The sequence below is a fragment of the Echiichthys vipera genome (assembly GCF_963691815.1).
Source record: "Echiichthys vipera genome assembly, chromosome: 18".
Taxonomy (NCBI): domain Eukaryota; kingdom Metazoa; phylum Chordata; class Actinopteri; order Perciformes; family Trachinidae; genus Echiichthys; species Echiichthys vipera.
In genome coordinates, this window is record NC_139843.1 from 5,387,781 (window position 1) to 5,530,613 (window position 142,833).

At 42.5% G+C, this 142,833-nt stretch overlaps 10 protein-coding genes and 1 pseudogene across 11 annotated transcripts in view; 4 read left to right on the forward strand and 7 right to left on the reverse strand.

The window, feature by feature from the left end:
* Positions 1-396, reverse strand: part of LOC310960439 (interferon a3-like) — a gene marked incomplete at both ends in the record, with an annotated part of 1,794 nt that extends 1,398 nt beyond the window's left edge. Inside the window, 2 exons of the mRNA XM_083932144.1 lie at positions 87-167; positions 265-396. Of these exons, the coding sequence (XP_083788270.1) occupies positions 87-167; positions 265-396 (213 nt within the window). The remainder of the gene's footprint in view (positions 1-86; positions 168-264) is intronic.
* Positions 397-2,639: 2,243 nt separating this feature from the next.
* LOC310960440 (interferon a3-like) lies at positions 2,640-3,906 on the forward strand (the record flags this gene model as incomplete). Its single annotated transcript, XM_083932145.1, has 5 exons — positions 2,640-2,771; positions 2,861-2,941; positions 3,076-3,225; positions 3,352-3,429; positions 3,814-3,906. The coding sequence occupies 5 exons, from the start codon at positions 2,640-2,642 to the stop codon at positions 3,904-3,906; spliced, it is 534 nt and encodes a 177-aa protein (XP_083788271.1).
* Positions 3,907-4,489: 583 nt separating this feature from the next.
* cd79b (CD79b molecule, immunoglobulin-associated beta) lies at positions 4,490-9,641 on the reverse strand. The gene is made up of 5 exons (XM_083933368.1): positions 9,547-9,641; positions 7,354-7,671; positions 7,159-7,277; positions 6,183-6,236; positions 4,490-5,472 (listed from the first exon to the last, which is right to left on the reverse strand). The coding sequence occupies exons 1-5, from the start codon at positions 9,596-9,598 to the stop codon at positions 5,383-5,385; spliced, it is 633 nt and encodes a 210-aa protein (XP_083789494.1). The 5' UTR covers positions 9,599-9,641; the 3' UTR covers positions 4,490-5,382.
* Positions 9,642-13,089: 3,448 nt separating this feature from the next.
* Positions 13,090-42,772, reverse strand: scn4aa (sodium channel, voltage-gated, type IV, alpha, a). Its single transcript, XM_083933010.1, has 27 exons — positions 42,614-42,772; positions 35,129-35,456; positions 34,735-34,855; positions 34,543-34,630; positions 33,973-34,101; positions 33,748-33,839; positions 32,612-32,905; positions 31,754-31,817; positions 31,517-31,658; positions 31,214-31,414; positions 30,596-30,766; positions 29,863-29,992; positions 28,527-28,765; positions 28,260-28,433; positions 27,808-28,164; positions 23,026-23,481; positions 21,885-21,926; positions 21,229-21,361; positions 20,982-21,136; positions 20,722-20,895; positions 20,463-20,585; positions 19,894-20,175; positions 19,758-19,811; positions 18,955-19,096; positions 18,745-18,842; positions 16,903-17,173; positions 13,090-16,808 (listed from the first exon to the last, which is right to left on the reverse strand). Exons 2-27 carry the CDS (start codon positions 35,405-35,407, stop codon positions 15,508-15,510), a joined length of 5,712 nt encoding a protein of 1,903 aa, XP_083789136.1. The 5' UTR covers positions 35,408-35,456; positions 42,614-42,772; the 3' UTR covers positions 13,090-15,507.
* Positions 42,773-45,308: 2,536 nt separating this feature from the next.
* LOC310960443 (PDZ domain-containing protein 7-like) lies at positions 45,309-57,621 on the reverse strand (the record flags this gene model as incomplete). The annotated part of the gene is made up of 16 exons (XM_083932148.1): positions 45,309-45,464; positions 46,637-46,737; positions 47,839-48,444; positions 48,979-49,050; positions 49,168-49,259; positions 49,887-49,978; positions 50,139-50,254; positions 51,502-51,645; positions 51,731-51,957; positions 52,795-52,972; positions 53,108-53,168; positions 54,884-55,031; positions 56,115-56,291; positions 56,375-56,549; positions 56,634-56,771; positions 57,459-57,621. 16 exons carry the CDS (start codon positions 57,619-57,621, stop codon positions 45,309-45,311), a joined length of 2,646 nt encoding a protein of 881 aa, XP_083788274.1.
* Positions 57,622-60,401: 2,780 nt separating this feature from the next.
* LOC310960636 (peroxiredoxin-like 2A) lies at positions 60,402-63,598 on the reverse strand (annotated as a pseudogene). The gene is made up of 5 exons (XR_014593858.1): positions 63,312-63,598; positions 62,680-62,771; positions 61,741-61,881; positions 60,837-61,001; positions 60,402-60,737 (listed from the first exon to the last, which is right to left on the reverse strand). The product of XR_014593858.1 is annotated as a peroxiredoxin-like 2A (transcript).
* Positions 63,599-71,584: 7,986 nt separating this feature from the next.
* On the forward strand, positions 71,585-74,172 carry LOC310961130 (uncharacterized protein). The gene is made up of 2 exons (XM_083933096.1): positions 71,585-71,723; positions 72,717-74,172. Exons 1-2 carry the CDS (start codon positions 71,603-71,605, stop codon positions 73,928-73,930), a joined length of 1,335 nt encoding a protein of 444 aa, XP_083789222.1. The 5' UTR covers positions 71,585-71,602; the 3' UTR covers positions 73,931-74,172.
* A 1,067-nt stretch (positions 74,173-75,239) lies between these two features.
* On the forward strand, positions 75,240-76,651 carry LOC310961406 (uncharacterized protein). Its single transcript, XM_083933449.1, has 2 exons — positions 75,240-75,453; positions 75,887-76,651. The coding sequence occupies exons 1-2, from the start codon at positions 75,261-75,263 to the stop codon at positions 76,438-76,440; spliced, it is 747 nt and encodes a 248-aa protein (XP_083789575.1). The 5' UTR covers positions 75,240-75,260; the 3' UTR covers positions 76,441-76,651.
* Positions 76,652-77,079: 428 nt separating this feature from the next.
* LOC310960908 (leucine zipper putative tumor suppressor 2 homolog) lies at positions 77,080-116,791 on the reverse strand. The gene is made up of 7 exons (XM_083932760.1): positions 116,593-116,791; positions 100,653-100,773; positions 86,018-86,533; positions 84,040-84,648; positions 83,222-83,344; positions 82,182-82,328; positions 77,080-80,711 (listed from the first exon to the last, which is right to left on the reverse strand). Exons 3-7 carry the CDS (start codon positions 86,504-86,506, stop codon positions 80,004-80,006), a joined length of 2,076 nt encoding a protein of 691 aa, XP_083788886.1. The 5' UTR covers positions 86,507-86,533; positions 100,653-100,773; positions 116,593-116,791; the 3' UTR covers positions 77,080-80,003.
* A 15,959-nt stretch (positions 116,792-132,750) lies between these two features.
* On the reverse strand, positions 132,751-137,856 carry twnk (twinkle mtDNA helicase). Its single transcript, XM_083933208.1, has 7 exons — positions 137,815-137,856; positions 136,937-137,589; positions 135,240-135,942; positions 134,908-135,148; positions 134,272-134,379; positions 134,011-134,152; positions 132,751-133,170 (listed from the first exon to the last, which is right to left on the reverse strand). The coding sequence occupies exons 2-7, from the start codon at positions 137,561-137,563 to the stop codon at positions 132,826-132,828; spliced, it is 2,166 nt and encodes a 721-aa protein (XP_083789334.1). The 5' UTR covers positions 137,564-137,589; positions 137,815-137,856; the 3' UTR covers positions 132,751-132,825.
* A 271-nt stretch (positions 137,857-138,127) lies between these two features.
* Positions 138,128-141,205, forward strand: mrpl43 (mitochondrial ribosomal protein L43). The gene is made up of 3 exons (XM_083932387.1): positions 138,128-138,404; positions 139,838-139,944; positions 140,647-141,205. The coding sequence occupies exons 1-3, from the start codon at positions 138,274-138,276 to the stop codon at positions 140,862-140,864; spliced, it is 456 nt and encodes a 151-aa protein (XP_083788513.1). The 5' UTR covers positions 138,128-138,273; the 3' UTR covers positions 140,865-141,205.
* Positions 141,206-142,833: the final 1,628 nt, after the last annotated feature.

The window sequence follows — 142,833 nt, forward strand, 5'->3', positions numbered from 1 at the left end:
CAGAAAAAAAATGATTTAACAGGTGTTTTTCTTTCATAAAGTAGAGAAAATGAAAGGTATTCATCCCAACATTGAGGCTGACTCACTGATGCTTTGGACGCCTGGTGGTACAGGTGATGAGGGAAGTCCACTTCAGGGGCCTCAGTGGTGTTAGTGGAGTTATTCGCCTGCATCACACACACACACACACACACATACATGATGAAGGGAACACACAGGAAAGTCAAACTCACTCACTGACTGTTCCAACAGAAGTTCACTCACCATGGTGTCGATGAGCTGCAGAGAGTCTTTGCTGTGCTGTCTGAACTTATGATCCATCCACCTGCAGCTCAGCGAGGAGCCTGAAGTGAACACACCGAGAGACAGGAGCACGAACAAGATGCTGCTGAGCATTTTAAAAACAGGTCCAAGTGTCTTTGTGTGGAGCAAAGAGAGGTTTCTGTGTGTGGAGCAGGTGATGTGATGGAGCAGAGCTGCAGGCACACATTTATACTGCAGAGAGCGCACCTTTCATTTCGCTTTCCACACCTAAACACGGAGCTGCGCTGAGCTGCGGACTCAGGTCAACCTCAACATGTTTAATTTCACACACGTTTCGGATTTGAATCGGTGCCCTAATGAAAGATTTATGCCACAATATTATAATTCAATGCTTTTGCGTATAAAGCTGAAATACCGCGCCCGCCGCACTCTGATGCTGTGAGGCCACGGGGAGAAACGTTCACTTTTAGGTGATTTTTAAAGCAATAAAATGTGTTTTACTGAATCTAAAGATGATTTAACTTCTTAATTTGTTCGATTTGTACACGTTTTATTTGTTTATATCCGTTTCTTGTTTTCTATATTGGAGATTAGAGGCCATACATTATATAATGTATGTCGTTTTAAAACCATTATTCTCTGTCATGAGTATTTTATTGTTTAATAAAATCATATAATCACATAAGAAAATAGAAAATAGACAGGTTATGATTGTGTTTGCACAGGACAGAGCCATTAAAAGAAAGCCTAAAAATCTCCTTTTTAAATGATGATAATAATACATTCTTGTGTGATTGTATAATGTCCTAAATGTTTTTGTTTTAATGTTTATGTTTAATTATTTTTATCCTACATGCTATTTTATGTTATACAATGTGACTATGTTTTAATTATTGAAGCACACTGAGTTCACGCTTGTCGTATGAAATGTGCTGTATAAATAAATTTGACTTGACTAAAGATGCACAGCTACAAGTAAAAATCCTGCAAAACGTTACTTTACACACTATCATCATCATCACCATCATCATCCTCATCCTCCTCCTCATCATCATCCTCATCATCATCCTCAACATCAGTAAACAAAGAGAAAAGTGCAGTTATTAAAACCTCTTTCAGGACATTTAGCCCTATAATCAGAGTGTTGGAGCATTTTTAATAATGCTGAATTTATTTATTGAGCTGATTGATCGAAGTGGGGTTAATTTAAACTAGAAAAAAAACATGATCAGCTATTTAATCCTCATTTATCATCAGTTTGATCTCCTTCGATACTGATTCAAGATTCAAGATTCAAGAAGCTTTATTTATCCCGAGGGAAATGATTGTGCAACAGTTTCAATACAAAGATGGGAAAGGATCAGAGTGACAATAAGCATAAAAACATAAAGCAAATCAAATTAAAGCTAAACATAGAATAAATCAAACAATAAAATCAAACATTCACATGTTTTGTTATTTTGGGCTTTTGGTGGAACAGCAAATCCACGTGTGCTGCAAAATAAAAATAGAAATAAACGTTAACACTCTGCAGCCTCTCGGTGAATCATAGGATTCATAATAACAACACACTGTGATTTTCATATTGATTCCCATCACTTTGGACCTGGTTCTCACGTCTGAAGCCGCCGCGTTCAGAGGAAAATAACGTGAAATGTCGGTCACCGATCGATTGTGAACGAGCGTCACAGCGCGAGCCGCAGTCCCGACGCTCCTTTCATTTTCTCTTTATGGGACTTCCCGTGTCACGGCATCCGGTGGACACGAGCCCAGCACCTATGTTAATGATTCATGACAATTAGGATCCACACGGGGTGATGCAATGCAAACAATGAAGGTGAAAACTGCAAAGATCAATAATGAAATAACGTCAATAAATGTTAAAATAACGGAAAAGCATTATTATAGGATTATTCTCAAAATCAATATTTATATTAAATTAATTTCATTCATCTAAAAAGTTCAGTTTGGCCTTTAAAATCTATAATATCCCAATAATAATCCCATCATTTCCAATATCGGACCGTAAACTACAATATTAATGAGCCGCGTCTGTCTTGTTATTGAGGAACTCTATCATGTGCTTTTTCTACGTTTTGCATTTTTGTTTATGCTTTTATTGCGGGAAATTTCTTTCATAAGGACTCTGTTTAAATCCTGAACGTGTGACATTTTAACTTTGATGTTTTAACGTTGACCGACTGCGTGAAAGCCGCAGCTCAGCGCAGCTCCGTGTTTAGGTGTGGAAAGCGAAATGAAAGGTGCGCTCTCTGCAGTATAAATGTGTGCCTGCAGCTCTGCTCCATCACATCACCTGCTCCACACACAGAAACCTCTCTTTGCTCTACACAAAGACACTTGGACCTGTTTTCAAAATGCTCAGCAGCATCTTGTTCGTGCTCCTGTCTCTCGGTGTGTTCACTTCAGGCTCCTCGCTGAGCTGCAGGTGGATGGATCATAAGTTCAGACAGCACAGTAAAGACTCTCTGCAGCTCATCGACACCATGGTGAGTGGACTTCTGTTGGAACAGTCAGTGAGTGAGTTTGACTTTCCTGTGTGTTCCCTTCATCATGTGTGTGTTTGTGTGTGATGCAGGCGAGTAACTCCACTAACACCACTGAGGCCCCTGAAGTGGACTTCCCTCATCACCTGTACCACCAGGCGTCCAAAGCATCAGTGAGTCAGCCTCAATGTTGGGATGAATATCTTTCATTTCTCTCCTTTATGAAAGAAAAACACCTGTTAAATTTGTGTTTTTCCTCCAGAACAGCTGTTTCTAAAGTGTGATAACTGTTCCTATTGTTGTTCAGGCTGAGGACAAACTCCGTTTCACAGTCCAGACTCTGGAGGAGATGGTGTCCCTGTTTGAGGAGGATCACAGCTCTGCATCATGGGAGGAGAACACAGAGGAGAACTTCCTCAGTGTCGTGTCCCAGCAGGCTGACGGCCTTCACGGCTGTGTGAGTACATGTAGACACGTCATGAGGTTTCTGCTCCTGAGGGACGGCTCAGCTTCACAGGTCTGCAGGTGAAATATGTGTAAACGTGTATTTTTAAAGACGTTTGTTTCCCTGTGATTCTTTCAGATCGGGGGCCACAAGAAGAAGAACAAGAAGCTGCACATGTATTTCAAGAGGCTCTCACACCACGTCCTGGAGCCAATGGTAAGTGTTTCTATCCATCAGTCAGTTAACCTCAAAGCAAGTTCAGTCAAAAGCAACTGGACTTGGTTATTTGTCTGGGAAGACGTTTCACCTCTCATCCAAGAGGCTTCATCAGTTCATGTACGCATCTGACCAGGCTGGGACTGGACCAGGACCAGGACCAGGACCAGGACCAGGACCAGGCTGGGACTGGACCAGGACCAGGACCAGGACCAGGCTGGGACTGTCCATCAACCAGTCCAGTTGCTTTTGACTGAAATTGCTTTGAGGATAGCGATGACCTGGGCGAATAAGAACATTCCCAGGCTGATATCCATCAGTCAGTAAATCTGTGTTTTCAGTGTGAATGATGTTTCCTTAACGCTGATGTTGTCCTGGGTGCAGGGTCACAGTGCTGAAGCCTGGGAGCTGATCAGGGAGGAGATGAAAACCCATCTGATGAGAGCCGAGCATCTGCTTTCAAGTCTCATCAGCTAAACTCTTTATTTATCTATTTATTTATTTATTACTTATTTATGCAGCCTGCTGAGTTGTTTGTTTTCTCATGTATTTATTTGATTTATATTTATAAACTAACATGTTGTTGATCAACTTGTTTATTTATTTATTTATTCATTTTTACCTTTAAACGTCAATAATAAAAATACTTTCTCCTGCAAATGGAAACATGATTATTGTTTTAATTCCTGTCACATTAACAAAAGTAAAATATATATATTTGAATATAATCAAATGTGAATAAGTGGTGTGGCCATGCTCTGATGCACACACACACACGGACACACACATTTCTGTGTGAACATTCAGATCAAAAAGATATATATAATATTAAAAAACAAAAAAGCCTCTGAAGCACCAAACATGTCAGCTGTCAAATCTGAATTGTAGAAACGTTTCTTCACACTTCAGATCACATCCGATTAATTCACCCCAGTGTCACGAAATAGCATCAAATCAACAGCACACATAGCAAGCGTTTAGGTACAAGTATGATTTTGCATATTTAAAACTAGAAGAAAATGAAAAATCACTCGACTTTTAACGACCGACTTGTTCTCACTCACAACTCCTCAAATCCAGCAGCTTGGTCAGTGGGGCTCAGCTTCTGATGCAGACGCACAGGACGCCCTTTACCGTCTGTGCGTCTGCTTCATTATGCTCACTTACGCTTCCTTGCCTCCTCTCTCCTTGATGGTGGAGGATCTTTCAATCCCTTACATGCAGCTGGAGGAGACGAGGAGCGTGAAGAGAGGAGGCTTCTGGAGGAGCTTTAAAGTGAAATTCCGGCGTAAAATCATCCCGGGGTCTTTTTCGGCAAATACACTCATCAAATAAACCATCGAGACGATTTTAAACAACTACTAAGGGAGAAATCCGGGACAGTCGCTAACAGCCGGACATGGCTAACACTGATTAGCTCGGGGCAGTACGGTGAAAGCATTAAAACGTCTGGACTTAACTATGAGAGGAGCTGGTACAGGGGCCAGTAGGTAAGTCTTTAAAACACTCTTTTAATAAACTCTGGGTTCACTAACTACGTTGTTGCTGCTTTGTTTTGTGTGTATGCAACACTGCCTCTGCACGTCCCTGCTGTGAGACAATGTAGTTTATAGAGCGCCAAGCTTCGGCATAGGGAAGAGGTCGGGGTGGATGAACTGGTCAGACAACCGAGAAACACTTTAACTAACCTCACAAGCAAAAGTTCCGCAACAAACGGTTTAATTTTGACCTAAACCACAATCTTTTCCTAAACCTCAACAAGTAGTTGTGCGGCCTAAACTCAACCCTGCCCCGCAGGTTGAAAAACGACGCCAAAGGTGCACCCTGAGCATTGAAACGGCGACGCCGAGGGCTCCTGACCAAGCGTCCGTTTGTGACGAGTTGGGAGTGAGAATATGTTTTATATATACACTTTTATATAATTAAGAACTTGTAAGTTATCGCGAGGCCGTCTCACTCCCACGGGGCCTCCGCTCCTTCAGGCTGGGCGTACACAGACAGATCCTCATACAGATCGCCTCCGCACGTCTCGATCGCCAAACCCTGAGAGACAGAAACAAGTCAGTCGACACGTATATGTGTGTGCGTCCTGTTGCTGGAATTTTGGATATTTGTAATTCATAATCGTAGTTTTGTCAGGTCAGACGCAGTTCAGTGTCTCCTCTGTGTAACCTTATCATGTGACTAGTGCAGAGCTTGTTTGTGCTTAATGGATAACGTAAATAACTGTCTCATGATGGTATAATGGCATATCTGTGCTTCTGTACATCCTGTTTCTTGCAGATAACTCATGATATACAGTACATAATGCAAATAAAGGTTTAGCAGCTACCACTTCAACACATTTTAAAATAACAACTGAGACCTGCATTATCAGATCAAGATAGACTGGTGGTTATGAGCTTCTTGCACATGTAATCATGATAAAAGACCCAGCTGTGATGTGTGTTCACTGATACACGTCTTCACCAATGCACAAAAATAACTACGTCTACAGCAGTAAAATGCAACATACACTTAATGCAACAGTAATGTTAATCCTGAGACATTATCATAACGTTATATAACAGTAAAACAATGACAAGGCACATATGCTGCTCAACGAGCACTTTGACTTTCAAACGTAAAGTAAATTTAGCTGATAATATAAAAGGCAACCTTTGCTTACTGTTACTACTATTATTAGTATTATTACTTCAGTAAAGGATCAATACTTGTTAATGTAACTGTAAAATGAAGGCATTTAAACAAACCTCATAGATGTGATCAGTTTCAGGCTCCTCATATATGCTGTCTCTCTTCTCCATCTGTTTAAAGAAAGAAAGAAAGAACAACTGAAAAAGAGAAAATGAACGTTGTAGCCCGTGCTATTGATGAACACACTGCAAAGGCACGTTCATACATGACCAGAATTAACAATTATAAATGCCAAAAAAAAGGACTCTGGTGTCTGGAGTAGCCTAACGTAAACAGGGTCATCCCTATGTCCCCCGGTCCTTTACTGTAAGCCTTCACAGAATTATTTCAGCATTTTGTTACAGTTAGAGGTTACGGTTAGGGTCAGGGGTGGGCAATTCCTGTCCCAGAGAGCCACTGTCCTGCATGTTTTAGGTTTCTCCCTGCTCTAACACACATTTTACATTTCTATGTTGCCGCCGTTTTCTCTCTGTGGTAATTATTTTGCGTGTCTGTCGTAATTTTGTGTCTGTGTGGGTGCTTTGTGTCTATTTTCAAACATCTGGCACCTCTTTATAGTCGTTTTGCACCCCTTTAGTCATTTTTTGTCTCATTTTTGGTCATTTCGTGTATATTTGTTGTCATTCAGCATCTCGTTGTGATCATTCTGTATTTTTTTTTTCAGGACCATTTTAGCGCCTGACTTCCTGTGCCGGGTGGGCCCCTGGGCCTGTGCCCGGTGGGCCCCTGGGCCTGTGCCCGGTGGGCCCCTGGGCCTGTGCCCGGTAGGCCCCTGGGCCTGTGCCCGGTGGGCCCCTGGGCCTGTGCCCGGTAGGCCCGTTCAGTGATCCATCCGTGGTAAACTAAAAAATAAGTTTGTCACATTTAATTAATTAATTCTTCCTTGATTTTTGCTTTACTTGACGCTGAATATGAATATTGTTGTGTACACCCTCAGCTCTATTCCACCTCAATCCTATCCAACTAAACTCAACGGTGCAGCACGGTGAGGCGCAGATCTGCCTATAATGTTTTGGTCATCTTCTGCCTCACCAGTTGTCGTTTGCGGAGCAGAATAGCAGCGACGCACACAGCCAACACCAGGCCCTGGAGGATCATGAGACCGTCCTTCATCTTGGTTCTGTACTGAGCCTCGGCAACGTTAATGTTTCCTGTGAGAGGGAAGATGTGCGTTAGTGCTGGTGTTTTGAGACGTGAACAGTTTTCTATGTTGTCACAGCCACTCACTGGCAACGTAAAGTGCAGTCCCAGCTCCCCATGTAGTATTGTCGATCTTGCAGTAGTACACTCCGCTGTCCTGCAAGTTCACCTGATGGATGTAGAGCGAGGCGTATGGATCCGTATCCCTGCTGTGAAATTGAAACTTTTGTCCTGCCTTTATCTCACTTCTGTTTTGATCCATATCGTACTTTTCGGCCTTGTACCACTGCACCCTGGGCTTCTGGACTTTCTCTGGGAAAAGACAGTAAATCTCCACGTGGCGGCTGGCTTTCACACCGTAGAACCGGGGCTTCTGGGTGAGGAGCTCAGAGGGTTTTACGGCCACTGAGCAGAGAAGAGAAAGGTGGAGGGACATTGTGACACAGTTATAGTAGCAGTTCCTGTAAATCTCAAACACGTGTGCAGATCATTTGGCTGTAATGGCAGTTGATAAGTACACTGAATGCATTTAACGTTACGCTGGCTTCGACACATTTGATGCAAAGAAGAGCAGCTAATGCAGGATACTCAGTTGGTGTGGAGTTATACACGTCATCAACACTTGATGTTTGGAGGGTTACATGCTTGAATCCAAAAATCATACCGTTATTTTACGCCTATATTAAAAATAAGACTTACAGTTGCTTACAATGATAAGTATGTTAATTATAACCTAGTTAAGAGGGTTGCAACTGATAAATACTTTTTTAAAATGATGGATTAGTGTGTTGATTACTTTTGTGAGTTAGTAGATGTCACACCGCGGTGAGGTCTGTCCTGTCCTGTCGTTGGGTTTTCTGTCTTGTGAATTTCATGTTTTATTTTGAAGAGTAACTCTCCTCTCGTTTCAGGTCACTTGCCCTTCCTCTTGTGTCACCGGTGTGACGTCCTCCCCTGACCCGTGATTGTTTCCACCTGTGCCCCCCCCCTCATGTGTATGTAGTCTGTGTCTTCCCCTGTCTCGTTGCCATAATATTTCGTCCGTGATAGCGAGAAGTACCGGTATCGCTACCACAGCCTTGTTCTTGTCTTGAAGATTAAGTATTGTCACGCTCATGTTCTCGTGTTTTCCTTTTTTCCGTGTGCCCTCTTTGTCAGCCCTCCTTTCCTCCTGTTTGAAGCGACTTTGTTTTATGTTTTATTAGCTCAGTGCTTCCCGTTTTGGATTTAAGAATAAACGCCAGCTTAACCTGTGTACCTCATTCCTGCCCGGGTCTGACAGTAGATTCCTAATTTAGTTGATAAAATAATAATCTAAATAATGAAAAAAAGACAATGACTCCACATGGACATTTAAAATATACTCTTGTCTTTGAGAACCTGCAACCAGTGAACGTTTGGCACTTTTGCTTGATAAGAGTATCGATGAATTTATACTTTTCTGACTAATTAATTAATCGACTAATTGTGTCAGCTCTGAACGCCGCGCTGTTAATGTAGAGTGAGACGACCTTGAGTTATGACGGACCAGCGATTAATAATAAACCGGTATGTAAAAAGAATCCAAAACCATTTTGATTATGAATTAAATGTACAGAAAATCTGCTTATTCAAAGAAAGGATTTGCTGCTTTCTGTGTTTTTATATGATTGGTAATTGAATATTTGGCACGTTAGTTAAACAAATGAATCTATTTTATCTAAAAAAAATTAAAAAAATTGCCAGATTTCTTGTAATCCAAATAAATATTCGTTGCAGCCCTTTATTTATCAATCAATAGTTTCATGATAAGTAGTGATGTAGGCTGTAAAAAGGGTTGTTTTGTTAAATAACAAGAGGATAATTGAGTTAATGCATTGGTTAATCCAAAGTTGTGATGTATTTGTTGTTTGTCCATGTTGGGATTAGATAGGTTATGCTGTGGTTTGTTTACTATATACGCTTTTAAAAGGTGAACAATACAATATATTAAAATAACAAGTCTTTGTCTCAGAAGACAACTTCCTCTTTTGCCCCAGATGGCCAGGAAGTGATGGAACCGTGCAGTCAAAAATAACATGCAAAACTATTGTATGCATCGTAGCTGTGGTTAAACAGTCAAAATATAACAATTAAATGACTGCGTAAGAGATTATGAAGTCTTAAATTATAATTATATTGCTGTAATAACTCTCATAATTCATACTTAGCACAGCGACTCTACAGTAACTGTCGTTTGCATCATTTTCCTCCATCTTTCAGTCTCTAATTAAATTGATTATGGCAAGAAATCACATTTACCTGAGATATTGATCAAAGCGAGGCCACAGCATCCAGCCAGCAACCAGTGCATGATGACATGAACAGTATTTTGAACGCTGATGTCCTCGCGAAGGTCTAACTCTCTCTGCAGGCATGAATCTGTTGTGACCAAGTGAGAAGAAGTGTCTGCACCAGTGGGTCCTCTGTCTATCACCACACAGGCAAATGAGGGGAAGAGCGCTGTAACAGCAAACCAAAATAACTCTGTACAACCCACACGTTTGAACCGATGTTTCTTTCACTCGTGTTTCATTTTTAGGGACGGATGAAACAAGATGGATTGGGGGGGTTTGAAAGATACAGCTGGAGAGCTTTTGAGACAATTTGCAGGATAACAACAAACATTCATGCACTTTTCCCGATCCCCATGCCAATACAGTCCTGGAGTTTCAGTACTGATTCCACAAACCTACTTTCTTTGGTGTCGTACTTTTCATTGAACAAGTTCACAAATGTTAAACAAGATATTCGCCTTTAAAAAGTGTCAGGAACTACACAATCAAAGAAATTAAAGGTAAATGGACTTAAAGTGTCATTTTTTGTCTCTACCATATGAAGTAAAATTTCTGAAAAGTGTAATTCCGGCGCAAAATCATCCCATGGTCTTTTTCGGCACTTACAAACATCAAATGAGCCTTCAAGACAGTTTTTTTTTGTGTATGAACTATTAACAGAGAAATCCAGTAGAGTCGCTAACAGCCGGACGTGGCTAACACTAATTAGCTCGGGGCAGCACGGTGAAGGCATTCAAAGGTCTTTTTTAACCACTAATACTGCTGAAAATAACAGCAAACCTCTGCAGCAGCGTGAGAAGAGTCCCTACACACAAAACAAAGCACCAATGGGCTCCTTCCTTTGGGATTGACTTTGGTAATCCACTGTAATGGACTTTACTATGAGAGGAGCTGGTACAGGGGCCAGTAAGTAAGTCTTTAAAACACTCTTTAAATAAACTCTGGGTTCACTAACTACGTTGTTGGTGCTTTGTTTTCTGTGTAGGGACTCTTCTCATGCTGCTGCAGAGGTTTGCTGTTATTTTCAGCAGCATTAGTGGTCAAAAAGAAGTTTGAATGCCTTCACCGTGCTGCCCCGAGCTAATCAGAGTTAGCCATGTCAGTATGTTAGAGACTCCTGGAGACTAGAGCCTGGATTTCTCTGTTAATAGTTGTTACACGAAAAAAAAAACTGTGTCTTGACGGCTTATTTGATGTAAGTGCCGAAAAAGACCATATGATGACTTCGCGCTGGAATTACACTTTAAAGTCTATCCTGAGGTGTTAGATAGAACAATGTGAAAAGGGGAAAAATGCACAGTTAGATTGTGTCCCTGACGAACATACCTTGAGTTGTCTGTTGAGGTGTTAGTAATTGCGCAAATAACTTAAACTATATTTTGTTTTTATTAATTGTGTTCATCATTCATACTCTGAGTTACGTGCGTGCATGCCGTTTGTTTTTTCTCTCAGCAGTTGAACAAACATGCTCAAACTACAAACCTGTGTGATTTACCACTTAAATTCGCGACGTGACCCATAACCATCAATCAACCGCCCCCTTGTGACGTCATATACCAATACACAAAGTATCAAGTTTAAGCTTTTTCAAAATATAAAGCAAAAACCACCCAAATGGCTCCAACATTAATGGTCCCGAGAATGACTTTGAGGATCCTCTAACTTTTCCTCCAGCGCCACCTCGAGGTTGACGTGTCCCAACAACTACTTGATGACATCCGTGTCTCCATCATGATGAGTTGTAACAAACCATAACTTTCCATGTCCCCTGACTTTTCATCTAGAGCTAGGTTAAAATGGTCATTTATCCAACACTTTAGTTTCGCAGGTATTCCCATGGGCCTCAGCCACACTTTTGAACACGGTAAACACTTTACCTGCAAACCATCAGCATGTTAACATCGTCAATGTGTGTCTATACTGTACGTAAAGTATAACAGAACTGCTGAACAGCTGAAGACTGTGGTGCAACATCCACATGCAGTCAAGAGTGAAGTTTTCAGGTCAGCCAAGCCGATCGCATTTCCCGCTCAGTTTTTATCGGCTGTTTGGAGCTCGGCCAGTTTTCACAGTGCGTGATCAGGAGATACACTGCTGAGATACAACTCTGCAACCCTGACAGGAAATGCTGTACCTCCCTCGAAAAAGTATTTTAATACGAGGTGACTCAGAAAATCAGTCGAGCTTAGGACCTGTCATTTTTCATAAGCAATGGTGGCCGTCCAAAGATGACGTTGTGCTGGCTGGACATGAAGGTATCCTGATATTAATAGCAACAGGGAATAAAGCAGCACTACTCTGCCAGGCAGCCAAACCTGAAAGCACCAAAACACCACTCTTAAGTACGTTCAGTCACCACTGGACAAGGTGGAGCGTGCAACCACAAGAAAGTATGCAAATAAAGAAGAAACTCCATATTTCTTTTAAGTAGCTGTGCTTATTTCTGTCGCTCGCACACAAAAAACAGCGACTGGGCCACAAGATGAAATGAGCAATTCTGTTTAAGAGGAGAAATTCAAACACTAGAGATGAGAGAAATTAAAACTGTATGAAGCTCATGGCTGATATGGCTTAATTGCTGAATTGCTTAATTGATTTTGTTTATTTTGAGGCCGCTCCGTATGCATCGTCCTGCTGCGCTGATGCACTAAATGTGCGTCAATCTGTCGCTGCACAACATGATTTCACACAAACTCGATGCATTTCCTCCAGAGTCGAGACGTAAAATAACAGAATAGGGAGCCTCTCAGTCGGCAGTGTGGCCTATTCACAGCACAACCACCAGAGGGCCTCAGTGCAACAGCATAGTTTCACATAAGACAGTATTCATGGACGTATTCTGGGCCCCTGGGGACAGACATGTAAGAGGGGCCCGTTGGCTCATCGTACGTCCATGAATACTCTGTCTACGTAGGAACACAACACCCAAATTAAAAGAGTCTACCTTCAGTGCTTTTGTACTCATTTTGTGTCTTTTTGGGGTCAATGTGAAAATTGTTTTTCTATGTGGTCATTTTACATCCATTATTAAGTTGTTTTATACTTCTTTGTAACTGTTTAACCTCTATTTCTAGTTATTTTGCATCTTTTTATCGTGGTTTTACATCTTTTTTTAGACATTTTACAATTCTATGTCATCGTTTTGTTTCTCTCTGTGGTCGTTTTACACCTATTTTTAATCATTTTTCTTGTTTTTGTCATCATTTCTTTGTCTCTTCATGCTCATTTTGCATCCCTATAGTAATTTTTTGGTCTTTTTATGTCTTTTTTAAGTCATTTAGCATCTCTTCGTGGTCGTTTTATGTGTTTTTCCACGGCCCCTGTCCTTATGGACCCCTGGGCCTCTTCAGTAAATCCATCCATGGCAGTAACAACATAAACTCCCATCCTACTTTTTCCCTACAATAAGTCTTTTATTCTCACAATATAGTTACAATTTTTTTACAATAACAAAATGATATAAATATACAATACAGAAAGAAAATGTATATACAGGCAGCACTGACTGTGGGTGGGTGTACCAGTAAAGCTCTCCCTCCCTTAGAAATGTAAACAAAAGGAGGAGACGGTGTTGTGAATTTGACTGTACCATCAGAGGAGACTTGAGCGACGTGCAGCAGCGTGTCGGTCTCATAAAGGATGCTGCAGGTCACATTGCAGAATAACTGCCATGCTGCAGCAGCAGGATAAGACAAAGAGACCCCAGAGGAAACATTCGTGATTTCTTTTTTCCTTTTTTAATCCCCCAGGGTTGATGTTTAAACAGTGCTGAACACATAAACAAGAGACAATCGTCTATGATCTATTGTAAAAAACAAACTAGAAAACTGTAAAAGTGCTAATGTTGTTCGTGTGTATATATATGTTCAGAGTAAGACGTTTTAAATTCAATTAAGACTTAAACAACAGCAAGTGAAGCAGCCTTTTTTTACATGAGAACAGACTCGACTTGACTTCTGCACATCGAGATTTGTGAATATGAAAATTGGTGTGATTATGAACACATTACTTTAACTTCAGAGTCGTGTATTTAACTAAACCCTAAACTGTGTTTCAGATTATTTTCAAGTCAAATAACAACCTTGATGCAACCTGAGGCAAATCCTGATTTAAAACGTGCAGCAAGTATTTAAAAAATTGCAGTAATTCTTGTTATTAAGTAGACAAATAAAGCTGAAGTGGACGGGGAGCTTTGCAGTTATGTGGACGTAAACACCACATCTCAAGTTTACAGTTACAGCCTTTAAATGCTGAAATGGAAACCAAGTGACTGCTCGCTTTGAGTTTTGATATCTATCTGACGGGACGGGGAAAAAAAATAGACAAAACATATACAAGACATGCATATACTGTATCAGTGTTGAACTCATCTTAGAAAACAGGGAGGTCTCTCAGTCTTACACAGTCAACTGCTCGAACTTGACCTGGAAGGGATAAAAATAGTGCAATATAAACGGGGCCTTCAGATGTTAACTGCATTAGCTGGCCCATGTTATGGTTAACCAATAAAGAAAACAGAGATCTGGGTTTCACTGGTAGACGGGGGTAAATGTGATCGAGATAAGCCTTATTTTTCCAGCTATTCATTTGCGTGTAAAAGCCAACTCCACCGTAGTGTCTAGTTGTAGTAGAGCCTTCACATTGATGAGAATCCACAAAAAAAGTGACTCAAAGTAATCAGGAGAAGGATTTTGCCTTGTTCAATTTTTCAAAAATGAAAACAAATGTACCATTTTAGCCGTAAAATGATATTGAGTGTATACTATAATTATCAAATATTGCTCTGTAAAGTTGGATTAATAGTGCTGCATTCACGTCACCTCAGAGGAAGCGAAACGACCGCATATCACGTTGCTTTTAAACGTCCACAGTGTGTGTGTGCGTGTGCGTGTGTGTGTGAGTGTGTGTGTGTGTGTGTGTGTGTGTGTGTGACATCAACACAGCATGAAATCTGATCATTCAGGTTCTCCAAGTGTTGTTCAAGTTACTCTTTGGTTAAAAACTGGGGCGCACAGTTTGTTTTTCTGATAATAGCCATACCAAAAGCACAGTTATTGCTGGTTTCAACCACAGCATGCGTTAAAATGACTGTTCATAGAAAAATTACTGATATCTATTTACTGGTCCACTATGTTGTTTAACCGTTGCAACAACAGGGCTGATAGTAAAACCCTTTCCCCGCCCAATAAAGCACGCATATGCAGGTTTTTTTAAACGCATGAAAACCCAGTAAAAATAGGCGATAAACTCCTCTCCCTCTGCCAGTAGAGGAGCGTGTCTTTCTGTTCTCTTTCGTTCTAGTGTGTGTCACCTTTAATGTCACTGACACGCCGAAAAACAGGGTTAGTAAATAGTAGAAAGCGGCGTGTTAGAGCATCGCACCAAAAAAAGGGGCGGAAATTAGCGTGTCCACCTAGGTGACATGTTTGTGACACATCACTGCCGATCGGAGCTGGAGCCGATAAATACCCGTGACTACTGCAGAGTCATTTATCCCGGGACTGAACGCTTATTGTTACCTTTCCCACAAAAGACAAAAGACAGATGTTAGTGGGTGTTAGTGGGTTTTTTGTCCAGTGGGAAAGAGGCTAAAATCATAACTACTTGTGTCATTACGTTGGAAATGTCAAATTTAACTATTTAGCCGCACCAATATACAACTGGCAATTGGATATTTAGCACATTAATACCGTTTTTTTTTGTTTATACAGCCAAATTCATTCTCATTTAACATGGTGGTTACACTCGCTGATGTCAATATGGTTATTATAAGAGAAAACACTGTCCTCCAGTTTAACCTTCAGCCCAAAAAGACACTTGATTGTTGCATGAAAATGAACAAAAATGCAGTTTAACCATTCATTAGCGCTGTGTAGCCTCTTCATCCAATGTGAAAAACAACAGGAGGAAGACGATCAATTGTTTGTTATACGATCGTCTCTCTCAGATTTTCATGTAGGATGAGGAGGTGTGGGTTCGGGGCAGAATGTAATAAAACCTCATTAGTAATTTCTACAGGTACAACCATGACATTTGGCTCGGGGGGCTCTGGATCCCACTGGGCCTCTGTGTAATGTGGCGGCGTCTCGGGATCCGGAGGATGTTGGCTTGCTAGAGTTTCCATATCAGCCTGCTCCATCTCCTCTCGAAGCTCCACGTTGCTCCCGTAGAGCACTCCCATCCTTCGTGCGAGCATGCCCTCTTTCTCTGGCGGATCTTCGCCTTCGTCCTTTCCACCCTTCCTCTTACAGCGGTGCATAAAGGCGGCGTGGCGAACGCAGCGCTTCAGCAGGTGGTGGCGGTAAGCCCTCTGAAGGACTACAGCAGCCATCTGCTCTTCTTTGTGGCGCACTGTCGTGGTAATGGGTGCAAACGAGTCCGAGGTGGGGTTGCTCAGGATGAACTTGGCCTGAATGCTCTCCCGCATTGCCGCCATTTCCACCGTGTCTCCCAAGACCATCTGTGTGACGGCCATTAAGACGTCAAGGCAGTGGATCCTGTCCCCGATGACCAGGGGCAGATCCATTTCAATCAAGCGAAGCCGGTTGGGCTTGGCAACCCTCAGCGGCTGTTGCAAGGCGTCACAGAAATCTGAGAGCCGGCTATACTCAATGAACTGTGTTCCCTCTAAGTCAAACTTCTCCCAAGTCTCGTTGAACATCTCAAAGTCGTCCTCACAGAGTGCGTCACCGCTCTCCTCCTGCGCCACGTTGAAGTTCTCCAAGATGATGGCGATATACATGTTGACCACCACTAAGAAAGAGATGATGATGTAGCTGCAGAAGAACACCATGCTTATGAGCGGGTTGCCGCAGTTACCCTTTACATCCGTGCCGGGGTTCTCGAAGTCTGGATCACAGTCTGGGAACTCCTTGTTAAGCATCGGGAGTAAAAGTCCATCCCAGCCGGCTGACGTTGTGATCTCAAACAAGCAGATAATGCTGCCGCCGAACGTCTCAAAATTAAATATATCATCGATTCCAGACTGTTTTTGGACATAGGCAAAGTTTGACATGCCAAAAATGGAAAAGATGAACATAATAAGGAAGAGCAGGAGGCCAATGTTGAATAGGGCAGGAAGTGACATCATCAGAGCGAAGAGAAGCGTCCGAATGCCCTTCGCTCCTTTAATAAGACGCAGAATCCTGCCTATCCTGGCCAGTCTGATCACTCTGAACAGAGTCGGTGACACAAAGTACTTCTCAATAATGTCTGAGAGCATTGTACCTGAAACAAAAGGAGACAATATATGAACACCTATCGTCTTCTTTTCAAAACACAGAAGCAATTTTTCAGTTTCTAAGAAATATAATTAACCCACCGGCGATGGACAAGATGACCACGACAAAGTCAAAAACGTTCCACCCGTTGGTGAAGAAGTATTGTCGTAGGGCAAAGAGCTTCAGAACACACTCTCCGGTGAAGACGATAATGAAAGACACGTTTACTTTAAAGAGGAAATCGTCCTTCTCCGCGCTTTGGTTGTCAGTCTCCACCATCATGGTCACCATATTGAGGCAGATGAGCACCATGATGAAGATGTCAAAGAACTGCTGACTGATGAAGTCAAACACCATTCCCTGGATTAGGTTCTGCGGGTCAAAGGGGGGAGGCGAGGGACAGAAACACAATTCCAACAGGGTCATTTGGCCTGTTCACACCAGCAGTGTGCAGAAAGGGTCAACACATGGGTCACTGATCACACCGACATGCCACGCATGCCGAGCTCATGTGTCTTCGGGTTACCTCGTTTATAGTTTTCAACTAGTCTTTCCTAACTATTTATTTTTATGGCCTCATGTCTTAAGCTCTTATGCTTTTATTTTCTATTTCATGTTTTAGCCTCTATGCTTTTATGCTTTTATGTTTTAGTCCCTCGTGTTTTTAGCCTCCATATTTTAACCCTCTACTGTTTTAGGCAACAGTTTTTAATCTCCAGTGTTTCCTCAGGGGGCCTGCCAGATTGGGAGTTGTCTCTGGTCTGGCCGCTGGGGGTGCTTTTCCCGTGGACAGTTCCGGCCCGGGCAGCTAGAGGGCTCTGCACTTTGGTGCGGAGCCTCCTGTCTGCCTGGGTTGGGGTGGTCTCTGAGGTGGTGCTCCCTGCGACCTTGGACTGGGACCTCTCCCGGTGGGGTTGGCCCCCCAAAGGTAGCTTCCTCTAGACTCCTCTGTACCTCAGGTCTCGCTGCCCGGCCATGTCTCTGTAGTGACAGCTAGTGTTTGTATAGGTGTGAGTCTGTGTATCTGTGTGTCAGCGTGGCTGTGTGTGTTTATGTGAATGTGTGAATGAACGTATATACATTTGTGTATGTCCCTGTGCATGACTGTGAGGGAGGGTTGGGTTCTTTTAACTTTCTTCTCCTGATTTTATTTGATGTTTCTCTTTTTCTGTTCATCTCTGTGAGGCACTTTGCCATACTTTTCTGTATGAAAAGCGCCGTATAAATAAAGGTTGATTTGATTTGATTTGATTTGAACTGTGGTTATAGCTGCCCAGGCTGTTCTCATGGAGTTTTCGAACATATAACAACGAAAAGTAATGTGCTGCGGTAGGGGTGGTGGTCGACTTTAAGCCAGGGAAGCGGGGTTCAATTCTGGTCCATAGTAGTGTTTTTCATGCCTAACCGTCACCTTTTGTCGGCTAAAACCGTTGTTTAAGCGCGTTGTTGCTCTTCCAGTTTGGCAAATTTATTAACAGTTGACTTCCGGTCCGTTGCAGTTTTTTTTCTAATCCTTAAATCCTAAGTTTTTTCATGCTTTACCCTAACTGTCACCTTTTCTTGACTAAAATCGATTAGGTAATGTTTTTTTGTGTGTTGTTGCACTTACAGTTTGGTGCCTTTCGACTTCTGGTCCATTGGTCTGTCAGCGCTTGTTTTCGTACGAATTTCTGTTTCGTTACGTTTCGATTTGCTACGTTGATCCGCCAAGCAGGGTTAAGTTCTTGGTTCGGTTTGTTTGTTTCTCAGCAGGATTACGGGAAAACTCCTGGCCCCAGGGTGTAACATCGGACAGAGAATAATCCTTTAAATTTTAAAGTGGACCCGAAGAATACACTAATTATTTTTCACTTTGCGAGATAGGACATGGCCTTGGCGGAGGTCTGTGCTCTCTGAGTGCCTTTCTAGTAAACATTTGGATCAGCTGTTAACGAATGACATACCGTTGGGCGTGGAATCGGCTTCTGTGGCTTCTTGGAGCCGAGTTTCTTCATGGCCTCATAGTACTTTTTCTGTTCCTCAGTCATGAAGATGTCTTTATCTCCAAAGTGCAGACACAACATAATACAAACATCATTATAGGTATTTTAAATAGGTGACAACTTCTATGTACTTAAGTATAGTGACGTTTTTGTATTGATGTAGTTGTATACTTATCTTTTTCTTTTGCTGGTTGAAATTGTCAATAATGACACCGATAAAGAGGTTGAGCGTGAAGAAAGAGCCAAAGATGATGAAGATGACAAAGTATATGTACATGTAGAGGTTGATCTCATAGGAAGGTTGCTCCTCCACCTACAAAGAAACATTTAAAGCATCTTAAAGAATTTAAGGGAAAGCGGACAATACCCTGTTACTAAATTATTAAGTAAGAAAGATGGTTGTGAGACAGAGTGGGGGAGACACAAGATAAAAAGGTTACACTGGAATTTGACACTAGTCTGGAAGAGCACTTGTTGATCCAAAGACCGGACTCACCATCTGTCACATATATATTTCATATTCAATTATCTTAAAGCAAGGGTGTCAAAGTGATCCAGTAAAGGGCCGTGTGGCTGCAGGTTTTCATTCCAACCAATCAAAAACACACCTGGTCCAACAAATCACCTGTGTAAAGACAGTTCAGGTGGTTGAGTAAGTCGAGTCAGGTGTGTTCTTGCTTGGTTGGAATGAAAACCTGCAGCCACACGGCCCTTTACTGGATCAGTTTGACACCCCTGTCTTAAAGTACAGGGGAGTGTACTTAATTTAGTTTATTTTTATCCAAACACCCAATAAAAAAAGATACCCAGCCAAATAGTTAAGTTATTAAAACGTTACCTAATATTGTAATTCATCAAAAGTATATATGAACATAAAATAACAGACTAAATGAAGGGTCTTCTGCACACAGGCTTATTTGAATTTTGTATTCACATTATTTTGTGCTAAGTGCAGTGATCTAAATAATAAGTACCTCTCTTGAGTCAACGGCAGCATACATGATGTCCATCCAGCCTTTAAAAGTTGACTGAAAATACAGAGCACTGTTTCAACAACTTTTACAACAATCTTATTTCCAATTGTATAAGAATGGAAACAGCCCTGCTCACCACTTGAAGCAGTGACAGGTAGCCCTGTCCCACATTGTCGTAATTGACTTTGACGTTGACCCAGCGGGCCTCCTGCGTGGCCTCTTGGAGGACCATGCAGTCGCTCTTGTTGTTGACCTCCGTCATGGGGATAAGCTCCCCCGTGGTGGTGTTGATGCAGCGGTAGAACTTCCCAGCAAACAGGTTAACTCCCATGATGCTGAAGATGAGCCAGAAGATCAGACACACCAGCAGCACGTTGAAGATGGAGGGAATCGCTCCAACAAGAGCGTTCACCACCACCTGCACACAAGAGAGGACTTTGTTGCAATGCGGGGATTACTGTATATAGAAATGTATAGAAATATTCAGAGTTGTTTTGTAAGAGTGAGCAACAGGCTAGTCTAGCTCTTACCTCAGTCAGCTCTGGTGCAGCACCCATGGTGTAAGCATGCATTCAACACACATCGTAGAGGAAAGCTCGTCAAATTAGTGCGATAACGCATTAAACATCACAGCTTTTGCCTTATCTAAACCAATGTTAGCCATGCACCTTTCTAAAATACGTGCATGCGCGGCCAATGACGTACCCTCATCCCTTCAAATCTCGACAGCGCTCGAAGAGGCCTGAGTGCCCTGAGAGTCCTGAGGGATTTGATTGGTCCAAGTTCAGAGTATCCCATCCAGTTGGCAGCTAAACTAATCAGGGAAATCTGTGACAGAATCAAAACATTTCCTATTCAAGTGTTACCACGGACTCTATCTGGCACAAAACACGTCTTTTACACGCACGTCCTGTGGAAAAGTTAGGCGCACAGATGAGCTTTAGATGAAGATGCCAAAACTTACATCTACAATGAAAAAGTCTAGCCAACACCAGGCGTTGGTGAAGTAGGTCTTGAAGCCGTACGCGGTCCATTTAAGAAGCATCTCGATGATAAAAATGAAGGTGAAAACTTTGTCGGCATACTCCAGAACGATTTTGATGGTTCGGCGTCTTTCTATGTGTATGTCTTCAAACGCCTGCCGAAGCAAGAAATGAGGAACATGGATACACATACCTCTCGTTAACATAAAACAGTCAACGTTTCTAAGTTTGCTGCACTCACCAGAGCGCCGCTGCTGAGGAGGATCATGAAGATGATGAAGGTTTCAAACCAGTCGTGCTCCACGATGGTGAAGCAAGTCCGACGGAGGTTCCACCATTTCTTGCCTTTACCTTGGGTGATGTCCACAGTCAGACACGGCCAGCGCTTCACACACTCTGAGGAGAGGGGAAAAACAAAAGCGTGTGTGTGAGAAGATCATTTTACAGTTTGTGGTTAAACGGTCCGGTGTTAAAGCGGTTGTTCACACCGTCAGTGAAGCAGGCCTCTGGCTCCACTGGCTCCGGCTCCTCTTCTTCCACTTCTTCTGGTTCAGGCTCAGGTGGTTGGTAGTCCACTGTGCTACACACTGAGGAATCCCCATCATCCAATGCACCCATCAGCTAGTCATAAATTACAATTGAAGCTTGGTTACAAAGCCACCACGCAAAAATATACATTATTGATTTTTTTGTGTCGCTACCATGTAAAGTAATGACATTAAAGTGTAAATCCGGTGCAAAATCATCCCATGGTCTGTTTTGGCACTTACATATTTATTTATCATGTAACATCTATTGACAGAGAAATCCGAGACAGTCACTAACAGCCGGACGTGGCTAACAGTGATTAGCTCGGGGCAGTATGGTGAAGGCATTAAAACGGCTTTTTTAACCACTAATAAATAAAATGTGTAGAGACTCTTCTCATGCTACTGCAGTGGTTTGGTGGTATTTTAAGCAGTATTAGTTGTTAAAAAAGCGAGAGCTAATCACTATTAGCCATGTCCGTCTGTTAGCGCATGTCCAGGATTTCTCTGTTATTGGTTTATACACAAAAAAAATGTCTCGATGGCGAAAAAGACCATGGGATGATTTTGCACCGGATTTGAACTTTAATCAATTAATTAAATAAACAGTTACTTACTTTGACATTTCCCAGCAAATCGCTTGGATCATCCAAGTTTTCCTGAAAAAGCACAGAAATAGAGAATCAACTTTGACTTAAGTCGTACTTCTCTGGTCTGTGCAGGCGCTGCTTGACGACTCACACCTTTACCATTTTTCTTGGTTAGTTTTGGTTTGTCAAATGATGTGTAGGATTAAGAATGATGGATGTGTAAGAGGTGCAAGCATTTCTCACATTACATTGGCGATATATGAATATTCGTCTCTGTATTTGTTCGTATCAGTTTCCTGTTTCTCTGCGAGGTATTAGCTCACCTTTATACAACTCTGAGAAGGATGTGTTCAAATTAGCATGTTTCATCGCAGCAATAATAATAATAACAATAATAATAACTTTCAATACAAAGTTACAAAGTGCTTCACAGCATAAACAATTTGTAAAAGCAGATAAAATCCACAACAGAACATATAAAACAAGATAAAATAGCAAGTTTTAAGAAGCATTAATGTTGTTTGCCTGCTTGTGATTCTATATTTAGTGCATGATCCTCCTTCTAGACTACACATTTAATATTGACATTAATTTACTACCCTAAACATCACACCGTGTCCTCTTCCAGAGTGTAAATTGCGTTGAACGTAAATGTAATGTGACCCTGCTTTATCAGAGTGACAGAGTCTCTGTCAGGCGTATGAAGTGTCAGCACCTGTGTATGTGCACCATGGTTGATCAGGACCTTTAAATGACGTAGTTCAAAGGAACTTGCACGCCTTCATTAAATGTCAGGACAATTAGAAGTTACTTTTTTTTTTTAATCACTAAATCAGGGATAAAAAACTAAAAGCTTATAATGAAGACAGTGAACGTGGGTGTTTTATTACATGCCACATTTGTTGGATGCAGAATGGGTCAATTTGGGGCGCCATGTTGTTATTGGTCCCTGTCAGTGGGGCTTAGTTGTCTTATATTGTCATGAAAAGAGGTGAAGATCATCCTGATGATGGACAAAGCATAAAGCCGGTCTGTTCTCTGAAAGCCTATGTTCAGAGGACTTGATTTATATGTTTAAACAAGTAAAAAGTGATAAATCTTTGAAGTATATAGCTTCTGTTGATGGTGCAGGTGCACGTAGATGGAGGAATAGATTGAGCTTATTTACCGAGCAATGTTGGTCTGAAACCTCTGAGTCATTAGCATTATCAGTCTCATCCTCATCGTCGTCGTCGCCCAGGTTTTCAAAGTCTGACTCTCCCTGAGCGATCGGCACATTGACACTGAGCTCTCCATCCACGATGAATCCAGAAGGCCGGCCTTCGACCAAACAATTAGCTATCCCATCGGCCATTTTGAGATTCTGACTGGTGTCCAAGTGGTTCATTTCAATATCCTCCGTTTTAGGTTCCTCCTCGTCCGTCGGACCCTCCCCGGGCTCTTTGGGCTTTTTGCCGAGAATCTGCAGCAAAGTTCGAACCATGAACGCTTTGAACCAGTCGATGCCTCGCGTGATCCGGCCAATGGCGATCTGGAGATTGTTCATCTCTCCGTCTTCGTCCCCCGCTGAGAGGTTGTCCCCGCTGAATGAGTTGAGCAGCAAGGCGAGGAAGAGGTTCAACACCTGAAGAGAGAAAAAAGTGAAAGTAGTGATGAATATAAACAGAGGGCTGTCTTTGATTTAAGGAATTCAACTTCTCCATAAAGAATTAAGCAAAATCTCGTGTTTACCAGAAATGTGCTCGTACATTTCTTGTAAAAAAGACATTTAGCAGGAAAGAAAGCATAAAAAATTGCTAATTGACGACAGAAAGTTTACTCAATTAAGACCAAAACGACCGATGAGTCAGCTAATGGACTAAGAGGGTGCAGCCCTAATACACTCAAATATAAATCTGATATTTCAAACATTGTGGAATTAACACAATATCAACAATTTGTTTTTGTACCTTGGTGTGAAAAACAGAATAAATAAGATGCAAAGTTTGTGTTTGAAATATCTAGAATGTTTCAGTTTATATTTCTGATTAATGGATGAGATTTAAATGATTGTATATATGTTTTTAATCAGATTGAGACTGGCTGGAGATGGCTACTCAAATAATAATTAGCTTAACAATAGCTGAGTCATTGTGTGGGCATGAACGAAACACAGAAGTCCGGACTATCTCAAATACACATCACATATCAAACTGTTCCTGCGATGCCACATAAATTCATATTATGTCGTCCGCCTCCTGTTGCAGAGGAGGCTATCTTTAGTGTCTAAACCTGTAAGTCAATTTCTCGGTTCCCATTTCCCAGGTTTAGCGGGAGATCATGGTTACACGGCCGGCTGATCTCCCTCGCTCCAGTGTGGAGCCGTGAATCAGTAAAGAGGGCTGAGAGAAAGGATGAGCTGCACAAAATACAAGCCCGACGGTGGAGGAGTGGAAACAGATCTGACGGTTCAGGTGATTCCCCAGTTGTTGTAAGTTCAGTTTCCTTCAGAGCTGCTGCAGAAACTGAGATGACACGAGAAGTTCAGGCTTAATCTTAAAGAAACAGTTTGACATTATGGGAAATTTGCCTATTTGCTTTCTTGCGGAGAGTTACAGAATCAATAAAACTCTACCAGTACTGTACTACACAGAGAGGTATGTTGTGTCAATGGTGTCGTACCCCCGCTGTGCATGCTTCAGCATTGTGGTTGTCAGTCAGAATTGGTCATAAATTGACTTTTTATCCAGTTTTAAACTACATAGCTCCACTGAAACGTTCTGTGTCCACCATTCAGTGTTGTTAGACATTGATTTTTAACGTGAAACTGCTTTATTCTGTGTTTTTACCGATTTAGTCGCCTGGTCCGCTTGAGTTGGAGAGGAGGAGACCTCTGCGGATAATTTGGCTCCTGGTAAAAAACCTCCTGAGCGATGATCACTGAAGGAATCCTAACCAGGAGAAGCCGACTATAATGATGCCAGTGGTGGTGAAGACTACAACTCCCATGATCCCACGCTCCTTCCCGACATCACCCAACTCTGCCTTTTGTTATTGTTTTGATTGACAGACTCCTCGTGGCAGAAAATGACATAGATCTGAAGCTACAACCAGCAGCTGGTTAACTTATTTGAACTAATCTAGTTTAGCTTGGCCTAAAGTCTAGAAACAGGGGGAAACAGTTAACCTGCTCCGTCTAGGTAATAAATAATAATCTGCCTGATACGGTGGAAATTTAACTGGTGAGAAGAAATAAAGTGTTAGACAAAGATCTGTCTTTGATGATTATTTAATGAAAGGTTTAAGAGCAAATGCAGAATCACGCTGCAGCATGGATCAGAGCAGTATACCATACTGACTGACCCCGAACAGATCCATCATCAAGTCTTTAATAAGGATCTCTCACATGATTTTGACACGCCAAGTGACACGTGCCAAGAATACTTGCAAAAAAGGAAATAGAAAAGTTGAAAAGTTCAGGTTGGTGGTTTCACATAATGAACCAAAGGTCAGCTGGAAAATACCTCAAACTCTGATGAGCAAATACATTTTTATGTATGCAAAAATATGCATACGTGGTTATAAATGATCGTATACAATGCAATAGTCATTTTCCTTAATGTTCCTTAACATGTAACACCTCTTATTAGCATATAATATTGTGTTAAATCTGTACAAAAAATGAAAAATGTTAAGTTGTGGTTCTCTATGGGGTTATATGCAAGACATGTCCTCAATTGGGACAGAGCCAGACTACACGTTTCCCCTGTTTCCAGTCTGTATGCTAAGCTAAGCTAACTGTTACTTCAGATTTCACAATGATATTGAGCTTCTCATCAAACTCTGTGACAAAGCAAATAGGTGCATTCACCAAAATGATGCACTGTTCCTTTAAGATTCCTTCCTTTGAGAAAAAATTCATAAAATTATATCAAATAATTGAGTGATTTTCTTCTTCAAAAGTCAATAAAGAGCAGTTGGGAGTGTGGGAATTTAGGAACATTTCAAAGAGAAAAGATCCCAAAATGATCTGCATGCGTCCCTTAAACATGCCAGTTAAACCCCCTCCATATGCTGCGGCGTTGATTTCCAAATATGATTACCTCTTCATCAATTACATTTCAATCTGCTATCAAATGACTTTTCCTTAACACCCAGTCCTCTGCCACCTGAGCTCTGCTCGCTCAGCTGTCTGTGTTTGTTCCCTCAGTGGCAGCATGCTTCCTTGAGCCGGATCTTAGCACATACTCAAGGTCAAAACCACTGTTTGGTGGCTCAAGTCATTTGATTTAAATAGAAACCCCCCCTCCCGTGAAGTGTCGGAAGTCTACGGTTTGCCTTTATGTCAGTGCAGATAGAAATCCATGGTCATTTTTGGCACAGCGCGGCCAAGCAATACTTTTGTCAGCTTGACGACGAGCCATTTCCTTTCCATTTCTATGAATAACCTCACAGGAAGTGGCCTTGGCTCTGGAAGTTAAATATGACGCTGAAATGAGAGTGATGAGAGTGATCATCTGTATTATCTGCCCTGCGTCCTCGTTCTGTGAGGCTAAGGTAAAATGTCAGGGGCAGTTTCATGCTCCAGACATTCAGGAGTCTTCCTCACAAACTCAGAAAAACATGATGATATTCTTAATATTAGAATCTGTGAACATCTGTGTTCACTGTGCAGCTCAAGCCACCTTCAAACTACAAGAACATGCAAATACATGCCATACTCTCTCTTGTGTGTTTATGTATTGCTAATGCTGTAATCCCCAAGTTACTACAACGCCCTCTGGTGGACACAATTTGCTCCCCCAGCTGTGTCTGTCTGTCCTTGGCATCCCTGGACCGGGGGGTTAACAATAGACGGCTGAGACACGCAGGCCACAAAATCTCCTGGCATTACAATAAGATAACTGTTAGATTTAGAAAGATTTTTCAAAATAGTTTGTCAGCTTTACAGCTTCACAGTAGTGACAGTTGCATGCGTAGTCGAGCGGCAGCATCTGTGAGCTTAGGAATGATCACCTAAAGATTTACTGCAGCTGATACAAGCTCCGACTATAAAGACACTGACGACACAGACGAGAGATAAGAACTTACTCAGCTCATAATCTGAGAAACAATTATTGTTCTCAAAGTGAACTTGAGCTGTGTGACACCATACTGTATTCTCTCTTTCATTACATGTCTATCACCTTTAGGCCATGTTCAGACTGATACTAGCAGTAACAGTGTTGGCACAGCAGTGGTGCCAGCTGAAAAGAAAAGAGGGTTTTATTAAAATATATATACTGTATATATATATATTTAACCCTGCTTAACGTAGCGCCACGCTGTCCAGCAGCAGACCATCGACCAATCGAATACATGCAAACACACTCTGCTGTTGACTTTTGTTTGTTTCAGTAACTTTCCAGTGAGTGATGGTTGTGTTTTGACATCTGCAAAGTGGTGGATCTGCTCCTCAAACATACAAATGTAATCACAATAGTTTTGTTTTTATTTCCATCGAGTGGGACTCCACTACCGTTGATTGTTTCATATGTGTCACATATTTTTTTTTGTCTGTTTTTTCCGCACGATTACGTAAAAACTACCGGCCCAATTCTCACCAAACCTGGTGGAAGGGTGCAGCATGAGTCAAGGAAGAACTCACATTATTTTACTTATTATGCTACTTTGGTGAACATTGCGAGATAGAGCATTTATGCTGCATTTATGTGTTGTCAGAATCATCTGGAAAATTACTTCCTAACTTCTTTGCTCTCAGAGTGAACTTCTAGTTTTTGTTTTTGTATGAACCCCAGAAAGAGTAGCCACCACTTTGATGATCTTTTTAAATAAAGATTAAAGGACACCGCTCAAACTGGCCTTTCTGGATTTGCTTCATCGTCTTTCTGGTCCAGTGCTGTTTTTAGTCATATCTCGCCACAGATTAAAGAAAGGGATCAGCACTGTAGAGAATCATGGATGCACTCACCACTAGATTTCCAATGACCATGACCATCATGAAGACGACCAAACACATCCCGGCTCCGGCCACCTCCATGCAGTCCCACATGGTCTCGATCCACTCTCCGCACAGGATGCGAAACACGATGAGGAACGAGTGGAAGAAGTCGTTCATGTGCCAGCGCGGCAGCTCGCAGTCTAAGGAGATCTTGCACACGCAGTCCTTGTAGCTCTTGCCAAAGAGCTGCATTCCCACCACTGCGAAGATGAAGACGATGATGGCCAGCACCAAAGTCAGGTTTCCCAAAGCTCCCACTGAGTTACCGATGATCTTGATCAGCATGTTGAGCGTGGGCCAGGACTTTGCTAGTTTGAAGACACGAAGCTATCTCCAACACAGGGCAGACACAAGCAAAGACAGTGAACAATAAAGCAGGACTCTCCCTGTGGTAGATGAACACAGATATAAACACATCTCACCAGACGGAAGGACCTGAGGACGGACAGCCCCTGAACACCCGACAGCCCCAGCTCCACCAGACTGAGAGTGACGATGATGCTGTCGAAAATGTTCCAGCCTACTTGAAAGTAGTAGTAGGGGTCCATGGCGATCAGCTTGAAGAACATCTCTGCAGCGAAGATACCAGTGAAAACCTGGAAATAGGGGCATACGCTTCTTTTAAAAACCAAGTCTGAGAGGTAAGAACGTTTAGCGATGAGCATTAAATTTAATGTGCACATACTCACCAGATTCCCAACGTAGAGCATGTTGTCAAACTCTTCAGTCATGGGGTAGTGCTCCATGGCCATGAAGAGGGTGTTGAGCACGATACAGATGGTGATGGCCAAGTCGACAAAGGGGTCCATCACCACAAAGTGCACCCACTCTTTAAAGAGCACCCATCTGGGGCAGCAGTCCCACTTCAGGAACATGTCCGCAAACTTGTACCAGCCGGGTGGACACGGCCTCTGAGCCTCCTCCAACTCTAGACAGAGAAAAACAATTAGGTAGTATACAGTCGTTTCATCAAGGCTTTAAACGCACAATATGGCATTTTCTTCCGCAAGGGGTCTCTCAATCAAAACGATAACAAATGACTGAGTTTGGTGATGTTGTGAAGTAGTGTGGGATCATGGGAGGAGTTGTCTTGACCACCATCTTCACCTGTTGTTGCTTCAGTGTTCATCCTTCAGGTGTTTTTTTACTGAATTATCTGCAGAGGTCTTCTCTTATCAAGTTAGAAATAAGCTGTTTGGCGAACAAAGGACGCTCACGTTTACTCAGCTTGTTTCTCTGATAACTTAAGATTCACACGTCGGATGACTTAAATCCTTCGTACGGTTAAAAACAAGCTGGATCTAAGAAATTTATTGTAAAAATGTGGCTAAAAACTGGACAACATGTCGACTTATGAAAGCTTGTGGGAGATAACCACAGCGCAAAGGCACGCGCAAAGAGAATATGACGCCATTGACAGGCGATCAAAAGCAACGGACCATTACTTTGATTTAAATGACGTATTTCTCTGAGTTTGAACACTCTTTGAAACATTCGAATGCAGAACATAGGGACTTTTAGAGACACTTTAATGTGCAAATGTTACATATTATACCTTTGATCATCTTTAAATGACATGCACGACACAGCTAACAGAGAGCCATGATGAGTGGCATTAAAATTCACCTCTGTGCCAACTTATAGTCGAGCTGAAATAGCCAAAGCTTAGCACCATGAGGGCGCGACACACAAATGCTGACGGGGATTTCTCCAGCGCACAATGTGATTATGGCAAGCTCAAGACAATGCTACTGTATTGGCCTTGGATGAAATTAGTTTATAATGTTAACAACTGCTTGATAATCTGCATAATGAGAGCTCACATTAGAGCATCTCCTCTAAAACCAGCAACTAAGCCTTGTGTATTTCTTCATTCCCTGGAGGAACTTGACACTTGTAGATGATTATAGGCTGCTGCTGCCGCGCTGTTGTATCGTCAACTTGTTTTAGTCTAATCAAAACTAGACAGTAAATCCTGTATCTGGGGATTTTCACAAGTCATTTCTACCTCCATTGGCACTGTACCTTCCATAGCAGCTGCAGTGATCACAGTCAGAGCGCTCGCAGTCCTCTGCATCCGGGCTGGCTCTTCCAGATGAAGCATGCTGTGCACAGAGCCTAAAGACTTCTCTCTCAGTTCATAATCTGAAGGAGACTGTAAAATGAACATAAATCTGTCAGTTAGAGGCTTTTTTAAAAATGATAGTTTGTCAAATTAACCACATTAAAGTGAAATTCTGGCGTAAAATCATCCCATGGTCTTTTTCGGCACTTACACACATCAAATAAGCCGTGTAGACTGTTTTTTTGTGTATTTGTGAGTCCCTACACAGAAAACAAAGCACCAACAACGTAGTTAGTGAACCCAGAGTTTATTAAAAGAGTGTTTTAAAGACTTACCTACTGGCCCCTGTACCAGCTCCTCTCATAGTAAAGTCCATTACAGTGGATTACCAAAGTCAATCCCAAAGGAAGGAGCCCATTGCTGCTTTGTTTTGTTTTCTCATGCTGCTGCAGAGGTTTGCTGTTATTTTCAGCAGCATTAGTGGTTAAAAACGACGTTTGAATGCCTTCACTGTACTGCTCCAAGCTAATCAGTGTTAGCCACGTCCGGCTGTTAGCGACTCTCCTGGATTTCTCCATTAATAGTTGTTACACGAAAAAACTGTTTCGATGGCTTATTTGATGTATATAAGTGCCCAAAAAGACAACGGGATGATTTTTTGCCGTAATTACACTTTAATTGTGACCGGTTTACCTTGATCATGGTGGGCGCTCTGACTAACAGACGGGGGATGATTCTCCCGTTACAATCCTTGATGACTTCATCGTGTTCAAGGCTCCGTTCATCATCAGTCAACTCAGATATGGTGTGACGACTGAGCGACTTCTTACTGGTTAGAGTGACTCGGCTCCCAAGACCTTGAGCCTGCGTGAAAATAAATGTATAAATAATTTTAGAAAAATAATTTAAATCCTACAATAAAGCTCATTAAATATGTAGCAAAAGAAAATCACGTAATCAATCGAAGTTTAGGGATAAAATAGAAAATTTCTTATGAAGATATACATTAGAGAGACTGGAAGAATACAAAAACCTTGGTTCTATCATTGATCACAAGTTCGACTCCAAAAGTAAAACAGACCGCATCTTCAAGACATGTCAACAACACCTGAAGGATCTATACCCACAGGGTTTGGCTTTTAAGAATGTTTTTATTCTCGTACATAATTATGACTATTTATTGTTGAAGTATGTGTTGTTTGTATGTGCCTGCCTACAGATTAAGTTCCCTCACAGTAAAAATAAAGTTCTTTGAATTAGGTTTGACTTGAGTTAAGGAGAATACGTTGCCTTGTCGCTTGTAAAAGTTACCTGTTCCTCCTGATTCTTGAATTGCTCGAGTAGCCGCTGGAACTCTTCCTCTTTCTCGATGGCCTCTCTCTGAGTCGCCTGATTCTGCTCATCATACGCCATGGCTACCACGGCCAGGATGAGGTTGATGAGGTAGAAGGAGCCCAGGAAGATAATCACCACAAAGAACAGCATGTATGTCTTACCAGCCGCCCGCAGGATCTGTGTTCGGAGAAAAACAGAAGCTACGAGAACTAAGGACACATTTATTTTCATAACGTTAGTTTTAAAACATCATTTATCTGAAATGAAAGAAGTGCCAACCAGCTGGAAAAGGTTCTCCCAGTAGTCCTGCGTCATGAGTCTGAAGAGGGCCAGGAAAGCCCAGCCGAACGAGTCAAAACTGGTGTAGCCGTAGTTGGGGTTCCTACCAGCCTTCATGCATGTGTATCCTTCTGGGCACTTTCTATCAAAGAAGGAGAAGAGTCGGTGTGCAAAACAATATTTCACACACTTATTATTAATAATTATCATGGTAGTGTACGGGTGGAGAATACATACCCAGCATCAGAGCTGTTTCCACAAAGAAGAGCATCCAGGCTGCCCTCCAAAAAATACTGATTGTCTACAAGCAAATAAGGAGAAGAAGAAGAAACGCTGAAGTCTTCTCCACTGAGGGACAATATCAGCTTAAAATAGGAGATGTGACAGAGTTCTGCAGGGTTGGTGTATTTTTTGTTGGCCAACCCGGAAGTTAGCATCGCCCTGGTTCCCTCGACCAAAAGCCAATTGGATTTTTACGTTGAATTTTTAAAGATTACTGCATAAAATAATCTCTGTGGCGAAGAAAAAGGTTATGATGGTTACACGCTTGGCTAAGCAAATGACCGCAACCTTCTTTAGACTTTTGAAGGATAAATGTAACCGCCAGAAGTTAAAGCGCTAACGTTATTTAAACAATACGCTACGGTCGCATGATTTGGCGTGGTGATAAGACACGTGAGAAAGCTTCAGAATTCAGAAGTGGGATATTTACAGGCCTCATAAGCGATGGTGTGGTCTGGCTACACCGGTGTAATATTGCGGGTTGTTTGTATTTCTTTAAACCGATCAAACTCGTCTTGGGCGGCGCTAAGCTCTTGCAAAACAGAGAGCGGAGATAGCAGCATAGGCCTGGTCTCTCACACCTGGCTTTATCCCAGAGTTGTACATCTGGTGAGCTAGATATTTGCTGACGTATTTTATGTCGTAGATCATAACGTGACATTTTTTTCATTTTCTTTTAAGGCATTGAACCAAAAAACAGTCAAAAATGCCACTGACTTCAAGATGAGGGAACCGGATGTGCAAAAATGTCTAATTTCAGGTTTTAGGACTCACTCCTGCAGCGCTCCGAGTCTGTCTGGGGGTTAAACCAACCTGGGTTTTCAATATACTCAATGAAATTGAAGGTGCCGTTGGAATAGGTTGTGTCATTGGCGCCCATGGTGTTGTTGAAGGAAACGGTGTCGTTAAATGTGGCGGTGTTGTTGAAAAATTCGAAGGCGGTTTCATTCGTTCCGATGGGCCATCGCACACACTTCTGACGCAGGTTTCCCATGAAGAGTTGAAGGCCAATGAGGGCGAAGACGGCGAGGGCAAAGACGGTCAGAATCATGACGTCCACCATTTTCTTCACGGACTGGATCAAAGCGCCCACGATGGTTTTCAAACCTGACAAAACACAAGAGGACCAGTCAGTGGCATTTCTCTGAAAGTCAAACAAAAACAAATGTTCATAGACTATTGAGTACAGCTACCCTATCAATTAACGACCGTGACAAACATAATGCCAATATCTCCAAATGTAAGATAAATACAAATGTCATATACTGACACGTTCTCACTCCCAACTCATCGAATATCAACCCTTGGTCAGCGGCACTATGCTTTAATCTATAGAGCCGACCCACAATCTGTTTTATCGTCAGTAGACAGTGTGAAATATGACCCCCCCCCCCCTCGCGTCAGATTTGGACGTGTCAGGAATGTCAGTTTCTGCTTGTTTCATGCAGAGTGTCTATTCAAAATGAACTTCATTGATCAAACACAGAGTTTCTGATTGTTTCACGCATCTTTTCAAAGTAACTTTATGCAAAAAAGTAGCCTACTTAGTTAGACTTGTGGTTAAAACAACCATGTTTGCTACGTAACCTGCGTTCATGGTTTTAGCTAACAGCGTTGCATAAGGTATGAAGTGAGAAAGTTAACTTACGTAGCCTACGTCACTTAAGAAAAACCCTCAATGTTGACTTTTGGTTTCACACAGGACACAAACAGATGTCTCCTGGGTGAAAGCTTGTGTCTGAAAGTCTGTGCTCCGAGCGTCTAATGATGACGCTGATGGGGTTATAGTGGAGTTAGCTGAAAGCCTGGTGCGTCTCATACAGACGTATCAGTATCAGACACCGTGGGGCACAGACCAAGCGGCAGTATTTGATGAGTTTGGAGTCAGTTGTATACTTTAACTTTAATATTTACACAAAATATAAATATATATAAAATATAGAGGATACCAGGAATCACAGTAATTGTTTTAAGGGCTCGAAGCACACGAAATGTCCTGAGGGCTGACACGTTGCCAAGGTCAACAAACTCAGTGACGTATCTGCGGAGAGACATAAAACAATGACTCAAAACCAGAAAAGACTCTTTGGATGTAATGTCAAGATGTGGAGAATATAATATATAACGATAACACTATTTTTAGGACATCAAATCCAACCATATTGCCCACTTACGCCATGCTGATCACCATGAAATCCAGCCAATTCCATGGATCTCGAAGGAATGTAAAAGATCCAACACAGAAACCTCTTGACAACACTTTGACTGTTGCCTCAAAGGTATAGATACCAGTAAAAACATACCTGGGAAGAGAAACACGAGTGAGCATAAAGTTGTATTAAATGTAAACATGGGAGTTTAATTGGACTTTAGCGGTTTTTATCCCAACGCTAGAACAGTGCTTAACACCGCAAATACCTTTACCTATGATGGTACATGATGCTCAGGGTCTCTGCAATCTACGGTTTTTTGTTTTGTCTCCTTAAGCTGCTACGGTGTGTGTGTGTGTGTGTTTGTGTGTGTGTGTGTGTGTGTGTGTGTGTGTGTGTAAGCTTATCGTTTTAAATGTGTCTTTTAAACGTTTTTAAAGCCTTTTCTTGTTAATGCTTTTAATGTTTTAATGTTAATTATTTCTGCACTTTAAGGGATTGTACTGTAAATTTCGTTGTACCGGTACAACGACAAAGACAATAGAATTAAATTAAATTCAAATTTACTGAAAACTACAATAATGAAGTACTCACTCGACGGTTTTACTCCATGCTGGTGGGTTGCTCATCGTCATGAATACACAATTCGATAGAATCGTAATCATGATGAACATGCTGAATAATTTAAATCAGGGTTAAGGAAACAAACATGGACATTTATGCATGTTTTAACAGACCTTTAGTACATTGACTAATCCAAGTTCAGGCGACAACGGCTCAAAGGATATGAATGTATGAGAATTTTGATGGCTCCTCTTCTAACCACGCTAAAGGGGCTCAGAATGTAGCAAGCCGGTTCAGCGTTGAACCTGAAGATTGTGTTTCCTTTGGTGATCACAATGAATGTCTGAAAAAAACACATTATGAAATGAATAAATGCGAAGTAGTGTAGCGTCTAAAGGTACTTCCCTCATTTCAATGAATGCTTTGCGATGATCCTTTAACATTTAACTGTAACGTATGCATACCGCAGATGAAACCTATAGGCTACATTACGTAAGGGATACATGCAGCTATGTTGAGTAATACATCCTGTCGTATTTCAAGGTTCTGTAGGGAAGGAGTCAAGCTCTAGTGTGATTTTCAGTGCCATGTGAGACCCAGATGTGCTCAGACTGACGTGCTGTCCTTTGTAGAAGGGGTCCAGGTCCTCCAGAGGCGTGTTGAGCAGCTCTGGTGGTGGGTCTCCGTAGATCATGGGCAGACTCTTGCCCGCCTCCAGATCAGCGTGCGGGCCCGCTGGCTCTCCCTCCTCGTGGCCATCTGCTTCTGAACCCTTTTGCCCTTCTACTTCTGCGGCCTTTTTACTTTCCTCCTTGAGCCTCTCGATCTCCGCCAGCGATTCCGGAGTGAAGCGGCGGAACGCATCGGTGCCTCGGGGAGGGAGCAGGGGCGCCATCTTCGCATCGCGAAGGGATACCGCCACACCGGGGTTTCCCTAGAAGGAGCTGGAGGAAGGACGAGGAGTGAATACAGAGATGCACTGCACACCATGACCTTAACCATTGTGACTGGTTTGAATCCAACTAAAACGGAAAGAGTCTGTCTTTATTTACATTTTCTCAACGACCGTTCATTCGATCGACTTCACACTTGGCGGCTGCATTGCTGAGGACTCAAGGAAGAGTAGTGTCGAGTGCAACCTCGTAAAATCTATGCAACCTATTTATTAGTAGTGTGTTATGTCCTGGGAACGCCTCTGGATCCCCCAGTTAGAGCTGGTTAATGTGGCCCGGGAAAAGGAAGTTTGGGGTCCCTGCTAAAGCTGCTGCCCCCGCGACCCGACCCCGGATAAGCGGATGAAGATGAGAGATGAGTGTTATGTCCTCACTGGGTAGTGAATTGAGAGGGGAGCCCTAATTACTGTTACACCACCAAACGATACATTCATGAACAGATAAAGAAAAGAGAGACTGGAGGTGTTACATTGTTGCTAATGCAAACATTTCAAGAATCAGCGATGAATGAACTCATTTATTCCGGGAAATAGCCTGATCCCAAAGCTGTTGGTAAATTACGCGCTAAGGGACACAATATGTCATGGCAGGTGTGCTGCTCAGGACCCAAGGAAGTGTGAAGTTTTTCGGATGAGCGGTTCTCAAGAAATAACTGTAACAGCAGTCGTCTTGTTCCATATGGGCACTGGTCCAATCATCAATTAACATTATTGTTTCATTTTTGATAACTCAACCAATTAAAATAACTAATTCCCAATACAAGTCACCAGAACAAACATTTGCCTATTTGGTCGGTATAGATAAATGAAATATGGTACATAAAGTAGTAGTTTTATGTATTTTTGGGGCGTTAAATGCTTTTATTGTTACAGATAACAATAGAGAGATGACAGGAAATTAAATGAAGGAGAGAGAGATGGGGAATAACATGCAACAAAGGTGACTTTAACTCCTAGGCCACGAGTTTACCCCTTATTTAGTATTTTTGTCTCATTAACTGATCTTTAATGACCATGATTTCTTACTTCCTTGAGCACTAATGTGTTGCAGACGTGGCGGCCTAAGGCAGCCGTTCCCAAATGGGTCCCAAGATAAATGTTATATATTTCAATCTTAGATGGTTTTACATCTTGTATCAATTATTTAAAAGACACAATCCCTGTAGGGTCTGCTGTAACAGTTTAAAACTGTAACGAGGGGGTCACATGTAGACTTTGTTTTAAGGGATCGAAGTCAAGAATCTTTGGGAACCACTGCGCTAAAAGTCTCCATGCGTGTCTTTGATCTGTGTCCAAACCCGTCCACCCTGTGCCCCACATCTCTGACCCTGCACCCCTCGCTACGCCACCAGCACCTAAAAGTGTCGAGATGGAAACAAAATAAGCAGACACACTCAGGACGAGCGCTCGGACTTTCCCACCGTTCTAAAGAGACCACCACACTTGTGTAGCCTACATCAGATTACTTATTAGCTTAGCAGACGCGCCGTATCGGGTCCAAGTGGCATTCACTTACATCCTTTGATTTGTTTAGCAACCAGTCTGGTTTCATCTGGAGCATCTAAGGTTAGGCTCCTGCTAGCATGGACATAATAAAGTAGTTAATTAGCCTTTGAATCTTCCTTTTAATGGATGGACCCTCCAGAATAAAACAAAAGCTGCTGCTTAAGTGATAGTTGGTTGCCATTTAACCTGATGGTGGTATTTTATTATCAATAACTACTTAAATCTTGACAAAAACAAGTTGAGAGGGAAGATATATTTGTCATTTTGAAATTCAAAATGTTGCAAATCAGGACAGAAACACTTATGCTAACAAGAAATGGATTTAAGGAAAGTAGTTTGATGCACAGTTATGCAGCAAAAACCCTCAGAAACACAGATCAATAAGAAGTACCACCACTATTAAACCTATAACCTATTAAACTAAGCTTTAATGTCTCCGTTTTGAAACTAAGATACACAGATACACAAAGAACACAGACATTAAACTGCATTGATCACCAAAACAGGGCAACGAGCAGGTACCAGAGAAGAGTTAAAAGCCAGCAGACGAAGCAATCATCATGACGGACACTGATCACACACATTAATGTAGCCTCCTCAAACCGCCTCACTTGACCAGAAAATTATGCATTTGCACACATGTGAGGGGACGCACGCTCACACAGATACGGTGGCTGCCCAGCTGCTCCGGGCAATCAAGACGGAGCGTCGTGTTACAGGGGCCCGATGACTCTGCTCATTCCTTCCTGGCTGAGCCTTCGCCCTGCGCCTCTCATCCCTCCGATAAACAGGACAGCATGCCAACTGATCTTACCGAGCTGACTCCTCTCTCTACTACCTTCTATTTTACACGAGGGCCCCAAACACACTAAGCTTCCGCCTCAGCACCCCTTATCCGCTGCTTTACAACCCCCCCGCCGCCTAGCTACATGACACTTGAGGCTCTACATTCCTCTTTCATACAACACAAGACTTCAATCACTCCATCTTAACTCCATCACTCATCAAACCCCCCATCCTTTAGCACCCACACTCAACCGACCCTTTTCCCCCTTATGCAGCATTTCCTTTGGCCTACCAAAAAGAAAACCTTTAGATCTATACCTGTCCTACACCTACCCACGACTCCCTTCAGGCTCCCTGCGGAGCCCGTTTCAAAACCCCCTATTCTGAGAGCCGTTTTGGCCTCGCCGCTCTCGACCGTGTGAGCCAACCTTAAAATACACATCCTGAGAATGGATGAGTTTCTGCGTGGCTTATGGGGAAGATTTCCTGATTGCGTTACATCACGCCGTCACTGCTGAAGCCATCAAAAAAAACAAAACTCGATTGAAAGCCTGCCAATCTTTTAAAAAAGGTCCTCCACCGAGGAGGTTGTTGCCTCGTCAGTTAGGTAAATAATACGTTTTGGCGCCGTGTTAAGTTTTGTAGCTACATTAATCAGCGCTCGCTTCTTCGAAACGAAAGAGCCAAGAGTACAGGTCCGAGTGCGATATTCAGTATCAGCCAAAATAGATTCTGTAGATCAAGTCATCATAAAACACGTCCAGAAAAAGACAGTCCCCGTTTGACAAGCAAGTGGTTTCAATCATCTTTACTGGTCTGTGAAATAATCATCAACTGTTCTTTAAATGAAATCATCTGAGAGGTTAAGAGCGGAAATGCTAACATTTGAAACTTGGCAAAGGGCCCCAACCAGACGGGAACCACTGGTGTAATCTAAACAATGTGTTGTGTTTTATAAGCTTATTGTAAAATCTTGTAAAACTAACTGTCAGATGCATGTAGGGCAGTAAAAAGTACAACATTTCCTTTAGTATAACGGAACATAAAATGGTAGTACAAGTACCTCATTTAAGAGTCTAGCTGAAGACAGTTCATTACATGACCGTGCTTGGTTCAGTCCGTCCTGTCCGTCCGAGGACAGGTGGCCGACTGAGGAAGACTGAGTGAATGTTAGATTTCAGAAGCCTTCCCCGATAGTAATATATACATCACCATGTGACCTGTGACATTCCCGTTGAGGATATAGACGATGTAATGTAGACACCTCTCCGTTACACTAGCCGGCCGTGGAATGCGAACGCCAATATTCGCCTCCGGAAACCAGCAGAACTAGCTTTTGGCTTTTGTCACAAGGGGTATCTCGAGTTCACCGACGAGGCCGTGCAGTAAATACGTTTTTCTAGATTTCTGCAGAAAGGCAGGAGGAGGACTTCCGTGTTCATGGTCAACTGGTATAAAGACCTTAATGTTTTAATGACTTGTTGGCTTAACTCTAGTGTCCCCGGAGAGTTCAAAGTCCTGTGGCTACATGACAGATGTCTCGGTCCCCTCACTTACACAGCACTTACCCCTGCGGGAATGTGGTTAAGTTGTAAACAACAGATCTACAGGACAAACAGGGGCTTTTTGATCCACACGTCCTTTGACATTTGCCGTGCTCCTGTTCCCCCTCAGTTTTCTCACGGGGTCAGATCGCAGCACTGTGCCTCGCTCTCTCCCAGCTTGCTTCAACACCCTGTCACCCCACCAGTTAACCTTGTATTTCAAACTCTATAGGGAGCCACATTAAAACAAACCTCTCCACCTGTTCCAGCTTCCTACCGTGTCTTTGTATGTTGCCACCGGTTTTGCACGACTGAAAACGATCATGTCTGTGGCCTCAGTAACCACTCAGGGTCAAGACCTTGCAGTCTTCTTCTGATGTCTTTATCAGATGTGTGCACGGTAGGCTCAGTCTGCACTACATCTCCACATGCATTATGTTGCTGCTAAGAGGACAGCTGCCGTCATTCTCGGTATGCCTCTGTCGCTGCATACCGAGGAGCTGTGAAGAGCTGGTGTAATCTCCCTGGTGCATGGTCAGATGGCTAACAGAGGCATATAGTGACATACAGCGATCTATAAATCTAGACTTGTATTCGAGGACGCAGCCGAGTGATGGCTCACCACAAACATCTGGATCTCCTGAGTCTCTGTCACACATGCACTGAAAACCCAGACATTACAGAGAGGAGCTGTACATGAGAACGCAAATGTCAAAATCAGTTGGATCAGATCCCTGCTTCAACGTCCCTGTAATGTTCAAATTAAGCTCACGTGTCGTGTCTCATGTGCAGCTCATTGTCCGGAGAATTCACAGCGAGCGAGTGGGCGTGTTGACGGCATTTCTATCATCAGCTTTTTCAAAACCAGAAGAAACCAAAACACCCAAGGATGAAGAAGAAGAAGAACAAGGGTCATTTACACAAAGACGTCAACAAAATGTTTAATCGGAGAGATGACGAGATTTGAGAGACGCCAAAATCATCAGACAAATTCAAGGTACGACAAGAGATGAACCAGCTACGTGACCGTGGTGTAATCTACGTCAAGTCCTGCCTTCTACACCCCCCCACCCCCCTCGCCTAAACCAAAGGGAGCAATTCCAGTAAGTGAGATCGCGTCTGACACGGAGAACCTCCTGTTGTGTGCGACATGCGTGAAAGGAAAACTCTGGACAACGTCTGGACCTGATTCATCAGACAGTATATGGAGTTCATTTGAGAGAACAGTTCTGGATAATGACAGCATAATAATAATAATAATATGTTACTAACAGAATACAAGTGATTTCACCAGAGTAGGCCCATCCAGACGATAAGTTCCAGGTGCAGGACAGAGGAACACGTAGAGACAGAGAACTGGAGATGAATGCTCCCATGAAACATATTTATTACCACCAAGGCTCGATCGTCCTGCTGCACAGACAGAATGTGAGCTTTTAGGATACTCATACATTGTTGTAAATGAATATTAAAGTAGATTAAGTTTAGGAATGAACCGGGAACAATGTCACTCTTCGATCAAGTCTACAGGCAGCTCTCGGACAGATTTCCGCTGCATCAAACTGACCCATTTGGCCTTTGCACCGGCTGCACAGAAACCGGAGTAGATTACATGTGGGAATGACATGTGGACTATTCCACCCAGCTTGTGAGGGACCAGTAGTCTCTATTGTCATATCCGTAACACCAATCAAATCCTTAAAACACAGACATCCGTGAAGGAGCTGCTCACGTTTGGCGATAACTTTGTTTTTTAAATTTCAGTCACGTTAGATTCCTCCAGGGGGAAGCAACAAAACTGTACGTCCAACACAATTATACTGAACAAATAAGAGACTTTGAGAGGGAAAAGTTTTACTCATCTTTAACCTTATTTCACCTTTTGAATACTCTGGAAAATACAGAGGCCTGGCCAAGCAGTCACATGGGCCCACTTGGTGAAAGAAACTCAAAACCGACACCTTCTGCGTCCAAGAACATGTGATGTGAGACACACAAACACACTCGGGCAGAGGACGACCGCAGATGCATCTTTACACACGTTGTGCATGTTGAAAGCTACAGAAATAAGCCTTTTATACCATCTACCGCATGTGTGAGGACACAAGTAGGGCTGTCCACGGGGAAGTGATGCATGTGCGAACCAAAAAAACTCACTCTAGCAACTTTAAAACACCTGATGATCCACATCCACCACTGCCGTTAGAGCCCATCATGTAACACAGGGTTTAACATGAACAGCACGTCTTCCACTGCGTCGATAGAGCCGCTTTGCCTGCGTGGAGCCAGGCCGCCCCTGTAGTCCCACACCTCTGATTTGGGCGACATGGATTAACGGCATGAGAAGTGGTGGGGTATGAGCATCCACAGCATCACAGTATCTTGCCCATCTGCCATGAAGACATGAGCTAAAAATAAAACTTCGCCCCCTGTGGGAGGAGGCAGAGTGGGGATTGAGAAGGTTGCAAAGTGTCCACACTGGACATTACAGCCATGTGTCTCCAGGGAGACATTCACCTGGCAGGTGAAGAAGACCTGTTGTGATGCTCATGCGCAGTTTCCCCTCTCACACTGCAGCTTAACAGTAAAATGTGCATGTGCGTGCACCTTCACAACACTTCAAAACACTGCAGGGACGCCATAAATCCAACAATTCCATATTTGACCCAAGCTCAATTACAGCTCCGGGTTTATTATTAGAACAAAGGCGTTCATATTAAAAAGCATTTCATTTCTCCAGCAGTTCAGCAGCAGCTCGCTTCATTTACAATTTAAATAAAGGCTGCACAATAAGTCATCTTTAAGGAAATAAATACCATTAAAAGACACTCAGGGAGAAAACTACAACTTTAAATATCGCCTTTCATTTGTTTTTTTTCAGTTAAATGTCGAATTTGTTCAAAATAAGGTTGGGAATAATTTCATTTTTAAAAATTTCAACAGGCAATTCGTTGTGTTTTAGCATTTTTGTTTAAAAGCAGAGGAAAAGGCACAACTGAGCACTTAAATATCAGCTTAATATCGCGATATTCAACATTATCTCGTATTTTCCTGATACTTTCAAACGCAGTCAGTCACTGAAAGAAGCTGTTCAAACTCAGTTTCCCCACAGTCCAAATGAGGAGCAAAACATAAACCACTATATCAAATAACCGAACCACAACCTCAACATCAGAAAGATGCCAAATATCCTCCGCAGAAATAAAGCAGAAAGATAAATAACCGGAAAACACGACCACTAAATGTAAACGTCACCAAATAACCGAGTGGGAGCAGAAGCTTGGACATGCACATTGGTCCTCTGCGCGGTTACCTTGCACGGTAAAGCAAATATTTCCACAGAATCCAAAGAAATTTGAGGTGAGGGAGGAAAAAATAAATAAATAATCAAGTGTTCCGTGAAGTGTTTCGCTGAGGACGTAATTGTCCGCTTCTGGCAGCCGGTGCGCGGCCGCAGGACAGCTGTTGCTGACGCAGTGGTGTCCGGCAGTGAAACCGGAGCAGGTCGCTCCAGGTAGGATCAGACCAGACCTTTGACACTTCAGCCGCTTTCCCCTCGTTCCCACGCAGCTGGTCGCTCCTCTCCTGTGCGCGCGTTTCCCGTCGGTCAGGAGCTTTTTTACAACCCCGCGACCGGTGTGTGAGGAGAAGGGGCTGCGGAGAGGAGAGGAGGGGAGAGGAGCGCTCCTGCTGCACACAGACACCGGCGGGTCTCTGAATCCTCATCATAATGTCTTTAATGTTGAAATACTGAAGCACTCCCTCATTGTTTCTTATGATTTATGCACCTGTGTGCCATTATTTTAATTATAAAGCGTCTCTAACACACGCACGTGCTGATTTAAAGCATTTAAATCTAAGAAAGTAAGTGTTTAAATGGTTTAGTTCTTCTTTGGTGTGTTTTTAAATGTGTGTAATTGAAAACAGTGGCACATATTGACACATATTGTGCAGCAGACTGTTGTGAACGTGCACTACAAACCGTCCAAATGAGATTATTGTGTTTTAATCTGCTGCTTTTTAACCCTTTTTGACAGGATTGAGTCAGTTTCCATGGTTTTCAGATGAGGATGAATTTGGATTTATTTTCTTTCTGAGGCACAGGTTGACCAAAAGTTCCTTGTGTATTTGCTGATTTCTCATAAATAAGTCTACATGTAAACAGTTCTACATCACAAACAGGTATAAAACACAGTTGTTTGCATGACTAATTCGAAAAGAAGACCCCACTATTATGAATTAATTGAAGTATTTAGGACATGTTTTGTATTCCTATTTAAAAAGTGTTGCAAATCCAACCACCAGAGGGCATCCTGACGACTTTAATGTTTTATAATGTGCTTTTATTCAAACCTATTAAACTAGTGTAAATAGCTCTTGATCCTTTTTTGTTAGAAGAGAAAATACAGCTTGAAAAATGTGTAAACACAATATTAAAAGTGTCATACAACTTCTTATGATGATTAATAAAAGTTTAGAGGTGAACGAAAACCGCTTAAGGACCAATATCTGATGTTTCAGTTTACAAATGAGAGAAATAATCCACGTCACAAGGTTGAAACGGACCGAGAACGCAGATTTTTGATGATTATATTTGATTAAATGATGCCTGTATGTGCAGCGAGAGGGGGCGGACTGAGCGGGTGAGTCCTGTCAACGTGAAGGCTATATTTGGCTCAAAGGTGTGTAGTATGATTATACAAGGAAAGCGATATCTGTGATTACAAATATTAACCGGGTGTCATCTGTTTCTTGTAAACGGAGCCTGCTGCAAATTTCCCCTCCTCCTCCTCCTCCTCGTCCTCCTTCTACTCTCCCGTGGGTCCCAGGTTCAGGACAGGGCGCAGATGAATCATCATAGTGATTTATCGTTAAATTAACGCTAATAAAACAACCGTGACTTTGCAAGGAAGTGCAAATATTAAACAATGATAGGCCTAAATACTTTATTTTATGTTAAAGTCTTTGTAGAAAACGTCCGTGCAAATGCAGTTGGTGATACGTGGAATGAATGAAGCCGCTCGTTCAGTTCTCTTGTTGCTTTATTAATAAATCCTTTCACTTTTTTTACGTATTCAACCAACTCAGTTTGAAACAAAGACAAATGTTTAAATGACATTTTCAACGCTCTGAGGAAAAAAAACAATGAACCGAATTGAAATGATGATAGTTTATATCCAATTTCAATCTGGAAAATTTGATTTTCCAGGTTTTCCCAGGAGCGCAGGAACCCTTCAGGGCTTTTAAAGGCATTGAATGTTAAATATTCATATAGTAGCATATACTTCCTTTTTGAGAGGGTTTGTAATACGACATGCAGGGTTCGTACAGCTTTTCCAAGGTCAAATTCAAGCACATTCGAGCATTTTTAGGGTTCATTTTCAAGCTTTCACAGCACCTTATGGCTCTGAAAATTACATATTTCTACAAATACGTATCTAAAATGATTATTCACCTTTTTCATCCCATTAAAAGGGATGTTGTAAACAACTATAATTGTGTTTGTACTACCAGAAGGATAAGTAATTTAATTGCTATCCTATAGCTGTTTGTCGTGAAAGATACAATGTGGATACAATTTCAAGCATTTTCAAGCACTTTATACAAAATTCAAGCACTTTTCAAACCTTGAAAACACAAGAAAATAAAAATAAAAATAAAAAGCACCTGTACGAACCCTGGACATGAAATGTATTGGACAGGCACCGGCTCCTGGAGTGTGATTAAATGAAATATTAAAGGCACCAGGCTTCATTTTTCATGATTTCAGGACACAAATGTATTTACTGTAAATGTTTTTGTTGCTTCTGTGTTTCTTAACAGTCACCAGAGTCCGTGTAACCACTCCTAACTTTAACAAACTTTAACATGAATGGCAAAGTTACATACCTGACCTCAGATCAGTGTGTTTGGGCTCTCTGGAGTTCGAGTCTCTGTCTGTGCGTTCACTCCCAGAAGCCGCTCAATCCCAGGAGCGCGTTTCTAAACTCACCATGAATTTCAGTCTCTCAGTCTCCTTTCAAAATGTCTCTGGGGACTTTGACCACAAACAACATGGGGTCTTTGGCCTTGTTGCTGAAGGCTTTCCGGATGATGTCGACGGCGTGCTGATGCGTTACGCCCTGCAGGGAGACCCCGTCCACTGACGCCAACTCGAACCCGGCCTGGAGACACGAGAAGGAAACTTTCAGTCGGATACAGAAATAAATAAAACAAATGTAGGAGTGGAAACACTTCAGGGGACCTGCAGGTCTGAAAAAGAGTTTGTAGTGCACGCTTTTAAAGACCTGCAGATACTCTGAAGGGAAAGTTTGTCATAAAAACAGAAAAAAACACATTTAAAAAAGAAATACATGCACACATGCAAATGCACATTCATAAAATATACACAATATAAAATTTAAAGTGTAATTCCGGCGCAAAGTCATCCCATGGTCTTTTTCGGCACTTACATTCATCAAATAAGTCGTGGCTGGACGTGGCTAACAGTGGTTAGCTCGGAGCAGTAAGGTGAAGGCGTTAAAGGGTCTTTTTTAACCACTAATACTGCTAAAAATAACAGCAAACCTCTGCAGCAGCGTGAGAAGAGTCCCTACACACAAAACAAAGCAGCAACAACGTAGTTAGTGAAGCCAGAGTTTATTAAAAGAGTGTTTTAAAGACTTACCTACTGGCCCCTGTACCAGCTCCTCTCATAGTAAAGTCCATTCAAGTGGATTACCAAAGTCAATCCCAAAGGAAGGAAACCCATTGGTGCTTTGTTTTGTGTAGGGACTCTTCTCATGCTGCTGCAGAGGTTTGCTGTTATTTTCAGCAGCATTAGTGGTTAAAAAAGACGTTTGAACGCCTTCACCGTGCTGCCCCAAGCTAATCCCTGTTAGCGACTCTCCAGGATGTCTGAACAGCTGATTTGATGTATGCAAGTGCCGAAAAAGAGGGGATGGGATGATTTTGCGCCGGAATTACACTTTAAAACTATAACAATGTGAGAAGGTCAATCTCTTCACATCCAAAACCACCAGATTTTATTTATCACCTTTACAGCACAGGGACAAAGGATTGTTAATAGATAGATATTTGTCGTTGGTACACAATAACTGAAAAATGTGAGGTTCATTATCCTTGAAATTTAAATATAAGTATCTCCTGGCAACTGTAATTTTTATTATATTATTTTATGATCAATTTGTCATCATTTGTTCACATCTTTGAAATCAGACTTCTACAGAGGGGGACATATTAGAGTGTGACGCAACCCCCACATAGACCCTGAACGTGTCATCTGTATCTTAAACCACCGTGAAACCGCCCGTATCGTCAGCTCTGAAAGTGTCACCTTGAGAACTTCACTGGTGGACGCAGCTCCTCCAGGAAAGATCTTCTCGATCTTCACCACCGGCTGAACCTTCGACTCCATCCCACCAGATATACTGATGCCTGAAGACACCAAAACAACAACAACAGCTGGTTTGACTGAACCATGCACAGACAAAGTGACAGCTAGTTCTTTTAACATGTAGTTAATAGAAGAATACTACATATTAGTATATTCTGTAAAAATAATAAAGGTATTTAAAGTCAGGAAGCTGCTAAAGTCAGTTATTAACTATATTTTATTACCTCTCCCTTCATTTTAACAGATATAATTTCCAGAAATTACGATATTGGAAAGTTTTGACTTGATTTGTCCAGATTTTTTATTCATGGTGCTCACGAAATATAAGAGAAGTAACGTCTTTGTCAGTCAGACGCCTCAATGTGAACACGTTTTATAGGAAAAACTTTCATACAAAGTAGTTCTTTAAGAGGAAAGCATTCAAGAATTATTAATATGTTGCTGTTATGTTTTATCATCTCACTCCTGCCGTTTTGCTGTTTTATCCCCGCATGTTTTATGATTTTTGTTTGCATCTGTTTTAATGTGATGTGAACTTTTCCTGTAAAGGACTTTGTCTTGAATCCGCTCTCTGTTTTTGTTTTTCGTTTTTGTTAACGATTTTACATGTTTGAATTAAGAAGAAAGACAACAGCAAGAGCAAAAGAAAGACAAGAAAGAACGACAAAATACGAAAGAGAGACAAAGAAAGCAAGTAAGTCAGAGACAAAAAGATAAAGGATAAAGTAAAAATTAAAGAAAGTCAGAGAAAGAGGAAAGAAAGATGAAAAATACAAAGACCAAAGAGAACTAAAATAAAGGTGAAGGAAAGAAAGACAAAGAAAAGAAAAAAGAAAAAACAAAGACGAAAGCAAAAAGAGAAAGAAAGAAGAGAGACAGAAATACAAAAATAAAGACAAGAAAGACAAAATACGAAAGGTAGACAAAGAAGAAAGCATGAAAGTCAGAGACAGAAAGATAAAAGAAAGAAAGAAAGATAAAGGTAAAAGAAAATAGACAGAAAGATAAAAGATAAGAGAAAAAGACAAAGAAGAAAGAATAAAGAGAAGAAAGACGGATCATTTTGTGGACCTGAGCCTTTAAATGACGACCCGTGGAACCTGCTACATTAATCATAATTGTGACGCTGAATCAACATTTACCCAGTGACTGTTTGGTTTTGGAGATGCTGACAGTCTGGAGCTCGTACTCCTGTTCAGACTCGGAGCCGTTGAGTCCGTTCTCAGAGGACGCCGGATGTCCGTTGGTCTGTTCGCTCCTCGCTCGCCGATCTGGACTGAACACCTGTGACAACAAGGGTCGACTCCTACGGGCGGCGCTCTGCAGTGTGAACACGGCGTCTTTACTCCGCTCTCCGCTTTTCTCCTTTCTGCTTTGGGCGTGGCCGTTTCTAAACGGGGACCTCCCTCTCTCCGAGCTCGTGTCTGAGGTGGAGTGCAGGGAAACCTCGTCGAAGTGGACGGAGCGGATCGTGCCGATGTCTGTTCGGAGAGGAGGGCGGGGGTCGTGGCTGCGCGTCAGCAGCCAGTTTGGGAGCATGGCGCTGGCAGAGGGGGGTCTGAGGTCTCTGGACTCCGCGTCGTATCCGTCCACTGGTATGTCCAGCAGCGGGGTGAAGGCCATGGAGGGACGGGGCCTCTCCCTGGACCCCCGGGGCCCAGACACACTGAGCTTCTCCAGCTCATCCAGCAGGTGGCTCTCCTTCTCCACCTCCTCGGCGTTGTGGAGCTCAAAGCCTCCCCTGTAATCTGGAGGGAAACGGGATGTTTCAGTGCCTAATTTTATGATGCAAACTTCAAACTAGAGCTGCAACAGCTGCTGACTCATCTGTCAATCATTTTCTCCATTAATCGATTAGTCGTCTGGTTTAAAAAGTGTCAGAAAAAGGTGAAAAATCAGTGTTTCCAAAAGCCCAAGATGACAAATTTCAATTCTTGCTTTGTCCAAAACTCAAAGATCATCAGTTCAGCGTCATAGAGGAGGAAATAAATCAGAAACTATTCATTTAAGAAGCTGAAATCAGAGAATTTGGACTTTATTTTATTTAAAAAAAATGAATCAACATGATTAACTGATTGTCAAAACAGCTGGCAACTAATTCAATAGTTGAAAACTAATAATTTTAATCAACTTATCACTGCAGCTCCACTTTGAACCTTTCTATTGAGCAATAAAAATATTCTGATAAGAGTTAAATCAAGCCAGATGTTTTTCAGAGGATATAACAACTCCGTATTAGATCAAATTTAAAGAGTATTGAAGCTGAGGGGAAAGGTACAGACCCGGGATCGGTGTGATGAGGCGCCGTTTGGGCGCTCGACCCGACGTGGGAGAGCGAAGAGGAGGAGTTTTGACTACAATACGGACAAGAAAGAAAAAGAAAGTGTTACAGAACAACGAGGACCGTTCAGACCTGATGTGTTGCACATGATCACACCACTTCTGACACACACAGCATGAGTCACACGCACTTGAGCGATACTTGAGGATATCGTAGGCCTCGAGCTCGATGGGGGTCACCACATTATTGAACGCGCTCAGGTCAGGAGGAGGAAGCAGCATCCTGACGAACACGACAGAAACCCTCATCAGTCATCATTTTCATTGTTGTGTTACATTACAGAACAAGTTTAATTAAGTCATCAGCGTCCGTTTGTGAAACATTTGAGGAGATTATCCTGAAAAATCCTTAATCCCCTTCTGGCAGCGTTGGTAACACCACAGTTTCTCTGGCAGGATTTACAAAAAGTGGAGCGCAAACGTCCTCATTTTGTTATTTCCTTTATACACATTTATATAGACAGTGTTCCTACACGTTATCCATTCAAAAGCCCATACTTTCCTAGTTTTCCTCAAATTTCCAGACTTCTCGGAGGATGTTTTAGTCAATATTGAACATCTGAATAAAGACTGTTAAGACGTAAATACATGGTTTTAAAATCCAACTTTGTATGTTTGCATGGTCCAACAACTGTAGAAAACACAGCTGCATGTAAACAAGAATATGAGTGGAATATTAATTTTCATTATCCACGTAAAGGGCTTAGTAGGAATCCTGTGTTTTTCAGAACAAAAGGGCAAAAATTGGAATATTGTGTGCATGTAAACTTCTCCAGTGAATCAGGGGCTGAATCAAAGAATTATTAATAATTACACTTTATAGTAATTATTCCCTTTTTCTCTTCCTTACCGGACTTCCCTCAGCAGCAGCAGCTTCTCAGGTCTGTCCAGCACGGCCAGCAGGTGGCGTATCAAGTTCTTCACCGACCGCTCTGCCACGTACTGTTAAAGAGCAACATGGAAACGTTGTATCCACGTGGTTATGACTTAGACTGATGTGTGAAATATGTGATTAGAAACACAGGCTTATTCATCGGCCGTCCAAAGGTCAGCAAATCTAAAAACTACAATGTTTTCTGCAGCTGTGAAAAAAGCTTCTTACCCTTCGGCACGTCTTCATCACAGCGGCCACCTCCTCCTCAGTCATCAGCCTGCGGGCCATGTCCTCCACTACTACCAGCATCTCTGAATTTGGCATCGCACCGAGCTGTCGTCCCTCTGAAAACGTTACAGGGAAGAATCAGTGTTGGCGTTTGTCTGCTGGACCATAAACACCGCTCTGCAGTCCAACTTAAAAGACTTTGAAAAGACTAACGCGTGACACCCTCTCACATCTCAAGACAAGGTGAGTCAGTATTTGCAAGACTACAACTGGATTCCTTTTGAGATAATTTCCTAAGACACACAACTCTGGAAACACCAGATAAGACGCCATATGTCACATTATCCTTGTCAATTCAGCAGCAACATAATCCATAAAGATAAACTATTTACCGACTTCCTGGTTGATCCAATCAGGAAGTGCCAAAAGCTGCAGTTCTCCAAGCGTCCACTAGGGGCATGATTCATAATAGAGCAGTTTCTCATTGACCCCCATGTTAAACAGGCCGTTTTCACAGCATCATTAAACCTGTTTAAGGCCTGGGACAAATAAACATCCTAGTCTGTATGTTTAGGTCATATCTCCATGACAACACTGGGGGGGTGAATTTTTTTGTATTTTATTAAAGGTTAAAGTTTATGAATAATTAGGGGCGTGGCCTCTTGAGTGACAGCTAGCCTCTGGGCCTCACTTCTCCTCGGAGGTAAATGTCAGCCAGTTTGGAGTATCTCCCTCCCCCTAATGTCACATACATGCCCCTTTTTGGTAGGAGAAAATACGGCAGAGTCAAAGTCTGACAAGATGGCGACTTCCATAGGCGAGGAAGATTGGATCGTGTTGAGAGAACCGACTTCGACAGAGAGGCTACGTCCGTTTTATATACAGTCTATTGTAATTAACATACAAACTTTACATTTTGGATTTTGCCGCCTCAACTCGCTACCTCCCTCCGTTGGTTGGGTGCACTATTTAAGTTGGAGAATTTATAAAATAAAAAATGAATTCTCACATAAGTGCAAGTTAGTGGATCAGATACACACCAAACTAAACACAGACTCTTCTTCACTCACAGCTTCACAAGTCTCTCCGACTTTTCCACTCCACCAAAAACAGTCCCCAACAAAAGCAACACTTCCTCAGTTTCATACATTTGATAAAAACTACAGGCGTGGCCGAGTGCTCTTCTTCCTGTTTAGTTTAATGTTACGTTTTCCACACAGCAACACAAGTGCCAGCATCTTCTTTGGCCAGTCAGAAAATCATTTTATGTACAAAAGTAAATTATGGGAAGTTAGAACATCCCTCCAGTGGAAACAATATCTTAAATAGATTGTAGTGATCTGGAAAAAAAAAATGCAGCTACCTTTTGCAGCCGTGGACGGCGACTTGGAGCGCCCCCTGCGTCCACCCTTGAATAGCGAGTTAACGAAGGTCTTTGAGCGCTGCAGCGTGCTCTTCTCCTCCGGGTGCTTCCCTTTCTGCTTCTTCTCTTTCTTCTGCTTGATCTCTGTGATTAAACAGCAAACAGTCAGTCATTAATGCACTTCACCCGTTCCGATGTTTTGATGTTACTCGCTCTCTCTTTGCCTCACCCGCCACGGTGACTTGGCTCTGGGACCTGCTGATTGGTCGGCTTGGTCTGCTGAGAGCCAGCAGCACGGCCGTCTTGTGGGACTCTTGCGTCCCGCCGCCCTCCTCTCCACGGATCACCGTGTCTCTGAGCAGAGTGGTTCGTCCCAGGCTGCGAGTGGTTTCTGCTCCTGTCCTCTGAGAGGGAAGGTCCGTCTGCATGGCGGCATCGGTTTGCTCTGACTCAGACCTGCACAAGGAAACCATCATGGTCAAGTCTAGTCTGTTAGTGTGGAGACAAGTTTCAAACCTAGAGCCAGTAAAAGCTTTTCTGAAATGTTTGAAACCATTTTCCCACAAGGATTCGCACATTTACACAGGTTTTTTTTTTTGTTTTGTCTTTTAAACATGGGAAGACGATCATGCCACAAGTGTCAAGTTTGATGTCACCAATGTGCCGTAAATCAGGGTAAGTAAACAGTAGCCCTCTACTGTTGCCCCATGGTGGCCAGTGAAAATATTGCCGTGGTTGCTTCTTTTTTATATTAGGGCAGTGTACTGCTCTTAGGTCTGGTACGGTTGCACTCACACTGGTCAAACGAACTAGGCTTTACCTGTGAAATGTGTTTGGGCACGGTATGGATGGACAGTGTGAGTGCGCCCTTAGTTACTTATTAGTCTCTCTTTCAAATGAGCGAGATCAAGAGTAGCAGTAGTTACTGATGGAGGCAACGCACGCCATAGCATAAAGCTGTTTTCACACTGCCGTCCGTCACCTGACCCTGACAACCGCATACTGCCCCTTTTCAGGGTGTTTCCATGAAAAAAGTGAAGCATTTTTTAAGAGCAAAATCTCTGCGTGCACACAAAACCGCTTCTACTCTGCAGTCTCCCCTCATTGAAATGACTGGAGGAAGCAAGTTTAACGTGCTCCAGTGTGAAAGCCTTAACCCCAACCTAATGAATGAATGCCAATTGTAACCTTTCCTACTGAAGACAAGGGCCAGATGTTAGTCCAGCAGAAAGGGACTTTACTGTTGCTTCGCCCAAATTTGAGAGACTCAAGCTGAAATTTAACAACCCTGACCTCTGGTCCTCAGTTGAGATGCAGACATCCACCATGTCTGAACCAAACGGCAGGCTGGGAGGGAACATGACCTGCGACAGGCCGCTCAGAGAGCTGACCGGAGTCCCAGACGACAGAGAGGAGGCTGAGGAGTTGGAGTCTGAACCCTGGGAGGAAGATTTCTGAGAACCGTTGGCCACTGCAGGAAAGAAAACAAGAGATGTTTATTCAAGCACACTGAGCGTCCTGTGCTCTTTACAGATGCACAGATACAGAAAGGCTCACACATCGCAGCTTTCTAGATAATGAAACATGAGAAAAAACAGATACATACGCTTATTGAGCCACCTGTATTCTGCCACCATCTCTTTATAAGCAGGGTATCGTCCCGCTTCCTGTGAAGATATGGCCACAGATATGCAAATGAGATACAGCAGAGACCTTGAAACTTTTATGGGATGGCTATATTTGATAAAGAGTAACCCTAGAACCACACACACACCACCTCCTCCCTTAAAGAGACACATTTCCCTTCTTGACTTTCTAGTAACCTTTGATAGTTGGGATGCTTTCTAACTCTTCAGTTTCCCCGGGGCAACGCGAGGCATCCCGGGGACAAGCCTTAAACACAAAACACGGCTCTAAGCTTTGATCAGCACCTGATCCCGGCTGCCTGGTGAATAATGCACACGGCCTGGCTATTTTTCACAGCGCGAAACCCAAGCTCCGACAAGTAAAGTGAGCGAGGAATATTACGACTGCATGCCAGCTGTCGGGGCCGTGCCACACAAACCGCCGCTACATCATCCGCTGCGTAGCGATGTGGGGGTTTGTGTTTGAGAGAGAATTAAAGATGAAAGGTAGCAAACGGGGCGGAAAGGTAAATGCTTGTCAGGTCGTCTCAACGAGGCAGTTATGAAAGAACCGACATGCTTTCTAATAACAAAGAGTCGTTATGAAACGTGACACTTCAGCTTATGTTTAACAGCGAAGTCTACACCAAACACTCAACTGAGACAACTCCACTCCCAACATGTTATAGAAGAGGAAAGCTCCCACTTCACCGGTGTACCAAAGGACTTTAGACGTTACATTTTATGCTATTTTTCTATCAAATTTCTATCATATTACCATTTCCTCCTGGAAGTCACTTCTGACCATTGATTATTTAGAAATGTACAAAAGTAGTTATTTCTATTGACGGCAAAGATCAATTTGTTCGTAGAAAGCATTCATTTGTTTTAAATTTTTGAAGAAAATTTCATTTTTTAAGGCTCATGTTTTGACATAAAGCATTTCTGACTGAACTGCTCAATGTGTCTTTAAATTTACATGTGCCACAGCATCTTGTTTTGGGTTTTTTTGGCCTTTTTTTAGCCTTTTATTTTACAGGACAGACAGGAAATGGGGTGAGAGCGTATGATTGTACATGATGCTCAGGGTCTCTGCTACGGTGTGTGTGTTTGTGTGGGTGTGTGTGCGTATGCGTGTGCGTGTGTGTAAGCTTGTCGTTTTAAATGTGTCTTTTAAAGGTCTAGCCTATTCTTGTTGATGCTTTTAATGTTAAATTATTTTCTGCCATTTAAGGGATTGTACTGTAAATTTCGTTGTACTGGTGCAATGACAATAAAGACAATTCAATTTAAGAAAGAGAGGGGGAGACATGCAGCAAAGGGCCGCTGGTCAGAGACAAACCCGCAGCCGCTGCCTCAAGGAGCTTCTGACTCCTTACATGGGGTGACTGCTCTAACCACTGTTCCACTGACCACCCCCACACCATCTTGTTCAAGATAAAAACCACTTAAAGGGGTAGTTCTGATTGGATGAAGTACTACAAGCAGTGAGTTACCAACAGTCAACACACCATGACTGTCTAAAATACGTTTTTCTGCTGCCACGTCCACAGCAGCACGTTGCTTAGCTTCCGTGTTGATACTCCTGCCTGCTTCCTCAAACTGGGGATGCATCACCTGCCATCTACTGTAGGAGACACACTAAGTGTTTCCTACAACCCAATTCAAAACACCTGAACAATCCCAGTTAAGGTTATAGTTTTGTTTGGGGGCTTCATGGTTTTCTCTTGTTGTCAGGTCAGTAATAACGCTCTCACCCTGATGGTCAGCATGACGTGCGTGTGACTCTTCAGCACCTCCACGGCGTTACTGTGGCTTATGTCCTCGAAGCTCACACCGTTGGCAGCCAGGATCTGGTCCCCCATCTTTATTCCATTCTGTTCAGCCAGACCACCTGGATCAAGTCTGAGACAACAATAACATAGGAGGCAATATGAGAGTTTATTTAAAGCTGCAGTCAGCAAGTCACGCAGTCTCCTCTACCAAGAGCTTCTATGCTCCCTCCCATCGAGTGCTCGTCAGTGCGTGTGCACCAGTGAATGCACCCGTTTCTTCTCTCATCATTAAAAAGCATGGGGTACACGCTACATGGCTAACTTACTCATAGATAGCAACTGCTAACATCATTTAGCGTATGCCTAGCTCGAGGCGTGTGCCTGTGATATTGTAAATTGTGCGAGGGGGGATTTCTGGCGTGTGCACGATCACAGCCCTGCCCAGTGGACAGGATGATGCGGGTGCAGTCAAACAAGCTCTACATTGAGGTAGAGGCACTTTTTCTTTTTTTCAACCAGATGATTTATGTTGAATATGAATATTATACTATTATACGGAATATGATCAAATGTTGCCGACTGCCGACTACGACTTTAATAACTAAATGTTTTAGAAAGAAAACTACAACAGTGACTTTCAGCCAGGTGAACTTCTTCTGTTGCTACAGGTTAGCCTACTTGGAAAGATTGTGGAGCAGCTCAACTAATTTTGTAAAAAATGGAAATTTTAATTTGATTAAAATAATATCGGCTTTCTTTTTTGATGAGGGGAGGAGGGGATGGGAGGGAGAACAGGGAGAAAAGGTTGCTTTATTGCCGTTTTCTGTAGTTTGCGACCAAAAAACTAATAAATACATTAATAAAATTTTTTTCTAAAGAATATCGGCTGTAACACCTGAACACTGAAGCAGGTACCTACATGTTATGACCAAACAGAATAAATAAACAGCTAAAAATGTACTTCAAATCATGAGAGAAAAGTAATGGATAAACACTTGAAACAGCTAAAAGTACAGACTAAACAGTTACAATAATTAGCTACAATTAAGGGATACATGATGGAAGCATTCAAAGTAGTAATAGCTACAATTGCTGAATATATATACAAACCAGCCTGAATATTGACGGTTTAGTGTAACGTTATACATCTGGAAGATATTGGGAATGGATGAAGGGGTACGTGAAACACTGGTTCAGAAGAAGAGGTTCCTACTTGGAGACATAGATGCCCAGACCAAACTCCTTCCCCCCCCGGATGTTGAAGCCCAGGCAGTAGTCGTCTGAGGTGGTGTAAAGGTGCACGATCCTTTGGAGGGCGCTTCCTGAGCTGGCGTCCGAAGGTGTGCGTCCGCTCTCCTCCACCACCATACGCCTGTGTATCAAGTCCACCCTGTAGGGTTTTTTAAGTCGGTCAGAACCTAAAATTTTTGATAAAATGAGCTAAAAATCAAAACAGGATTAGCTCTCCGTCACCAGGTCGTCTTCTCCTTGGAGTAGCGGATGCCGGGGACTTTTCCAACACGTCTCACCACCATCCTCAGCCTATTGTTGCCCGTCAGGACCTTCACGGCACTGCTCATCGTGATGCTCTCCAGGCTGACACCATTCACCTCCACCAGTTTATCACCTACAAGCAGGCCGGCCTCCTCTGTGAACACACACACGGACGCTGTAACAGGAGCAGTTAGTTACAGATAATATTAGTCTCCAGCTAGTGGCACTTCTCGTTTACCTGCTGTACTGTTGTCCTCCACCTTACTGACAAAGATGCTGAGGCCATGCTCTGAGCCTCCACGCACGCTGAAGCCCAGCCTACCGTCCACACTCTTATCCACCGTGATCGTGTGGAGGTCTTCGCTGTCATCTCCACCTAAAAAAATAACGACACGTGGATGTTAATGAGCCAATAGTGCTCCCACGTCGCAGGTCAGAGTCCTGTATCCAACTATACAGCGTGTCTGTCTGTCTGTGTGTGCAATTCACAAAAATGTGTTCATTAGATCTACACTCACCAGCCCAACTGCTCGTTAACGCAAATTTCTAATCAGCCAATCACACGGCATCAACTCAATGCATTGAAGCATGTAGACATGGTCAAGACCATGTGCTGCAGTTTAAACAGAGCATCAAAACGGGGAAGAAAGGTGATTGAAGTGACTTTGAATGTGGCATAGTTGCTGGTGCCAGACAGGCTGCTTTGAGGATTTCACAAACTGCTGATCTACTGGGATTTTCACCCACAACCATCTCTAGGGTTTACAGAGAATGCTCCCAAATAGAGGAAATACCCAGTGAGCGGCAGTTCTGTGGGCGCAAAAGCCTCGTTGATGCCAGAGGTCAGAGGAGAATGGCCCAACTGGTTGGAGCTGATAGAAAGGCAACAGTAACTCAAATAGCCTCCTGAACAATTTGTGCTTTTGCAACCACCTTTAGTCTCAACTGTGCTGTATCCAAGTCTAAAATAAGTGCCCACTGTTGCGTCTTCAGAGTCTCTCAGACTGATAAACAATCATGCTCCTGCAGGTTGTAACGTGCACTTTACACCCCCACTCCTTACCGTCCACAGGAGAGTTGATGAGGATGACCCGGCCCATGGGCGAGGAGGATCGGATTCCACGCCGGCGCTGCTCCTTCTTCCGTAAGAGGTTGCGTGTAGCCGTGTGTGACCCTTGGGTCCCCGGGGTCTTCTCCCTGCGGGACGGGTCTGACGAGTGAGCCATTGAGGCAGGCGGGGTCCCCTTTCACACGCACTCCAACGGGGGCTCAGCTCCGCGTGGAGGAGCCTGCAGCAGCAGAGAGAAGGGGATCCTCGGCACAGTGAGACTACATCACTATTATCACATCTGGACCCAGAGCATCCATGTGTGCCAAAGAAGAAGGAAAAAAATCATGCAATCCATAATAAAAGGAAAAATAAATGAAAAATTACTTAATATCTCAAAATAAGACTTAATATCTAAAAACAATGACTTAATACCTGAAAATAAGACTTAATATCTCAAAATAATGACTCAATATCTTAAAATAATGACTTAATATCTTAAAATAATGACTTAATATCTTAAAATAATGACTTAATATCTTAAAATAATGACTAAATATATCAAAATAAGACTTAATGTATCAAAATAAGACTTAATGTATCAAAATAATGACTTAATATCTTAAAATAATGACTTAATGTCTAAAAAATAATGACTTAATGTCCAAAAAAAAAGACTTAATATCTTAAAATAATGACTAAATATCTCAAAATAAGACTTAATATCTTAAAATAATGACTTAATATCTTAAAATAATGACTTAATATCTCAAAATAAAGACAGAATAACTTGAAATAATAATTTAATATCTCAAAATAAGACTTGGTATCTTAAAATATTGACCGATTATCACATTGGTGCCTCTGGGCTTCCGTACATTTGCACTGTGTTTGTTGTGTTTTTTTAAGTTTAGTAGAGTTTCTCGGTGTCAGATGCTCCAGCTCACCGACACAGGTCGCTCTGTGACATGACAGCTGACTCTTCCGCTCCCTGGAGTCACATTTTGGTCCTTTCCTGCCCATGTTGCATCTCTCTCACCTGTCTGAGCCTCACACACAAACACACACACACACACACACACACAAACAAACAAACAAACAAACAAACAACTATATCACATGTCCAGTCTGCTGCAGCTGCATGAGAGGACAAGGACACCATTGATATAGAGACTAAAACTTTCAGTATCTGTCTCTGCAGGTGAGGTGAGAAAGAGGATTTCACAGGTGTATTTAGCTCCTGACCCACTTAAGAGTCACGACGTCACACGGTGCTGAAACCATGGTTACATGTCACTTAACTTAACAGTGTCCTCGTGTCGTCGCCGTGGGGTTTCCCCGGGAGTCTCGTCAAAAAGTCATTTAACGCAGAATTAAATTATTAATTAAGTCTATTTGCGTCTTCATTCACTACGCAACTGAAGCGTCCGTGTCCCGGTACAACACCTGATACACGTGGGGTTAAATGCACCCGACACTGGTCCCGCTTAGATACAACAAAACACAAATACTTACCGAACATTTTACCTTTCAAAGCCGAAACTCTGCAGCTTCTCCTCCTGTTTTCTGCTCAAACACCATTAAACAGACACCAGCAGGGGCTCCGCGACAGCAACAATGTCCCTTGTCTCCCTTTAGTTCGTCCCATGTCGCGTAAATGAACCAAACTCGGCTCCTCGGGTGAGTCCACCTGAGTCCATGTTGTGCAAAATGAGCCAGCGCACCTGTCTGCGACGTCTCTGTGGCCGGGGCAGAGGCCACGCCCCCCGGACGCGGTGATTGGCTGCGTTGGAGTTAATTGAGAGTATTTGATTGGATGACTGATATGTCAGTCATTCTCAGAGTCAGCAGAGGTTACACACACACTGGTTATGAAGAGATAGCATCCATATCCGAGCCAGTTGAGGTGGTTCAGGATCATCTGGTAAGGATGCCCCCTGGGCGCCTCCCTAGGGAGGTGTTCCAGGCACGTCCAGCTGGGAGGAGGCCTCGGGGAAGACCCAGGACCAGGTTGAGAGATTAGATCTCCACACTGGCCTGTGAACACCTCAGGATCCCCCAGTTAGAGCTGGTTAATGTGGCCCGGGAAAGGGAAGTTTGGGGTCCTCTGCTAAAGCTGCTGCCCCCGAGACCCGACCCCGGATAAGAGGCTGAAGATGAGATGATGTGATTATGTTAACTCATGCTGTTCCAACAGAGTTAATTCAACTAAAAAAATATTAAATCTGTACCTGGATTTGCTGCTTTCTTAAATAATTTGAAATGATTTGAACTCTTAAATAAAAAAGTAATACCTTATTGAGTCATTATGAAAAGTTGTTGCAAGATGCCCCTGTTTGAACCATCTGTTTTAGTTAGTTTTATTTATTTAATTGTCTGTTTTTGTACTCTTTGATTTATTTATTAGTTATATCACCAGTGTGATGTTTATTGTATATATATATTGTACATTTAAATTGTTCAATAAGAAATATATTTATCAATGTTACATTTACAAGTGAGACCTCAGTACAAAGATTAAGAATAAGTTCATAAATCATATAAATATATGACATGAATAATGTAAAACTAATAGTAAAATAGCACAGATTAAAATATACATTCAGCCTGACAAATAAATAAATGCTTTATCAAGAAACCTTGTGGGTATAAAAAGTAATAAAACTTCAAGCAATATAAAAATATGTAAATAAAATGAATATAAATATATGTAAACAAAGTGACACATCGCAATGACGTCATCAATGCGTGTGACGTGTTACGGACAGTGCGAGTGCGCCTTTAAGCTTCTTCCAAAGAGGGAATAACAACAAAAAACTGAAGAGCGCAAAGACAAGTTTTATTGGTTAAAGGTTTCTTGGCTCCCAAGACGACACAACAGTACCAGAGAGTAAAACGGGAAACTGAGTGTTCTGTATCAGATCTGCTTCCTCTCTTGAGTTTAAAGTCAGACCATCATTAACACACCCAGAGCCCCTTACTCACTCATATCCCACAATGCATCCTGGTTTCGCCTGAGACCAGAACACCAGAAACTCACATCTACTGCGCACTTTTACAAAGATTCTTCTCTCAAATTTAACATCTTTTTTTTAATAATTCATATAGCTGAGTGTCATTGTTGTGGTTCTGTACTTGTGTTTTTACAGAAACTAAGTTCCTTCTGGGGTCGTAAAACCATTATTTCCTCTCTAAAGGCAGAAGCTCTTGCGATATTCTTCTGGCAGCTCGGATGACATCTTCAGTGTTCACTTTATCCCCAAACTCAATCTCTCTGTGCTCTAGAAGTATCCCCTGTTGGGAGGGAGATAAGAGGAAAAATACATTAAACAATTCCAAATGTGCTTGTTTTAAGTCTCTTTCACATGAAAACTTGACTGTAGGAGGTTTTACCTGCTCCCCTCGTCCAATGACAAAGACTCCACCGAGGACAAAGCCCTCTCCCAGAACGTTCCCCATGAAGCCGCTCCTAAAGGCCCGAATGCCGTTCAGCCAAACCCCGACGCGTAGGAACGCCAGGAGACCCATCTTCCTCTCACGGGGTCCGTAAAAACCCCTCTGAAATGCAAACAGACAAACCACAAGCCTTGACTCATTCACGTGGACCTGTAAACAGCTTCATCACAGATGCCAAGGGCGCACTCACACTGTCCATCCATACCAAGTCCAAGCTCGTTTCACGGCTAAAGTCTAGTTGGTTTGACCAGTGTGAGTGCAACCGTACCGCGTCTAGGAGTGGTACGGTTGCCGTCCACGGCCCGTTTGGGAGAGGTGGGCTTTTGTAAAGCACGTTTGCATGTGTACGAGCACGAGCGCGCACAAGCACGAGGCTTACGGCTGTTCTGACGTCATTTCCTGTGCGCCTGTTGGGACATAAAAGAAGGAGGGACCATGCGGACATTTAAAACAATGGCGGTGAAAGGTTCACGTTGGTGTGATGCGGAGGTGGAGTGTTTACTGCAGATTTGGTCGATGAAAAGATTCAAAAACAGTCGACAAGGCGCACAAAAACTCAGAGGTCGATGGAAAGATCTGGAAACAAAGTGACGCATCGCGATGACGTCAATTAGTGCGTGTGACGTGTTACCGCGTGATGACGTATAGGCAGCTAGAAGCATTCGCTGAGGCCCAGGTAGAGTGAGTACAAACGGGCCTAGAGGGGGGGGACAAGGACCCTAAAGTCCGGGACGGACGCACAGTGTGAGTGCGCCCTTAATGACTTGTTATAAAAAAATAAAAAAACCTCAGTATCAGGGTGACCACATATTCCCATTCGTTAAAAAGAGGAAAAGTCCACCTTTTCATCCAAGAAGACCTCCCCCTTGAAGTACGGTCTGAAGCTCTGGACCTCGGTGCCGACGTCCTCCTTCACCACAGCGTACAGAGGGACCCCGAGCTCCTCCAGCTCGGGCTTCAGAGAGGACAGCTCTGCAGCCTCCTGCAGCCACAGACGACAGAACAACAAATAATGCCAGGGTCCGTACGCCTTTTTACAAGATCAAAAGGTCCATTTTCAAGCTTTTCCAGCACCTTAAAGCTCTGGGAAATTACATATTACTACCAATACACACATTTAAAACTATTATTTAACTTGTTTTTAAAAAAATCAACATTAAAGGAGATGGTATTATGCTTTAAAAGACTAAAATTATGTTTTGTAATACCAGAAGGATACTAAAGGAGCTATTTGTTTTGTGAAAGAAATGTGGATAAATTTACAATTTGAATCCATAAACTAAACTTGGGAACAGTTTTAAAAATATAGACTAAAATATTCTTCAAATTCAAATACGGTGACAGTATCAAACTGAACACAGCCCAAATTCAGAAACTTTTTAAACGAGTCGGCAGGACTTCTGCAACGTCATGAAATCACAACTTTAGGTAAAAAAGTGACGCTTCAGTTATTCCCCTGCTGCAGCGACACAGAGAGCGACGATGACAAACACCTGGAAACACCGACCAATCAGAGCGGACTGGGCTTTTTCAGGAGGGGGGGGGGGTGTTAAAGAGACGCAGCATTTCAGACGTACAGTGAATACAGGTATATTCACACAGACAGTCAAAATAAAAGTTTCGTGAATATTACAGCGTGAAAACAGGTTCTCGTTGTAACCCAAAATACAAGTATGAACCTGAAAATGAGCATCATAAGGGATCATTAGATAAATAAAGGGGTTAAAATCCCTATTCATGAAGCCAATAACTTTATTTCTTAAACAGCAGACATTCTGACCTCTCTGCACAAAAATCATCCAGGTCTCCGCACGGCCATGACGACAGCTCCTGACCTCTGCCACAGAGACTTGGCTTTCAGGATCCTGGTTTCTGAGGAGAAATGAGGAAGAGTTGAGCAACTGAGTAAAATCCTTTCAGCTTAACAAAAACATCCTTCACACACACACACACACACACACACGCCTACCTTTGTGAGGACACTCATTGACATAACGCAATCCCTAGACCCTTACCCTGATGACTAAATACCTAGACCTGAGATAGAGAGAGATATAGATAGAGCGAGAGAGAGAGCTACAGAGAGAGAGAAACAGAGACACAGAGAGAGAGAGACAGAGACACAGAGAGAGAGAGATACAGAGAGAGATACAGAGGAGAGAGAGAGAGAGAGAGAGAGAGAGAAACCAAGTCTGAACCCCCAAACAGACCTGAACCTTAAAACCAAGTCTTTACCCCCAAACAGGTCTTTGAAAAAAGTGAGGACCAGACAAAATGTCCTCACTTTGTTGGGAAAATGATCATTGGTCCTCACAATGACAGCTGTAGAAGTACACACACACACACACTTTTGACTGTATGAAATAACCCTCATGTGACTTCTCTGGTGGATCAAAAGGGCTCGTGACTCACCCCCCCTCAGAGACTTGAGCTCAGTCTCCTCCAGGTGTCTGAGGGTCGCTTTCAGCGGTGGGGTCAGAAACTGGTCCGTGAAGAAGTTCATGACACCGGTGATGAGAGCGCAGACTGCGGCCGCGGCCTGACACACGAGGCCCATCGCCATGTCTCCTCTTCTTCCTCTTCTTCCTCTTCTTCTCCTCTTCTCTTCCTCTCTTCCTCCTTCAGTGCATCCTGACTCCAGCAGCTCCTGGGGCTGCACCGCGGACACACGCGCGCCTCAATCCCAGCCTTGTTCTGGATCTGACGACGTGATTGAACGCAGCTGTGATTAATGAGTGACGCTGAAAAAAGAATTACAAAACAGTGATTGTGCTCCGGCCGGCCCTCCTCCTCCTCTTCCTCCTCCTCCTGCTGCTGCTGCAGACCAAAGGGCACCGGAGGAAATGTGCAGCGTCATTCCGCCAAAGGGTCAAGGATCTGCACCAATATCGCAGCTTCAAAGTGCGTCAGGTTAAAGTGGAGCCTTTAAAAAGTGCCTTTAAAAAGAGTGAATCTGTAAAATCATAGGAAATAAATGTGTAACTATAAAGAGGAAGAAATAAAATAACTAATCAATAATGAATGTGGTAAGGTAAAGACAGAAATAAAAGAATAAATATGAAAATAATAAATGTGTAAATGTAAAGATGAATATATAAGTGAATCATGTAAAAGAAATAATATTACATTTAAATAGAAAGAAATTCAGTGTGTGAATTATAAACGTGGAAATGTAAATAGAAACAAATAAAAGAATAAATGAGTGAATAATAGGAAATTTAAATAGAAATAAATGAAATAATAAATTAATTATAAATGTGGAAATTTTAATCAAAATTAATAAAAGAATAAATTTGTAAATAATGTATATGTGTGTATATTTAAATATGAATAAATACATAAATAAGTAAATCATGTAGACATTAAAAGAGAGATAGATTAAATAAGTAAATTTTAATGTGGAACTTTTAATAGATATAAATAAAATAATAAATGAGTAAATGATAAGAAATTTAAATATAAATAAATAAATGAATGATTGAGCAAATTACGTAGAAATTTAAAGAGGAATCAATAAATGAATAAAATGTGGAAATTTAAAGATAAATAAAATATAAAAGAGTATTTATATGCATTTTAATTTATTGTCACATTATTTGTTCTTTATTTCTGTGAATGGAAAAAGCAAAAGCAAAAAAAAAAAATATATAAATAAATAAAAAATAAAAAAATATATAAATAAATAAACAGACATAAATGTGATTATACATGTAAATGCTAATAATTCTTTTATATTTTTCTATTGGATTTATTTTATTTTTCAACTTTTCTTTTCTTCTTTTAAGCAGTTCCTCTGACTGCTTTACTCTTTTTAAACTTTCCTCCTCTCCTGCTCAGTTTAATCAGCCAGACACGCGTCACACTGTAGGCGAACAAACACTGAAATAAAGAGAATAAATAAATGCAAACACAGGTGATAAATGTTTATTTGTTGCATGTTTGATATTTGCACACGCTGCATGTGAGCTGGAGCTATAAAGTGATTCAAACGTATGTGAAAGATGGAGCGTCAGACACTTTGACTCCATCTGTTTCTTCTTCTTCCTCCTGAAAAGAAACACACGCTGTTACCAAACATTCGCCACTGAGGCTATAAAAAAAATACAACTTTCTGAAGTGTAATAAATCAGATTGGTCATTAACACCTTGTCCGATCGTCCTACAGGCTTTACCTTCTCTTTCTTTCTTTAAATTTACAATTCACACGTTATAAACACCCAAAAATGAACATACATGTAGGAGGTGACGTAACATCGAACTTTAACGGCGCACTCACACTGTCCTTCCGCACCGTGCCCCGGGCTTTAGGGTCCTTGTCCCCCCCTCCAGGCCCGTGTACTCACACTACCTGGGCCTCGGAGAATGCTTCTTGCTGCCTATATGTCATCACGCCGTAACACGTCACACCCATTGATTGACGTCATCGCGATGCGTCGCTTTGTTTCCAAATCTTTCCGTAGACTTCAGAGTTTTTGTGCGTCTTGTCGACTGTTTTTGAATCTTTTCATCGACCAAATCTGTAGTAAACACTCCACCTCCGCATCACACCAACGTGAACCTTTCACCGCCATTGTTTTAAATGTCCGCGCATGGTCCCTCCTTCTTTTCTCTATGTCCCAACAGGCGCACAGGAAATGACCTCAGAACCGCCGTAGGCCTCGTGCTCGTACACGTGCGCACGCCCATGCTCGTACATGTGCAAACGCGCTCTACAAAAGCCCACCTCTCCCAAACGGGCCGTGGACGGTCAACTGGCTGCAGTTATGCGCGGAGCGGTTGCACTCACACTGGTCAAACGCACTAGGCTTTATCCGAAAAACCGGTTTTGGCCCGGTGCGGAAGGACAGGGTGAGTGCGCCCTGACTGTTTTCCAAACTTCTACACAAAGTTCTGTCCCTCTGTCTCCCAACAGAGACTGTCCTCCGGTTCGAATTGCGGTCATATTTGACGTTTATTTAAGTAAAAAGGGGTCCTTCTTTTGGAGTTCTGTTTTTTTTATTACCCTAGGAGGGTTTGAGGTTGTAAACCAAACCTTAACTCCTATGGAAACAAGTATACAAATGTCTTATCTACGGCTCCCTCCTGTGACGCTGAGCAGACAACCAGACGCAAACACTCCTTAAACAGCACTTCCTCATGAGGTCCTACACACAGTTCATATCCCAGAGAGAGACAAACGTGTGAAACTAGTGCAAAGTCAGTAAAAAAGTGCGGTTTTATAAAGTGCTGTGTTACGTTTACCTTCTCCTAGACGTCCTCCGTGTCTGGAGCGGTGTTTTCAGGCTCCTCTAGTGGCGCCTCGCTCGTCTCCTCGCCGTCAGCTGGAGCTGAGGTGTCATCCGCCTCCGCCTCCACCTCCGCCTCCACCTCCGCCTCCTGAGAGTATGTGTTCACAACAGCAGCTCGTTAAACGTTAAACTAATGTGTCTTTGCATTTTCATCTGGCGAATAAAGTCATATGAAAGGAAATGAACCAAAAACTATTTAAAAGTATAATTGATGTGACATTTATATTTGCCGCTTTATGTTTTTACCTTTGTATTAATTCACTTACTCCGCTAATTAACTCTTCCTTTTATTAATACAGAAATAAATTAATAAATAAAAAATATAAATGAAAAAATAAGACATTTAAATGTATTTGATTTGATAAATGTAGTAAAAAAATAAATCAATAAAAGTTAAAATAAATAAATAAATAGGAAAGTAAATAAGGGAAAAAATAAAAGCTAAATAAATAAACAATACAGTAAAAAAATAAATATAATAATTTTATTTCGCAACTTATCAAATATGACCGCCAACATTAATTTGTAATATTATTTTGGTAATTTTAAAGATATTCAGTTGTGATTTTGGCAGCTTTGCGTCCTCCGTAGCCTCCCTATGAATTTGTTATTTCTGATTTTCGTGAGAATAAAACAGATATTCTGCAAAAATCAGCCACCTTCTCCTGACGAGGTGCAGATCCAGGTCTCTGTGTCCCGTGTTCGGTTCCTTCAGGGGAAAATGTCTCCTCTGGGTTCAGACCTTCACTCTCTGGGGCCGACGCCGACTTACCGGCTTCATCTTCCGCCTGCTGGTGAAATGATGCGGGGAGTTAGTAGATCTGCCTTTCCTCACCCTGACTCCTGTCTGTGTTTCCTTCACCTCTTTAATCTGAATCTTCTTACTCTTCTGTTTCCTGTCACCATCTGGCCCTTTAACTATCTTCAGCTCGCTTTGCCTCAAATCTTCTTCCTCACTCTGCTCATCTGTCCTTTATCTGTCCTTGCTCTTCATCCTGCATCCTCAAACAACCTAAATCCTCTCGCTCGTGACATGTATTTCATCACCTTCTCTGTGTCTCGAGGGGAACGTGTGCTTTGTTTGTCGTGTAGCTCCTCTGTTTCGTCTGTTTTTAAGTCGTCATCATCTCGCCTGGGAGTCGAGCGTAAAGGTTCGGCCTGCTCAGATTCAGCTGCGTCGGCTTCGTCGCCCGCCTGCAGCGCAGTCGTGAGACAGAATAATTTAACTTGAACCATTTCAGCAGCACAGTGAAACATCAGCACGTGTTTTGCCATCTGTTCTCACAGTGTTAGACAATAGAGGCGTAGTTCAACGGGGTTGCATGAGGTACTTATCCATAATCAGTGCACTTCCCACAGTAGATGAAGAGCACGCCTCCAGTTTGTACTGCTGCAGAGTGGGACAGCAGCACATCATATATCTAAAAGAATAAATATGAGTTCAAGTGTACGCTATACTTTAGAGTATTTTCAAAGCTTTACCTCACTGTTCAGCTCTGTTTACGTTTACACAGAAGGAACAGAAACCGTTTAATATGCTCTCGTCAAAGCCACCAGACTCCACCGACACAGAACATGGGAGTGGCGGGGCTACTGCTGCCTTCATCTGTTAGTTTGTTTGTGTTCTTGCGTAAATGCTGCGAAGTAAATGTATTGGTTTTCTTTATGGAGTCTGGTGATTTTGACGAGAGCGTAGAATGGCTTTAGTAAACTCAAACAGAACTATTTGGAGGTAAGGTCAAGCGGTGAAAATATTCTAAATATATTGTTCACTTAAAGCTGCCATCCCCGCCCACAGCAGTACATTTCTTAGCTTCCATGTCGGTCCTCACGCCAGCTTCTCCAAACTGGGGGCGTGCCGACCATCATACTGTAGGGAACACTACCTCATACAACCCCGCTTCAAAAAATCTGAACTATCCCGTTAACCTGGCTACTTTCTATTCAGTTTTTTTACTTTGTTCTTCATCATGGTACTGAAATAGATACAGGTGTAATTCGGCCATATCACCTTCTCCTCGTCTTGGTCCACTTCTTTCTCTTCTGCTTGATTGTCAATTGGTGCCAACTCTGTTTTCTCTTCAGCTTGATCACTGCTCGGCTCCACTTCATCTTTCTCAGCGGGCTTCTCTGCAGAATCCTCTTTGACCTCAGTGCCGAGGGCCTCAGAGAGAGAAGAGCTACTGGCCTCCAGAGGTTTTCTCTCAGGGGACTCTGGACCGGTTACATCTGTAACCGTCACCTGGCAGAAACACCATCTCTTTAAAGCGTTTGATGGCGATTTCCCCACCACACAAAGCATGTCATGCATCACAGTACTCTGCTCCGCCACCGAAATTAAAAACACTCATTGATCAAAATCAAACCAAAGAAGTGATTGCAAAAAATCAGGGACGCACCACCACCAGAGGCACACACATTTGAGACTTTTTTTTACCACTTCCGGCAGAGTGTCAGTCTCCTGAGCTTCAGGTTGGTGTTTGTCTGTGTCCCGCTGGTTTTCTGGCTCAGGGGTGTTTGGTTTCTCTCCTGTTGTGGCCGCCGCGGGTGCCTCATCCTTCTCAGAGATCTGTTGATGTGGTTATGTTGGTGTGCTCTTGAAGGAGTTTGCTCAAAATGTGTTGGATCACACGTAAGTAAAGTGCATTAAAGCGATGACTGAACCTTCCTCTCTTGGTCGGATCTTCCTGCTACGTAGCTCTTGCTCTTTGCTTAAAATTGACTTCTTAAAACACTGAAAGTAAGGGACCATTCATGCGCCTTCTACAGGCTAATCGTGACAAAACGGTTAAACAAAACAAAAGTGACTTCCGGCAGTGCAAGAAAACTGTGTAAGAATGATGTTTTAGATGAACAAAGGTGAATGGCGGTTCAGTTACATTACTGTTTTGTAAGCAGAGTTGAGGTTAAAGCAGGGATTGGGTCACACAACATACTTTTTTAGACTCTTCCTCCGCCTCCCTGATCTTGAGCTCCTCCTTCCTCAGCTTCTCCTGGTGCGACGCCTCTTCTTTGGCTTTCGCCTTCTCCTGCTCCAGGAGTTCCAATTTTGCCTTTTTCTGCATATAAAAAAGGGGAACAATATCAAGGCCTGTGACCTAGAAAGAGGACCCTGGGTGCTTTGTTACTTCAGTTATCCTGGGGACAGGGTGACTAATTTGCCTAGTCTTAAAATAGTCTGAAACGTTGAGAGTAATCTAAGAGAAAATGACTGTAAAACTGGCCTCAGACCAAAGACCAGTCCAAAATATCTTTGTTAAAATGGCCCCGGGGCTTTGAGCTAGTAGAAGAAGAAGGTTTAGTTTAACAGAAGAAGTGTTTCACAGAGATTAATCTCCTCATGATGGGTGAGGTCATACAATCAAATATTAATATTTTTGTTACAGCACGGGGAAGTTATTTTTATGTCCTGTGACGAGTGGAAAAATAAGTATTCAGATCCATTACTTAAAGTAAAAGTGGCAATCCCTTTATATACTGTTAGGAAAAAGTATTGTTTCCCTCTGAAATGTAGAATAAAAGCATAAAATAGCATAAATTGCATTACTCCAAGTACAAGGACCTCAAATTTGTACTTAAGTACTTAAGTGCTTAACTTGAACAAATGCACTAAGTTGCTTTCCAACACTGTAAATGAAAGATTATGGAGAACACTGGAGGAAACACTGCACTGTACACACACAGTGTCGTGTTGTGGTTCTCCCTGCTGACAGAAAACTAAAACGCAGCTTACCTCTGTCTCATATTTTACATTTGAGTTGTATTTATAAAGCCAGTGGGCGAGATACTGGATGGGGTTCACAGGACGCTGCTCGGCCACTTCAGCGAGTCCCTCTGCCAGACATTTCCCCAGGTGTCTTTTTATAAACTCAGAGTCCATGTTTTTATCTGCGTCAACAACAGAAACACAACTTCAATCAACTTTGCAAGTGGAAAATGTATAATAAGGAAAAGTGAGACACTACAGGTGAACATGGTCTTAGTTTCGTTGACACATTAGAGCCAAATGTTTTTACAGAAGGGATTTTGCAGCTTATATCTCTCTTTGATCATTACATTAATTTAAAAAAAAGCTGTTTTTAGGAATTAAATAAATGAGCCTATGAATGATATATGAACTAACTTCTCTGTCAAACCCTCCAGGATATAGATGGGAATGAAACTTTGAAGTTTGGTGTGTGTAAGTGCTGCTGAAGTGGAGATTTCCTTTAAACTTTACTTTACTGTAACTTAGTTCTGTAGGAAATGCTGCTACATCTTTAACACTGTTTCAATTAACCTTCCTTATCACTTATTGAGTTTGTACTTATTTTATTTAATGTGCTGTTAAACTGCACGCTGCGTATTGTTGTTTATTGTATAAACCTACGTTTAACCACAATGTCTGTTGCACCCTGTCACACTTAGTTATTGTTTGATTTATTTTACGTTAGCTTTATTTTTATTTGACTTATGTTTTTATGCTTATTGTCACTCTGATCCTTTCCCACCTTTGTATTGAAACTGTTGCACAATAATTTCCCTTCGGATAAATAAAGCTACTTGAATCTTGAATCTTGAATCTAAACAGTTGTATTGTAAAATGACTTACATTCACCAAGACATTACAGTGAAATACTAAACCTGAAATGTCATGTTTAAATATGCTAATAATGCATTAGTTAGTGTCGGTTAACAGGAACTTACCCTGAAAATAAAAGGTAAACTTCCTCTTTCTGACAATAATGCAGCTCTGCAGTATTTATATGTTTACGGTGTGTATCTTAAATTAAATATAACATATAATTCACCAATTTAGCAAACAAACAAACAAACAAGGACATCGCCAAAACAAACCTTTTTCCCGGATAGTTAGGATGGCGCTGATGTGTCTCCATGGTAACGATGTCACGCCGTTACTGCTCCCCTCAAACCTTTTTAAACTGGTTCCTACCGGACACACGGTGGTCTCGTTTTAAAGTGTTAAATGGATGGAAGGTTATATGTACATAATTCATTTATATTTATTTTTGCTAACATTACATATTAACACAGCTAACAGCCGTGTTTATTAGTACAAAACGTAATTATTTGAGGCGTTCGCCAGCGCTAGTTGACGTTAGACTGTTATCCTGTTTACAAATATCGCGAGACTTTGTAGCTGAGACAGAAACAGGTCTCAGACTAAGTTAGTTTTCTCCTGATGCGTCCGTCTGAAAAATACAATTTTGGTTTCAGAGTGTTCATGGGATATGTAGCTTATGAAATATATTTATTTCAGGGATATCTGTGTATAATAATCTGTGTTCACGTTCACTTCAACGGTAACAGTTAGTAGGAACACAGGGAGACCACGCCCACCCATGATACCGGAAGTGGCCGCCATTTTGTTCCAATGTCGCTGCCTGATGGTCGGTATCTTCTGTTAAATGAAAAATGTCTAAACTCCAAAGGCTGAGAAGTTTTGAAAGAACGACAGAAGAGTACGAGGAGAACCTGCGACACCGGAAACTACCGGACGCTGTTTCCAACCGGAAACTTCGGTCACACGGAGCAGGTTTGTTCACTTTCAGTCGAAGGGTTACTTTTACAAAGTATTCCCCTACAGATTACTGATTACATGTCCTAACATATCTGTAATGTATGCCCTTGGATTACTGAGGTAAAGTAATGTAGTTTAAATACACTTTGGGATTACTTTGAGTTAACTTCAGATTGGTCCAGCTGAACGTGTTTATCTGGGAAACTGGTTTTAGTTCACACGAGTTTATTATTCTTGTCTACACAAAACACACCTTTGGTACGATTTGTCCTCCGACTGATGCCATTTAAGGACAAAAGGCACACACGAGACAAACTTCTCCACTTCCGTTTACCTTTATTCATTTCCACGGCGCAGACACGAGGGGACAGAGGCACGTGTTAATAATAAACATAAACATAATGAATCATTGAAATACTCCAAATGAATTGAAGTATGTTTTATTCACACTACATAATTCAATAAAATATAAAGTTAGTTACATAGTCACCAAATGTTGATAAATCAACTAGCATTAATCACCACGCTTTGTTTTGACGCAGTGCATGGTTTCTTTGCCTCCTGCTGGGTGGTATGCTGTGCATCATTAGCGGTACCCGGCCACGGTGTGCCCGTCTCAACTGTGCGGCGTGGTCAGTATGTCGCTGCCTATTCATGGTGCGTTTCAGGACAGCTCGGAAAACGTGCTACCACATGTTGCAAATTATTGAGGAGTTGTAAAACGTGCGGGGGACAGAGCAAAATATGAATAGGCATAACTGAAGTGTGTTGCGCCGTTGGCCCCTTCTGGTTAGGGCAACTGGTTTGGGGCCCTAAGGCATCGCCTACTTCACCTTAATGGTAGGTCTGCCACTTTACCTAGACTTGTCAAAGCTGGACTACATCTTACTAGAGAGGCTAAAGTTTCTATACAACTCAGTGGATTACATCTAATTGTTTTCAGTCATTATAACTGGTTCAGTTTGTGTGCTGGTCTTTAATGTGTGTGTTTTTCCTTCTGTCCTGCAGATGTCCAGCAGCTGTTGGTGGATAAAGAAGAGTTTGCCCCTGAGGAGGATGGGGGGAGCTCCAGTCAGGACCAGAAGGACCCAGAGCTCCCACATATTAAAGAGGAACAGGAGGAAGTCCAGACCAGTCTGGAGGGAGAGCGGCTTCAAGGGCTGGAGGAGGCTGATATCACTCCTGTCTCTGTGAAGAGTGAAGATGATGAGGAGGAGAAACCTCAGCCCTCACAGCTTCATCAAAGACAAACTGAACAGATGAAAACAGAACCTGATGGAGAGGACTGTGGAGGACCAGAACCAGCAAGGAAGTCAGATCAGGGTGGAGATCCAGAGCCAGATACTGATGACCACACTGGAGACTCTTCTGAATCAGAGACTGATGACAGTGCTGATTTTAACGAGACCAGAGAACCTCAGTCAGGTCAAAACTCTTTGAAAAAGGAGAAAACAGTCTCTGTCAGTAAGAAACCATTTAGCTGCTCTGAGTGTGGGAAAGGATTTGGCAAAGGTAGAGATCTGAAAGCCCACATGGGCTCTCATGAAGAAGAACAGTTCAGCTGCTCCGTGTGTGAGAAATCTTTTACACACAGTAGCAAATTAAAGAAACACATGAGAGTTCACACAGGAGAGAAACCTTTCAGCTGCTCAGTCTGTAAGAAGTCCTTCACACAGAGTGGAAATTTGCAGAAACACTTGAGAGTTCACACAGGAGAGAAACCTTTCAGCTGCCCGTTCTGTGAGAAATCTTTTACACAGAGTGGAGTTTTACAGGCACACATAAGAGTCCACACGGGAGAGAAACCTTTCAGCTGCTCGTTCTGTGAGAAATCTTTTACGCAGAATGGAAATTTACAGGCACACATGAGAGTTCACACGGGAGAGAAACCTTTCAGCTGCTCCGTCTGTCAGAAGTCTTTTACACACAGTGGCAATTTACAGGCACACATGATCGTCCACTCTGCGGAGAAACCTTTCATCTGCTCGTTCTGTAAGAAACATTTTACTCAGAAAAGCCATTTACAGGAACACATAGGAATCCACACAGGAGAGAAACCTTTCAGCTGCTCAGTCTGCAAGAAATCTTTTACGGAGAATGGAAGTTTACAGACGCACATGATCGTCCACACAGGAGAGAAACCTTTCAGCTGCTCAGTCTGTAAGAAATGTTTCACACGCAACAGAAATTTACAGGCACACATGAAGAGCCACACAAGATAAAACCGTTCAACTGCTCGGTGTGAAGTAGAGGATTCACAGAGACGTCTGTTTACCAGTTGCACATTAATACTCATACAGGAGTAAGTGATGGAGTCATTCAGAACACTGTAACACTATAGTGAAAGGTCTCTTCTCACAGTGGAACACAAAACCATGAATGTGGAGCTGCGGATTGTTTTGGTAAACCAGGAGAAAACTTATTGTGTTTTCTAAATGTATCACCATAACAACCGTTACTGTTTAGCTGCATGTTAAATGACTTGGCTCAGGAGGACTGGCCTCAGAGCCACTATCAGACTAATGGAAATGTTTGTAAAACAGTTTTTTTTTAAATAAAAGTTTGAAGTGAAAATGAACATAACCAGGTTGCTTTTTTTAAATGTCATGCAGTGATTAACATGTGGAGCACAGTTCTGTGTACTTGCACTGCTTGTTGACTGAAAATAGAAAAGCATCTAATGCTAACTTCTGATGGACACAAGTAAACAAAGTAAACACCTAAATGTGTAGTTTTCTTTCCATTAGTGTAAAACACGTTATAAAAGCAAAATATCCCGAAACTTCCAGAGTGGGAGCATGAAAAGTGTTTCCCTTCGTCAGTTCGTGTCGGTTAACAGGAACTTACCCTGAAAATAAAAGGTAAACTTCCTCTTTCTGACAGTAATGCAGCTCTGCAGTATTTGTATTTTTACGGTGTGTTTAATATAGTTTAATATAACAACTAATTCACCAAACAAACATACAAGGACACCGCCAAAACAAACCTTTACAGGCAGCGTCCGGATGGAGCTGCTGTGTCTCCATGGTAACAGTGTCCCGCCGTTACTGCTCCCCTCAAACCTTTCTAAACGGGTTCCTACCAGAGACACTATCTGTTACCGTTGAAGTGAACGTGAACACGGATTATGACATTTCCCTAAAGCCCCATAATCACTGAAGTGAACATGAACCATGAGCCACAAATGTCCTGAACACTATGAAACCAAAATGGTGTTTTTCAGACGGACGCATCAGGAGAAAACCAACTTTGTTTGAGACCTGTTTCTGTCCCAGCTACAAAGTCTCGCGAGATTTGTAAACATCTAGGCTTACGTCGCCAACGATACTGAGCGTTAGTTGACGTTTTGCACTGATAAACCAAGAATGTAAGCTTTGTGAATATCTAATATTAAAAATAAAATATAAATTAATTATGTACATATAACTTTTCATCCATCAACACGACGTTCACAACACTTTAAGAGGACACGCCCACTCTAGAGACAACAAGCGGCCGCCATTTTGTTCCGTTGTCGCTGTCTGAGGGTCGGTGTCTTCTGTTGGGTGAAACATGTCTCGACTCCAAAGGCTGAGAGAGTTAATGAACCAGCGGCGGGACGCGGCTGTGGAGGACATCTGTGGGCTGTTTGAAAGAACGATAGACGAGTACGAGGAGGATCTTTGTCGGTCACGAGAGGAGAACCTGCGACACCGGAAACTACTGGACGCTGTTTCCAACCGCCAGCTTCGGTTACACGGAGCAGGTTTGTTCACTGTACACGTGTTTACTTCTGTTAACAGCTCATCTTCACCCTCCTCACATAGTTTATTAAAAAGATTATCCGCTGCCGGTGTTCACAATCACGACGCTGAAGCTAGCATCTTCATTTACGTTGCTAAGCGACCGCGCATCGGCTTTCTGCACCACTTACTGTTGTGAAACCGTGTCAGACATTTATGAAAGCTTTATTCTAACTCTAAAGGGGAGATTTCGGTGCTTTTTCACATGAAGCCCACATTGAACCAGGTCCAGAATCAGATCCACTTCACCTAGACTTGTCAAAGCTGGATTACATTGTACTAGAGAGGCTGAAGTTTCTATACATCTGATTGTTTGCAGTCATTATAACTGGTTCAGTGTGTGTGCTGGTCTGTAATGTGTGTGTATTTCCTTCTGTTCTGTTGGTGGATATGAAGAGTTTGCCCCTGAGGAGGATGGGGGGAGCTCCAGTCAGGACCAGAGGGACCCAGAGCAGGAGGGAGAGCAGCTTCAAGGGCTGGAGGAGGCTGATATCACTCCTGTCTCTGTGAAGAGTGAAGATGATGATGAGGAGAAACCTCAGCCCTCACAGCTTCATCAAAGACAAACTGAACAGATGAAAACAGAACCTGATGGAGAGGACCGTGGAGGACCAGAACCAGCAAGGAAGTCAGGTCCAGATGGAGATCCAGAACCAGATACTGATGACAACACTGGGGACTCTTCTGAATCAGAGACTGACGACAGTGCTGATTGGGACGAGACCAGAGAACCTCAGTCAGGTCTAAACTCTTTGAAAAAGGAGAAAACAGTCTCTGTCAGTAAGAAACCATTTAGCTGCTCTGAGTGTGGGAAAGGATTTGGCAAAGGTAGAGATCTGAAAGCCCACATGGGCTCTCATGAAGGAAAACTGTTCAGCTGCTCCGTGTGTGAGAAATCTTTTAAACACAACAGAAATTTACAGGCACACATGAAAATCCACACAAGATAAAAACCTTTCAGCTGCTCGGTGTGTAGTAGAGGATTCACAGAGACGTCTGTTTACCCGTTGTTTTCTAAATATGTCGCCGTGACAACTGTTACTGTTCAACTGCATGTTAAATGACTTGGCTCAGGAGGACTGCCCTCAGAGCCACCATCAGACTAAACTAAATGTTTGTAAAAACAGTTTTTTTTAAATAAAAGTTTGAAGTGAAAATGAACTTTAAGAGCTTTACAGGTTGCTTTTTAAATTTCATGCAGTTCTGTGTACTTGCACTGCTTGTTGACTGAAAAGAGAAAAGTCTGACTCCATGTTGTGAAGTCTAGGTTTTGACCTGCAGAGGGCAGACACGAGCTGTTCGGACACATTCCTGCTCTCTGCAGCAGCTCATGAGAAATATTTTGATGCTGTTTCAAACCACAAACCTTAAAAACAAACCTAAATGTAAACAAGATGAACACTGAGAAATACAACCCTGATTAATCTGTCATTCTTAATACTGGATCTTTAACTAAAATACACCGATTTCTGCAAAAAAAAACTGTTAAAGACGTAATTGTGATATTATTTGGCGTTAATAGAAAGACTTAAACTGTATGAAGTTGAACAAATGTACCACACAGCTGTTAATTTTAATCCTTTTTTAATAAAAACCATGGTAGGTTTGTTCAAGAAAATGTACAGCATGAAAATATACATTTAATGCCTTCATACAAATATCGTGGATTATAAAATTACACTGAGGAACCAGAACAAACATCCACACAAACATTAATACACAGGCGTCGTGTCTGTAGGGGCAAAATATAATGTGCGACATTGCTTTGGTCTATTCACAGTGGCTATGTTGACATGTTTTGAGATGGACACGCATCTCTGGAAGAAAACTTTATGATTTGTGAGGGTTTTTTACAGAGACGATGATTCAATCAGCGGTAAAAGAGGAACAATAAAAAATGTCTCCTGGTTCTGTCGTACAAGAGAAAACACTTGAAGCAGTTTCCACCAAAACCCATCATTCAGTGCAGGATTCACCCACACAGTACTCAATCTTTACCACCTCTTAGAGAGCAGTAGCAGTCAAGTGTTTTCTCTTTATTTTATGTTTTACTGGGAAAAAACAAATTTAGTGTGAGCACATTGCTGATTTGGTGTTGTACTTTTGGCCTTGTGTAAGTGTATAAAACAGCAGGGGATTGGCGATAATAGGAATTTGTCAACCATCACTGATTGTCATTTTACAGTGGTCACTATCCCTTTAACGTCTAATTCTAGTATAATTGATTGTTACCTTCTCAGGACGCAACTCCCAGCTGATATTGTGATGCACCCTGGACAGTTCACCAGTCAATCACAGGGCCGACACGGGGACAGACAGCTCATATTCACACCTAAAGGACAATTTAGAGTCAGCAATTAAACGACTAACCTGCATGTCATTGGACTGTGGGAGGGACAGGAAACACAGAAGGGCCTGAGCTGGCCAGCTGGTTCTCCTCTTGCTGTGAGGCGACAAATAGGCTCTCCGTCTGGTACTTCTACTTCATAAAGAGCCTAACTGAGCTCAAAGAGATTCTCCTTTGTCTAACGTAACAGAGATAGACTTTACAGTGCACTAGTGACTTGAGACAGCATTCACTCACTGCAGACATTTTGACTTTTATAGCAGGAAAAGCACGGGTGAAACACACCTGGGTTCCAGTATCCTCATTGCCATAATTCAGTATGCCATAAAGATGCTTTGTCCCAATCATAGACTGTATATACAGATGGACGGCTGACCAGCTCCCTTAAATTGAAGCCAAAAAATCTGTATCGGCCACTAGTTGCTGGCTACAATACAGGCCATAAGTTCCGCCCCCTCCGTGTGAGTGGATGGGACATGGCCAAAGTCAAACTACACCTTAATATTCTTCCCAAAGATGGTTTCTGTCAGTGTAGGTAGTTTCTTATCGCACTGATGTTTGTTCAAGTGTTAATTTTTCTGTTAAGTTTGATTTCATTTAGTTATCGGATGCTATAGAAACCAGGTGAAATGTCATAATTGACAGCTGTGATCGACTGCAGGGCAGGACTTTGACGACGTGATGCCATCACCCGATCGCTACTGCGCAGACTCTGGTTGCAAAATTACGATATTCTGGCTTCACCTTTGTACAGCGGGAGGACGTAGAGAGGAGCCGTCCAGCTTTATGTACAGTCTGTAATAATACACATACAGCATGTAACAGTGCATGCTTTATTAGGGCAGCTGCAGTGCATACTAAAAGTAAGTGATTTCAAACTGAGCCATACCCTGTTAGCGATGGTAAACAGTTCCATTAAATGTCCCAGTCGCCCATGACAGTCAGCCAGTGGGACCCTGGTACGGGGTCCCTTTGTATTGCTGGTTATGGCGATGCAGTCGATATTAATATTGATAATTACACCTCGCTTTTCCTGCTATGATAATATGCCGAAATGTCTCCGGAACATTTCCAATATGATGATATACAGTATACTTACTGTACGTATACGGTGGTAGCCCTACAGTACAGGAATAGAGGTTGAATCCTCACAGGGAAAAGAGGGAGGACCGTTTTAGACTCTGATGAAGACGCAGGAGTGTTTAATCAGTGTGCTCCAGTCCTCTCTTTTCCCTCTGAGGTTCTCTGTCCTAAGTGGCTCCTGATTCAGCCGCATGCTGCTGTTAAGATTGGCGAGGAAGCCTCTTTCAATAACATTTGAAAGATGTCCAAGACCTTTTGTGTGTGCAGGAGATAATACGACTTGTGCACTGGATGTAAGGTGTATTTAATCTAGTTGTTCCTGTGTTTACATCAGTCTGTACAGATGTTTAAGGTATTATTCCCCCATTACGTGTGCAGGATATGAGAGTACAACTTACGGAGGCTTAAACTTTGTTTCACTCACACTGGACCTAATAATATTTATAAAAACATTTTTTTGTGCCATATATGATTGGAAAATTAGAGTATCTCTGTGTCTTGCTGCTCAGGTTAGAGGACATAATTTTGAAAAACCTCTACTGTTTACTGGTCGGTCATGATGAGAGTGCAGCCACCGTCATCTGCGCCTCGCTCTGACTCACTCGCTCTTATCGTGACATGCTGAAATGACAGTGTCCCACGTTTACTGTCAAATCAGCAACAAGAGTGGGCTCCCGCTAAATTAACTGTCCTAATGAGAGCGGAGTGCTAACAAAGAGTGGGTGTGTAGTGCTAAACCCAGCAGGGAGGGTGGAGTCATAACCAACTCAGGAGGAGGAGAGTGGGAGCCGTTACTCATACACAACAAATTCTCCCACAAATGCCTCAAACTGGGGGAGATGTGCAGTTAGTTACAGATATTAACGGAGGGGCAGAGGAGGGACGTGGCCTACTAACGACTTATAGAGGTCACTGGCTTTCAGGTGGGACTCCTCGGAGAACAGACCAAGGATGCAGAACTAAAGTGTGGCTGATTTCACGCTGCAGATGTGTTATTTTCCGCTTGTTTGTCCTGTTAACCTGTGAAAAGAAGAATATTTAGCTGACAGTAGTGCAAATGAAAAGATGGGAGAGACACGCGGGTTAGATTTCTGTGGCTGCGATCTCATCAAAGTTGATTTCGTTGCCGCTGCCCTCGTCCTCCTCCCTGCTCTCCAGTTCCTGACTGAGCTCCTGCAGGTGCTGCTCCAGCTCTCGGTTCCTGCGGTACATCTGCACATAGTTCTGCTGCAGCTGCTTCTGGTAGCGGATAACTTTCTCCTTCTCCTCCTGCCATATCCTGCGCTCCTCCTCGAAGCCTCCCGTTTGCTGCTCGGCCCGCTGGCGCTCGTAGGCCAGCTCGGCCCTCATCCTATCCATCTGCGCCTTCATGTTCTGCAGGGCCTCGGCGCTGCTCTGCCGCTGGGCCTTCGCCTCGTCACTCTCGTAGGCGAGTAGGTGGTCCTCTGCCTCCTGGAACACCTGACACTGTCTGTTTCCTGAGCTGTGATTGGCCATAGCATCTCTGAGATGAGCCAACTCTCCCTCGAGGCGTCCTACCTTTTCTCTGAGCAGCTCTGCTTCGCTCTTGCGACGCTGGAGCTCGTTTTCGCACACCTCCAGCTCCAGGGTTCGTGTGCGGGTCGTGCCGTTGGCCTCCTGGAGCAGGACCTGGGTGTTTGTCAACTCGCCACGAGCCTCTCTGAGTTGACCCCGCAGCGAGACGATCTCCCCCACACGCTGCGCTAACTCCCCCTGCACGTCCTTCAGCTGCTGCTTCAGCAACGAGATTTCCCCGGACTTCTGACAGACCTGGGGGGAGACAGTTCAGGATGTGTATTCAGCTCAGAAACAAAGGTAGTTTTTGGTGCACATGCTCATCAATAATAAAGAGAAGTCAAATAAATAAGGTTTGCACCTGACAGTTATTTTGATTAACCTTGACTATGCCAATTATCCCATTTTGATAAGATAAGATTTGATCTCCAATAGAAGCCTCACACCCTGGTCGATGTGTGTAACTACAGCTCTCCCTCAGTTGAACAGCAGTGTCTCTGTTTTTTTCTGTGACAGCAGCTGAATGATTAAAGAGGCTTCGTATATCCTCTCTGTAGGGATCAAACACACTGACTGTCTAAGATCTTGAGCACAATTAATTATCTGAAACAGCGGAGAGGATCAATTGTACTTTGGATCCGTGTCTGGAGCTTATGAAGACACAGAGCCAGCCTGTTCCATCGGTCCGCATGACTGATGAACTCATTCCTTTGCATTTAAAAGTGGCAATCCTTAAGATTTCTGGGAACAGCGAATGTGGTTGAATACTACACGTCCCAGCATACATGGGGCAGCAAAGACGCCAGGCAATAATGGACCTTTTTCCATCATTTTGTGAGCAACTGTGATCTGATGTTATTCTGCTGAGGCCACGAGTCTGTGGAAAGTGACAGTGTCGCCTGTAGCACTCCATCGAACAGCTCACTGGGGCTGCTCCGCACGGGAATTACTCAAACTGATATCAAATATAATCGTTGTCTCGTTTTAAGGATGTATCTGTGGTGAACGTAAGCGGTCAACTTTGAGCTCACTGACAGACACGTTGCATTTCCTGCACTCTATAATCAAAGTCAACTCATGTTTCACCAGTTAACTGATTTTAATGTGAAGCTGCAGCAGCAGGGAATGTTCAGTTTGCATTAGCAGTTACTTAATACAGTATTTTTTTGTTAGAGCGTTGCCACAGTCAGTCAGTTCGTAACACTGCAAATATCAATCAATATCAGTGGGCCATAGCCTCAATTGCTGCTGTGGTTCCTCATTCAACGATAGTGACTTAACAGACATTTATTCTAATGAAGATCTCAGAGATTGCCGATTTAAAGTTTGTTTTCCTGCTATCCCACTAACAAACCCATTATTATCTTACAGTTACGACTGTGATGTGGGCTCCATTTTGGCAACACTTTCATTTCTGTGTCACATTTGATATGATTTCATGAGGGACATAAATTTATTCAGAAATATATTATGGGAAGACTGCCATGTTCAGATTGATGCTTTTAAGTAAAATTAATGTAATATGTACTTATAACAGTTAAAGTAAGAGTAAAACTGAGTTTAGAGAAGGATGGGGAGGATGGCACTTTGATTACAAGTCTGAAATAAATGAATTAATAAAAAAATAAAATAAATAATAAACCTTTACAGCTCTTTTAATTGTGTCCATACTGTACGGAATAAAATGTCCCTGAGTCTTTTTAAGAAGCTCCCGTTGGCGCTCACCTCCCACTTGCTCTCCTCCAGCCGAGGCCCAAGCTGAATTTTTTCGTGCTCATAGGAGCTGCAGCGCTCCTCCAGCTGCTCCCGCTCCTTCAGAAGCTGAGCAAAGTCCTCCTGGAGCTTCTTCTTCTCCTGCTGGAGCTGATAAACCTGTGGCGATGAACACAAACGTCAGTACAAGCCGACCGGAGCAGAAGGACCAGGTCTTAAAAGGAAGCTATGTTACGTACACTGACTACATCGTTTAAAGTGGCCACATTTCAAACAGATGCACGCAGCAACAGCACACATGCATGATGCTCTCGTGATGTTTGTGATCTAGACACTAGACACGGGGTGACCAGCAAAAGTTTTTTTTCTCTCCGGAAGACCTTTAACAGCGGACGGAAGACAGTCAATCATAACTAAAAGATTATTGTGTTTGTGCCGTGATATCACGACATATATCGTCAAATCATTTTCTCTAGATGGTTTCAATCGCTATGACGAAAAACCTGTGACCAAACTGTGTTACGACAATATTGACGCTTTACGTTCTGTTCATTTGCACTAAAGTTTTTCATGAAAAGAGAAAATACCTGACCTGACCAAGACCATTTATCAACTGAATTACTAGAAAGCCTCCTGAGATATAAACTGACCTATATCAGGAAAGAAGATTTTGGCCTTAATTGTGTTTATTATATATATTTCCCGACATAGACACTGATGTCACGGTGAGGACAGTAATGAGCTCAACCCCACGCTCAAAACGCCGTATTGATGATTGATTTAAAAAGGAAAGAGATTAATCCTCTGATGTGATTTGTGGATTAAAGAAATAATTAACTGAGAAAATCAGAAAAGCAACAAGAGGCAATGCATCCTAGTTTCACGCAACAAGGCAGCTGATTATGATGTATTTAGATAAAACAGATGGATATCAAATGACTGTATGTGGCTTTGGCCTGTGCCGACGTTTTGTTTTATGTATTTGTAGAAAAATGGCAGCACCATTGGTGTGTAGAGGAACCAGATCGACTCTTTTTGTCAGAGGTTCTGACCTGCAACTGAAGCACCTGCTGTGCACGCTGCGCCTTCTGCGAGGCCACCTGCATCCGGGTGGCACAGCCCTGCCGCAGCTCCTCCAGCTCCAGCTCGAAGCGCCGCTGCTTCTCTTCGTAAACCTGCGAATGGAAAGACAGAACATCTAGTCCATCGCGATTTACGGTACGAAGAGGAGTTTGAAAATTATGCACAACTTCTCCAATAGATCGTGGTTTACAACATTAGCTTCAGTTTTGAAGCTACAGAAACTAAAGCTAAAACAAGTTAGGGTATTAGGATGTTCACACACTGTCTGGCTTTTTAGAGCGTAAAGTTGCTTGGCCCTGATTACATTTCTTAGCTCTATACTAAGTGTTGCCTATTATGAACAGTGGTTTTGCACAAAAATACACTGGATTTTAAAACCAATTAACATTTTACAGCTGTAGGACATGTCCATGTACTTTTTATGTTGTTTCACAAAGGTTTTATAGTATTAGTAACGTGAAAAAAGGCAGTGAGTGAACACAGTGCGTCGTTACTTTTCAGCAGTTTGCTTTATGACACAGAACCGCACCTTTAGTTTAATGTTACCCACTAACTCCGGTCCCAAGTGAATTCACAGCTAATTACCACCACCTACTAACAAATCAAGAGTATAATATGTCATGGGACGGTTGGTTCTGGGTTTTGTCCTCTAAAAGCATAAAGAAGAGAAATTTGATGTTGTGACAGAGAACTTCAAGCCCTGGAAACTTTAAGTCAAAACGGATTCATGTTTATTTTTACAGAGAAGACAACAAAGTGTGTGTGTTTCAAGTGAAGTGTACTCGACCTGACATATTGCCGCTTCATTCTCATCCAGGTTGTCTCTGAGTTGCTGCAGCTCCAGCTCTCTCTCCCTTAGCTTGTCCTCCAGGTCCCTCACGAGCCCCTCGTAACCCTCCACCGTACCAGGGGAGCGCCCGCTGGACCCGCTGTCAGACAGGTGCTGTCCTCGGCCACTTATGGAGCCGGAGCCCGTGCTCTTACTGGAGGAAGACCGCCCGCTGTCTGAGTTGGAGTGTCCGTGTCCGCTGACCGGAGCAGCGCTTTTTATGGCCTCCAGGTGGCCAGCAGAGGCCTCTCCGGATGCCACGCTGTAGCCGCCGTTGCTGTAAGGCGGGAGGCTGGAGAGAGAGTTGCGTCCAGAGTCGGTGAGTTGGCAGGAATGGCTGCTGCCACCACCGCCGCCACCACCGCTGTTACGGGCCCTGCTGTATGAGCTGCTTTTCTCAGAGCAGGAGGGCGACATCTCTATATGGGTGGGGCTCAGCAGGTTCAGGTTGTTTTGGCTTTCTGAAACGTTGGCACAGTGGCGAGGGGAGAGGTACTGCATGGAGGTACGACTCTTGGGAATGACAGGTTTAAAGGCAGTGGGCCGCAGCACCGTTTTCTCCATGTTCTAGGGAAGGAAGATAAAATGAGATGAGGCAGGAAAATAAAGATTTACATCAACTACAAGTGCAAGAAAGTTAATACCACCTTTAATATCACAGAGTGTCAAGTCTTGTGATAGGACTGCTCCAGAATGGCTACTAAATGGATATTGAGGCTGTTTTGCCAACTCCTGTTTTCAAGATAATGAATGAACCTCAACTTTTAAAGACCAGTTGTTGCTAAAGTGCTCAAAAATAAATGAAATCACCACTGAGAAAACCCCATCTGAAGATGAAGATCATGATATGTGAAGTTTAAAGCTCCAGCGTATCTGTTTGGTCCACTGCAGTCAATATTGCAAATGAATGTGCACGATTTCTTCATGGCAGTATTGGATGTTTGCATTCCTATCTGTAAACCATCCTCGAAGCAATTTCAGTCACAAGCAACTGGACTTGGTTATTTGTCTAGGACGAAATTTCACCTCTCATCCAAGAGGCTTCAGCAGTTCATGTACGCATCTGACCAGGCTGGGACTGGACCAGGACCAGGACCAGGCTGGGACTGGACCAACTAACATGTGTGGAGATCCAGGTATCTGTGAACTGTTTTAGATTCATTGGGGGATGAAAATGTAAAAGCTATGCTTCGTCCATCTCCTTGATGTTGTTGTATTCTAGCTGTGCTGTTGCTGTATTGGTATGTTGGTGTCTGTAGTTTGTTTTGTCTGATTGCTTTATGTGAAATAAACCTCAAAATCAATTTATTAGGTACTGATAGAGCGCTAAAACCAATGCAGTCTGGTAACAACAACAGTCCTGCAACAAATCCTACATCCAGACTGTTTCAGAGGGGTGTTGGTGCGACTTTATGACCTATTTAAATGGATGTGGTGCCGTTTAACTGTATTGGTTTATACTTACAGGTGTAGGAGCCATATTGCTTATTTTCTATTTTGTTTATGTGTTGTGCACATTTATGCCAATAGGTGGCAGTGTTTGTTTGTTGGTTAATTTTGACCGTGCCCTAACATGTGTAACGGTGTGTAACGGCGTGTAACAGGCGCGTTAATTGTGAGTTTATTGTGAACAAAGTATAGAAGTTTATGGTGCCTCAACGGTGTAAAATAAAGCAACACAAACAGAAAGGTAAATGTTTGTGTGACACTACACCTCGTTACCAGCACGCGTACAAGCAAGTGGAAGCAGTGTGTGCCGATAGTGACATAGTGCCACTATAACAGGGGTTTCTAATATTTTGTCCACCACATTTATATTAACGATGGACAGCTTAATAACAGAAACATCTCCAAGTATCGTCATGAAATACGGTTTAAGTGCACCACAGACTACATTTTATTAGTAAAATGTAAATTAATGTAATAAAAGACTTGCCTTCTCAAGTTTTCCTGACACAGGGATCAGTTTTGGAGGAGGTGCCCCCATGTTCCCATTGAACCCGGATCCTTTAGTCTCATCTGCATCGATTCCCGGGCTGGCACGTGTCACGTGGTTGTCATTCCAGTCGCCTACATAGTCCTCATTCAGATAGGTATAGTTCCTATTTCCGCTCTCCTTCGTCATGGAGCTCTGTTTCTGGATGCTCTGAAATATTAAGGGGTCCATGGGCGACTCAGAGTCCAGGCAGGAGGCGCCCGGGGTGGACCGTCTGACCCTGGCTCCCAGCTCAACGACAGATCGGTGGTCCTGGTAGGGGCCCGGACGGGTGGCGATGAGGCTGCTGACAGAACCCATAGGATCCAGAGTGGAGGGTGGTGCGTTGAGGGTGGGTGAAGGGCCGGAGGGGTGCCTCCTGCGGGGTCCTCCGCTGAGGCCGGGGTTGTGGGGCTCAGCAGATATGGGCAGAGCCTGAACCAGTGCCATGGTGGCAGCTCAGAGGGGTCACTCGCTCTGAGACAAAAGAACAACACTGTGAGTCCCACAAACATGTTTAAATACGTGTTTAAACCTTTATAAAAAAAAATCAGTTCATTTTCTGCGTCAGGATTTTGATTGTGATGATGTTTTACTACACTACCCACAATCCTAAGTGTAACAGCAACGTCTCTGGTTGATGGAGCTCGCCATTACCTTGGAAATGTTGACCACCATACAAACGACCGGTGAGCTGCTACCACTGGACTCTACGGTTGTTCATGTACACAGTCTTGTACATTTTGTGTTTTATTGTAGTTTCCAAATTAGTTTTTCATCACAGATGTTTTCATATTTTAGGGGGAAGTCTCAAGTCCGTTAAGACAAGTCAAGTCTAGTAGCAGATCCCAAGTCTTTTTTTAAATGTTTTAATTAAATACAGACAAGTATTGAGGCTTGTAAAAGCAAGTCTCTTTAGACAAATACAAGTCAAGTCTCAACTCATTCAATTCAAAGTCAAGTCAAATAACAGCTCTCAAGTCTTTCTAGACAAGTAGAAGTGTCTTGTCTTGTAGCAGCAAGTCTCAAGTCAGGTCTGTTGCTCATTCGAGGCGACTCAACTCAAGTCCACTCTAAAGTCTGCAAGAACAACTCCATGACAAAGATTAAAGTAATTGTAGCTTTAGACGAATCAAAGACAAGACTCTTGTAGTGGCAAGTTTTAAGAAACGTATCACATCATTCAAGTCTCAAGTCATTTGTAAAAAATCTAAGTCATGTCTCAAATCATGTAAAACAAGTCCTTAAATCCTTACGTTCCAAGCCTTCATGAGCAAAATGTAAGTGTTTCAAAATAAAATGACTTTGTTATTGAACATTTCCCTGTGTTAATGATGTGTTTTTCACATAGCTGACACAACATGTTGCTGTGATATTTAATTATGTCATCTAGGGAACTAAACGCTGGTTGAAATGGCATGTTTTTCTTCCAGATACTAATAAGGTCAAATTCTAGCTGTTCAATCCCCACACCGGGGTGCATTCAAGGAATTTGAAACAACTCCAACAGGAGGAAAACAGAGAGATAACGTACATTAGACCGAAGCATACAAATATCCCACAAGCCCACATTGGCCCACACACAGTGAACCAGGACGGGCCATTCATGAAGCCCATTCAAGCAGCACAAACGGGGCTTGAGGCATGAGGCTTGCAAGGCATGAGGCAGCAGGAGAAAAGGCTTTCTTTTCATTCGAGATATAAAATGGCTCCTAACATGCTGGCATTTCCTCTGACACCAACAAAGGCTACTGTCTGCACACATCTAATCAGCCTCGGGGGAAACTATAAGTTCATAACAGTGGGTAATAGAAACACAGAGGAGAGGAGACAGGTTGAACTCGCTGTGATAGTATCGCTGTGGGTGTTGAAAAGTTGCTGAGTTAATCTAACAGTACACAAAAATATAGAAAGTTGTGAGGACTTAACAGCAGCGTAGGAGGCGATGACCACTTACTGTTTCACTCCCTCACTCCCCCAGGACTGCTGGTAAATATTGACACTATTAACAGGCGCATACCGACGACGATGACAACTATTTGTCCCGTTGGACGGTGAACAGTGGAGTGTTGTGTGGAGAACAATGGCCACGACAGGACGCGTGATGATGAGGTCATGGTGCACATTGACAACACCAAACAGCAGAGCCCCTTGTGCTCTAAAAACACCACAGTGAGTCGGAGAATATGAGGATATCCGACTGACGGGTGCGTCCTGTTCTTGAGTTTCGGGCTCGTCTAGCAAGTCGCACAAGATGATGATTGAAGGATTTGAAGTACGGTGAGACTGTGGTTCTCACTACGTCTCTCGTAGCGAATGTATTTGTTAGTGAGGAAAGATCTAAGACTTTCCCCTCTTGTCTCACCTCCTCTGTCACCCTCTAAACCTGCGGGAAAGACTGTCCATGTTCACTAATGAGGTGAGAGACGTGCTGACTGACAGCATGCACACTTTTGCCAGACACACTTCCAGACTGCACCTGCCAGGACAAAGCCATGCCAAGTCATTTTCCGACCTGCCAAGTTCACGGAGAGCCCTACAGTGATTTAACTGTGATTACCACACGTTAATTAGCTCACTCAATGTCGGGCTGATCCCTACTTAGACTCATAATAAGTGACTGAGACAAATCTGGAGCTGCAATATGTTGTTATGATATGTAAACACTGTGAAAAAACAAATTAATCTAGTCTAATCCGCGGTTTCTTTTTGAACGGCATTCTTTGTAATGGAAGTGGTACAACAAATATTCATAACACCGATGCATTATTGTGCTATTATCAGAAAGTTAAACAAAAATAATGCAGGAAATGATCGTCTAAAATCCAAAAAATGAGACTGGAAACGCTCTGTGCATCGATTCTCTTTAGTCATTCAGTAAATAAAATGTGTCGGTACGAAGGAAAACCTACGTTAACGGCAGCAGGGGCAACATGTGGTGTTTGGGAGGCAGAATTAACGGTCCTAATGAGCGGAGCCTGTAGGATTAATCTTATGCGATTCCTCTATGCACTGAGAAAAGCTAATTAGTCCATGACGATATTTATTACATATAATCCTTTCTGAATAGCAGGAAATCAGATTAACTAAAGCACCAACTCTAACGTCTAGAGTTTAGCCGTCAGAGAAACTCGTTATACTCAAATATATATATATATATATATATATATATATATATATATATATATACATATATATATATATATATAGGAACCAAGGCAAACAGCTGATTTTAAATGATGAGTGTATGAAAACGAAGAGAGCAGAAGTGAGGCGGCTTCACGGGTGGATTTTAAAACTTATTCAGCTGTTGAAGCATGAATTAAGAACATTAATCACTGATACATTTCCAACTACCGTATTTTCCACACTATAAGTTACACCTAAAAACCTTCAAATGTCTCCAAAGCCGACAGTGCGCCTTATAATCCGGTGCTCCTTATATATGGACCAATATTGAGCCACAACAGGTCTCCAACTACGGTGAGCAGCCGCCGACTCTATTTTCCCCCGTAGAAGAAGTAACGCGCGGTGCATGTTGAGATATACGACTGCGTGAAGCGTGCCGTTTCATTTTCATGTGTGTGTTTGTGTAAAGAGCCCAAAATGGCTCCTGTTAAGAGACACGCTTACGACGCAGAGTTTCAACTCAAGGCCATTAGTCACGCAGGAGAACACGGGAATAGAGCAGCAGCCAGAGAGTTCAACATGAACCAATCAATGGTGCCGAAGTGGAGGAGGCAACAAGACGACCTCCCCTGACTGTGTTGTTGACGTTCCCTTTAGCGCAGCTTCATCTAATGGATGCAGAACGTAACCCCAGCCTCGACTGTAGCGTCTGTTCTATGCACCTTATAATGCTGTGCACCTTATATATGCAAAAAGTTTCAAAATAAGACGTTCACTGAAGGTGCGCCTTATAATGTGGTGCGCCTTATAGTGCGGAAAATACGATATTTCAAATTTAATGCTAAAAGACAGTCAATTTGTTTTTCTGGATGATTAGTCGCACAGTTTGCATGCATGAAAACTAAAAATAAAGTCAGAACTTTACTGTTTATTAGGGTTAGGGTTAAAAACTTTTTTAGCCCTGGGAAAATGTCCTGATTAAAACGGTTTAAGAGCGCACGATCTGAGGATTGAGATTTCACATGTATTCAATGATCTTTGAAAGACATTTAATCTCTCTCTCTGTGCATGTCTGAACTTGTGATGCTGCAACTTTATACGTTAATCTGATTTGTGCCTGTTATGAAAAAAGTGACCCGGGTGCTTATTCACACATGAGGCCGACGTGGTAAATTGCCATCAGATTAACGTAAAGGGCTGCATGTCTGACTGTGTCTCTCTGTCAAACTGTTGGACACTTGGCTTGCGTTCATGTTTTCTACACTTCAGGTTGAAGATAAAACAAACCGAGCCCGGTTCTTTCCCTCTTACTCTCCCCAGATAAGTGAATGCGCTCTAATCCCTCTGGACTCTGGATAACTGAAACTATGCAGGGGAGTCCACTGAAGGGTGTTTTTACAGCCCCCGTCACGATCATGCGGACAGGTCTCCCTTTTGTCGTCATGGTGACCGGGGCCTCAAACATTGGGAGGGGGGTCAGAGGGCTGACAGGGAGGCCAGGACCCCCTCCTTAGCATCTTAAAGCCTCCAGTCATTCTATAGCTCTTCCATCAGCGCGCTCCCACTTGGCTCCGATAGAAGATAAATGCACATTAACAACTTTTAAACCATGTGTTGGGTGAATACTCAACTGTGATTGGCTGTAGGGTGTCCATTAAAGTGTTTTAATAGGAGCAGTTTCGCTTAAACTGTATAAAATAACGTGCTTCCTTTTAAAATTTATTGCAACGCGTTAACAAGTGTAATGGCAGACGGTTCGGGCCTCGCAGTCATCCATTAGTTGCTGATATTAGACACCTCGTTGGACGTGACTGGTGGATGAATCCATGACGGCTTTTACAGGGCGGTGAAAGGAGTTAAATTTCACATAATGCGGTGTGTAAATATACTTAAGACACAAATTAGGATTTCCATCGTAAGTCAATCTGTCAAGTATTCTTTACAATTATTTTCACAATTGTTTGGTAAATAAAGTTGTAAGTTTATGTGTTTCTGCTCATGTGCAGGTTCATGTTAAAGTAAGAAATGAAGGATGGAGAATATAAAAGCTGTTGCAACAACAGTTAACATAAAAGCACAAAGAAAACATTAAAACGATAACATTACCCAGCCTGGACTCAACAGATTTAACGCAGTTTTTAAGTCATTCAGTGTTACAATGTTTTGAAGCTTAATATCAGTCTGTACATTGTTTCACGCAGCAGGTGCAGAACACCTAAAAGTAGGGATCGACCAATGTAGACTTTTTAAGGGCCGATACCGATTCAGCCTTAGCCGATGAACGAAACAGACTTAAGCCGATATTTGGAGCTGATACTACTTTTTCTCCCTGAATTTACATCATAAAAATGACACAATTATGACAACAAATGTAACGAGTCTCAATTTATCTAAAAAAAGGAATGTTTATTGAATTTAAAAAAGGCGTCTCCAGTGACAAGGAGCTGCCTGTGGACACCTGTCTGTGAACAATGCCGCAGAAAAAAATCGGCAAACCCAGAATCCCGCATCGGCCGGTATGATACACGTAAAAAACGCAATTATCAGCTGGACGATGTATCAGTCTATCACTGCCTAAAAGCTTTCTTCCCCGGTTCAGTTCGGACTTTAAAACAGTAAAAAAGCCCTGAGAATGGAGGTTTTAAGTGTCATGAGACAAATTTACAAGAGAAGGTCATTGGGAAGGAACTTTACCAAGAATAGCGTGAGTGAAAACACAAAAATGAGATCCACAGTTTGTAGCAGATCTCAAAAGTCCCATGATGATAAACACTGTCCAGCATGTGAAAACAGTGAGAGGGCCGCTGAAAAGGTAGTTTTCTTTCGCAAAAAGAAAAGCAAGACTTGGTAAAATAGACGTAAAAGCATATCCAATGAATACTCAAATGTCTCAATTCAGGACTAAAATACTGCAAAACACGGTCATTATGATCATATATATACTGCAAAAACAATGATGCTGGTGAATTACATCTTAACCACCCCCATAATGTCTACCGTGTCAGCTGACTGGACTGCGAGCGGACTGTTTTCGTCTGGGAAAAGCCCTTGAAGGTTTTAATGCCCCTCGGTTGGGCAGCAGACAGACGGACTCAGTCACTCCTGCGGCAGGAGGAATGTGCGGGCACACCGGGTAATGAGAGTTAAGACTAAACACGCACAGAATTAGTGCTGGTCGCTGTGAGGACGGGGGCGACTCTGCAGCCATTGTTTTTCTGATGTCTCATCACTCACACTGCCACGTGTTTGGGACGGGAGATTTATGGTGATATTTCTACCTGCAGCAGCCGACAGCAGCAGCTCTGGGGATCTGCGGTCACACCGAAGCTTCAGGGTTTTCTCCCCGATCTCTCAGCACTGACACTTTTAAAAAATGACTCACAATAAAAGCAGCATAGAGAGAATGAGATCGCTCTGCATAAAACTGTGCGAATCAAAACCCCACAAAATAAAAGCCAACACACATCGCAGCCACACACTCAAGCTCGTTGTTTTGATTGGTTTTAACCCTGTACGGTTTGTCATGAATAGATTAAACACATTCATCTAGGAAAATGCACCTTTTAGTGAGCCTCTCTGCAAGACAGGAAGGGCCTTAACATTTGAGTCGATTTTGTGCTTTATGGTTGTTTATTAACAAACAAACCAACTGATGCACAATAAACGTGAGATGTCAGTGCAGCCCCGATAACTGCATATGTTTTTACTATATATACGTTTTATTTATCAGTCTAGTATCCGCTCTGCTTATCAAATTTGTGACTATTTAGGTTGATCATTCACAATAAAGCAACAAAAATGTGTAAATAATATAATATTTAACGAACTAATACTTAAAGATAGGGCTGCCCAATCTTAGTCGATGAACCGATCTGAGTCAACTAAGATTTCTTTAGTCGATGAATCAGTTTTTATGCTTTTTTCATGATGAATGACTTCATATCTGGTAAACACAAGATTTAAAGTGATGCTTTTGCATGATTCTGTGTGGAGAAAACAGATATGTGGCTTAAAATCAACTCATCGATTGTTCACCTGAATACTTTGTATGAGTGTACGTCGACTAAGAATTTATTTTCCTACTTAAAGACTTGACATTTTAAGAAACTATGTGTTTGATTTCTCTAATTCAGTGTCGTGCTCACAAAGTGCCAAACCTCCATACATCAAATGCACCATTGCAGTGTTAAAACATTTCATTGTCTTTAAAAAGTTAGAGTTTTTTTTAAAGCTCAGTCTTAAACTAAATATTCTGCCGTCTCGCTCGAGCTCGTCAAGTAAAATCTGCTACAAAAAAAGCTTCCCTTCCTGAAGGACAACTCATAATCATCCGGTCAAATCTAATTTACATAAATGGAGGTCATTTTACTAAAAGACACACCCTTTATGTCCTCGTAAACAGGAAAGTGAAACAAGACAGTTATTTGCGAAGAAAACTACAATAACTGAATTGTTTTGTCCATTTCTTTTTTGCTGTAACAGATAGGAGGAGTTCAGAGATTGGAAAAAGGGATTTATTACAATAAAAGTTTCTCTAAATCCAGATATTCTTCGATCGAGTCTCAAAATGTCCCTTTACTTTTCACACATCTTATTTCTGCGGTCACGTCTTATCTCAGAGAATAGAAATCCATGTGCTGCTAAGATCAATACATTGAGATTTCAGTCTACAAGGTCTCACTGAATATGAGATGTGACGCGTGCGGACAGAGGGCTGACAGACAGGTCGCTCCAATCACAGACGTGTATTTCATTACACGTTCAGCAGTGAGTCTGGATAAGGTCAGACGAAATTCACCGGCATGTCTTTGGTCTGAGATTGGCTATCAGAGAAGCAAACAGTATAAGAGGCTTTTTATATGGAGGTTACAAAGATACAGTACACACACACACACACACAAACACACACACACACACACGGTCTACTGGCCCTGCCCTGCGAGACTGCAACGTCACACAAACCTGCTTTGAGACAAACTGAACTGCACTAAATCCTTCTTTGTTAGTACCACACCATAAACACACACATCCACAGCCTCAGAGGGAGAGAGAGGCTAAAAATATTCCCCACACCAGGTGAAGTGTTGAGGGGGAAAAAGAAACTCTGTGTGTTACAGGGCTGGTAAGTCCCGCCCCTGTAATACGGCTTCAGATAGACCACATGGGACCTCAGCTCCTGAAAATTTTATATCGGTGTTTATTGAAATGGAGCAAATATTTTCTGGTCCCAGACATTATCTGTCGTGGATTACACATGCGATGTTTGCAGGATTTAATGATCATTTCTCAGTTAGGAGTTTGACAGTTTATTGTAAGATTGTTCAGTGAAAGGCTCTGGAAAAAGCCTCATAAGAGCGACTACATTTCACGTTCCTATGTGACGTCACGTCATCACACTTTCCCTCCACTTCGTCTTACGTTCAGACGGGACTCTAAAGAAAGAACACCCGTTCTTGCTGCAATGTGGAAATTGTGGCACAAAACACACTGGCATCTTGATCTCGATCTTGGCAGAAGATGCAGCAACACTCAGAGTCGAGAGGTGGAGGAAAAGCGTGATGATGCGACGTCACAGGCGACATGAAGTTACGCTTGTTTCCAGAGCCTTTCACTGAACAATCTCACAATAAACTGTCAAACTCTCAACATGAAAAATTATCATTTCATTCTGCAAACATCACATGTGTAATAATGACTGGGGTTTCAATTTCACACTAATGTGAATTTTCTAGAAGATGAGGTCCCATGTGGTCAACAGGAAGCCGTATTACAGGGGCGGGACTTACCAGCCCTGTACCGGCCCTCGTCGCTGAGAGCAACGCCACCTCTTAGTGGAGGAAGACGTGGAGAGACGGAAGCAAAGAAGGAGAGGGTGTCTAAGTTTTCAGCATGAGGGAACAAACAAATGAGATCCCCTCCTCCACTCTCCATCTCTCTCTCTCTCTCTCTCTCTCTCTGCCCAAACGTCTGAATCCCACTCCCCCTCCTCCCACCTCCTTATTCTCCCCTTTCTCTCTCTGGAAACTGGAACATAGAGGGAAAGTGTAACAAAGCTATTTTAGTTATTGGAGACAACCTACCTTTCCACAGGCAGACGCCTCGCAGCCCCGGCACACACTAGGGTCACCGTGCCAAATGTTAATGCTCCAAACTTAAGGTGGATTTTTATTAATTTTTTTTACTTTATCCTCACGTTTGAGTGGCTGGAAAAACAGAAAGTTTGCTGTATATGTTGTTATTGTCAAAATTATTGTGGATCAACTTATCAATTATTCCGTTATTTGGTTCAGCACAAACGATGCCCGTGGTATAAATACCTTTTGCGGAATATTTTGTGTTATCCGTCTTCTGTTCTCTGTCTCCATCTCACCGTTTTTGAATGCTTTCTTGCACAGGATTTTTAATGTCAATGATTTTCCTGGTATAAAAAAGGTTAAATAAATAAATAAAGTTTATAATATTTAAAGATTATAAAGTGCACAATGTGTTATAGACTAAGTAGCCCCTGTGGCAGAGCCATATACAAAAAACACAGTTACCTTAACATGCATTTCTCTCTCAATGATTATACTGAACTAAAAGAGGGGAGAGACCTGCCATCACACACACACACACACACGTGCACGCACGCACGCATGCACGCACGCACGCACGCAAGCAAGCACGCACGCACGCACACTTCTGGATTAGCCTCCTCAGCGTGTCCTTGTTTTTATTATTTTAATGAGCAGTAAAGCAGAAAATAGTGAAACTTAACTTTCTACAGTTAACGATTATCTTCATCACGATTGTTTTATTCTATATTTAAATGTTTAGTCTATGAAATAATAAAAGAATAATGAAAAAGGGCATTCACAATATCTCAGAGGCAACATTAACTTCTAAAATGATCTATTTTTGGTTGACTTTAATATTGGGATATAAATGTTTAACTGAAATGACAAATCGACCTGTTGACACACTAATAAATTAATCCACTCATGGTTGCAGCTATTTATTTGCGTGCAATACACCTGTTAACACCAGTTAACTGACACATCTTTGTGAGTCAATGCACACATCAATATAACCAGAATCAATATATATCAATATAAGTCAAACAGAGATTACAACAATCAGCTATAACTGGACATTCCTGTCACCTTGATCACCACAGTAATAAAGTCAACTTCCCCTTTTCTCCACGTTTCCTCCCCTCAGAGTTTCTTACCCCGGTTAGTTCCCTTCATATCTGCTCTGGTGTCCGACCGGCTCCTTCAAAACAACATTCACTGTGTTCCTGTTCTCCTGGATGGTTTGGCTCCAACCCTCCTGAGGAAAACTTCTCTAACCCCCCGAAGCTCATTCTCAAGCCAAATGCCGCCAGTGTGAATGGGAGCACAGTCCCCTCCCCTTCCTCTCTCTAAAGCCCCTCTCCCACCTCCTCCTCCTCCTCCTCTCAGCAAAGCCCAGCCTCTCTCTGACAGATACACCTCCTCGCTCCCTGCTCCACTCCTCCTCTACCGTTTCCTTTGACCAAAGAAACTACTCTCTACAAAGTCCTCCACAGCCTTTGTCAGGCAGTAGAAAGAAAAGAGCGCCATGGAAAAGCGAGCTGTCAGTTAAAGACCATTCTTGCTTCGCCTGCCTGTTTCAAAGGCAAAGAAACGGAGAGTATAAAGAAAGCGTGAGGATATCATCTCACTTTTAAAAAGTCTGCATTTGCCACAGATGCGCTTTTTTATCTGTCAAAATATAGACTTCATATAATTGCATTAAAGACCAAAAAATAAAGAAGGCGTGAGTGAAGAGAGGGAGAGAAAAGCTGGGAGCTTTAGGAGAAAGAGGTGAAACCTGTGGGAATTAGACACTAAAGTTTAAAGGATTCAAATGTTCAAAGTATAAAAACTCTCTTCATGAATATGAGTCCTGCTTCTCATCTGTGAATCTAGTCTCAAAACACAGACAAGCACACACACACGCCGAAGCTCACTTAATTACTGAGAGAAGTCTTAATTAAAGAAGCCGTCGCTGAGGTAAACATGTCAAAGATCGGAGCTGATGTTTCTTAAACGCAAAGACGATAAAGGGTCTTAACATTTCAGGAGGCAGAGCTGTACACGTGCACATGTCTTCATTAGCTTCAGGGTTCATACACCTTTTCCAGCGTTGTACAGAGTGGTGACAAACTACAAATGTTCATGTCTGTAAGTAGATTTGGCATCCTATATAATCTACATTTCAAACAGTTTCAAGTACTTTTCCGACCTTGAAAACACCACATTAAAATTCAAGTGTTTAAGGTTTTGCAGCACCTGTACAAACCCTGTAGCGTACGTTGACTGACATTAGCCAGTGCAACAAACTTTGATGCAATATTATTAGCATTATCTCATAACTGTTAGCTGTAGCTAAACAAGAGGCAATATTGCAGGTGTCGTCACATCTGACTTCCTTTATTGCATATGTAGTATAAACAATGTTGGATTATTCTTGAGTGAAGATGCCTCTGAGAAAAGTTGTCTGATCACGAATGTTGCTAAAGGCAGAAGGTCACGCGCCCCGGCCCGTGGGAGAGCGACCGGAGGGTTTGTTAATTAGTAACATCTGAGACGCCAAGGCTGAAGAGAAGTAGCCTTGGCCGAAGGGAGTACGAACAGAAGGAGACGAGGAACGACTCTTCCAAGGTTTAAAAGAGACAGATGACTTCTCATTAGCGTGCAACTTTGTCTTGTGTTTTGCACCATCATCTGAGCATTAACAGAGCGTGGCAATACTGTAAGATTTTTGTCTCATTCCTCAACAATGTCGTCCGATGTAGAAATACTTAAATCATGTTCAAATGTTTCTGCATTATGTCGAACGTGTGCACGCCCCCGTAAAGTATGCACAGTAACAAAGAGAGGTGATTCAGTCTTGTCTTTCTAAATAATGCTCATTCATTGACGTCTATTGCTGAAAACGAAATAGCATAAAACTTGGTTTTGCATGATGAAAATCTTGAACCTGCGTTAATTGTTTCTGTAGACACAACAATTACATATTATCACCTCATCAAGTTGCAAAGGCGAATATGTTAGCAAACATCTGCTTATGTAGATCAGGACTGCAGTCAAAACTAAATCAAGTCCAAGACCAGGACAAGTCAAGTCAGAGTCACATGCAGTCGAGACCGAGTCAAGACCAATTTCAGAGGAAATCGAGTTCTTATAGGCAGCAGTGTCTTTACAATTCTTATATGGTGATTAAGGAGTCAGGATCGATAAATGAGATTGATCTTCTAACATCAAACTAATCAATCAATAATCTTTTATGAAAGTGGACACCTGCTGAATTTAGGTCCAATATTCACTCGGTGGTCTCAAGTAGCTCCCATTATAATGTATCTTTAGCTGCTAAAGCTGTAGCTAACTAAAATGGAAGAGGATTGTCAATGAAGGCAGCTTAAATTAGGTTGTTGAGAATGTTAAGAGGGAACCAAAACAGTAAAGTTGCAGGTTAGAAACGCAAAAACGTTACATACAACCTCTTTTCACATTGCATGTAGTCATTTGGTGTATTAGTAAAACAAAAACATTGATAGTGTAGCTTTAAGGATTATAAGTTTTGACATCAAATGGATAAATTTACATTTTTTCCTTATACCTATGTGGAATATTTGTCTGTTAATTTGTGTCCTGGTTAAAGGTTTGTTCGGAAACATCTCTGTTACCATATTAAAGCCCTCCAACATCCTAAGTAACCAGTGTATCAGCCTCCAAAATAGTATTTTTCTTGTGATGAGTGGCAGCATTCAGTCTTTGCATTGATCTGTAATCCACCATCTGGCCCAAATGAATTAAAAAAAAAGAGAAACAACAGGAAGAGATGGTGCAGTCGGAGCTCAGCTGCTCAGCTCCTGGGTGAAGAGAGGGGTAAAGTAGGGTACAAGAAGTAGGCTATGCCCTGCCACAGCCTTACACACACACACACACAAACACACACACACAGATCTGTCCCTCTCCCTTCTCTTTTCAACTCCCCCTCTCTCTCCTTGCTCCTACAACTGGGTCACACTAGTAAGGAACAGAGTTTGTCCTTCAAGCAATGAGACGTAAAAAAAAAGGGAGTTCAAGGTCATTCTGGGCCACGTCTCTATGGGAGGTCTGGAGAACACTGAATACGCCACGAGTCCCCATCTCCGCTGCAGCCAAAGCAACAGAAACCACTCTCAGTTAGAGTCCAAGATTGAACGAACAAACACCATCAATCAACCGGCCCAAGGCCACCAGTGCTGGGATAAAGAGGCAGGCTGCAAATCACCTCTGTGAATGCCACCATTAACACTGCCTCTTTATAGACTAGAGGGGGGGGGGGGGGGGGGCTTACATGACTCAGCCCCTTTTTGAGGGGAGCTGATTTACAGGCCGAAGCCGCAAAATAAAATGACGATTCTGTGGCTTCCTTCCCCTTTTCTGCAGGACCGCCAAGGAAAAAAAAAACCATGAGGGAAATTCCAGCTACAACCCATGATTCCAGGGTGGTTTTGCAGTAATGTTGGGTACATCAATCTGGTGGTTTCTGGTTTATCCTCATAAGTTTATTATCCTGCAGAGATGCACAGAACGTTTAGGAGTGTCGTCTGTGGGCCGGGTTTCTGGTGAGCATTGAAAGTGGCTCCTTAAGAGGCCAACATTCTAGTTTATCTGTGTCTAAAGCGGATGCCCAGCAGGTGGTCATCCATCATAGGCCATCTCTCTGCGGCTCCTTCTGCCTGCTTCCATTTTCATAACAACGCCTCACGTCTGGGACCAGCAACCGACAGAAAGCTAGGCCAATCCGTCAATGTCCGCGCTGCCGCTATGTGGGGACATCACTCCCTCTGGACACTGCAGCTAAAAGTGGCCTCGACCAGCCGGCCCCTTTGGACCGCTTCCTTCCGAAATAATCCACCATGGCACAGAGCAATCCGAGAACACCTCCGAGATAAAACTAGCGCGAAGGTTTAGCTCTTGGCAGGGGGGCGCTCATCAGTTTTAAACACAAATGAAAACAAGGGGACAGAGGGAGCTTTGTAGATTGAAATAACTACTCCTAGTAAGTCATAAATCCACAGAAATGGGATGGCTGTATTGGCAGGGACCTGATTTATCCACACTCTGATTTACTGTATAATGTGCCAAAGAGATTAGGGTTACGCCTCCAGCTCTGGAATTACAGCAAAACCCCATCCATGATTAAGATCTGTTGCTAACTCTCACGCAGCAGGAGTGTGTTAACATCCACACATAGTGGGATGCACATTGCTGTGTGTGCCTCAAGCTGCAGCCGATTCTCAGCGTCAGTAAAGTCTCTGCTTGGTTTCAGGTGTCAGAGAATAAACAATTTAAAGCGGCAACTTCCCTGCAGTAATCCAAGAATGTTTGCATGAAGTCAAACTTCAAGAACAGCCAAAGGGTTGTCTTTAGTTCAAATTTAAACCACATTTCGTCCAAAAGGCTCCACTTACCTGGTAATGACACCCTGTCTTTAGCTTCTGGAGGCCTTAGATAAGCATGGGGTACAGGTCGGTGGAGCATCCCAGGAACCTACATCAGTGAGCAGATCTTCGTTCTCTTTCCGTCTCTCGACTGAGGGGATAGAAACAAAAGACAATGCACGCTGTTGAATCAGCAGAGGAGAACTGTACTACCACTGTGCAGAGTTGGAAAACCTGAAATGTGACAAGTGTGTTTATAGAAGTCAGCAAGAAAGAGGAAAATCTGAGTCATGATGGCAAAGAGGCTTCACAAGGAGGAAGGTTGAGACGGAGGGGATTTTCCATGTCAACAAGAGTGGAGTGAGACCCAAAGCTGGACCTGTTCACTAAACAAGTGTCCCCTGAGTAAAGTAAAAACAGGACTATTTGCTCAACGGGTTTGTGTCATTTTCTTTTGCCACATAGGAGGTTTAAACTTAAGATAAATAACATGTGGAAAAAATACCTACAGAACTTAAATAATAGAAAAGTGGATCAAATTCTGCTTTGAGATCCAGAAAGACGGATGAAGGTAAGAAGCCGACTGCCGCCATCTGGAAAGAAGTACAGAGTCCATCTGCAGTTCATTAAACTGGTGTATTAGTGGTAAAGTAATATTTAAGTTTGGAGGAGAAAAGCATGAGAAAAGACTACGAAAAGGTGCCAAAGGTGAGTGGACCAGACATGCACATACTTCAGATCATCTTACAATATCGTGTCAGTAAACACTAATAGAAAAAGAGACAATAGTAAACTGCAAAATCCAATTTTTCAAGGTGTAACTCGCCCCTCGTCATGAGAGTATTATTGAATTTCATACAAAGAAGCTAAGAGTTCGACTAATCGCCAGTTTTGCCTCAAAATATCATTTTTCCAAATAACACAGTACAAGAATAATTCACACAGTATTCAGAGACTAAGGGCGCACTCACACTGTCCATCCGTACCGTGCCCAAACAGGTTTTACGGGTAAAGTCTAGTTCGTTTGACCAGTGTGAGTGCAACCGCACCGCGCCTAGCTGCGGCCCGCTTGCCATCCACGGCCCGTTTGGGAGAGGTGGGCTTTTGTAAAGCGAGTTTGCACATGTACGAACACGAGCATGCGCACGTGTACGAGCACGAGGCCTACGGCGGCTGTTGGGACATAGAAATAAGGAGGGACCATGCGCGGACATTTAAAACAATGGCGGCGAAAGGTTCACGTTGGTGTGATGCGGAGGTGGAGTGTTTACTGCAGATTTGGAGGATGAAAATATTCAAAAACAGTCGAAAGGACGCACAAAAACTCTGAGGTCTATAGAAAGATTTGTAAACAAAGCCACGCATCGCGATGACGTCATCAATGTGTGTGACGTCTTACGGCGTGATGACGTATGGACAGCAAGAAGCATTTGCGCGAGGCCCAGGTAGTGTGAGTACAAACGGGCCTGGGGCGCGGGGGGGGGGGACAAGTACCCTAAAGCCCGGGGCGCGGTGCAGAAGGACAGTGTGAGTGCGCCCTTAGACACAGAATGGCTAACTGTTTCTGAGTGTTTTTTCTTTTAATATACATTTATGCCAGAGGTAAAAGCAGGAAAAGATTTATGAGCCTAAAAACTTGGCCCTGGAGGGAAATACGTACAATGTATTGAATAAAGTATTATGTGAATTTATTATGTGTAATCAGGCGAGGTGCCTGACAACTTTAAGGCCCGACTATTGCTTGTTGTGAATTTAAACAACATCTGTCTTAGATAGTTTTGTTTTTGATGCAAATCCAAGTTTTCTCACTGTTTTTTCTAAATGAAAAAACGAATGCAGAGGATTGTGAAGCCTTTCGGCAAATGTGCACTCTCTGTTTCTTGCAGTCTATGCCATTACGCATGTCGCCTGTGGATTAGGAAATAGAATAAAAGCAACACTATGTGATCGATACTTGTATAATTATATTAATAACTGTGGTGCAGGAGCTGGGACTGAGGGTGAGAGTGGAGGAGCAGCTAACTGGTTTATGGGCATCCTGTTTTATCAGCAGGATCAGGGATGTTTGCTAGAATGAACGTTACAAACTGCCTGCAGGGTAACTGCAACTGTAAGGGCTTTAGTTAAAGCTCAACAGCCCTTCAGCTCTGCCCAACATACTGTATTAATATGTCACGGACAGATGGAAGTGCTGAGGAGAGACTGTGGCTTCCCACATGTACTTTAGCTCAATCCAGATGGCTTTAAGACGGCTTCTCAGATGTGATAGCGTATACTCTAAGCCCTTGAAAACAGCTGTTCGTTTTAAGGCAGGAAATCGAGCCACAGTTCATAAGCAGGTGTTGACTTAAGAGGGCCGCTCCCCTCACCTGCTATTCCACATTGAAAGGGAAAGACCAAACAGCAGAGGGAGACATAGAAAGAGGAGCACGTGTGCACTGAATGAAAAGAGAGTAGATTAACATTTTCTTACATTATTCATCTGCTGAACGGGCACCTTCAAAGACAAACTCTTTACGACCTGTTAACTGACCCACAAATCCATCACCAATCAATGAAGAGGACGAGTCAAGACGACAAGTCTGTTGTTCTCCTCCATCAGAGGGTAAAGACACTTTATTTGGGAGAAATCCGTACTCTCGTAAATTGAATTTGAAGGATACATGAAGTGTTTTCACGACGGTTCAAAGCAGATGATGAAAGAGTACACTTCTGCAGCGAATAGAAGCAGGTAACAAAGTGACATTGTAGTGTTTTTTAAAGGTTTTATGCACATATAGAGTGCTTATTTTCGTTAGGGGAAGGTACGAGTCATTACATACTCTGTGGATTGTGTATTTGGCAAAAAAAACGTGGTGTCACGCGGCCATGATGGTGTTCTAAAAATACCGTATTGACCTGAATATAAGATTATATTTTTCTTCTGGAAATTATATTTGAAGAAGAGTCTCCTGACGTCGACTGCAGAAAACAGACCGGAGACCAAATTCTCTGTTGAGCAGCCAAACAATTACCGGTGTCACAGATGAAAAATGTGGGATTTACGTTGTACTTTAATGGAAGTATTTCAGGTTTTACTTCTGTCTTTTAGTCAGGGTTGTCTAACATTACGGCCAATAACGTAGACTGCTTCTCTTTGCAATTACTAGATTAGATAGATACTAGAACAACGTCCTTTCTGCGTCCTTCTCTTCATTTCCATTTAACAGATTCTCTTTGTTCCTTCACCTTTCCACACTCTTCAGATTTCACATCACAGCCTCTGAATATTCAACAATATCAGCTGATGGCTCGTGAAAGCTCAGAGTGTTGAGGTCAAAAGAGAACAGAGGTAAAGTTTTGTGCATCTGTCCTCAAATTGAGCTACAGTACATGACATGACATCTTTGTGGGTGTCCTGGAGGATATTCAGAGCTCATTCAAGGAAAGTTTATTATCTTCTAAAAGCACTGGTGATGGATGGATGACAGATGAGTGAAAGGAGAACACAGATTTAGATTTAATCTGTAGGCCAGAGGACGGTCAACCATCTCCCGGTTGACCAGAAGGAAAAGAAAAAATTAACCCGTAACATAATCTAAATCTATCTCAACAATACTTTCACAGTCGTTTGTCACAATTAAAAGTAAGGATTTAATTTATTACCAAGTATAAAAACAAGAAATGACAGTTCAGGGATTATTTGTCTGGTTACATTCAGCAATCACCCTTACGGCTCCCCCCTAAAAAAGCAAAGCACGGCTCCTCCCGCAGGCGGTTAGAGAGCAAAATCTGTGCACTTTCACGTAGACAACACACTTCATATCCCTCCCGCCTTGATCAAAACCACTTCCACTCTACCGCCTGCACTCATTGAAAGGGCTTGAGGTAATGGGTTAACAGGTGTTGGTGTGAAAGTGACAACCTACAGTTAAGTTTCAACAGTAAAAACGTGTAAAATATATCAGAAGTTTTGATTCTAAAATGTCTCCTTCTTCTTAATCTGTTTATCTGTTATCTGAGTTTTGGGTTCTTTGGAGCCAGTGGGTGAAAAAAAAGCTAAAAACAAAATACTGACATATTATCACCTCATGAAGTTGATATGGCAAACTTATCAGGTTGCGTATTTACACATCGGGCAGACATGGTGCAACATTAGTGTTCATTTGGAGTCGTGTTTGTGCCCGACAGATGAATGGAAGTCCAATATTTGTTCTGCTTTCAGCTCTTTTGCAACGTTATTCAAAAGTACAGAGACACGGGGGATTCATAAACACAAACGCTGCAAAGGTGTAGCCTGATTGCATTCATAAACATTCAATATTAAGTTTGTGCAGCTGAACATGGCATACAGTAAACTTACAGCTACACTGAGCAATGGTCGGGAGGTTACATTAAGCAGGATGAGGCGTAGGAAATAAATGTAGATACCTATTGGGAAGGGCAGTGTAATAGAGAGGAAGAAATGAGGATAAATGAGGTTCAGTGTTTGCCAGGCTCTCTCTCACACACACACACAGAGGACTATTAAGGAATAGGGTGGCGGCCCACTTCTTCTCTATCCAAACACTGCCACCCCACAGCACTTAGGTTTATTATCCTAATGTTCAGCCGTGCCAAAGGTTCCAGACAAGTTAACAAACCCCGTAAGAGATGGATGAACCAACACACCCTGAACAAAGGCCGCTCAGAAAATAGGGAAGTGGTGTAGCATAAAGGAAAATCCTACAAACAAGACCTGCTGACAATAATGCACTCCGGATATATGCTATTATATATTATTAAAATCCATTTTAAAGCTGCTTTTTGCCTGTGGTCAAGAACATAATAACATAAATGCAGAGGAAAAACAACTTGGAAGTTCATATACAGCTGTTCAGTTTAAGGAATACAATGGGCAGAGGGTGGAGAGTGAATCCGCGGGGAAAACTGGCATGTCTGCCTTGTTTGGACAGCGAAAAGATGGCCCGCACACGGAAAGCATCACATTCCATATTTCAAGAGCAAAACGATCTCTGTATTTTCTCAGACATCCTCATTTAGGATCGTCCCGGCCAAACCTCAAAAAGTCCTCCCACATTTTTAGAAACCTACAGAGAAAAAAACCTCCATCCTCTTCCACTGTACCAAAGGATGAGGAGGAAACAGGGAAGCACCGATGTGTGCAGCTGTCAGTGAAGAGTTGGTGTTTTTTTTTTCTGCTGGAACAAATTATGTCAACCATTTAAAAAACTGTGCCAAACTACGCTAATGTAATGTTGCATGGTTTAACACATCCAAAGCCGTGTAAGTTATTGTGCAACAAACGTTTTTCTGACTACATTGTTGGAGTGAATGGATAAGTGGCTGTTACGGATGACCGTTGGATATTAATAAGGCGGTTTTCCAACACTGACGTATATCACAATATGGCAAAAACACAGTTTGCGTTCACACAGAACACACAGTTGCATTAGAAGTGAATGAAAAGACTTGAGAGGGTCATTAGAAATTGTTGGTTATGTGGTGATAATCTCTATCAAACCATCTGTAACAGAAAACTGCATAAACTATAAAACATTAGTGGAGAAAAATGCTTAGAAAACAGACTGGGTTCTTCCTTAGGTTGTGTACGCTAAACATGATCCACAGTAGATGATTAGTTTCATGTTTTGTCATTTTTCATTTGTTTGTGACCTCTGCCAAAGGAGGAATGTTTACAGCTCAGTTTGTTTGTCGGTCTGCAGGATTAGGGGAAACACTACTGGCCTGATTCTCTTTAAACTTGGTGGCAGGCGCGTAAACAAATTATTTTTCACTGCCATTAACACTGGAGGATTTCTTCTGTAATCATGTAAATGTGTTCCTCACACTGCATTAACATTGAAAGACAGGGCACCCCTCTGTCCTCTTTGGGTGCCCTTTTAGTTATTTTATTTTGTGATTTGTGAATACAAGGAAGCCTGTGCAGGAAGGTCATAATGGCTCATCTGTCAACTAAAAAGAAGAGGTAAAAATAAAGCAACACGTGGTGAAAACGGAAACAGAAAAACCTAACAACAGGCAGCCTTGAGTGCTCTGTTAAGCGTTGATGGGCGGATGAAATGCACATTGTTTGAATACTCGCCCATTCCAAGTGCGCAGGCAGGACTGATGGACCCGCTTCCCCTCTGCCTGAGTAAGCCCTTATGCAACGCTGTGACGCAGATACTGCCCAACCGTGCATCCCACCACCCACGTAGCTTCTGATCGGCACCCTCGTTCTTCCCTGCCACCTCTTCACCTCTCAGTCAGCCATTCTGCCTCCCACCCCCAGTCGGCCTCTCCACTTAAAAACCTTCGCGACCGGAATGTGTGTCTTGTGTGTTTTTGTGCTTTATCAGTGCATGTTTTGTTTAATCGAGTGTGTGTGTGTGTGTGTGTGTGTGTGTGTGTGTGTGTGTGTGTGTGTGTGTGTGTGTGTGTGTGTGTGTGTGTGTGTGTGTGTGTGTGTGTGCCGTCCATCTCGTGGCCACTCAACAGGAGATTATAAATCAGGCTAGAAATCACACAGAGACTGAGGAGAGATGTATTTAAAAATACCCAAACAACCGGCCTCAGGGAGGGGTCGTCCCAATTACACACTGTACCTCCAACTGCAAGAAAAACTGAACGAAAAAAGGATGGAGACAGCTGAAGACATCCTGATATGCCAGCCTTAAACTTCAGAAACAACAGGAGGAAACAGGATGAAATGTTAGCCTGGGTTGTGAAGTTAAAATAAAGATGAAAAAGACATGTTTGGTGCTTGACCCCCGGTGAATTAAACGAGGAAATGAGGGCAAAAGAGGATGAAAACTGAAGTACTACAGGTCTTGCATATGTAGACTTTTGTTGTTGAGTTATTGTGTTGTATACTATTATATGTTATGTCTTTTTATACTTACTGTACATCTTTGTTCTATTTTATTTTCCCTTCCATCTAATACTCACTGCTTAGGTTTCCTTCTTAATTGAATTTTTCTTGAACGCAGCCTCATTGCTCAAGCATTTCCCATGTTTGTACTTGTAACGCCAGAGTGACAATAAACATCTTGAATCTATTTTCAGAATCTTGGCCGTTCTTCTTTCTGTCACGATCGATCGGATCTGGGAAGGCAGCGCCGCCACAAAGTCCAGACAAGAAACTTGAGTAAGTCAGACGAGCAGACAGGTTGTAAACAAGCCAACGGTTTAACCAGATTCTGCAAACCACAAGCGATATTTCAGTAATCATCTCACACGGCGCAGGAAAACTCCATGAGCATGACTGCAGCAAATTAGGGGTGGAAGTTCAAACAAGCTGGCTGGTTCGTTCGCTCGCTTTGTTTCTAAGCAAAAACGGCTGCATCACCATTCAAGATACATGCAGTTTAAAAACCTGATCATATTCGGGTTAAGGGCATTTCCACGTTTCTTAAACACCATGTAAACACCGTACCCCGGGTAAAACTTAGTTCTCATACCATAGAAATTATGGCCAAAACTATGAAAACAAGACCCAAGTTTTGATAAATTGGATTTGCTGCACATGGACAAGATACAAGGATGTTGATATGGTTTCAGGACGTCCGTCCGCCCCTTTCATTCCTGTGAACGTGATCTTTTTTGGAAACTCTAAAGGGATTTTCTTCATATTTGGCACGATTGCAAGATTAATTGATTATATTGTGATGGTCGAAGGTCACTGTGACCTCACAAATCATGTTTTTGTGCATAACTCAAGAATTCCTACGCTAGTGATGACGTTTTATATCCAAAAGGTCAACTTCCCTGTGACGACATAATGCTTCTGTCCATAATTTAACGGCATAACTCAGGAACAGAAGACATTTGGTCGGATACTGAATTGGCGACACTAATCTTGAAACTGGTGACTTTATACTGCCCTACAAAGCCTTAGTGCTGTAACTACGAAAGAATTTAAGCCAAAAAAAACTGCTTTAAAGTTTGTTTACCGTCCCAGCAAATGAATATTCGGCACACTGATAAAGGATTATGGTTTACTAGTTTACCATTTAATAATTATTATCCAAATCAATCATAACGTTCATACCTTCAGGGCCAAAATTGTGCAGAAATCATGATATCAGTGATTTCGTACCTACTGCACTTGGGCTTTGTAGGGCAGTATAGATCTTCTGTGCTATTGAAGATGTGTGTAAAGCATAAGCCATAAAACACGCTTAATACCTTTTATTAAATTCCTTCTAAGTCTTCACTACATGTATCATTAAAGTCTGGACCGTTTGGATGTAAACTGGTTGGCACAGGCAAACAACTGCAAGCCTGTAATTCTAGTTTTTTCTTGGCTGCAGAAAAGGTTTAATCTGGTACACGTTTTAAACTGCTGAGCTGTTTGTCTGTTTTCTGTTGCCGCGCTCTCTCGTGTTCCTGAGTCTGCGAGCTGCACCGAGGTGTTAGATGGATAACAGCAGGAGGCCGGGCAGTTGACACAGTTGAGGAGTAAGTGAGTGAGTGGGAAAATGAAGGTGGTGGTGAGTGAGGAGGAAAAGTGTGAGAGGGTAAACTAGGAGTCAGAGAGTCTCCAGGCCTGTATCAGCACATATGGGCGTCCCTGCAGCAGCTGTGGATATCATGATCACACTAACTACCTCTGCCATTAACAGCTGCTCATGGGAACAGAGCATGTTGTTTTTCAAGCCCTTTTTAATGCATGTAAGTGATGATGCAACACATTACGTGTACATGCCGTGTAAAAATCGTTTACTGACACAACTTACTTTTGGGACCGAGGCCAAACATAACAAAATTGTGCCACCCGTTCTCTGACTAACGTCTGAGCCCATGTAATCCCAACAGCTACACCGTACTTCTTTCCATCAATCAGAAACATTTTGTCATCCTTATGGCTGTACTTTGAGCTAACATCTGCAAGCATGCTCATCAAAGCCCCTTTCACACATGAAGAGCAAACCTGATATTCTCTAGGAGCTGCTGTGTGTGAAAACGCAAATGTCCGAATCAGCTGGACCGGATATTAAACGGTAGACTTTACCCTGACAGCTCCCTGGTTCAAAGTCTGCGTAACGTCCGACTGAGCCCAAACAAACATCCAAGTGTGAAGAAAAACGGCGACTAACATGAAGACCCCGACAAAAATGTCTGACTGAAGGGACGATGAGATTAAGGAACTTCTGTTGGGAAGGGCCGATGCCAAAATCGTCAAGAGACTTGTTGTTCATGACCACATTGAGAACCGGCTACATGACTGTGGTGTAATCTGTGTCATGTCCTGCCTCCAAAATGCAAAGTCAATCCATCTAATAGCTAGTTGTTGAGATTTTCCAGGCACGACCAAAGATGGGGGAGCAGCCGACCGATCAAGTATGAGTTCTTCAGTGACTTCAGAGTCCACTTTCATGTTATCCTGCGTAAGAAGAGCTTCCCCCTCCCTCTTCAAGGACTTTTCCCCTCAGCCGCTAAGTGATGTCGATGACCGTGGCTTTTCTGTAAAGGCAGCAAAGTCCAGCTAATCCCATATCTTATCTGTGCTGTTTACAAAACTTTGAATCTAATCAGGACTGCAGGGGCTCCTTGAGACTGCACCCATTTGCTGCAGGAAACGATGCAAGATGGGAAAGTTCGGGTGAACTTGCATGAGTTATATTAAAAGAGTAACTTTTGGCAAACGTTTTGGAAGAAGCACAAGTCTGAGGACTGGGTTTTTAGGGAGGTTAATAGTTTTTAAAAAAATACGGAAGGTGGTTGTTTGCATTGAAATAGGGCCATAAGTCAGAGCTTCAGAGACAGAGGTGACAAAATATGTCAATCTGGGAGGTAAAAGACGGCGACAGATGTACCTGAAAATTGGGCTGAAACAAAAATAAACAGAGACAATTAAGTAGGAGGTCTGTGTGAATGTGTGTGTGTGTGTGTGTGTGTCATGCATCTGTTGCTTAATTCTCTATAGTCTTCAAATATTCATCCTCACAGACGTCACCTACTTAGGTAAGGACAGACAGGGGTCTCTGAAACCTCTGGTGCCCTCAGACAGCTGTGCACAAAACCTCTGATAGAGATAAAGTCGGATAAAGTCGGATGTTTATCTGCTGTGTTGCATCAATTATGTGCTGGCTTAATGTTGTGTTATCAGGTTTAATGGGCTTTTGAAGCAGATTTGGCAGAAGTTTATATTAAAGGTTGCTTCTTAAATCTGTATGACTGAAATTGAAATTGTGACTTGAATGACTTTAAAACACTTCAGTTTTTGTCATAATGAAGATTTTATTGTTTCCCTGTCACCAAAAAGTGAACAAAAACAATAGCCACTGGCAAAGATGTTATCCCTTGTCCCGAGTTTGAGGTTGAAGGATAGAAAAGATTTTCAATTTCAGTCAATCTTGGAATTAAAACTGCAAGATATTTAAATTAGGGCGCATTAATCGTTTAATTATTTAGACTACAGAATGTCAATGGCAAAAAAAGAAAAAAGAAGTTTGTCACAGGTTTGCAGAGCCCGTGGAGACGTCTACGAATGTCTTGTTTTGTCCGACCAACAGCGGCAAAAGATCTTCAGTTTAAGACGTTTTTAAGAAAACTGGAAAATATTTTGGAAGCTGGAGCAAGTGAATTTTGACATAGCAGTGTTTGTCCTAGGAAAAAAACTTTACTGGGCACTTTAACTGTTTGGGCACTAGTTCGTAATGATGTAATTTATTAATAGCACCTTTCTTAACATGGGTAAAGTATGTAGACTGAGACTGTGGACCTTAGTTTCCTTATTATTACTTGTTGTCTGCTGTATGAGGTCATAATTACGTTATTTGATCCCATAGAGATTCAACAATTGAGCCCATGTAGCACAATAATGCTGTTTTACATGACTTCAGACTAAAGCAAATACATTAAAAAAAGGTCTGTCCAATGGTATTTATTAGTTTCTGAGTCTGAAAACACTTTTTAACCAAATTACACACGTTTGGGCTTTTCCATATGATCTCCTTTTGATAACTTATGTATAATTATAATATAATATTTCATATTTCATGGATAACGGATGCAGCGTTGAATCAACAGAACATTAGATGTTAACAAGTATGCATGTATGGTTAAAGTTTACGATATAGTTGGCAGGTAAATAGATTTTAGTCCATATTGATGAGTTCAGAACATGATTTGCCTGCATGTTATTTACAGACACGTGTACCAGGCCGACCGAGGTCAAAGACTGTTTACAAATCTGATTTCTGTGACGGATCTGATCTAAATCCCGTCAGAGTAAAACCCGTCCGATAATCCACACAGGTTCAAAGACACATTAGAAACTAGATGAAAATGTGTTTGCTGTAAAGGAAGAGGGAGGAACCAGTGAGGGTTAAAGCAACCGCGCTCCCTTTTGTTTTGTCAACATGCTGCATGTGTTGCAGGGAGTTTTATTCAGTGTTTTGTGAAACTACAGCAGATCTTTAACAACCAGCATTCTGCCAACTTCACCATGAAATCCCCCAAACAGTTGTCAGCGAGTCTTCCTTCAGCAGAATTAAAAATGGAGCCACGTACGAAACCTAACTGATGTGATGATGTTGTTGTTGTCATGTGCAGACTAAACACACATAATGAGGCCGTAGCCTATTTTTGCGTCACGGCTCATTGTTTGCAAAGCCACACCGAGTCATTATTTTTGATGTTTTAAACACTGCGGCGAGGGAAGCTGTGCGACATCACTAATTACAACAAGCAAGCCGGCGACAGGAGCGTAAACTCAACACAACGCTACGCTGCATAAACAAAAGAAAACCCACAAAACACTAAATCAGCATTTCATTTGACAAGACGAGCCTCGGGACAGAACTAAAAACAAAAGTCTTCATGTTGCCTGACAGCAAAACACCGCCCACTATGTTCCCATCGTTGTCTTGTCTCCCACAGTTTATCTCTTTCTGTTTGTTCTCCAGGGGGACGGGGAAACAAAGAAAGGAGGGACTTGACCTCCAGGTTAAACAGCTCAAGGGTAAAAATTCACCGCAGCAGCACAGCACAGAGCATCGCTTACAGAAATCACATTATCTGTTATGAAACAGGGGCTTTTAGACTAATAAATACTTAAACCGCGTCCTTGTTTCCCTAATTGCACAAAGTCAAACTGGAAACCAACAAGGTGTGTTCCTGCAAATGATTAAAAACTAACTGTACACATACAGTACACCCACATGCACACTCAGGTACACTTAACCCCTTACAGTAACTACATTTGACAATAATAGCCTTAATCCTCCTTAAAGTATGGAGCCAATATTGGCTATGCTGAATAAGAAGCTACGTATTTTCTACAAAAGCGGTCCAAAGATGCAAAGTCATCTCACGTCTAACAGCTCAGACTTATGCTGCTGATGAAGGGACACAAAAGAGAATATATTAAATAAAAGAGGAAGTGAGCGAGAAGCTGTTGCTATAAGATGAAGGAGAGATTTAAATCAACATTAAGAGATAACTCATACAACTCGGGTCTTATTTTTAATGGTTTTGGCAATCATTCACATCAGCTATGATAAGAAATATACGAAGGTTGTCTAAAGCAGGGGTTCCCAACCTTTTTCTTAAGGGACCCATATTTTTACCATTGTTGACTTTTGGTGACACCCCCAACAGCATGGGACAATGAGGAGAACCTGTGTATGATTACAACATATTTCTACAGAATATAATTTCCTTGGTAGCCCCTCTTTTTCCGCAGCCTCCTCTACCTGACGCTTCGCCATCTCTCACTTAGCTTCGCCTAGCAACGACTGCTGCATGTGAGGCGTTCAAGTCACACACGCTCTGTTCCTCGTGATATCGGCCTATAACTTATTAATTTATCTAAAATTTGAAATACACGAATAAATGTTTAATGTGGCTCTTGGATTTAGTTGATTTTGTCACATATATGAATTAAATGCTTAGCCTACTCATTTATTTAACATTTTAATTACATTAAAATGATTAAACCCCTTAAAATCAAGAGGGCTTCGCGACCCCCCCTGGATCTTTGACGCCCCCCTTGGGGGGTCGGGCCCCCCAGGTTGGGAACCACTGGTCTAAAGTATTGAAACTTTCCAAAACAATACGGTATCCACATTCAATACCATCGAAAGTATCGAACCTCCCTGCTGTGACATGAAGAAGACCCAAGTTGTCATAAACTAGAATTATTATCATTAAATCTGCCTCCATGTTGGTAAAACACCCAGATTTACACGAACTGATTCAACGGGGGACACAAACGGATGCAGATTCATTAATAAACAGAATAAATACTTGATTCAGATGAGATAAAGTGCTGTCAAACCTCAATCCTAAAACATGCAGAGTCACAATATTCCTGTCACGTAGAGGAAACTCGGGAGAGAGCTCTACGCGGATGCTAACGTCCCGATTAAGCTGACGAAGCAGCTCCTCTGAAGACGTTTGAGGGAAGCTTGCCGTGTGCTTATAAAATCACTAGAGACATTATCAATGCAAATAAACTGAGGCCTCCCGCTGTCACGGCTCGCAGTGCGCCCTTTTCCGAGCTTGCTGAGGTAAGCACTTGACCTCTGCGTTCGCTTTAGGCTGACGGTAATTTGAATAAAACATCCTGTAGAGTCGGGGGCTGCTCCGCTGCTCGGTTTGTTTGTTCTTCTTTGTCTTGTTATCATCTCATCCCAAGTATTTGGCCTTTGTTTACAAATGAGGCAGCTGTGCCGAATACATAGACACGGTGCTTTTTTTAGCCTCATTACTTAAATGAGCACACTTGGGAATTTGTTTTTATAGACTACAGAGCTGCTGCGCACATATGCACCCTCTTAAGAGCAATCCAATTTACCAACAGGCAAACTTTTGTGTGCAAAAACCCTGAATTTTACTCTGGTTTCTCCTTGTAAAACATACACTGTGCAGCTCTGCTCACACAGTGCACCAGGCAGTGCAATAATACCGTGAAAAGTGCCCGTGTGTCGTGCCAAAAAGTGGCTGCAGACGGCGTCAGAGGGGGAATGCCATTCATTTTAAGAATTCACATATGTTATTGCTGCGCCCCGAGGCGGGTCAGCCAGTACTCGTGAACCCATTTCTCTTACATGCGAGCTAGAAAACACACCGTTGACTGTTTTGTGTTGTCAGTGGGATGTAAAATCTGCCACTGTCCCCGTAGACAATGAATGGCGGCGTACACAGGATTTTTGTGAGCTCTTGCGCCAAAGAGATGGTTCAAGATGGTTCATGTTTGCTTTTTGGCGGCATTAAGCATTTGTGGCTGCAATGGACAGAAATATGCCAACTTTTTTGATAGTTGTTACATCTTTTCTCATGTAAAAGTGTCAGAAATTGTTGTTTTTATCTTCTTTCCTCTGTTTAATATCATATTAAACTGAACCTCTTTGGGTTTTAGGCGTTTAAAGACATCACTTTGGACTTTAAGAAACTAGAATGGACATTTTTCTCTATTTTTTGTAATTTTATAGACAATCATGAAGCTAAATCTATAATAAAAACAATCAAAAGTTGCAGCTCGCAGCACTACAACAAAGCTAGCATCCACATTCAGAATCAGAAATACTTTAATAATCACCGGGGGGAAATTATTTAAACAAAAGGAGAATAAAAGTTAAGAAAGTTTTAAAAAAGCGAACTCAAAGACCGGAGCAGCAGCAACTTCCGCGCTAACGCAGGACAGGATTCATTGTCTGAACAATGCTACAAGTTAAATAATTTAAATATATGGTTTCCATTACTCAGCATTACTAGCCTACTGTACAAACTGTCCTAAACCAGTAAAATAAAAAGTGTCTTAAATGCTCCACAGGCCCCTCTTTCTAGAAAAGATAAGATAAAAAGCACAAAGATTTGATTTAAGGACACGGATAAGAAAATTGTTGATTTATGATCTGAAAAGGAGCTGAAGTCTGAGCAGGAAATGAGCGTGTTTATGCTGTTAGCAGGCGCTTTGTTATGTCTAAACCCAGTCGACCTGCCAGGCCTGATGCACGCGCTGATAGAGAAGGGAACGCAAAGACTTCAAGGGGGAAACTTTACATTATAAAAGAACCTCTTTGGGATACCTGAGCGTAAAGACCGCACTACATTACCTCAGTGATTTACAGATAACGCGCGTTGTGTTGTGTGAATTCCTGTTGTGGTTTGCACTTCAGGGCCACCGTATATTTGGGGTAAAAGGAACGACAGCGAATCAGAAGCCCTGTAGTAACTCAGTGAACCTTTTTAGTGTTATTGGAGAGTATGACTTAACACCGTAGATGTATTCTCATTGAATTCTTGATGTTCTTTGTACAGTATGTTGTTTATTTTATTATATTTTATTATAATTCTGCACCTTTGGACCTCCATCCCACACACTTTGGATGTCGAGTACTTTGTTTTATATGAAAATGGAAAAAATAAAACATTAGAGGTTCATCTGGACAATTTTACGATATTTGGCAAAATCAGAGCTGCACGAAACACTTTAATTCACTTTATTTAGACAACCTGTTTGGATTTTACTGTACTTTTCTAATGTTTTATAAGCTTGTTTGTTTGTTTATGTATTTTTTTTTCTTGTAAGGTTACATGTGTATATATGTGTCCTCCCGTACAACAAATCTGACATGCATTGACTCAGATTTACTCTATTTTAATGTTATTATTATTATTTAATTATCTATTTTTTCTGTTCTGAGTGTTTCTGTATGTCAATAAACATGATACTTTTGCACCTGGTCCTTTATAACACTAAAATAACTTTGAGACATATTGTTTGTTTATGTATTTTGTTAATAATAATAATAATAATAATATTAATAAATATAAATAAAAAGCAACCCAGAGGAATGGACATGTAACACACCTGTGTAGAGCTCTCTACGTCACTTTCAGGTGTCTTTACACTAACGAACAGCTGCAGATACACGTAGTTTTACAGCTACGACATCATAAACAAAACACTTTAAGTCACTTCTTATATTATTATTTATAAATTAAAAATAACCCAGTTAAAGCTGAGCTAACTTACCGTGCACGGTGGAGGTGGAGGTGGTCGGTGGCAGTGGAGCAGGTCGGTGAAACGGCTCTAACGTCGTAAAGTCTGCCGGTAAACCCTGGTCCTTTATTTTATTTATCGTCTTAAACACAAACCCGTGACTTTAACAAAGCTTCTGTTGATGAAACTTCATGTTAAACGGTTAAAAGTCTGTATTTCTCCCTGTGGCTCCTCTTCCTGCCGCGGAGGTTTGTTGTTGTGAGCAGGACGGGACCGTTGGTGCTGCTTTAGAGAGAGGTAACGGCTGCATCCGGTTAGGGATTTCAAAATAAGATAGTTTTTTACTGCATCACGTTTATTTGACATCATTGATACAAAGCATAAATAAAATTTGATGTATTATTATAGATTAAGTTACGCAGCAATTTATGAAGTCATTAAAATGAGCTGCAGATTTACCAGCTGCAAAATTAAAGTGAACAAATTCATGCATCAATAATTATAATCCAATAATATAATATAAAGTACATTTTCTGCATAATACATACATACTTTAAGTATATATTAAAGCATATATATTATATTTTTTATTAAATTTTGCAGACAATCAAACAAGAGCAAGTATAACAGTTGCCCCTTCGGATATTTATTTATTTATTTATTTATGTATTTAGTTAGCTAGTTAGTTAGTTAGTTAGTTAGTTAGTTAGTTAGTTAGTTAGTTAGTTAGTTAGTTAGTTAGTTAGTTAGTTAGTTAGCTAGTTAGTTAGTTATATATTTATTATTTATTGATTTATTTATATAGCACATTTCATACATAATGAAATTATTTTTACTATTTTATTTTTATTTTTTTTATTATGTGTTTAACAATTACGATTATTTTTTCCAAATTTCTTTATTGAATTTTTGCAGACAGGCAAAGAAAAGTACAACGGTTGCATACTGCGTCAGAGCGTCTGCTTTAAAGTGAAAAAGAAAAACCCCAACATGAATCCCACTATCCCTGCCAACAACCCATGTCAGACGAAGTCACAGTAAACAACTAGGTGATTAAATAACATATAACATAAGTAGATAATTAAGCTAGAATGAGACAAAATGGAGTAAAAACTGTGAATAATGGTAAAACTAAATAAAGTAACTAAAGAAAAAAAGGGGGGTTGGGGAGTCTTGTGTCCTCAGCATCATCAGGCGTCACAGTAACACTTTTACTAATAAAAGTGTTACTAATAGTAATGTCAAAGATCCCCTCTGTGTAAAATTTAACTTCTCTAACAGTAAACATTGTAAAATTTCACGTATCCAACTGTTGTGAGTCAGTGGAGAAACATTTCCATGTAAAGAGAGTGTTGCGTCTGTTGAGCAGGGTGGTGAAGGCCCTGACACGCTGTGTAGTAACGAGTAGATTCTTTTTCATTATTTTTATGATATTTCTGCTGTTTTCTTACTTTTCACTTGTTCATTTGTCATTTTTACTGCTCGTAAAAGCGTCCTATGATGTTGATGTGAATATATGTAAAGATTTCATGTGTTTTTGTCTTCGCTCTGCCTCTAAATGCACTTTGTAATTTTTTGTTTTTAAAGGTGCTATATGAATAAAGTTATTTTTATAACTGTATTATATTATAATTATAATAATAAAGACAATAATAACAATACATTGTATTGGTTTGCACCTTTTAAGACACCCAAGGACACCTTACAAAGCATTCATAAAAACATAAATAACAGCAACACAACAAATGTATCAATGACAAAATCAAGGTGTTCAACCAGTTAAAAACATTTAAGTTAATATATATAATAAAATCAAGGTGGATATATATATACATATATTGCAGTATATATTTATATCAAAACAAACTAGTGCTTGTGCAATAGGTGCATAATATACATATACAAAATGCCAAAATAGAACAAAGCTCAACAAAGATAGGTTGCAATAAACATCTGCATAAAAATATAAATAAAGCAAAAATGATAAATATATACATGCTTTTATTCTGAAGGCCACCTTTCCGGTATTGTCTATCCTATGTGTGAGGTGCTTGACTCACCTGGACTGCTCTCTCTCTCTCTCTCTCTCTCTCTCTCTCTCTCTCTCTCTCTCTCTCTCTCTCTCTCTCTCTCTCTCTCTCTCTCTCTCTCTCTCTCTCACTCTTTCTCTCTCTCTCTCTCTCTCCCCCCCTCTCTCTCTCTCCCCCCTCTCTCTCACTCTCTCTTTCTCTCCCTCTTCCCCTCTCTCTCTCTCTCTCCCCCTCTCTCTCTTCCTCTCTCCCCCCTCTCTCTCCCCTCCACTCTCACTCTTTCTCTCTCTCTCCCTCTCTCACTCTCATTCTCACTCTTCCTCTCTCTTAAACACACTCTCTCTCACACACACACACTCTCTCTCCCTCCCTCTCTCTATCTCACTCATAAACACACACACACACACACACACACACACACACACACACACGCGCACACACACACACACACACACACACTCACACACACTATTTTCCCCCAGTAGAGCACAGTACATTATAATGAAATGATAAATATACAAACACACACAGATCAAACTATTAATTTCATAGATTTCACATGAATAATAATGATGATAATAATAAGAATAATAGAGAAACCACATTGTTGTAACATAAGTGGATAATGAAGAGAATAGAGAGACATGAAGTGTGTGTCCTATAACGTCTCAGTAAACAGACGGAGGGCTGTAAAGGGATAACAGAACAGAGGAGTATACGGTTTATGATGAAGATAAAGTACCCAAGTGTTCCTGCACAACCAGTTCTGCTCCGTACTCTGAATATGTGGAACGAGGTCGTACCTGACTCACCTCACCCCTCTCAGACGGGCCTCTCTGCTCCAGAGCAGGAATTAACAGTAAATCAATCACGCTCGCAGTGACGATGCAAACGTGTTTATGTTTATCAACTTTATTATTCTCCGTATTGTTCATCATGTAAACACTAAACACAAAGTATGCCTTTGTTTTTATAATGAATCCTCTGGGGACCATGAATGTCACGGCGATCTGTTAAATAGTTGTTAAAAACTAAAAACAGCTGATTAAAAAAACTCAAAAAATTCAGTGACATGAAATACACAATTATGAAACATAGTACAAAAATATGGAAGTCCATTAACATCAGTAAAATATAAAAATAAGATGAAAAATATAAAACCCTTTAAGTTATTAAGATGAGAAAAGTCTCTCAAATGTCGTTATTTTGATATATTAAGTCATTATTTTGAGGAATTAAGTAATTTTTGTGGTATTAAATTATTATTTTTAGATATTAAGCCATTATTTTGAGATATTAAGTCATTATTTGGGGATATTAAGTCATTATTTTAGGATATTAAGTCATTATTTTAGGATATTAAGTCATTATTTTGAGTTATTAAGTCATTATTTTGAGTTATTAAGTCTTATTTTGAGATATTAAGTCATTATTTTGAGGCATGGTCATTATTTTGAGGTATTAAGTCATTATTTTAAGACATTAAGTCATTATTTTGAGGTATTATGTCATAATTTTTAGGTATTAAGTCATTTTTTAGATATTAAGTCATTATTTTGAGGCATCATGTCATTATTTTGAGATATTAAGTCATTTTTCAGATATTAAGTCATAATTTTGTCATATTAAGTAATTTTTAGATATTATATACTTATTTTATTTGTTTATTGAGATGCTAACTCATTATTTTTAATAGTTTCTCATTAAAATAATAAGAAAATCACATTTGTGAAAATGAACTTCCATAGTAAAGGGTTATTCAAACAAACAAAACAGAAAAATAAAAGGATTTTAATGATATTAATGCAAATAACAAAAAAACCTGAAAATCCAAAAGACAAAACATCTGGAAAACTTTAGCTTTGCCAAAATCAATAAACGAGTCAAACTAAACCCAGTGAATCAACTTTCTGCACGTAAAGCGGCAGCTAACAAAGTGAGCATCCGCCCGTCAGACGCAAACACACTCCTGCACGTTTGCTTATTTCACATTTCCTCCGTTTTTCCTTTAATTCTCAGAGAGCTGAACTCCATCTGCGAGGAAATTAGATTTGCTGAACTGGGCGTCTTTGTGGAGCTGGTGGGGGCCTTCCAGCAATCAGGCCTGATGGGAACGCAGGAAAATGGTTGCACACTTATCTGGCCACTAGAGAATCTGAGAAGAGTTGTTACAGTAATTGATAATTGTGTGTGGGTTGAATGTAGCGTGTCTGTTGATAATGACTCCCAAATCCGAAACCTCTGAGTCTGAGCTGCACGGAGGACATTATGTTCCCGCTGCTCTCTGCTCCTGGCTGGACCGGGGCGTGCATGCCCAAGATGCCTATCGTTGCCCGAAGCAGCCAGCGTATCTGCAATTATGCTGTGTGGACTTGATAATGACCTCCCCCTCCTGCGTCCACCGTGAGCTCATTTCAGTCATAAACATGCCGCATGGAGATAATTGGTGAGAAGTAATTGGCCAATGACGCTGAGACTCATTTCACTCGGAGAAGGCCCCTAGATCCACGCGCTGAGAGTCCATTTCCTGCATGTGCAACTGCAGCACAACCCATTATGATGCATTAGGCAGTGCAGAGGAAGCCAGGAAAATACAATTTTAAGGTTTCCCCGAGGTGTATTATAATGAGATTTGTGTCCTTACTTGATATTCCCAACACTTTGCATTTGATTTACATGACGGACAGAGTACACGACGAAAAGCTGCTTTTGCTTGTCTCTGAGTTATTCAACAATGCACCTGTGGAAAAAATGAATAAAACTGCTTAAAACAAAAAGAAATCTTGCAAAGAAACACGTATATGCTCTTGCACCCAAAACCCCAGCAGTAAGCTCAATATGATCAAGCTAAAAACAAACGCTGAGCAAGGAAGAAAAGTGCTTAACCAAAGCAAACCGCATGAATGACAAGTAGGAGAGGGGACGGAGGGGAATGACCCGCTGACACCTGAACCCAAACACTCGATCTGCTGCTCTCACGCCGTCGGCAGCCCAGGAGAGAGCAAACTAAACCACGTAATCATGTCGTCTGTGCTCTCTGACCTGCCGCAAAGCACGGTGACTCTGTAGCAAATAAAAAGGTTTGAACACCGGCAGATTCTTTTCCACAAGCTGAGGAAAGCTGAATCAGAAACAGACATTTTAACGGATGAATTATGACTATTTTAAAGGATGCTTGTTCAACTTCCAACGCGTTCTCACTCCCAACTCATCACATACAGCCGCTCGGTCGCCTAGGGTTAAGAAAAGGTCGCGGTTTGGATTGAAATAATGTTTGTAACTTACATACTGGCGTTAGCTAAGTATGTAACGTATTTAACTTAGATTCCCTCGGTTACTCGACGTCAGTAAAAGCCAGTGATGATTTTGGTTTGACATGAACTGGGAAAGAAAGAATCTGGGTTTGCTGCACCCTCGGCCTGGAACAGTTTACAGAAAGCCTTATAATGAGTTGGTCTCATTGAACACTTTTAAGGGGAAATAGCAGAGACATCTTTCTGTAGATGTTCTGCCTAAGGCTTTTATTATTGTAGCTGACCTTGAAATGTTTGCTGCTTTGGATGCTATGAGTTTTACTGCTTGTGTCCACCCTGTGTTTGTTTGTATGTTAGACTATGCTGCTGCCTGTCTTGGCCAGGACACTCTTGTAGAAGAGATCTCAATGAGTCTTTATAACGGTTAAATTAAAATAAAATAAAACATGGGACATGAACAGTAGTCTCCTGAGTGAAGATTTGACCCATTCAGAGTCTCCTGTCTGCTTTGTTTCACTTGTTAAGGCGGGACAAAGTACACCAGTATCAGTCCTAGTGGTAGACGGACATTTATGACCTCATAAATTCCCATCAAAGCCCCGCCCACTTTCAACCCAAGCAGAGGTCTAATCAGCCAGGATAACTGAAAACACTTGTCTGGGCGTTCAGGGGCTTTAAAACCATGTGATGATGATTTTGCAGCTATACACTACATTTTCATGGCAGCTGCGGAGTCCGTGTTGTAATTAAGTCACTCACATTAAAGAGTTTGTCCCTCAGCTGAATGGAGCATCTGGTTTTCATGCTTCTCCTAATCAAGAAAGAGGCGATTATGAATCATATTTACGTTACACACACGTCTCTCCTTGTCTTTTCTAATCTCCATGGGACAGCCACGAGTAAAGTATTCCTGCAGGTCCAGTTAGAATAGCTTCAGATCCACAGTCGGAACATGTCACTTGATATGAATATTAACATTTTTGGCATGGCTCCACGTTGGCCCTGTTTACTTTCCGCAGGAATTCGGGTTCTTTCGCCGTCATTGTCTGGAGCGGTGAGGTGCCGAGGACCCCCTCGGCCTCTAATCTGGGTCTGACTGTGCCAAGGAAATTGTTTTTGTCATGTAGTGAATCGTGCACTCGCTCTGAGCTCCATTATCAAACGCTGTCCTTTTGTTATCGAGGAGCTTAATTAAAACAGGCAATCGCTTCACGCGGCGTGTGAGGGGAATACGCAATAGATCACAAAAACTGTTTTCCAATCCACATTTGTTGATGTGTACAATATCACAGCTGACTGAAATGATCACATTCAGCGTCGATGGCATGTGCTTGGCTCTTTATTTATGTATCTCGATGCACTGTTAGATAATCGGCTTAACTGACCGTGCTTCTGTCGATAATGCTTCAATTAACTGCTGCACCGGGCAGCCACTAGCTCGGGTTTTTATGCACTCGGGCTTTCATGAAGCAGACGGTCAATGTGTGCACAGTCTGAGAAGATTAGGCAGAGAGGGGCCTCCTTTGAAGGTGTCCAGGCAGACGGCTAATTTGAGAATGAATGGGCATTTTCTTTGGCCGGGCTGTGGAGTAATGTCTGCCTGGGCGACTGAGAAGAGCTGTCTGCGTCTCCCTTTCTCTGTCCCTCTCGCTCTTAGGGTGAATTAAAAGAGGTGTGAGGTGCTGGAGCCCTGCCAGGAGCCCCACTTATCCCCTGGGTGTATGGGACGCTAATTCTGCCCGCTTGCTTAAGAGGAATGAGGCCCTCCACTCATTAAAAACAGAGATGGCAGCCTCTCAAAGCCCTCATTTACCAGTTTCCTCGACTATTTCCCTTCACCTCAGACTCCACTTTCCTGACCACAAACAAACCATTGTAATCATGCTCTTATTGTCACCCATGACTGCCCCCGTCATTTTGCCACTATGGCTTTTTCCAGCGTCTAGAACCACAAGAGTAAGATGGTGCACCCTCTTAAGTCCCCTCAGGGCTCTTGAACAGCCTCCACACCCACAGTGCCAGGGCAGATTAAGCCCCTCAGCTCTCTCTCTGGCTGGATCTCGGCGTTACATAAGCCCCCCGGGCGCGCTGGTGTGGCTAAAAAGCTTTCCCTGTCGTGTTCAAAAAGGCAGAGCACACTGAAGGTGTTCACAGTACAGCTCTGTCACTGGTGCTGGATGGTCAGCGAAAGGCTCATCGCTAATGCTACATGACAGTTCAGCATTTGAGACGCAAGCACACAGTATCCTCAGTGTGGCTACAGTGAGTGGGGAAGGTCAGGAGGGCCGTGTTAACCACGAGTGTAATGGGGTCTGCCAGGATGCTGCAGAGTTCACCTGAGAAGAAAAAACATGCTGGTTGACCTTTAGATGTTTGCAGGTGAACCACTCCACCTGCCACAGAGAGGTGAAGCAGCGCAGGTGTTCTCTGAGGGGTCCAGCTCACGTTCAGTTCACTCAGACGCACTGTCCTGTGACCCACAGGGGTCGTTACATTTCACAGACGTGAAATATACGTCGAACCACACATGTTTTAAGTTGGCACACTCTCAGTGCAGGAGCAAATTAAAAATATAAACTTTAAATACAAAGAAATACAGATTGCTTTTTATTAATTTTTACCATTAATATTCTTAGAAAACAAAGTAATAATATATTCAAATATAACATTAAAAAATGGTTAAAATAATAATAAATCAACGAGCAAAGTTAAAAAATAACATGTAATAATAATGATAATATATTCATTCATTCATCTTCAACCGCTTATCCAGGGGTCGGGGTCGCGGGGGGCTGGAGCCGATCCCAGCTGACATCAGGCGTGAGGCGGGGTCCTCCCTGGACAGGACGCCAGTCTATCACAGGACACATAGAGACGCACAGAGACAGACAACCATTCACACCTACGGGTGATTTAGAGTCATCAATGAACCGAACACCTGCACGTCTTTGGACTGTGGGAGGAAACCGGAGAACCCGGAGAAAACCCACGCAGACACGGGGAGAACATGCAAACTCCACACAGAAGGGCCCCAGCTGGGATTCAAACCTAGAACCTTCTCGCTGTGAGGAGACAGTGCTAACCACTACACCACCGTGCAGCCCATGATAATGTATAATAATAATAATAATACAAATAATAATAATAAAAATGATAATAATAATATTAGCCCAAAAGAGCAAAAACAAACAAATGGTAAAGCCATTATTCTCTACTCTGTGTGACAATAGTGCTTGTATATTTTTAATTAAACCTGAAAAGATTAAATCCTACCTCCTCACCTTTTCTGATAAAATAGTTTTGTCAGAAGAAAAATAATTATTTTTCTCAAACTGCTGTTTTCAAGCTCAACAAAAATATATATTATATTAATATTTTAAAGGGTATAACAGCTGGTCTGTTGTCTTTAGTAAATGTTACTCAAACAGGAGTAAATAACACATTTGATGGACTATTTTCAGCTGCAAATGAATACGCAATCGTGAACAGCAGGACGGTGCATGTGGGAGTGACTCAATACAAACTACTGTGTAACCCAGTTCACCAGTGCGGCTCAAATATGTGTTTTTTTTAGTTGTTTTTGGACAACAATGGAGCTCTACGGTACACAAAAAGAAGATATATTATAAGATATATCAGGATTTGGCTTCACTGTGTTGTTTTTTTTATAGGATTTGTCGTCAATAAGAGAAAATGCAGCTTTTAAGTTTCACATAATGAGCTGAAACACGAGCCTTCTTCTGGTCTGGGAGCACAGAGGGGAGGATGTGCACATGGTTATTAATATACACAGAGGCTCGCATACTCTTTTGCAATGTGGGTCAAACGTGCAGAGTGCACATGAGTGAGTGAGTAACCCCCCCTCATGTCCTGACATTGAGGGGATGGGGGGGCATCTTGAATCAGCCTTGAGACGGCCTCTGGTCTGTCTGCGAGCGACGTGGGTGCTTAGCACAGTCTGGCTGCGAGTACACGGAGAAAGAAGGCGGTGTTTTGTGTTGCTACGATGGGAATTGTGTCATTTACGAGCATTTCAGACTGAGTTTCAGTAGATTCATTGTATCCAGTGATGCAAACACTGTGCAATGATCCTGAAGTACTAGGTCCCGGTTTCTCACTCGGAAGAACAAGAAAAGTTACTTTGCTTCAACAGAAGGAGCTGTAATAGGACAGTCACAGATTCACTTGCTCTATATACTCAGTGCACCCTCCATGCACTCCATTTTGTTCTGTCATGACTTCTATTTTGATGTCCGGGTCGAGTCGTGTTCTCTCTCTTTAAGCTGCCATGTTTCAGTATTAAAAAGGCATCTAACCCCACTGAACGGTTCACCAAGCATTACCTAAAAAACAATCAAAGAATCGATCTCAACTCAAAGACCACTAACTCTTTTGCTCTGAAGTTTTCGACTGTGTCAAACTTCTTCCTACCTACTATGTTCCCCGGGTCCTATGTTCCCTTGGTCCTATGTTCCCCTGGTCCTATGTTCCCCTGGTCCTATGTTCCCCGGGTCCTATGTTCCCCTGGTCCTATGTTCCCCGGGTCCAATGTTCCCCTGGTCCTATGTTCCCCTGGTCCTATGTTCCCCTGGCCCTATGTTCCCCTGGTCCTATGTTCCCCTGGTCCTATGTTCCCCGGGTCCTATGTTCCCCTGGTGCTATGTTCCCCTGGTCCTATGTTCCCCGGGTCCTATGTTCCCTTGGCCCTATGTTCCCCTGGTCCTATGTTCCCTTGGTCCTATGTTCCCCGGGTCCTATGTTCCCCTGGTCCTATGTTCCCCTGGTCCTATGTTCCCCTGGTCCTACGTTCCCCTGGTCCTATGTTCCCCTGGTCCTATGTTCCCCTGGTCCTATGTTCCCCTGGTCCTATGTTCCCCGGGTTCCTATGTTCCGCGGGTCCTATGTTCCCCGGGTCCTATGTTCCCCTGGTCCTATGTTTCCCAGTCCTATGTTGCCCGGGTCCTATGTTCCCCTGGTCCTATGTTCCCTGGGTCCTATGTTCCCCTGGTCCTATGTTCCCCTGGCACTATGTTCCCCGGGTCCTATGTTCCCCTGGTCCTATGTTCCCCGGGTCCTATGTTCCCCTGGCCCTATGTTCCCCGGGTCCTATGTTCTCCTGGTCCTATGTTCCCCTTGTCCTATGTTCCCGGGTCCTATGTTCCCCTGGCCCTATGTTCCCCTGGTCCTATGTTTCCCTGGTCCTATGTTCCCCTGGTCCTATGTTCCCTGGGTCCTATGTTCCTTTGGTCCTATGTTCCCCTGGCCCTATGTTCCCCTGGTCCTATGTTCCCCTTGTCCTATGTTCCCGGGTCCTATGTTCCCCTGGCCCTATGTTCCCCTGGTCCTATGTTCCCCGGGTCCTATGTTCCCCTGGTCCTATGTTCCCCTGGTCCTATGTTCCCCTGGTCCTATGTTCCCCTGGTCCAATGTTCCCCTGGTCCTATGTTCCCCTGGTCCTATGTTCCCCGGGTCCTATGTTCCCCTGGTCCTATGTTCCCCGGGTCCTATGTTCCCTACTTTGTATGTGGCCGGGAAACATAGGACCATTATTTTGAAAAAAGGTCTGAAGGCTCCCCGCTTGTCACAAAAAGAAACAGTTATTTTTTCCACAATCAGTGCCGAATTCCCCGGCAAATATGTCTTTGTAGACCCTAACACTACCCCCTAACCCTGACCCTAACTCTGACCCTAACTCTGACCCTAACCCTGACCCTAACCGTAACCTCTAACCCTCACAAAATGCCGAATTAAATCAGTGAAGGCGTAGGCTAATGGGACCGGGGAACATAGGGATGACCCCCTTCATATTTAGACGGACAGTATCGAGCTTCTCATCTACCTCAAGAAATAGATTAAGCGTATTTCCCCAGAATGGCAAACTGGCTTTTTTTTTTCCTCCAAAGATACAGCAAAAGCATCTCATGTTTTCTGAGCTGTTCTTGCTCCAATCAATATAATCCTGCCTTGTTAACCATGACCATGAGGAAACACACCACCACAACCACGATCAGCTGAAAATACTCTGAATATGATCCTCTCCTGGACGTTGAGTGAAGTCCCTTTGCGGAGCCAAAAGCCCCCGGCTGATTAACTCTGATTGAAGGTCCTGAAATTACCTCCAGACTTGGTCAAATAGTTTCTTAATGAAGGGCAGCTAATGGGGCGGAGAGCTATGCATGCATGTCATGTATCCATGCGTCCCGTCACCAGCAGTCGCCGGGAGCAGCTGTAAGGGGCCTAGAGTTCATTTTTCCCTGACTGGATTTTCCTTGTTTATGTCGTCAGTTCATGTTTTACTTATACTCTGATCTGATCTCGATGTTCCCAGGGATTCAAGGTCAAATACTTCAAAAGAGGAAGGGTTTATCTGCAGCTGAAACATCTTTTTTTTGCCTCATTTAATTCACATCCTCTCATATCTTACAGCGTTTTGATGAAGTGGAATTATTTTTGGTCTCTGCACAATTTGTTTCCCTCGTGATTAAGAGCTGCGTAACTCAAGTTGTTTCATCTCCTCCCCTCTCCAGATGGCAGCTATTTGAATAGGCATGCAGAGCTCTGATCAGCACAGGCCACTCAAAACAAAGACAACAATCTGATGCACATGGCAATTTCAGGATTTACATCATTTACTGTGTGAAAAGAGAGCGAAAACTTGAGCTATTATGTTTGAAACTCACTCGGATGAAGCTCGGTATTGCTACGACGCGTGAGTATTCAGAGAAGTTCAGTGCATCTGCGTGCATTTGTGTCAAACTCACTACAATTTGTGTGTGTGTGTGTTTCCCTTCTTTGGAGGAGCTGGCAGGCGACACAACCGGCCATCATCTGGGTGCAGCAATGCCTCGAAAACACAAAGAACCCCATTCAGAAGAGTCCTCCGCAGCAGTATCCCACACCCACACAGTCAAGAGGACGCAAACCCATCCAGCGCACAGCCTGGAGTCATTATGGAATGCAATGTGTACTTACGCAGCAGCAAAAACATTCACAGGAAAACATTGAGCAGCGAAGGAGAAGAAGAAACGAGAGCAAAAGGACGGAACAACAAGCTTGTGATCGCCACATCTGTCCAGGAGCCGTCTCCCTCCTGCTATCTCATCCTCGGTGATTTAAGTTCAGCGAGCATACACAGGACTTATCCCCACTGCTTACAACAATACATTCAGCTCTCCGAGGAGCTCAGGGGTCCGCATACCATGTGTAAAGGGAGTGCGGTGCCAGGAGCCACCCTGGACCGGTCTGTCAGAAAAGGAGCCAGCAGAGATCTGGAGATCTCAGAGGCAGACAGAGAGGCCCCACTCTTTCTGTGAACAATGGAAGAAGAATATTAAAGCCCCACCAATCGGACACATCAAAGTCTGCTTACAGTAGCAGGTCTTAGGAAAAAAGCTCTTTGAAGGCATCCAGACCTCATCTGCTTTCTGTCCCCAGAGTCAGAACGAAACATGAAGAAGCAGCGTTTAGGTTTAATGCACCGAATAAAACACACCGCTGCAACTCTCTGTGCTTTTAAATCAAGACATTTCTGTTTGACGCTCATAAATATTCATTTCTGACACTCCACTGTACCTTTTATTGTTGTATTCTATCCTTTATGTTGTCCTGCTTCATTCATTCATTCATTCATCTTTAACCGCCAGCCCTGTCGGGGTCGCGGGGGGCTGGAACCGATCCCAGCCGACATCGGGCGTGAAGTGGGGTACACCCTGGACAGGACGCCAGTCTATCACAGGACACATAGAGACGAACAGAGACAGACGACCATTCACACCTACGGGCGATTTAGAGTCATCAATGAACCGAACACCTGCACGTCTTTGGACTGTGGGAGGAAACCGGAGAACTCGGAGAAAACCCACGCAGACACGGGGACAACATGCAAACTCCACACAGAAGCGCCCCAGCCGGGATTCGAAGAATTCCTTTATTTGTCCCGCAGATTTTTCAATTTTCACTCTATTTTTTCATTTTTACACACACAGGCCCGAAATACACACACCTGCACAAACAGGACCTATATACATGCAACTAATGGAGAGATGTTAGAGCGAGGGGGCTTCCGGCGCCCCGAGCAGTTGGGGGTTTGGTGCCTTGCTCAACAGCACCTCGGCAGTGCCCAGGAGATGAACTGGCATCTCTCCAGCCAACAGTCCACGCTCCATTCATGGTCCACATAGGGACATTTGTCGCCTTATTTAATTATGTATACTAGACACATACAGTATATATTATAATTATATTTAAATATGTATATTAAACTGTATATATTATATATTTTATGTACGATTGTATACATTTTGCTCTGTTAAGTCCATGAATCAATCAAAAATAAAAGAAAATACAGATCTTATTTCTAAAATGTTTCACTTTTGCTTATTTTATCACACAAATATGTGATTATATTACGTACTTGCATGATTTTTGCTATTTGGGTGTGTATCTTCATGGTTTAATGTGTAAGCTAAACGAACGTTATGAAGCACATTGGCTGATGTAAAAATAAAGTTGAGTCAGAAATACGGCAAAGGTGTGTATGCCAGTGTCCTCTGATGTTTCATGTGTTTTCTTATGAGCTTGTGTCTCTGTCAGCGAGTGTCTTTATGAGATTTCCATAGTTCAAAGATCCTTAATTGCTTAATGAGTGAGACTCCCGGGGTGAAACAACACCTGCTGTGAGGAAGCCAAGGTCGAAAACCATCAAAGGCCCTGATATCAAACACACTGGCACTTTCATATTCCCACACTGAACCGTTCCCCTTTACATCATAAATCTGACATTTTTATTTGGCTTTGCGGTGGCTGCGATGAAATACGACACGTGGACCTTGAATGCATCCTGCAGCAGCTCACAGTGCGGCACAACGCTGAGTTTCCCACCTCTGAAAGCTGCTGATCCCACACGTAACCCCACACCCCTGCAGCCGAGGCCACGCCACTGGCTTTCCCCATGAAATATTCATATGAAGATGTTTATTAAAAGTGACTCGGACTGAATAATTGATTGTGTAACGTGACTCTGCATGAAAACCCTAAAGAGCTTTTTAACATAATGTGTAATGTGACGCCACTTAATTATCAGTGTTAGAAGGCTGCAACACTCACAGCAGGAGGATGAGAAGGTCTCTTACGGGAATCTAACAGAAGATTTCAGTGTTTGCAGTGCAGAATTAAACACATTTCCTGCTAATATGATGCATGCTGGTGCACTATTAAGCCTGTAACCATCTCTAAATCCCACAGGCATCAGGGAAAAGAGTAAAAACAGTGACTGGCGAAGCCTAAAGGCAAAGCTGAATCAGATCGGTGTAAATAAGAGCTGTAATATTTACTGGAGGAGGTTTATTCTCATCAGCTTCTTTGTAATGCACAAAGCACACACTGCCCCCTGCTGACCAAATAATAACAACAATAAAAGGGCCCTTTCTGTGTGGAGTTTGCATGTTCTCCCCATGTCTGCGTGGGTTTTCTCCGGGTTCTCCGGTTTCCTCCCACAGTCCAAAGACGTGCAGGTGTTCGGTTCATTGATGACTCTAAATCACCCGTAGGTGTGAATTAGGGATGTCCATAATATCGGCCCTCTGATATTATCGGCCGATATTGAGTTGAAAATGTAATATCGGGAATTATCGGTATCGGGTTTTTACAACCGATGTTTTTTCTGTAGGCTTCAGCATTTCCGAGGCTGCATGAATGCAACATGGGACGTTTACAGACGCGTGCTTGATGATGTTTAACAACAACAACACGCTAGACTCGTAGGTTGCTAACCGTGGCTAACAAGCTTGCTCGCCCGGTGCATGAGATGTCCGTGGTTTGGAAGTATTTCCAAGTGTCACCTACTAACAGTAACAGCATATATCGGTATCGGAAATTAAGGGTTGGACAATATCAGAATATCGGATATCGGCAGAAAAGCCAATATCGAGCATCCCTAGTGTGAATGGTTGTCTGTCTCTGTTCGTCTCTATGTGCCCTGTGATAGACTGGCGTCCTGTCCAGGGTGGACCCCGCCTCACGCCCGGTGTCAGCTGGGATCGGCTCCAACCCCCCGCGACCCCGACAGAGACAAGCGGTTGAAGATGAATGAAAGAATGAATGAATGAAAATAATAAGAATAACACAGACAAAACGCTACATTAGAGGTATTTTATTTTAAAAAAGTAGCTCATTCGTTAAATCGTCATTGTACAAAAAATTCAGTAGAGGGCACACCATGGTAATGTGTAAGTGCTTGTATCATCTTTGCAAGCAGACAGTGTGAGAAAGGTTTTACTATAAAATACTGAACATGACCATCACACGTTAAACAGTATTTTATCAACACTTTGAACTTAGTCGTAATATACAGTAGTACCTGAATAGAAAAGCTTAACATGTAAATGAACACTTAACCGTCATTATTTCACATTGTGGCTGAAGAACTCATACTCTCTCCATGATGAAGTACATGTTAAGTAACCTCTTTTTAGGGGTTATTATTGTGAATTACAATCAGAGAGACTCTTGCATTACTTAAACATGCTTTAAGGGTTCAGATTTTTCGAAGTGGTAGATGGCACAAGCCGTCGTGTACATCTATGCTCTCATCAAAGCCACCAGACTCTATTGTCAAAAACAGTTGTTTCGTGTCGGAGAACACCGTAGTTTCTGGTCTACGGCTGGTGGCGTAGACGGGAGCGTAGACGTATACGACGGCTTCAGTTCCCTCGATGTAAACGTAAACAGTGCTATCTGGAAACAAGGTAAAGCGGTTAGACTATTGTAAATATAGCGTACACTTGAACAGACTTTTTTAAGCTTCTGGCCCGTCCCAAACCCCAACCCAGCCCTACCCTACTTCAAAAAACCGAACTATCCCTTTAATACTCAGCTTAGTTGAACCTTGTGTTATGGACATAAAACTGTCTAACATTGAAATGTAAGTGTCGTAAAACTGACCCACATGATCCCGAGTGCCTTTAATGTTAACTATATTATAGTTACTTCTGCGCGCTTTCACTTTCAGTTGCAGGACTCTTCGTAGTTTTTGGAGTCTTGGGCGTTTTGGCCGGTTTCTCCGCCTTCTCTTTCTTAACCTCTCCCTTCTTCGGCGCCACCTCGTTCCCTTCCACCTCCTCGTTTTCTGGCTTCGCGGCGACCTTCCTCAGCTTGTGCTTGCCCTTGATTGGAGCCGCGAACGTGAGCGAAGACTTGATGAAATCCAGCGGGAAGATGCCCACGTCTCCGTCGAAGCGGTTCTTGGTCACCTGCAGGGACCGGCGGCCGGGACACGTCACCAGCTTCTTCTCCTGCAGAATGAGGACGTTGTCGGCTTCTTGGCTGGCCTGGAGGTTAAAAGTCGTGCCGTAGTTTAGTTATGTCGCTTTGTAAAGAGGGTCAGCAGGACGTGTGTATTTTTTCCCACATAAAAAGTTTATCTCTTCACTTCAAGTTGCAGGCCACCGTGCGTCTACCGGCAACAACACACGCTGACCCCTGACCCCTGACCTCTGAGATCTGCGTAATGTTTCGGTGCTGCAGGGAAAGATGCTGTGTGGGACTTTTCCAAACCCTTTACCATCTATTATTAACTTATATTTTTCACCAAACTGCCACAAACCAAATGTACGTGTTTTGCTGGAATAAATCATCAATGGGCTCCTTCCCTTTGGTTTGCATTTGGTCATTGACTTGAATGGAGCAGCCAGTACAGGGGCCAGTTGGTAAGTCTTTCAAAACACTCCTTTAATAAACTCCGGGTTCACTAACTACGTTGTTGGTGCTTTGTTTTCTGTGTAGGGACTTTTATCATGCTACTGCAGAAGTTTGGTGTTATTTAGAGCAATATTAGTGGTTAAAAAAGCCGTTTTAATGGGTTCAAGTTCAACTCGCCGCCCCGAGCTAATCCGTGTTAGCCGCGGCAGACTGTTAGCGCCTCCCTGGAAAATCTACGTTAATAGGTCATACATGAAAAAAATTGTCTTGATGGCTTATTTAATGACTGAATTTGCCTTAAAAGATGATTTTACACCGGAACTTCACTTTAAAAGGAGGCTGGAAGCACATCTACTCTTCTCCCACACTGAGGAATTCTGGATCCGGCACATTCAAGTAAGTAAAACCAAGGACAGACATTTTAGCATAAAACATTAGCATTAAAAAAAAAAAACATTCCTCTGTCTTACCTTTGCAGAACCAAAGATAGACGCTGTTTGCAGTTCCCGGTCGTCCTCCTCTTTCCTCGGGTGAATGATCAGAGTGACGTGGCAGCTGCTGCTGGTGGCAAACTTCCTGAACGCTCCGATAATGTGGTCCTGGACGGCAAACCTGGTCACAAGAAGCATATTTCCATATTTGTGAGGGAAAACTGTGCCTGATGAAGCTGATGTGGGTACAGGGTAGAGACAGTTTATGTTCCTGTTGGTCCTAAATTCACTCTCACTCACTTGTCCACTGAGAGGTTTTCCTGGCCCATCATGAACTGCAGGTTGTCGATGATGACGTGGTTAATGTCATACAGGTAGACGGCGTGTTGCATCGTGTCCAGCACGGTCCTACAGACAAGGTTTGAGACGGGTCAGACCGAGATCCTTCATATAAAAATCTTACTTTAAAATAAACAAGTCCATGCTCTATAAAACTCAAAGATTTTTAACTTTTGAAGGAAAGAACCAGTCTTTTTTGGGCTTAATCAATTTAAAATTGTTTGATCGATTAGTCGACCAATCACTGTGGCTCTCTTATCTCAAATTTGGCACAATATTAAAGTATTTGAAGCAGTTATCGGATTCCTAAAGCTACCATCGATTATATTCGCTGTTGATTAGTCTGTTAATTCTTTTCTCGATTAATTGATGAATTGTTTGATCTCTAAAATGTCAGAAAATGGTGAAAAGTGTCAATCAGTGTTTCCCAAAGCCCAAGATGACGGTCCCAAATGTTTTGACACTAATCTTTATCAAAATAATTACCAATTCATTTAATAGCCAACCACTAATTGATGAATTTATTTGCAGCTCTAATCCAGTTGAATGACTTGATTCTGACACCTGACAGAAGCCAGCATCTAGAAGTGGACTTACTTGATGTTCTGCTGCCCGTGGAAAGTCATAAAATAGAGCGGCAGCTCTTCAAACTTGTCTGCCCAGTAGTCGTACTGCTCCAGGTTTTCCTCCAGCCTCTGCATGGCAAACTGCGTCAGCATGATCTTCGCCAGTCGCACGTTGTTGATCTCAAAGCTGCCCCATAACGTGTTCACGCCCTGCATGCAAAGGTCCAGAGCGACCTCACTGATGAAGGTGGTCTTCCCACTGCCAGTAGGACCTGGTAGACAAAGGGACAGGCGCATTAGGACTAACAGATATATGTCACTGTGTAGATAGAGAATTTACTCCCTGATCATGATTCCTGTTACCTGTGAAAACAGTCAGCTCTCCTTTGCGGTGACCCTTCAGGATCCTGTTGAGCTCCTGAAACCTGGCCCACTTCACTCCCGCCACCTGCTCCGTGTTCACCAGCTCCCCGTACACGTCGTCTCTGAGCTGCTTGAAGGACACTATGGACTTATGGGCCGCCGGGATGGAGGCTTTGATAATGTGGCTGAAGTTCTTCCCCTGGGCCAACGCCTCTAACGGACACGGACGGTACTCCCCGGGCCGCACCAGCGAGCAGCGCCTCAGACCCAGCTTGCGTGAGAAGATCTTTGACGCCTCCCAGGAGCGAAGGTCACCTCCCAGCCACAGCGTCACGCGCTTGAACTGCTCCAGGTAAGGCAGCAGGATCGGTGGGAGGCAGCTGACCCCGCGTGGAAGAGCGACACTGGGGAGCCCCGTGGACTGGCTCACGGCCAGAGTGTCCAGCTCGTGTCCGGTCAGCACCAACTCCGAGTCCAGTCGGCCCACCAGGGGGAGGCCGAACAGGTTGTAGTATGAATTACACTTTGGGATTGTAGCTTCATTATAAGTCACTTTGTCAGTGTCTGTGCTTTGCGCGGAGAGGAGTTTGACCCCCTTTAGAGAGCAGTCTGGACCACCAAACCAGGGGAACACCAGACTCTTGGTGGGCTTGAAGAGCCGCACGCCAAACTTCTTTAGTGTTGCATTAGAGATCTTTGTGATCTGAAAGAAAACATGGATAAACCTTATCACGCTGTGAGGAAAATATTTGAGATGTCAATAGTTTCTCATTTATTTAGGGCAGTTATTTAATTCATGTCATTTTTGAATCCCTTAAGTCTTTTTTTAAATGTTTGAACGCCTCAAATCTAAAATATTACAATTTAAATTTGGCTTTACTGTATTGTTTCGATCATAAGACGAGATATTCCTTTATTAGTCCCACAAAGGGGAAATTTCCTCATTACAGCAGCAAAGTGGATAGCAAACATAGAAGAAGCAGCAATAAGAAAAAATGAATTGTAGAAAAACATGAACAATAAAAACACAGGGGAATATAAAATATAAGAATAGCAGTACCAAAATATGAAATATTTTTTAAGCCACTTCACCTGAGCGAGCCGGTGCGTCACATTTGTTGTAAAACATTAGCAATTAAACGCACTAATATGTTAAAATAGACTAGATTTAGTGTTTTTGGTTGTTTTGTTTATCTATTTTTGACTTCTAGTGTTAAATATTCTTTAGAAATAAACATTTATTGCTCTTTTAAAGTGCCGACGCGGCTGGGGCCCTTCTGCGTGGAGTTTGCATGTTCTCCCCGTGTCTGCGTGGGTTTCTCCGGGTTCTCCGGTTTCCTCCCACAGTCCAAAGACGTGCAGGTGTTCGGTTCATTGATGACTCTAAAATTGCCTGTAGGTGTGAATGGTTGTCTGTCTCTGTTTGTCTCTATGTGTCCTGTGATAGACTGGCGTCCTGTCCAGGGTGGACCCCGCCTCACGCCCGATGTCAGCTGGGATCGGCTCCGGCGACCCCGACAGGGACAAGCGGTTGAAGATGAATGAATGAATGCTCTTTGAAAGGCTGTACTTGCATTATTATGCCATTATCATAATATCAGTTGAATATGGTCTCAAATCTGCAAAACTATCGCTTCTCTCAATAATTCCTGGGACAATTTATCACCCAGCAACATTTGTTATGGTGACAGGCCTACCTGGAACATGACTTTAATCAGCTGAGCCTCGTCCTCGGGGAGGTCAGTGAGGGGCACGGAGCTGGACCAGATCCTCTGCACCTCCCTCAGCTCCCTCTCCCTCTCCTCCTGCTCCTCCACACTCTCGGGGTATCCCAGCAGCACATGAGGGCTGAGGGAGTCCTGCTCCTCCTTCTGCATCACCTCCAGGCAGTCCTGGAGATCCTCCCAGCTCCCCTCCACCTGCGTGTCTTTACACAGAAAGCGCCCGGTGGTCTTGTCGATGAACAAGGAGAAGCTGTCCTTCCTGGCGGACGGCTCGACGAAGACGCTCGGGATGTGGAGGCAGCTGTAGCCATCGTGGAAGGGGATGTCTTTGGAGCGCAGATACTGCTTGATGTCTGTGACTGTGATGGGACTGGTAGGGAACTCCACAGTGGACTTGGCGTCCTTTTTATAAGCCCTGGTCCCACTGTGAGCCAGGAAGTAGCCTTTACAGAGAGGCTGTGGACTACATGAAGGCCTGTGAAGGAGCCCCTGGGTGAGGGGTCTCCCACAGAAGGAGGGGAAGAGTCTTTGGTGGAGAAACCTCGGGGCTGCCACCTGCCAGAGACAGGTGGTGCCCCTCAGCAGCAACCTCCTCCACATTCACTTAGTTAGTTAGGACATTTAACCTGCAACAGACACGACAAGAGGAGGAAACATCAGGTCCCACACAGCACAGCTACAGACTGGATGACCTATGCTAGTGTCAGTCAAAGACAGTGACTCAGAAAACCGTTATTTTTTAATTAAACAGACATTCACTGTAAAGGAAAATTAGCCTGAATATGCGTGAAAGCCTCAACTAGAAGTATATTAAGTTTAATTTTAAAAAATCCACATAAAATCCAGCTTACTGTCTCTGTTGTTTGCCCTCACTCTCCTCCATGCTTGCTGCAACCCCGGGTTTATCGGTGCATCTTCAAAACAAGTCCGTGTGACACGTACAGCGAAAGGTACCGCACTCCAAATGTTTACGCTACATTTTCTTTCATACAGTCTATGATTTTAATTCAACATTTATTTATTTTTTTAAATATGTAAAATAAGTGTTTTACCAGATTAAAATTAAACATTTTAATTTGCTACAGAACATGTTTTATTGTGACGTTTTTTTTAACGGTTGTTCATGTGTTTCACCCCGGAACTTATCACCGACGGACCGCAGCATATTACATGCCCGTCAAGTCGTCCTCTAACTGATGTTGTTGCTATGTAACGACCTCCATGTGTGTCCAACGGTTATTTAAAACAACATTCGAGTCCGTTGGTTAACCGTTAGTAACCGTTAGTGAACGTTGGTCGACGGTTGAACGATGACCGCCAGAGGGACAGCGAGTCGCTTCCTTCAGAGCGTTCTTCACAACGGGGTCGGTCGCTACGTCCCCCAGCTGAAACGGGTCTCCCTCGTTTTGTCTAAAAACGCACAGAGCTCGTTGGGAATCAGGTAAAAACATAAATATACCTTATTATAATAATACAAGGTACAAAGGACAGCCCTGCTGACTCCATTTACTCCAGTGTTTTTAGCTAAATTCGGGGTAAATATCGATAAACTGACCGTTAGTGTTGTTAGCACGATATTGGATTTTTTGCAGGTATCCGATATGCCGATATTTTACAACTAATTTGACCGATAAACGATATCGATACCGATATTTATGTATATATATATATTTCTGTATGCGTGTAAATTAATTCTACTTGCACTTCGGTGGCGATATCCCAGTAAAAGCAACACGAAAACACCGGAAACTGCGGCAGACTGGATCCAATACCAGCTAAAGGCATCCGACTGGTGATACGTTCCCTATATGTGTGGAGAAAAAGTCTATATATATATACTTTTTTATAATTTTTTTATATATATATATATACATACTTTTTCCCACACATATAGCCAGGGAATGTATCACCAGTCAGATGCCCTTTGCTGGTATTGGATCCAGTCTGCCGCCGTTTCAGGTCTTTTCGTGTTGCTTTTACTGAGTAATTGCCGCCGAAGTGCAAGTAGAATTAATGACACACTTCCAAGAATCTGCAAGTGAAGTTTCATATTTGTACATGAACATTTTCACGTCAAATTAGTCAAATAAATGCTGACGGTAGTTGGCATTTGGAGCACAAAGGGTTCCAGTGACATCATCGGCCTTGTGAGAGGTTAAATACCTGGATCTCCACACCAGGTAGTTGGACCAGTCCCAGCCTGGTCCTGGTCCATTCCCAGCCTGGTCCTGGTCCTGGTCCTGGTCCAGTCCCAGCCTGGTCAGATGCGTACATGAACTGATGAAGCCTCTTTTTATGAGCGGTGAAACGTTGTCCTAGACAAATAACCAAGTCCAGTTGCTTTGGACTGAAACTGTTGCCTCACAGCTAGAAGGTTCCTGGTTCGAATCCCGGCTGAGGCCCTTCTGTGTGGAGTTTGCATGTTCTCCCCGTGTCTGAGTGGGTTTTCTCGGTGTTCTCCGGTTTCCTCCCACAGTCCAAAGACGTGCAGGTGTTTGGGTCATTGATGGCTCTACAAAATTGCCTGTAGGTGTGAATGGTTGTCTGTCTCTGTTCGTCTCTATGTGTCCTGCGATAGACTGGCGTCCTGTCCAGGGTGGACCCCGCCTCACGCCAAATGTCAGCTGGGATCGGCTCCAGCCCCCCCCCCCCCGCGACCCCGAACCCGGGATAAGCGGCTGAAGTTGAATGAATGAATGAGTACTTGAGTAGATGCACTCAGCTACTTTCCACCACTGGCGTCTTGTGCACTTAACTTGAGTGTTTTCTTCCCTGCCGCCCTCTCGGCCTACTTCATATCCACTACTGTGAATTGATAAATACATGTATAAATGTATAAAACAGTGACCACAACATCATTACCTTCTTTTCCAGGGAGTTCATCGAGGAGGGCGTGGTGGACTATGCCAAGAAGAACCCTGCGACGGTCGTGTACGTGTCTACGAAGACGAGCAGGATACCCAAAATAGTTGCAGAATACCGTAAGTGCTCATGATTTTGTCTTTCGATGAGATGTTTGACTAATCCATGTTTTTATATAGAGAGTATTTTATTTTAGATGCTGTCATTTCCTAAATACGTCCTAGAAAGTTTCTTGCGCTATCAAAACGTAAATGTAAATGTTTAAATGAATGTAAATGTAATTGTGAATTGAATTTATCATTGTGTGTACATTGTAATGAACAGGCATTTACATGAAAGGAACAAAAAATGAATTCAAAACTTAATTAATTCATTAAAAATCAAAACGCTACAGTTGAAATGTCAGATAAATGTGTAATGTTGTCGTTTTAAAAGTGTCTTTTAAAGGTCTAGCCTTTTCTTTTTGATGCTTTTAATGTTAAATTATTTTCTGCACCTTAAGGGATTGTACTGTAAATGTCGTTGTACTGGTACAATGACAATAAAGACAATTTAATTCGATTAAATAAATGATTTTAGTGAAGTGTAAGCTCTGTGGTTATTCACCACTCCCAGTATCGTACTGTAGGGGGCAGTACAGCACTGTTTTTCTGAGACCTCTGTTCATGCGAAGGTAAATGCCACCGGGTGTTTCGGATGACTTGGATAAATAGTCTCACGTGTTCCTGTTGACACTGTTTAATTTCACACCAGTCAGGTTTTTTTTACAGTGAGAAAAGTGTCTCCCTTTTTTAAAGTGACTCCTCTTTCCTTCCCCGCAGTAAACGGCAACGTGAGGGAAGAGATCGTCACAAACAAAACGGCTCCGCAGATTTCCGAGCTGTTGACCAAGCTGACCAATCAGTCCGGCCTGGACATCATCCGCATCCGCAAGCCCTTCCACACAGACAACCCCAGCATCCAGGGTCAGTGGCACCCGTTCACCAACCGGCCCCCGTCCATCGGCCCCATCAGACCGCAGAAAACGAACGCGGAATAAGACAAAATCGCCACTTAACTCCAGATTACTCTTGCAAGACATGTCTTTTTTTTGGTTTCTGCTAAATTAAAGCAATCCTCATTTTCCCAATGTGTTTTCTGGATGAGTCTGCAGAAGACCCCACCGCCAGGGCACCATTTATCTGTCTGTTGGTGGCAGCACAACCACTTTAAAGTGCACTCATTACCAGCTCTGAATGCCACTTTGAATAGACTTTACATGAATCCACCGGAGGGCCTGTCACGCGGCATATAAACAAGCACATAACTGCTTTTAATCTCAAGGTTATTTCAAGATTCATTGTAGTAAAGTGCAGCGCTTGGGAGCAGGTGGAGCTTTGTACGAAATAAAAGAAGAAGAAAAATGATTGTGCAGGTGTTGGTGTTTTAAATTTAGATTTCCTTCTGAGTCGTACTTTAACAGCTTGTCAGACGACGATCGACTGAGAAAAGGCGATGGCAGCTGAGCCGTCTTCTTTAAGTTTAACTGATTTAACTGCACTTTAAAATACTCCACAGACACACGTCAGATGTACACTTTTTTATTTGTATGACACGAGGGGATGTACATGTTTTTACAGTTTTTAATACTGATAAGGTTTGATGGTTTCTTTCTTAAACGATCCGGAGCTTGAACGACAATGACAGATGGTTCAGGGACACGTCTTAACGTTCAGCGGCACAGAGCTCTTCGCTCCTCTGTATCGACTGTGAGGGGAACAGAAAACTCCTCCTGTGGGCGATTTGTCTGAATACAACCAGGCAGATGTTGACAAAACTCACCCTCGCTGCTCTTCTTTGCCGTTCTCACCCTGAATTCATCATTTTTTGAGTGCAAAACGCACAACGCTTCACCCTCCTTTCCAAAAACACACCCAAGTTCCACTCATCAGATGAACGCAAATAAGCAGAACATAAAAATCTGCCCCCAGGACAGATTGCTTGTTTCTGATCGATGGATACTAGTCCGCTGGCATGTATATATTTATAACTCTTGCTGCAGAGAATGATTTTCCTATTTGTGTAAATGTATGTAGAACGGGAGCGTGAGATGACTGCAGCGGGATACCGGTGCTGATTTAATTCGTTTTCTCCCAAATATCTGCTCTCGACTTGCATTTTTTAGAAGGATGTGGACGCTCTCTGCCTTTAAATGACCCTCGAACAGACCACAGTTACCTCCTGTCACTGCTCAGCCAATTAATGTGACCAAATTCAGTTGTTTTTTAAGCAAGAACATGATTTAAAGCGTAATTGGCTGCTGATGTGAAAACGTTTCCACGCTCACTTTCATGCATTTCAATTCAGCTACGGCGCCAATTACAGATATCAGGTCCCTGTGCTCTCATCACACCCGCGCTCCCCGATGGGAACTGGCACAGCAAGACCCATGCTAGGACGTTAAAGTCTCTAAATAAAGATGCTGTTGCTAAGTTACTGCTTTGAACGCTGCTCTGAAAATGGTCATTTTTGTCCCCGCTCTGAGCGTATGTCATACCTCGGCTCTGTCAGAGTCACACACGTACAGTACAGACCAAAAGTTTGGACACACCTTCTCATTCAATGAGTTTCCTTTCTTTTCATGACCATTGACGTTGTAGATTCACACTGAAGGCATCAAAACTATGAATGAACATGTGGAAATATGAGGAGCTCTTTTCCAAAACGCTATAAATCCATTTTAATAGTTTTAAGGAAAATCACATTTTTTACCTTTAGACCCACACATTTGGTTAATATTCAATTTATCTTGTCAAAATGGTTTTTATGACTCAGTCTGAACGTGTTGAACGGACGGACCAAACAAAAAACTCTCCCGCTTCAGAGCGCCGCCATGTTGGATTGCATAGAGCGCTCACTGAATTCTGATTGGTCGAGAGGACGCATCGCATTTAGGCTAAAAATAGGTTTGGCGCTGGTCGCGGTTTGGAAAGGAACTGCATCTTGAGACCATTTTAAACAAGGAAATA

Excerpts from the sequence above, each read along its gene's own strand:
- cd79b (XM_083933368.1), bottom strand. The coding sequence starts at position 9,598 with ATGCACTGGTTGCTGGCTGGATGCTGTGGCCTCGCTTTGATCAATATC. Across the intron at positions 6,237-7,158 it reads TGCTCCGCAAACGACAACTG|ATGGAGAAGAGAGACAGCAT; the intron begins GTGAGGCAGAAG and ends TTCTTTAAACAG. Across the intron at positions 5,473-6,182 it reads AAACTGATCACATCTATGAG|GGTTTGGCGATCGAGACGTG; the intron begins GTTTGTTTAAAT and ends TCTGTCTCTCAG.
- scn4aa (XM_083933010.1), bottom strand. The coding sequence starts at position 35,407 with ATGGCGCCCCTGCTCCCTCCCCGAGGCACCGATGCGTTCCGCCGCTTC. Across the intron at positions 34,631-34,734 it reads CAAAATTCTCATACATTCAT|TATTCAGCATGTTCATCATG; the intron begins ATCCTTTGAGCC and ends CCTGATTTAAAT. Across the intron at positions 19,097-19,757 it reads CTGCCGTTGACTCAAGAGAG|GTGGAGGAGCAACCTTCCTA; the intron begins GTACTTATTATT and ends GTTTCTTTGTAG.
- LOC310961130 (XM_083933096.1), top strand. The coding sequence starts at position 71,603 with ATGTCTAAACTCCAAAGGCTGAGAAGTTTTGAAAGAACGACAGAAGAG. Across the intron at positions 71,724-72,716 it reads ACTTCGGTCACACGGAGCAG|ATGTCCAGCAGCTGTTGGTG; the intron begins GTTTGTTCACTT and ends TCTGTCCTGCAG.
- LOC310961406 (XM_083933449.1), top strand. The coding sequence starts at position 75,261 with ATGTCTCGACTCCAAAGGCTGAGAGAGTTAATGAACCAGCGGCGGGAC. Across the intron at positions 75,454-75,886 it reads GCTTCGGTTACACGGAGCAG|AGTTTGCCCCTGAGGAGGAT; the intron begins GTTTGTTCACTG and ends GTGGATATGAAG.
- LOC310960908 (XM_083932760.1), bottom strand. The coding sequence starts at position 86,506 with ATGGCACTGGTTCAGGCTCTGCCCATATCTGCTGAGCCCCACAACCCC. Across the intron at positions 83,345-84,039 it reads ATGAAGCGGCAATATGTCAG|GTTTACGAAGAGAAGCAGCG; the intron begins GTCGAGTACACT and ends TTCCATTCGCAG. Across the intron at positions 80,712-82,181 it reads TGGAGGAGAGCAAGTGGGAG|GTCTGTCAGAAGTCCGGGGA; the intron begins GTGAGCGCCAAC and ends GTCTCCCCCCAG.
- twnk (XM_083933208.1), bottom strand. The coding sequence starts at position 137,563 with ATGTGGAGGAGGTTGCTGCTGAGGGGCACCACCTGTCTCTGGCAGGTG. Across the intron at positions 135,943-136,936 it reads TGATTAAAGTCATGTTCCAG|ATCACAAAGATCTCTAATGC; the intron begins GTAGGCCTGTCA and ends GTTTTCTTTCAG. Across the intron at positions 134,380-134,907 it reads CACGGGCAGCAGAACATCAA|GACCGTGCTGGACACGATGC; the intron begins GTAAGTCCACTT and ends CCTTGTCTGTAG.
- mrpl43 (XM_083932387.1), top strand. The coding sequence starts at position 138,274 with ATGACCGCCAGAGGGACAGCGAGTCGCTTCCTTCAGAGCGTTCTTCAC. Across the intron at positions 138,405-139,837 it reads CAGAGCTCGTTGGGAATCAG|GGAGTTCATCGAGGAGGGCG; the intron begins GTAAAAACATAA and ends CTTCTTTTCCAG. Across the intron at positions 139,945-140,646 it reads CAAAATAGTTGCAGAATACC|TAAACGGCAACGTGAGGGAA; the intron begins GTAAGTGCTCAT and ends CCTTCCCCGCAG.